Genomic DNA, 139,218 nt, shown 5'->3' with positions numbered 1-139,218 from the left:
GGCTAAAGGATGAAGGGTGGAGGGAGGAGGGGGAAAGGGTGGAGAGTAGAGGGCTAAAGGATGAAGGGAGGAGGGAGGAGGGGGAAAGGGTGGAGAGTAGAGGGCTAAAGGATGAAGGGTGGAGGGAGGAGGGAGGAGGGGGAAAGGGTGGAGAGTAGAGGGCTAAAGGATGAAGGGTGGAGGGAGGAGGGGGAAAGGGTGGAGAGTAGAGGGCTAAAGGATGAAGGGTGGAGGGAGGAGGGAGGAGGGGGAAAGGGTGGAGAGTAGAGGGCTAAAGGATGAAGGGTGGAGGGAGGAGGGAGGAGGGGGAAGGTGTGGCAGGGATAAAGGGTAAAAGGTGAGGTAAATGGGTTATGGCAGTGGTTTTCAACCTTGTTCATGCCAAGGCCCATTATTTATTCAGCATTTGAGCCACGGACCACCATCTGATGAGATTCAGCCTCTCCGACCTAAAACTAAATAATATTTTGTTGTTGTTGGATACGATTTTGATGTGGTTAGGTACCACTGTAGAGAGAACAGGTTGATCAAAAATTAAGTAATGCAGATGTTTAACAATAATCTAACTCTTGAGAGCGTACAATGGAACCTTACGGGTCCATTTGGTTTCATTTTACACTCTCAAGAGTTAAAGATCTAATAAGTGTCCATTTGGTCACCAACTCTCCATCATTTAGCTGGGGACCAACTGGAACCCCCTCAAGGACCACTGGTGGTCCCCGAACCACTGGTTGAGAACCACTGGGTTAAGGGTATAGCAAGTAGGGTGGAGAGGGTATGGGGAAATGGGTGTTGAGGGGCTAAAGGGTGGAGGGATAAGGGGTGGAGGGGGTAAAGTGTGACAGCTGGAGGGGTTAACTTACAGGTGGAGGTGAAGGGCTAAACTGCTAAAGGGTGGGGGGATAAGGGGTGAGGAACACGGAGACAAGAAAGAAGGGAAGCACACTAGTGTTCATCTTTTTCCATCACTCAGCCAGATGGTGCTGTGGATTCCATGCCATTCCATGGCTTCCCTCTGAGGTGTGCTGTGTATGTGTGTTTGGGTGTGCAACTGTGTGTCTATGCACGTGCATGTGCACATACTTGTCGAGATTAAAGAAGTGCATATAGTGTTTACACAAACCAGGCCACATTTTTGGCAACATGAAGAGGGTGTGAGGAGAGGACGATATGGCATATGGACTATAGCGCTATCATCATGTGTCTTCGAGTGGGCCCATTCTCTCTCTCTCTGTGTGTGTGTGTGTGTGTGTGTGTGTGTGTGTGTGTGTGTGTGTGTGTGTGTGTGTGTGTCACAGTGTGTGTGTGTGTGTGTGTGTGTGTATGTGTGTGTGTGTGTGTGTGTGTGTGTGTGTGTGTGTGTCTCACCCTGGAGATGGTGAGTGGCATGTTGAAGTCCTTCCCTCCTTGCAGCCTGAAGCCCCAGGGGGCGGGGCCTAAGAGAGCGACACTGTAGTTGCTGCTCATGTTTCTCTTCAATGACGTCAATAACACTCAGCCGGAGCACACTGACGATGTCACTTCCAATGGCAGGAACGCCAATGCTTTGTAAGTCACTGATGCCTCAAGATCTGAGAAAGAATGAAGACAGTCCGACGTTAGTGTTTTTGTTTTTCTGTAACACGAATACATAAAGACGATTGAGAATGATTGAGAGATGAAGGTTCAGAGGTACAATAAAATAAAAAGTGAGGGTCGAAGAATTTTAAGAACCAAATACAAAAGATATCCAACAAGGGTCAAATTATGAAACCTCATAATTAAAGAAAAAAAATGCATCCTTGGCCTACAGGTGAAGAAATGTGGCACTCATCAGTACAAACCAATCCAAATCATTATCATCAACATGAAACTGACAGCATTCTCTTCAAGAGTTAAAGTAAAAAACTAACTTTCACAGCAACAATCAAGAGTATGTCACAGGAAAAGCACAACAGACTTTCACATCTGTACAAGCGCATGCACATCCATTTTGATTCACAACATAGTAAAAATCCTCAATTTATCAATTTGTTACTCTGAGAGTGTGCAAATGTAACATTTGTACACTTTCAGAGTTAAATGAACACTTAAGCACCAGACTCTAAGCTTTACTCAACATCAGTAGGTTTGTAGCATAGCTTCTATTAATTTAAGGAGGAAAAGGCTGTACCTCTATAAAAGTTAAATCCCCAAAGAAACAGTGGTCCTTGACAGTCAGGCAGGTAAAACAATCAGTGTAGTCCCAAGTATCCCGTGGACGGTCCCCTTCCCAGAAAACACACCATATGTATGCATGTGTGTGAGGATGGATGCCAGGCTCTTTTATACTAGCCAATGACAGAGGGGAGGGACAGGTGGAGGAGGGGAGACAGGAGGGAGGTGAGGCGATGCCTGGGTAGAAAACGTGAAAGGAGTGGAGAGGGGAGGAGAGAAAGCGAGACAGGGGAGGGGAATGGAACATGCCGGACCGGGGGGGCGGGAGAGCGCAGACGAGAGAAGAGGAGAGGATTGGGGGAAGAGAGGGAGATGATAAAAGGGAGGGGTGTGTGGGGGAGGAGAGAGCAGCACTCTGAAACAAGGAGGGGGGAGAGGGAGAGACAGAGAGAGGGACTATGAGGGATTAAGTAAAGAGTGGGAGATCACTGCACATTCAGATACGATGGCAGGGGGAGGGAGAGAATGCAGGGAGATGGGGAGAGAGAGAGAGAGAGAGAGAGAGAGAGAGAGAGAGAGAGAGAGAGAGAGATACAAGGGTGGGGGGTTTATCTTTCATACGGATATTTTGGGAACGCAGGCTCAGCGCTGCAGGCAGTTTGATGGAACCAGCCTTAACCCTAAACACAAACGTCCCCCAAAGGCATGGCTTAAAAGGTTTCACAATAGGAATGTTCCACAAACAGTGGCTAGTGGGGGGCATGTTGACAGCACCACTCTCAACTCACACAGTACATCATTGGTCAACTCACGTCACCAGTTTCTTAAAGTCTTAATCACTTTCAGCCTGATGTCCCTATTTTCAGCATGTCATTTTATAAGTGAAAATTGTCAAAAATAGCAGACGGACGTACTAGCTCAGAATGGAATGGAATGAATGAATTGAGTCCAATGGATCCTTTTGGGTCCATTGTATTTGTGTAGCATGGCAAATCCGCATGGCAAAGGCGCTTTAATAGAGATTGTGCATCACATTCACCCATTCACAAACACATTCATACATGGCAGAGGAAACCATGCAAGGCGCCAACATGCACATCAGGAGCAAGAGGACACTTTGACATGTAGAGCCCGAGATCGAACTGGGAACCTTCCGGTTCCCAACCCGGCAACTCTACCCCTGAGCCACTGAACTGGGAACCTTCCGGTTCCCAACCCGGCAACTCTACCCCTGAGCCACTGAACTGGGAACCTTCCGGTTCCCAACCCGGCAACTCTACCCCTGAGCCACTGAACTGGGAACCTTCCGGTTCCCAACCCGGCAACTCTACCCCTGAGCCACTGCCCCTATTCTGCTACTCAGGGATTAGTAATATTGTCCATATTTTCAAATGCTTTTTTATGCCACTTATGATTTGCCTTTGTACTGCATATGAAATTTGCTATACAAGTACCTTTGTCTTGCCCTAATGCTGTTACAATCACATGTACTTACAATATTTCTGATTAAATGTACTTACAAAGAACATCAACTTTTTTCTGCTCCTTCCCCTCTAGTCCATTATGTTATTTGAGCCCAGACAGGGCAATATTGACCTAGCCTTTAGCCTGTGGACTGATTTAGCAGCAGCTCAATACAACACTCTTCTCCCATCCCTTTCCCTGGTCATCACTGCAAACACACATGCACACATGCGCATAATATAATCGGAGACACATACTGTACACTTGCACAGTTACCCTGGCCAACACATAGCTGAGCACAGTGCTCACCAAGCCTGATATAGCATCCCAATGAGCCCTCAATCAAAAGAGGATTTCTCTTAATAAAACAACAAACGCAGAGGGAGGAGAACGAGTGGGACTCAGAGGGAGTTGAGACAGAGAAGGAAAAAGAGAGATGGGGGAGGTACTATAACATTTGACCTTTATGTGAAGAGTCCAACTGAACGCTCAGTGCATAATCAATCTGTCTGTGTGCGATTAGATTAGATCCATTTAACTTCCTGCACACTTAACAACAAATATGACCATGATGAATATGGAAAGTATATGGAAGGAAGCTTTAGGCTACATACAGTACATCCACATATAGATGCTCTTCATTAACCTTCTAGTGGCATTGTGTCTAATATATAGTTTCTGGACAACATCCAACTTTAACAATAGCAGAGACAGCAGTGAAAACTCCAGGAGAGTTAGGGAGGGAAAAGTCATTAACCACTTTTCTACGGCAGAGCCGACAATAGAACTATAGCTAGCTAATACAATAGATTATATAAAGGGACTGGATGTTTATCTGAAGGGAATATTTGATAGCTATATATATATCCATTTATATAGTTATAAAAATAATGAAGGCCCTTTCACACAGAATGTGACAACGGCACCACCATGCTGTGAGACCATACAGCAATGCATTATCAATGGCTTGGGGGCATGAAACAATGGTGTAAATGTACTTTAGCCAATAGAAACGAGGCGTCCAGCCAGGCATGGAAGGGAAAATAGAGCTGAGGGGGATCATAATGGAAAACTCAGACTGTATTGTGTATTATCCTTGATTGTTTTAAACAAAGCAATCAAAATAAAATAAAATAAACACAGGAAAAACTGATTTTGTGTGGGTCTGAGTAATGGATGTATTAAAAAAGTCTAAATCCATTGAATTGTTTATGTTTTAAAAGGTTTGCGTTCATTTATTGCGTTCATTTAATAGCTCTACAGATCTTTCTTAATCTATCTATCTATAAATGCACCAAATCTCTGTACGTCTGTAGGTGTGCATGGCTGTAATGCACGTAACTCGAGAACCGTTCTCCCCACCGACTTAAAATTCAGGGAGTGGTCGAGTCGAGTCGGTTGGACCCACGGTTACCATAATAAACCAGAATAAATATATTGCTCATTTTATATTCAATAAATATATATTCCATTCATGAGTTGTCCTGACTGAACTCTAGTTTTTGCCGGCTGCCGGGTGTGGCTGCGCTAATGACTTTGGGGTGGGTCTAGAGTTTGAATGGATGGGTACCAGTTTGAATGGACGGGTACCATTTTGAATGGACGGGTACTAATGACTTTGGGGTGGGTCTAGAGTTTGAATGGACGGGTATCAGTCAAAAGGGAGACATCGAAGAGGAAGGACGGGTGGGGAGGGATCAACACATGGAATGTCAGAACAGGTCAGCTCCATATATGGAGATCTAAGGGTTTGAGGTCAGATGTAGAGTTGCTGGACAGCTCCATATATGCAGATCTAGGCTAGACAGGTTTTAGCGTGACTCCGTTTTTGCAGGTTTTCATAGTAATCTCCGACCTACTGTCGCAATAAGTGTCTCATGACGTCACTGACCGATTCTTATTTTTTCTCTCCTACAGAGAACCACACCTCCTACCATCATGGCTGTGAGGTTCAGGCTCCTCAAAGAAGGTTAACTGGGGTCAAAAGGAAGTCAGGCGTTGGGAGCTGTAAGGATAACGGATGCAGGTAAGGAAGCAGAGGAGATTAGACCTGAACACAGCAGGAATGTGATCAAGAAAACACAAGAAAGGGCAGGAAATAATTAAATGGGGGAAATGCATTACATGGATTTGAAACTACAATGGTGCACTCAGTGGAGCGCAGAGTGTGCAGACCTCTGCCTGAAGGCAAGCCCCAATAATAATACTTGCACTGTGCATTTTTCAGGCAGGTGGTGAGGGTGTAGCAGTGATGGTTTTGGAGGCTTGGGAGAGCTGTGCATAATGTGCATAGCAGTGAAACCAGAGGCCGTGATGTGAAGGATCAGTCCGAGAGGGAGCATGCAGAGGATAAAGAGTAGAGTGCCAAGCACTCAGCCCTGGGGGACACTCCGGTTAACAGGAGTTGTGAATGATAAGCAGTCGTTTATGGAAATGAATTGATGTCTGCCAGAGAGGTAGATGTCTGTGTGGATGGTGAGACCGGTTTTCTTGGTGACCCTTATTTCCCCACTGTCGATCCTTGGACTTTAGCTGGTGTAATTTGTCAGAGTAAAGGGGTTAGTGAAGGAGACAGATGTGGTTTGAATGGGTGAACGTTGGTCCAGGCAGGATATGGGGTATTGTACAGTACATATTAACTAGTTTGTTGGGAGAAACAGTCTGAGTGAAGGAGGAATTCAAAATGGTGTCTGGGGAAAGATGAATTGATGGACTTCAGCTAGGAGCCGGAAAGTTATGGTGCATTTCAGCGTCACATGGAAGGTGGAGGTGGGACCGTGGGAGTGTCAATGTTGGAGGGGGAGCTGCAGGGAGGTCAGTGCTTGTCAAGTTCATTTCCTGTTCAACTCCAAAGGACTAGAGACAACTCGAGATTTCCAACACAATCCAACTTTTTATTTTCCAACTTTGTTGCTTTTGAACTGTTGGCTTAATTGTGTTGATTGGTTGATCAATCAAGTAGGTTGTAAACCTTTGAAGACAGAAAAACAAAGGTCACAACAATGCCACACAGATAATATTCTTTTTAAACAGCTTATCACTCAAGTTATTTTAACCACTTGTTTTTAAACAATAAAGTATTTTAAGCAAGCAAATTTATTTTAAACAATATGTATTTTAAACAATTCAATGTTCAATTAAATGACTTAACCTACAAGCCAATCCAATATTTTAGACAAATTATTAAAGTCAACATTTTAAATGAAACACTTCAAATTAACCATTTAAGCACTTGGCATAAAGAAAGATAAATAGCTGATCCTTGAGCTTGTAGATCAGCTCTTTTATAAATAGGCATTTTAAACCTTTAACATATGAACCATGAATTGTCCACATTTTTAGTAGTCTTTTAAATTCTTAAAGTAATGTAAATTATTTTAACAGTTTTTATTCTGTCTTATTCTTTTGTAATTTATACTTAAACACAAATGAATTAACTTCCAAACCATTGTCAAGTGTGAACACAGAAGGGTGCCCATTAACACACAATGAATGTGTTCTACAATGTGTTCCTTCAACCAACTTTGGTAGTCAAATCATGAACACATTAAAGCAGTATTTCAAATAAGTAAGTAAATAAACATTTCAACAGACCATTGGCATCTTTGTGCTGCACTCCTGAAAGAACTTGTGTCTTCTCTCTGCCTCTGATTGTTTGAATGGCCTTTTATAGTCTCCAGGTGCTCCTAATGAGCAGCGGCCATCTTTTGTGTTGCACTCTGGGAAGGGTAGTTTTTTGAGATTCCAAGCAAAGGCTCCATTACTGAGTTTTGACTCAACACCCCCCACTTGAGCTCCTGGTTTTCCCAAAACCAGCGAGGTCACACATAGATGGTGAGAGATGGTGGTGCTGGTGGAACAGACCAGGTCTAGGGTGTGGCCTTTATTGTGTGTGTGGGATGAAAATCAGATGCTGTTGTGTGTTGTCCTTGATCAGCAGGTGAAACTCTCCTGGGCAATGTCAGGATGGACCCCATATATATTTTTTTGTGTTCAACAAGTGAGAGGTTACAGATGTAGAACTGTGCAAGAATGTCTCACCCCAGTGCATTTTCCAGCAGCGGCATCTTCCGCGGCATCTTTACAATTTACAAATTACAATTTAGGCATTTAGCAGACGCTCTTAATCCAGAGCGACTGTCGAATTGTGATACATAGTTGAAATAGTGTATACAGTATGTGCATAGTGAACATACTTTGAAGTGCCACTTGAATAGATTATAGAAGGGGATCAAGTGGGGGAACTTGGAAAGCTGGATATATTTGCTCTCTCCCTCTGCATCCCTCTGTATTGTGCGTAGCCTTTTTCTTTTACACATTAATAGACCACCAAAGTCCTGACGTCACTGCCACTAGATGCCGCTATATTTCCGAGTAGGCGGAGTTGCTGCCCGTCATCACAAATGCACACAAGATGCAACGTGCAGTGGCCGGTGTCGAGTCGGTCGAACCCACGGTTGTCCAGAACCGCCCCAAAAAGTCCTCTTCCCGGGTCTGGACAGGGCCCCTGCCCAGGGTCCATATATGGAGCTGGCCTGTTCTGACATTCTGACATCTGCATAGACTCCATATTTGGGCATGCCTGACTAACTCCATATATGGGAATAAAAGGCACACAGACATAATATCTGGGTGGGGCATGCATTTACAACTTGCATCGTTCCAAGTAGGCCAGTGCCCAACGGGCACCGCTGTAGAGGCCCCACGGGCACCGCTCTAGTAGATCAAATACGAAGTGATTCTTCCCTCTTCTTTCTTCTTTAACTCTTTCAACGCCAGGGGGCAGTAGATGCTTTGGTAGCAGATGCCAGCCGAATTTGTAACATGAGCAAAGAAGAGGATCGAGGCCTTGTTGGTTTGGCTGAAAGTGAAACTACTCAAGCCCCCGGCTCTGCGGAGGCCCAACAAGGCATACAAGCGATGCGATCAGTGTTTTGATTAGCGGGAGGTTGAATTAATGTTATATTAGGCGCCGATCAGGCCTATTTCATCTCATTATGAGCCATAATGTCAATAAAGACGCCATGCATGCGTGCACGCACATACACCCAGGGATTTTGGCTGGTTCTTACGTGGACGCTAGCGATTGCTAGCAACAAAGCAAAAAAAACTCAATTAATCAAATCTCGTTCTCACAGCATGGATACCTGGACAAAGGTAGATTAATCTCATTATCTCGAAATATACGAACACGAGGAATAGCGCCCTCTAGCTATATTGACGCCAGACTTCGGTGCTCTATATAACATTTGGAAAGGAGCCAGCTAAGGTGGTTCGGGCATCTGGTTAGGACTCCCGAGCGTCTCCCTAGGGAGGTCCTCGATGCACGTCCCGCTGGAAGCAGACCCCCGGGCAGACCAAGGATTAGTTGGAGGGTTTATATCTACAAAATCTTCCAGGAACGCCTCGGGATCCCCCTGAATTAAGTTACTAATGTTGCTGTGGAGAGGGAAGTCTGGAGATCTCTGGTGGAGGCGTGGAGCTGTTGCCCCCTCGACCCGACAGTTAAGCCGTTGAAGATGGATGGATGGATGGATGGACATTAACAATAATGCATGTCTTTGCTGTCGCCTCACAGCTAGAAGGTCCTGGGTTCAATTCCCACTGGGGACGCTGTGGGCACTGGGGGCGTGTTCCCTCCTCCGCATCATCAGTGCCCATACCCGAGGCGGGGTTGGCGAAAGGGCCTTTCTGTGTGGAGTTTGCATGTTCTCCCCGTGTCCCCTAGGGTAGGTAACCTCACAAAAACATGCCGTAATCCTGGTCTCTAAACTACCTCCCCCTGACTAGCCGGGGCGCCTGATGGAGGGGAAAGGAACTGGTCGGAATACCGTGTTCCTTCCACGCGCTACGTCCGGCCGGGGAAACTCCCCTGTCAGGTGAAAAGAAGCAGCCTGGACTCCTCATGCATAGAAGGAAGCATGAGGTCAGTCCGCTGCCCCCCCAGGTTGGCAGAGGAAGTGTAGTGCCCAGGATTACATTAGATAATTGACACTGGGTGAAAAAATGGGTTACAAAATTGTGGGATAAAACATTCAGTTAACTTTCAGTTAAGGGTTGAGAGTGAGACCCAAAGTTCCATGGACCTACAGTACAGTGGGTTGGGTTGCAGTATAGTAGTGATTTATTTGAATAATTATACAGTACAGACATTAAATTGTCAGTATGATTACAGTCAAGCATTGGAACAGAAGGAACAAAGGAGATGAAGACAACAGAATGGGGTAATCATGTTAAATAATAACAATGGAGAGTGAGACACCATGCCAGTCAAACCCCCTTTGTTCTGTCCAAGGGTCTTTTCCACTCCCCATATGCTCACGTCTCTACATGCTTGATGACCGGGGTTTAACAGCCCCAGCCCCCCACCCAAACATAATATACGTGCACACACACACACACACACACACACACACACACACACACACACACCCACACACACACACACACACACACACACACACACACACACACACACACACACACACACACACACACCAGCCCCACCCCCTAATCGTGTGATAATCTCGCTCTCTAAATGACATTTAATGCATCACCCACGTGAACAAAAGAGGACATCCCAACCCCCTATTCATCCATCCAGCACACGCGCACGCACAAGCGTGCACACACACACACACACACGCACACACGCACACACACACACACACACACACACACACACACACACACACACACACACACACACACACACACACACACACACACACACACACACACACACACACACAGTATGTGTTCTCTATACACTTGGGGCAACAATAAATGGGCCACACACATGCACGCATAAGATCTGTTATATTTATATCTGTGATTGAATGAATGGTCAAGATGGGAAAGAGTAATTTGCTTTATGTCAAAAGCAAATTATAGCCTTGCTGGGGGAAAAAACAGTCCGACCTGAAAATGTGTTATTAGTTGAGCTGCAAAGCGATTATAAAGTATTGTAATTAGGCAGGCTATGTGCAGTATAGCAGTGTAGTATCTATGGCTGCAATATAATGTATCAAATCTCAAAAGGACAACAAATCAAGGTCATGGCCAAGACGGTCAGTTACAGTTATTGATTAACCCATTGACGTTCTTCTGATCTATTCATTGAAGAAAGATGAGATTGATTGTAGTTGAAAGATTGTCTCATCCAATTTCACTTCCCTGTGTTAAGTTAGAAGGCATAATAACGTATGTGCAAATGCTTGGACTTTGGCATTTCCTTGTTTAACATACCGGTACATAAAGATACACAGTAAAATCAGCGTCTGAGAGTAAATGCACCCCGGGTCCATTTGGTTATTATTGTACAGTCGCAGTGTTAGAAAAGATGCAAATGAGTGAACGCTACCTGCATGACTATTAAAGGTATTAAGGTGCTTCTGCAATCATACTGTACCTTCAACACATTCAAAGCACCAACTATATGGCATAAAAACCAGATCATCCCAACTAAGAAAGGAGACCTCTCATTAGCCAATAATTATAGAGGAATCTCCTTAATGCCAATTGCTGCAAAACTCTTCAACAAACTCATCCTTGATCGTCTTATGCTCTTTGTTGAGCCTCTACTCTGAAACAATCAAAACGTATTTAGACGTGGTAGATCCACTTTGAGTCAAATCCTATGCTTACGTAGGATTATTGAGGAATCACAGCTATGTAACCTCGATCTCGCACTAGTCTTTGTTGATTTCTCAAAGGCTTTTGATTCAGTGGACAGAGTCAAAATTTTTGAAATATGGTACCCCCGACAAAATTATCAATGCCATAAAAGTTCTATACACAAATACCTCAGCGACCATCCTCCTGACGGAGAAACACCATCATTCCCCATCCTTGCTGGCATACTCCAAGGTGACACACTTGCCCCGTTTCTATTTATTATTGTTATTATTATTATTGACTTATCAGTCAATTGCAGCCGTCTGTAGGTGCCCTTTGAGAGCGGTTTTGAAGGGTCAAGGGATTCACATGTCTTAATGACTGTTGATAGGGTGGAATGAATTTAGTCCCTTGTTTGTGCCGAATCTGGGTTGTATCTTGGTGGAGTAGCGGATTTTGTGGACCAGACCCATTGCAAGATGCTGTACTCAGTACTCTGTACAGCAATGGCTGGCAATGGATGGCAATGATGAAGAACTGGGAAGTCTGGCGTGGCATTGTGAATTCCATGATCTCAACCGTGGTCGAAAAATTATGATGATTATGGAGCTGCTGAATAAGCATGCGTTCTCTGCAAAACTTCCCGACATAAATAAAGGTTTAAAGTTCTTTAAACCTTTAACCTTTAATATCATTTTCTGGTAACAAAGCAGGATGCTTTAACATGAACAAAGATAGATGAAATGAAACCACAGTGCTCAGCTGAACCATTTGCTTAATGGGAAATAGAAAGTGGGATATTGTAGGTAGTTATGTCTTCCTTGCTTAGATTGTTTGCATGGTTTGTATCAGAGAACTTTTATAAACAACTCAAAAGATATGCTGAGCAGACACACAAACAAGAACATAACAGAGGCAGGCTCACGCACAATGGCAAACAAATGCATGTACACCCCAGTGCCCACACACAAGAACTCTTGCATCCTGACACACAGGTTCAGCATAATAGTATGCATACACGCACACATGCGCACACACACGTGCACGCACACACACACACACACACACACACACACACACACACACACACACACACACACACACACACACACACACACACACACACACACACACACACACACACACACACACACACACACACACACACACACACACACACACACACACACACACACACACACTTCATCCGATCAGTCTGACCCCTCCATACTGACATAAACCCGGCTAATCCTATTCATCCATTGCCTGCAAATACTTTACATTACTCTATGAAAGGTCAATCCTTACTTCATGCAGTAAAACTGCCAATACATTGCTTCCTGTTCAGAGAGGTAAATCCGCCTGTTAATCCACGGCTGGTAGCATTTCTTTGTCAATTTTTCCTCAGCCCTCTAAACATCACCTTGATAAAATGTGTGTAGACAAACTTAAACCTTACACATTACTATATTGACACAGGCTGTGGAAATACTGACAGTGTCTCTGGGGACACGACAGGAGGTGAGGCTCCTAGCAAATCCCTGAGCCCAGCTGGGTCTACTGTAGCTCCTATCTGAGCTCAGTCCTGTTTATAACTGCTCTTTGTCACACTGGAAACTATTTGGGCCATTAGCACGCAGACAGAGATAGACAGACAGACAGAGTCACTGATAGGCTGATAGGCCAGGCCTTAATGAAAGGGGATTGTCCATTTTAAGGATGATAAACTGAGTGAAATCTGGCTGCAGCTGCCCATCCCACACAAACTACAAAGATACCACTCACGCACACATGTATGCACGAACACACACAATACTGTATATAAAACAGATAGCTCCTTGCTTAATGTTTGGGTCGGTCTGGGTCAACTGAAGGGAGGCTGCACAACGCGTGATGTTCAAATAATCAAGAACCACTATCCCAGCGTTGATAAAGCCCTATACTGTATATATATATATATATATATATTAGAGATGTCCCAATATAGAACATTCAGATTGGACCCATGACAAGTAACAAATGAGTGTTTTTATGCGACAGATTGATGGATAGTACTTGGAAAACAGATATGGCTCATTCCAAGTCAGTCTTGGCATAGCTCTGGTCCATAGCTCTAATGCGTTTCATTTAGAGCTATGCCGCTCGCATGAATGCAGACCAGCCTCTCCTCTTTAGCGTAAATAAAAAGAACGTTTTTGCTACTCACCAAAACAAAGGCGGGTTGTGTCATTAGAAAGCCTACTTTCCTTAGTGGACGCACTCTGAGCCCCCCACCACACGTATAAACTGTACTTTTTGGCCAAAAGGGGATTTTGTTTCCACCGGGAAAAAAATACTTTTAGTTACTCCACTGCGCCTTCAATTTACAATTTACAATTTAGGCATTTAGCATATTTAGGCATCTACCGATATTGCCCAGAGAATTGCCTCATAGAGAATATCTTTCCTCTGGTGAAAAAAAATCCCTTTCTGGCCAAAAAGTACAGTTTATACGTGTGGTGGGGGGCTCAGAGTGCGTCCACTAAGGAAAGTAGGCTTTGTAATGACACAACCCGCCTTTGTTTTGGTGAGTAGCAAAAACGTTCTTTTTATTTACACTAAAGAGGAGAGGCTGGTCTGCATTCATGCGAGCGGCGGAAGTTGAGAGTAACATAGCTCTAAATGCAACGCATTAGAGCTATGGATCAGAGTCTTGGCATAGCATCAAAACGTGGGCTTTAAATAATTATGCATGTGTATTGTGTACTGCATTTACCCAATTTCCTAGCAGCTGGCCATCAAACTGCTGTTTTGAATATATGACCCACAATGCACAAAAATAAACACAGTCAAAACAATGAACACACAATCGAACCACTGAGTGGACTTGAGTATCTTTATACAAAGCTACGCTTCCTTCCCCTCTGGTAAAAGACAGCTGTACTGTGTTGACTACACAATAAGAGATCTAAACAGAGAGAGCAAGAATGAGAGAGAGGTAGACAGAGAAGATATAGGGCTGCAACAGATAAACAGGGGAGAGTCATTAAAAAGTGAAGGACTGACATGCAAGTAGAACGGTAAGAGAGGATGAAGAGAAAGAGGTGAACCTCTGTGAATAGCTGGATGTGTTTGGTCACTTGTTTGCACTCACTTGCACGTGTGTGTGTGTGTGTGTGTGTGTGTGTGTGTGTGTGTGTGTGTGTGTGTGTGTGTGTGTGTGTGTGTGTGTGTGTGTGTGTCATAGTCATAGCACATCATAGTAGCCTACATATGTATAGCATAGTATAGTATATATGTATAGTTAATATGTATAGTGTCATTATATAGATATGTTCTAGTTACGTTCTTAGCTTACGCATGTTTCTTGATAAATGCATTTTATATATGTGATGTATTCCCATACTTTTGTTCCTGCCTAATGTAAATCGCTCTGGATTAAGAGCGTCTGCTAAATGCCTAAATTGTAAATTGTGTGTGCATCAGCTAACACAGGAAATAATAGTTGTCTGAACCTTCCCTAAATTAAAACACCTGGGACAATGCGACTCGTCTCCCTCCTGCCCCCCAAACTGTGGAACAAACTCCCCCTATTGCAGTCATAACTGCAGACTCACTCCCAATTTTCACCGTAATTATTAGAACACTGACACTCAACTCTTCAGACTGCACCTCAACCCTGAGCACTCACTCGCCATGATGTACCCTTCCTGACAACATCTTCCTGATAATAGCGATGCTAGGTTTTTGGATTACCTGATCCCAGTTTCTTGAGGCACAACACTGAATCGCTGCATCCTGTGTATGTGACTGATTACCTTGCTCTGGATAAGAGTGTCTGCTAAATTGTAATGTGTGCACATGCACATGCATGCATTGCATTCACTGCCATATGTTAGAGACCAGGAACAGTTGTATAGCATAAGTCTCAAGGGGAGATCAAAGCATCTGCCCCATTCACTAGGCCTACTGAGCATGACCAACCATCAATACAGCGCCCACGCACGCGAGCGTGTGTTCCCGCGTGTGCACACACACACACACACACACACACACACACACACACACACACACACACACCCCACACACACACACACACACACACACACACACACACACACACACACACACACACACACACACACACACACACACAACACTAGGTAATTTTATTTTTGCCTTAATTATTTTTCTTGCTGTCTTTTTATATCAATTATCTTTTTACTAAACAAAGTGCAGCCATAAATCCTTTGAAACCAACCCAGAGCATGCATTATCTCCATCTATATCTACCACTATCCCTGTACTATCCATAGAGTATATGGTACTATCCCCACTTACATCTCTCGTTTTTATCTTTGATACAGAGAGAAGCACTTTTTTGTTATTGTGCTATATACAAATACAGTTATTACAAATCTTTAGGCTATTATTTGTATTGACATTTATTTTAAGTCAGTAGGCTGCTACAGCTAGTACATCGCTCTCTCTCTCTCTCACACACACACACACACACACACACACACACACACACACAATGGCAAATCCAGGTATGTCTATATAATGTAAGACCGAGACGTCAATAAGGCTTTCAATAATCGAGGACACATCATGTGGCAGCGGTGGCCGAACGGATAGCGGCGCGGTCTAGATACCGGGAGGTTCCCAGTTCGAACCAGCCGTCCGACACGTTAAAATTACCACCGCTGAAATGCCCTTGAACAAGGCATCAACCACTACGATGAAATGTGTTCTATGAGCAGGGCCTGGCTGGAAACAAGTTCTTGAGCTTAGCCCAGATACCCTGGGTAAATATAGATTTCATTTCATCAAAAGTCTTCTTCGCTGTAAACTACATGAAAGACGCGCACGAAATTTGCTGGAGATAGTAGTACCGTTATGGGATAGCGCAGTCCGGTTGTCTTCCGTTCCTTTAGCTGGATGGAGGTGTTGTAGAAACGATGTTCTCTTCTCGACTCGTCGGTGTCCCAAACCAGTCAGAGCCGTTATTTGACATCCACCTCCTCCTCCAGCCTTTGGATTCACCCGAGAGGCAGGAGGCTGAGGCGAAGGGGGCGAGGCGAGGTCCCCAACATGTTGTGAAAGCGGCAGGGTCAGTGTGTGTGTGTGTGTGTGTGTGTGTCGCTTACAACATATGGCGCGGCGGAATTCAATTTAAATCAGTTCACTTGAATCGAAATTATACGGTTTGTTATTGTTATGCATGTATAGGCTGCGCCATGGCAGTTTATAACAAACGAGGAGGTTATGGACTGAAATTGGAGATAGCCTACTATTGTTAAATAGTTAGTTTGTCTTACGTTCGCTTTGTCAGGCATGCATGTGCAAGCATGACGCAATTATCCAGCCACACTTGAATCTCCGCATGTGCCTTGATTGCAAATCTGCAAATGATACGGGATAGGTCTACTTCAGTCTATAAACGTGTCCTTGTTTCCTTGATTTAAATCTGGGACCGTGCACGTCACCTTAAACATTGAACATACTTGCGCGCGCACACACACACGCACGCACGCACGCACACACACACACACACACACACACACACACACACACACACACACACACACACACACACACTTAGGTAATTATAGCCTACTGTAAAGTTGGTTAACTGATTCACTATTAGTGTCCTGTGTTGAATAGGGACACAGAGTGAAAATTGAATAATAGATAGATTTGTGTTGTTAGAAAGAAAAGGTGAATGAATGAAAGCTGACCAGTGAGCTGTGGCGTTCCACAAGGAAGCATACTAGGGTCTCTACTGTTCCTAATATATGTAAACGACATGACTTCAGCTTGTGACTGCAACTTGTTCCTGTTCGCAGATGACTCAGCACTGCTGGTCTCGGACAGGGACAAACTGCAGGTTGAAAATGCCCTCAGCTCTGAACTCGGTAGAATCTGCACCTGGCTCGCTGATAACAAACTATCTTTACACCTGGGAAAAACTGAATCCATTCTCTTTGGCTCTATTAGTAATCTCAGCAAGGCAAATGGCTTCTTGGTTAGAGTGGGTGACAATGTTATCACACGTAAAGATGAAATTACCTACCTAGGTTCCATCCTGGAGGCTAATCTTTCCGGTGATAAAATGGCCACCAACGTAATCAAAAAAGTCAACCATAGAACAAGATTCCTCTACAGGATCTCCTCACTGGTCAACAAAAACACCTTGAAGACCTTAACAGGAGCCCTTGTACAGGGTTTCTTTGACTATGCATGCACCTCCTGGTACCACAGCACCTCAAAGGCCCTTAAAACCAGGCTCCAGACTTCCCAAAACAAACTGGTCAGGCTCCTACTTGATCTAGCCCCCCGAACCCACCTCACCCCTGCCCACTTCGCAGGCTGGAATGGCTTAGGGTCGACGACAGAGTACAGCATCTTGCAATGGGTCTGGTCCACAAGATTCGATACACCACCAAGATACCCATGTACCTGTCTAGATACTTCCTTAATGTTAACGAAGTCCACACCCACAACACCAGAGGGAGTGCAACGAACCATGTACAACCCAGATTCGGCACAAACAAGGGACTAAATTATTTTCGCTCCTATGCCACCAAAATGTGGAACGCCCTACCAACTGTCATTAAGACATGCGAATCCCTTGACTCCTTCAAAACCGCTCTCAAAGGGCACCTACGGATGGCTGCAATTCGAAACTGGCCCCCGTAAAATCTGAATCCCCCCCCCCCGCCCCCCCCTTTTCTCCCCTCACTGTATATATTTCTTTTCCCTTTTTACCTCCTTTATGATGAATTCCTGTTCTGTCTATAGAAGTGTCTATTTGTACGTCTCTAAATGTTTTGATGATTTGAACATGGTGGACCCTATTGGAAACAAGTGTAATGCTTAATTGGGTCGTCCACTCACAGTTAACAGCCTTTGTATTGAGTTTGTGCTTGAAATGTACTGTAATTCTGCAAACTGTTAATAAATTCTTCAATCAATCAATCAAACTAAAAGGGTACTACGTCTCTCTCTAGTGGCCACAGTGAGTAATTACATTTGAACTTAGGCTACATGATGGTTTAAGTCTACAAAACATCAGAAGCTATGGGATGATTTTTGTGATGGTGGTGTCACAATTATATAGCTTTAAGATTTACATATTTAATTAGCTCTGTTCCTACCAGAGCTAATATTTAATATTTATTCTGACTACTGTGTAACTTGAACTCAAGACTACACCGAATCTCTTCTCCAGAAATAGCCAATATACACGCTTGCAAAGTGTCCTAAATCTGCTATTGTATATAGGCCTATGCTATTGAGATTGTAGATCTGCTATATGTAGTGAAAATGACAGATCTACAAACTCACAATGGGGGCCGCATATATGGACTCCGTAGCTGAGTGACGTAGATGTTTAATAAAAAAGAATCGATCAATAAAAGAATAAGATGCCTAGAGGTAAAAAGCTTCAAGTAAAAAAAAGAAAATAGCTGATCTACAAGTAGGGGAGGTGGTGGCTCAGGGGTAGAGTGACCAGATGGTAACCACAAGGTTGCCAGTTCGAACCCAGGCTCCCCCAGAGTTAGTGTCGACGTGTCCTTGAGCAAGACACTGAACCCCTAATTGCACCCAATGTGCACATTGCATGGTTTCCTCTGTGGTATCGGTGTATGAATGGGTGAATCTATGTAAAGCGCCTTGGATAAAGGTGCTATTATCTACTCATAACTCGTAACTTTTAGCATTGTATTGCTTTTAATTTCTTCTCTTACTTCTTTACCTTTTCTAATAAAGTTGTGATGTTGCAGTGTTGTTGAGCAGCCTGCACCGCTCAGTTCACACGGGTGTGATTTTTCGTATTGCTTGGTCCCGGCAGCTATATTTATTATTAATATTATGTGTGTAATATTATGTGTGTAAATTAACTTTGATTTTACAATACAAATTGGTGTCTCGGAAATAGAAATGCCATTAAATGGGGGTCCGTAGCCTAATAATGCTGGGGGTCCTTGAAATTAAAATGGTTGAAAATCACTGCAATTAGTGTCAATGTGGGGGTCCTTGACATGAAAAAGTTTGGGAACCATTGTTAGGTCTAGTTACAGTCAGTGTATTTCATAGTGTGGGCATGCAAGTTTAGCTCGCACTTGCAGGTTCATCACTTTCAGCTTCCTTGAGTGTACATGTCATCATGTCATGCAGAATTGAGCTACATAATCCCTGTTACCATCCAGCAACAGATGGTGTCACATCAATACCTCTTATTCGACTAATCCCCTCATGTCTGGATGTCACACCATCCACAACAACTGTCCAGCAGCTGTCTGCCTGATGCAGTGATCAGTTTAGTTTAGTTTAGTTTAGTTTAGTTTAGTTTAGTTTAGTTTAGTTTAGGTTTACTTGAGCATTTGTATTTTTGGATACAAATGCTTTCACTCCAAATAACATATCTAAAAGCTCACAACATTGTGTGCTTGCAGATCTTTGTTGTTCCACTATAATATCAGGATTTTTTTTTGAAATGTCAAAATAAAATAAAATAAAAATAAAATTTAAATAAATAAACTAAATAAAGCAATAAATTGATATATAAACAAAATGTACTTCATTCGTTTTACTTTGTAATACTTCAGTATTAAAGTATCTATTTATATTTTCTCATAAAGTTTAGCCAACTAAGTTTAGCCTGGGCGGTGGTGGCTCAGGGGTAGAGTGGCCGGATGGCAACCGCAAGGTTGCCAGCTTGAACCCGGGCTCCCCCAGTGTAATATTCTGGGACTCTAAATAACCACACTTGGGGAGCATTCAACACAGGTCTTAAAAAATGCACCTGGTTCCTTAACAAAAAAAAATGTCCTTCATACGACCAGTGTACAGGATTTAAACAAGTACTTCACACAGAGACGTTCAAAAACATCCTCGTCGCCACTGTAATATTCTGGGACTCTAAATAACCACACTTGGGGAGCATTCAACACAGGTCTTTACTTGGTGACTCTCAATGCAGAACTGAACACACACAGCACACACAGGCTTCGTACACACACAAAGAACAACTGTGCTGTGCTCTGCCTGTGTTTCATGGCCGCCCCAATGCTTTTCCAATGGAAGTCACGTGGTTTGACCAAACACTTGTGTTTGATTGCCCCCCCTCCCCCCATCACACACAACTGTTTGGTCAAACCACATGACTTCCATTGGAAAAGCATTGAGGCGGCCATGAAACACGGACAGCACAGAGCATGTTCGTCTGATATGTGTGTACGAAGCCTCAGAGGCTACAAACAGGCTGCAGGGGATCTTGCTAATCAGCACAGGTGGAAATAATGTTCTCAATCAGTGGCATGCTCTTTCACCTAGAAGACACTCTATTACACCCAGAGTTAGTGGTGAAGTGTCCTTGAGCAAGACACTGTACCCCTAATTGCTCCTGATGTGCTGGTTGGTGCCTTGCATGGTTTCCATCGTCATCAGTGTATGAAGTGTGTGTGAATTAAATGGGTGAATGTAATGCACAATCTATGTAAAGCACCTTGGATAAAGGCGCTATATCAATGCACCATTTACTCAGTTGTACACCTTGCAGTGTGACATGGAATTGGACTGTGTACTATTACTCAGTTTTAACTCCTTGCAGTATGACATGGAATTGGACGGTTCAGTTATTTTTCAGCTATTTTCAGCAAAAGCTTTCCCCACAATAACAGGAAACAGAGAAGATACTAGAGCCCTGTGGGAGGGAATGGCCAGCTGATATTTATTTGTTTAACAGTGCACTCGTGGCCAATATTAATTGCTGCTTGCATATACAGTATATAATAGTTGCAGATGTCTGAGATCTACACTAGAACATGAGCAAACACATTACATTAGTGCATGTGTAACTTTGTTCCACAGGATGGCGATCTAACACGAGCACCACTATTAGCATGTGAAATATAGTCCTATACATTATCTCCCTTTATCTATCTATTTATTTGCCCAAAGTACAGTACATTAACCTTCCTCCCAACCCATCCTGGTGCAGGTAACCAGTTGGCCAGCTACAACCTGTCCCCATTTCAGTCACTGAGGAATACTGGAAACTTCACCATGTCATTCAATTAAAGTCTTGAGTCCATTTCAGCTATTCAGGGATGTCCACAGATAAGGGTCATCAGCATACATTGACCCCAGCAGGTCAAAACACACGCCTCTGTGGTCTAGCAGAAAGTCCATCTGACCCAGCAGGTCAAGACACATCAGTTCTACAAGGTGCAACCAAATGTACCAGTCGTCAGTGGTCTCATGACCACCCAGCACTTCCAGCCACACCGAGCCAAAAATGTCCAGAGATTCTGGCCAATCCTCTAGAAGATCATCCATTTGCTCCATTTGGCTTAGTGTGTAGACACTCCGGTACAATGAAGACAAGCATTCCATCCTCTCGCTGTGTCTGCTTTATTTCTACCCCTCTAAACAGCCTACTATCATTCTACAGTAGGCCTACAGTAGTAGTAGTAGTAGCAGTAGCAGTAGTAGTAAAGCTTAATGTTGCGTCGAGTGCATCCAGTCTGACCGTATAGTCGGTTCAGAATCGGCTTAGTGAGGCCATCTGTCAGCTTACAGGACTCCCCCCCCCCCCCTTTCTGTCTTTTCCACAGGTGCAGCCAAGCAGGTTATCCACCTGTAAGCAACGTTGGGCATGCTATAGCTTACTACACTAAAATGTGTAGTAAGTTACTTATTTCTAATACTATAGTTGTCTCCACCAGGCCGAAGGCATGGGGAGAGAGTATGTTTTGCACTCCATCCGTCCGTCCGTGTGTCCGTCCGTCCGTCCGTCTGTCTGTCCGTCCCTGTGTCCATCTGTCCGTCCGTCTGTGAACAGCTAATCTCCGGCACCGTTAACCTGGTCGATGCCAAATTTTGCACACCCACTCCCAAAATGTCCAGAACGGCCTATTATAGCGCCACCAGGAGGCCGACTTTGGAAAAACATTTTCTTTATATTACTCCTCCAGATTCTGTCCAAAAATCCCGCAAATCGTTACACACTATCTCTATAGTCATGTGCTCAAGATGGATCTGTCCGATATTTCATATTCCATCCTAATTGGCTAACATTGGCTTTCAAAGTTTGCAGGATTGGCCCTTTTGAAACAAAAAGCCTCAAATCATGAACGCAGCGTGCAATTTACGTGAAATCTTTCACAGACTTTCCTACTAGGCTGAGGAATATATCTCACCCATTTCACATTGGCCTGTTATAGCGCCACCAACAGGTGGATTTTTGCAAAACACATTTTTGGAACAAAATGCCTCAAACCATCCAATTGCCATCAATGGTGTAAGAACAAATGGCACCCTTTTAACATTGGCCTATTATAGCACCACCAGGAGGCCACAACCTGACCTGGCCTGGTGGAGACCTGTGCCCCGAGGGGCACTTTTTCTAGTTTACCTATAACTTTGTAGCCTATAACTGTTTAGCCAGCTCCTTTTAGAACTGAATCCACTACTGGAACAATAATTAACCTCAAAGAGAAGTTACCAAACTACCCACATTGCAGCCACTCTGATGGGATACAGAGTATATATGTGTATATATATTTTTTTAATATACTAAAATCAACATTTTGTTTTTAATGCTGAGATGAGATGTGGCCTATATAATCACCCCCCCCCCCCCCCCCCCCCCCCCCAAAAAAACGGCTAAGAGTGTTTCAGCACCATAGACAGCACCTTTATTTCACTCAGACAAAGGCAGAAGAGATCGCATAGGCATATTTTCCAATCCAAAATCCAGTCATCTACTTTAAATGCCGTCAATAATAATAATAATAATACAATAACTTACAACAATCAGTGAAGGAAAGCAAAGATTTCCAACAAACCTAATTACATCACATGCACACCAATAGTACTCAAATCTATTAAGTTTATCACTCACAACTTCTTCTCTTTAGTTTTGGAGCTGAGAAATCCACAATAAAGTAACTGAATTCTATTTCCCTTAACAAATAGTCACTGACCGTGAGTCAGATGACCTGTCTGTTTGTCCCATGGTTGACTTCATTCATGACAGAGAATGAACTCTCCCCAGACATGTTGCTCATTGGCAACGCTACGTAGTCAAATGTCACGCTTCCAAAAAAGTGTTTGATTAAAAATGTTCCTTAACATTCCCTTGAAGATAGTTTTTTGTTAATTTTTTTTTAAATGGACCACTTCCTTGGCAATGTCATCTTGTCTTTTATTAATTTCTTTATTTTACAGATTTGTTTTGGCTTTTTCTGCCGTTATTGATAGTTTACAGTAGATAGACAGGAAATGGGGAGAGAGAGACGGGGAGTGACACACGCAAGGTGGTCGGGATCAGGACTCGAACATGCTGAGTCTAGGTGCCCGGACCACTAGGCCAGCGGTCCAGGCATCCTGTAAGTCTTTTGAGTAGGATCTGGTCAATTACCTGATATGCCTGATATATCCTGTCTTCTGCTACAAGTCTGTCGACAATATACATCTGTGAGTGATGTATATAAGCCCACAGCAGCTGAGAGGTCTGCTCAAGTGTTACTTCTTGTACAGTAGATGCATACTTGTGTGCATGCCATGCGTGTGTGTGTCCACCAGAGGGTACTGAATATCTGAACAGTGTCCAATCTTCCACACTTCATCATACAATTAATTTTAGATTTCAATGTCAATTCAGGTCCTCTCAGCTCCTTTTGTGTGTGGTGGCTATACATTGCCTCACAACTTTAATGGTATGTCTTTTTAATGTATGCAAGGATTTTCCTAAGATTCTCATCATCCATGCATGTCATAATCTCAAAACCTTCTCCCAACACTGAGAGGATGAAAAAGTTGTCTATAGTTAACTGAATAAAAAAAGGGGAAATAAATAAATAAATACATTTGGGGACAAAACTACCTATTTTCAGATTCCCTATAGTTCAAGAAAGGAAGAAATGTATGTTTAACTGGAATCCTAGAACAAGGTTAAAAAACACTGAGCATGCTTGAAGGTTTATGAATATAAACATGAAATATAATTGGAAATCAATAAATAACATTCATCTGTGAGTAAAAATGACAGCAAATGAACAATACAAATAGGAGAACATTTTCATCCAGTATATGCTATGCACTATAGGGTGGAGAATGTAGCGGCTTATCATTGATTAAGATGTATTAACCAGAGTGGTTATATTTCTACACAAGTTTTTGAGCAATAGTTTAATGTGAGTAAGATAACACCTGTGTTATCCACATGAAGCATGGTGCACCTAATTCTGGCCATATCAAAATAGGCAAGCATTTGATTAAAGTAGCGAATATGGGTTGAAAATGGACCAACATTTGGCGAAAATAGGTGAACAGTCTGCAAAGCAAGTTCACAACTTGTGTTGTGAGATCAGCTCCAGCTGAGCTGGACTGACAACGCTGAAACCCTCTACAGTCTACAGTAAGGGACAGAGCAAGCTGTTCTTCCAGAGGAGGCTTGGTCCTTTAATAAGTGCAACAGGATGCTGTGTTAGGGACACTAGCAGAGCTGGCTCTGTAGTCTTTCCTAACCTGGACAGTGTGGGGGTGGTGGCAGAGGGGAGAACAAGAAGCTGCCCAACCCCTCCCACACTCTCCAGAAGGAGAAAGTGGGGTGACTTCAGACTTACTTCTCATAAGTGTGGTGTGTTTGCTCTTGGACTATTTGAGGGTTAGTCTGTTATGGTTATTTTTGCTCTGCTGCTCTGACGTCCAATTGTATGGCAATACTGTACATACACGGTACTTTATACTGTAGTCCAAGTACAGTGGGCCCGGCAAGTTGTTGTAAGTAGGCCTACCACCTGGTGTCTGGTACTCCTTTCTTAGCCCCAGTGCTATACCTGCTGACCCGTACTATTTTCTTCTTTGGCCACCTTTGGCTGATCTCCTTTGTCTGTACCAGTCCTTTGTCTCATTATTTACTGCTGTAACTGTTAATGACAATTGAATTTCCCCCGCAGGATCAATAAAGGTCTCTATCTAGCTAGCTATTTTTTGCTATTGACGTAAAATGAAATATATAGGGCTTCAGGGATTCAAGTAAAACATTAATCCAGTCACTTGTCCCCTGTCTCCAGATTGTCCACCGTCTCCGGTATAGTCTCCAGATTGGTCAGACTGCCATCGGACGTGGGACTGATGACAATGATGCGTGGAACGCTCTCTTGGTCAGAAGCTTGACTTCTTCCGACCGTCAGCGAGTCAGCAGAGCCACTCGCACGCTTGCCCCCTATGCCAAGCAGCTCACCGCTGGCACCACCTCTCAATGCTTCATCTGATATCCCATTGTTCAAACTCTGGCTCCGCCTCCCGCTCAGAACCATCAGGGGAACGGTGGCCATGGTGACAGAGCCAGAGACCAGCTCATGCTCATAGACGTTTGCAGACTCCCCCAAGTTGGATGGATGCTGGTAGTGTTTAACACACACACACACACACACACACACACACACACACACACACACACACACACACACACACACACACACACACACACACACACACACACACACACACACACACACACACACAGGTAATGAATAATGTTGGTATTGGACTAGCTGCAACAACAATCTGTAACATTTCAATAGTGTTGTACTATACATTTTTGAGTGGTGCAACCACTCCCTTACGGAGCTATGTATGGTTGTGATTTCAGGTGTGCCAGTACAGTACAGTACAGTACAGTACAGTACAGTACAGTACAGTACAGTACAGTACAGTACAGTACAGTACAGTACAGTACAGTACAGTACAGCAACTCCGTGTGGGGGAGTTGCAATACTCACTTCACACGGGTGTGATTTCTGGAGAATATCCTACACGGAGTAATAGTTCATTTTCATATTTGAGTTGATGATTGTTAGAATTCTATTGTGTTATATTTGAATTCATGCAAGAAAAATAAATTATGTTCCAATAGATCCAATGTTGTAATGATTTAGTCACAAGGCTTGTCTTGTTATAACTTTGTTATAACTTTTTCAATGGTTAAAACCCCAAAAATATGGAGAGATACAACGATATGAGCTTCCCCAATGTCCCCATGTTCTGTTCTCACCTTGTCCACCGTGTGAGTCTTAGTCTTCTGCTCCAGCTGTTTCTTATAGAGTTTGTCTTTAATGGACTGATGACTGTAGGATGTCACGTTTCTAAAGGAGTCACCTGACTTCATTTCCAGAGAATCAATCTCCACATCCTCAAACACCTGGAGAAGAGGAGAAGAAAACATAATAGATAATTACTTTGACACTTGCTGTCGCATACTGAAAATAGAGACTCACAATGCATCAGATCGACTATTTCTGCTGCGCCACTATATGTCATACGATGTAATTAAGCTAGTCTTTGTCTTCACCGTGTCAGAAGAGGGGTTGGAGGAAGCAGCTACAAACTGAGTCTTGGACACCACAGACTGTCTGCTGATGATGGAGTCCCTGTAGGAGGACTCGCTGATGGACGAGGAGGCGCGCTCAGTTCGAGTCGGTGCCAAAAACCACAGACAAGGAACCTTCTCCGCCAAGGTGGTTCTGAGCAGAGTAGAGAAGTCCAGAAACATGCACATGTCGGTTATTTCTTAAAATATTGTTTGATGTCATGCTCTGTTCCTCTACATTGTGAATGGTTAGATTTGAAGGTGAACTGGTCCGAGGCCTGGTAGAGAAGTATAAATAAAGAGGGATCATCTGTCCAAGAAAATGGGGATGAAAGGAATGTTTCCATTATTTCCCCCTCTCTGTAGTTACCTTCAAAACCAAACCATCACTTCAAACATATCAACATATATCAACATGCCAATTCACCTGTATTTGTCGTGTATTATACAATAGATGAATGGGTTGTAGATGGCGGAGGCCTTTGCTATGATAGCAGGAACAGCCTTGGAGTACGGTGACAGGATGTTGGCATGCCTGAATCAAACAAAACATAATCCAACCTGATGCACATGTCCAAAAGCAGCTAAGAAAAGTGCCAATCAACAAACAATGTATGTTGTCTGTCTGTCTCTCTGTCCCTCTGTCTTTCTTTCTCTTGAATACATGCAATTATTACTGTAGGCTACACTGTAAAATGTACAGTGTTAATCGTTTTAGGGATTTCACAGTGTAGTCTCATATGGAGCATGACGATTCCAAAGTTTTAGAACAAAGACACATTTTGCAGCACAATTAAGGGGCATATTAGGTGGATTAACCCCACAACGGGGTGTACAATACATTCACATGTGATTGTGTGCATGCAGTGTGTGTAAACGCTCATGCACAGTACGTGTGTACTGTATGTACTGTATGTGGCTACCTCCCCCCCATAAATGGCACAAGGTTATATAACTACAGTCCATTCTTTGTTCTCAGAAGAATTTAAGACAAAACATGTGGTGGAAGAAATGTTTCAAAAGGTTGGATTAGCAAAGCTCAAAGAAAGGGAAGTCTGTACCATTTATTGTATTCCATCCATTCAGGAATATTTTGTCCATATCCACTTCGGGCTAACATTCTGCACAAAATTACACCAAATTTCCCTTCCCTGAAAATAGCAGAGCTTGTAGATCTGCTATTTTCGCTGCATGTCTGCCGCTGAATAGGGACACATGGAACCATATAAGTTTCATGCATTTAAGTGGTTAGCTGTTGGTTAGCTGTCTTTCTGAACGCATTATGACTTGTCTTGTGCCATTTACCCTGCCCAGGAAATGAGCGTCACACAGGCATATGGTGACCAGGAGAGGACATAAACCACGATGACCACGAAGGCAATCTTAGCCAACTTCCACTCAGTCCTGATGTTCTTCTGCTGGATCAGCGTAGATTTCCTCACCTGGGCCCCCAGTCGTTCCACTTCCCTGCAGCAGAAACACGATGGACAAATTAAAACTTAAAAAGCCATAAAAGCCATAAAAAACAAGTCTTATTATTATTATGATATTGGACAGATAAGAAAGGTAATTGAGACAGTTACAGAACTGTGTGTAGCCATTCTTGTGCATGTGCATGTGCATGTGCATGTGCATGTGCATGTGCATGTGCATGTGCATGTGCATGCGTGCGTGCTTGTGTGTGTGTGTGTGCGTGCGTGTGCGTGCGTGTGTGCGTGTACAGTACATCCAAGTCTGCATCTGGATAAGAACATGAACAGTGGTGTAAAGTAACTAAATACATATACTCAAGTACTGTACTTAAGTATGATTTATACTCTTACCCTACTTGAGTATGTCCATTTTTCAATACTAGATATATACAGTATATAATACTGGATAGATTATTATTACAAAACATACATGAACCACTTAGGTCCTATTTTATACTACTGTATTTGTTCCACCACTGGTTTTGAAGCAACCATGCCAGAGGCAGGCAGAGATGGTATATTTCCTGAGTGGTATAATCATAGTGAACACAGCGTGGCGGGTAACACGCTTTTAGGTCATATCTGCTGTAGTCTCTCGACTGTTGACTCGCGTCAATAGCTAACCTCGGCAAATTCAAAGGAAAAAAGAGGGCACTGTTTTTCCTTTTGGGCGCTGTTTTGCTGCAAAAAATACAGTTGGAAGTGTTCTCATCCTTCATAACTGGGGGTCTATGTTTTCACATCACCACAATGACAAAAGGTTAGGGATTTACAAGTTACTTACTGCTGGAGCATACTTTAGTTGTCTTTTTTGTTGAGGAAGCCATTGGTAATTATTCAGTACCGTATGAAAAACAACATCATGAGACTTGACACTTGCATGACTTGCCTCAATAATTCAGATAAGTTTGGTCACGATTAATGACTTTAGAGAAAAATATAAACAAGCAAAATATAAAAAATAAAGCCAGTAACCAAAAAGTGGTCTGTTTATGTGTGATACATGTACAGTAGCTGACAATGTAATGATGAAGATACGTTAAAAAAAACAAAAAAAAAACCTCATCACATCACTGATATGGCCAGCTTAGCTTGAGAAAAGGAAAGGGGTCAACTTGTTCACTCCTCCCTGGCTCCCTCCTAACCTCAGGAAAGAAAACCAGGGGGGGATTTACAGTATTGTTATCACTTTTTCTAACATGGCATTAAAGGGGAAAACCACCCATTTTCAACATTTTACTATGTCATTAATATACCTTAGAGCTGTTGTGTGGAAATAATAAAAAAGTCCCCCCATTTTGTGTTTCCTATAACTGTAATTATGAAAAAAATCATTAACATGGTGAAACACATCTTGATGACATCATCAAGATGTGTTTCACCATGTTAATGATTTTTTTCAGACCTCTAGTTCTAGGAAACACAGAATGGGGGAACTTTTTTATTATTTCCACACAACAGCTCTAAGGTATATTAATGACGTAGTAAAATGTTGAAAATGAGTGGAATGCCCCTTTAACTGGTTTCAGTGGTTTGTTATAAGGCATGTTATGAGGCATTAATAAGTTATAGTGGAACAGAGTGCATTCTGGGATGGATTGGGCCAAATCGTGAACGCGCTGGCCGTTGACTATCATTGCACGTGTTCACATATGAAACAGCGTTCACGTGTCATCATGAACGTGCGCAATGATAGTCAACGGACCAGCATTGGCCCCAAGCTGCAATACCAAATTCGGCCACTATGTCCATTTCACCTCAGGGTTTCCTCCGGGTGCCGTCTCTATTAATATATACTCTAAGCCATACACGGGCTTAATTGCGACAGCAGGTCGCATTTACTATGACATCAGGGATCTCCATCCCTGATGATGTCCCGTGATGTCACGAGACCTGGGCACCATATATGGGGGCTTTCCCCATGTATGGGGATTTTGAGTGATACACTGACTGACTGACGGGAAATGCACGATTCCATAGTTAACTGCGACCTTCGGTCGCAATAAAGTACCTGCTGGCTTTTCGTATTGCCAGGAACATGAAGAGATAACAGTGGAAGATTACTGCCAGTGGAATGAAGAAAACAAAGCAGCACAGCATCAAGGTGTAGCTCCGATTGGCCGTTGAATATGTGACATAATCCCAGGTACAGGAAGTCATCAGTCCCTCAGGAATATAGGAACCTGGAAGGTAAAGGAAAAAGGTCAAACGATGGCTCATAAAACATGTTTGCATGTTTGTGTGATGAACAGCTGAATTGCGTTATTGCTGATGGGCAAATTACTGTCAATTAATCCTCTTCACTAGCTTTATGCATGCCCGTGGCCAAAACAGTGGCATTCCGACCCATAACTCTATGATGCAGACTAATAATATCAAAATAATTTCCTGGTTTATTTGAACTCACTCCAGCCAACGAGGGGTGCTAGACTCCAGGCCAGAGAGTACAGCCAGACCAGTAGGATGGCAATGGTGGTTCTTCGTTTGGAGCTCCAGCGGAGGGCCTTCAGGGGCCTGGTGATGACCAGGTAGCGGTCAATGGAGATGGCCAGCAGGTTTATCATGGAAGTGATGCCAAACAGGGCCCCACAGAATGCATACATCTTACAGCCTGTAACACAGAATCTCATTTACTAGTACACCAACCTAATTTATATGGATCAACATCTTCATTGGATATAGATTTTGAGAATTAGAGAATTAAGAGAAGAGAAGAGAATTACCCATCTCGCCAAACACCCATTCCTTATACAGACAGTTGATGAAGAAGACGGGTGACTGAGTGAAAGCCATGAGGAAATCACTCACTGCCAGATTCATTATAAAGTAGTTTGGCAAGTTGCGAAGCTTCTTGTTACTACAACACATACACATACCAACACACACGCATGTGAACAGTCACACGCACGCACGCACGCACGCACGCACGCACGCACGCACGCACGCACGCACGCACGCACGCACGCACGCACGCACGCACGCACGCACGCACGCACGCACACACACACACACACACACACACACACACACACACACACACACACACACACACACACACACACACACACACACACACACACACACACACACACACAACAATAAGAGAGTATGGGTTAGTTATACACACTATTTATTACATTAACATTTCCATGTGTTTTGAAATTTTGTTAGCTTTTAGATTTTTATTACCAGTGAATATTTTCTTTTTACCAATTTGTAGGTCTTTGCCATGATGCCAGAGGGTGTGGCTTAAGCTCACGTTAGCTTGCACATCAAGTAACTTCCTACTAGATATAGTATAAATTAGATTGCACAGGGAAGCCATGCCATTATTAGACTGTTTTATTTTTTCTCACCTGTGCTTTTTTCTCACCTGTTTGTCTCTCTTTGCTTGTGTGCAGCAGGGACCATATTGTACAATGTACAGAATATTATTTATATTTATGCTACACTGATACTGCCTGCTGTGTTCACTTTACCTGCCCAATCTCCTGATGTATATGTATATGTATACGTATATGTATATGTATATGTATATGTATATGTATATGTATATGTATATGTATATGTATATGGATATGTATATGGATATGGATATGGATATGGATATAGATATGGATATGTATGCTCAGTAGTCACAGGGTGGACAGAAATACAATTGACAGCACACATTTAGTAAACATATGTACAGTAGGTTTACATTTTTGTTTTGGGGAAGAGGGTCCTATATTGTTTATTATTTGCTTAGCTAGTTTAGTTTGTAAGAAGGTTTTGAAGACTGGTCCGACCGCCCAACCAACATCTGGTTGTGCCCTGAAGCTTCCCTTTCATTATAAACCTTATTTTTCTTTTCTTTTTACATCGCCTACAAAATAACCTGGGACAGCCTTTATTTCGGGCCAATGTTGAAATCAAGCCTAGTAGCCTACAGTATGTCTTCAGGACATAGCTGTATGTGTTGTTTTCCTATATCTCATAATCAACCCAGCTCCAGCCGCTTGATTCCTGGAACCCACTACAATGTATGTTCGTCACATATGGATGGGTCGATGTGGGTTTTATGGCGCACAGAGATTTTTCTTAGAAGCCATGAGCATGTATGTTAATATGCTTTTCTGAGTCAGTGACCACACGCTGAGAACCAATCTAATCTATCAAACCCCTCCCCACCCCACCCACACACACACACACACACACACACACACACACACACACACACACACACACACACACACACACACACACACACACACACACACACACACACACACACACACACACACACACACACACACACACAGACACATCTCATCCTCGCTGACCTGATTTCTATCAGATAACATAAACTCATATACATTAAGCCTGTTGCTCCATCTTCTAATACGACCGTGAAATTGGGTCTTTATATGTTAGATCACTGTTATGGTGTGGTATATGGTGAATCATATAGCATATTTCATAACTACTTGAGTATGAAACTAAACAAGAAGTTCTCTCTGACAAAATGTGTTGACTCATGCGGAAATGTTCCTACAAAGACAGTTGTTATTTACCATAGTAAAGAATGTTTACCTAAGCCTATTGTTCTAACCATTTGAAGCTTGCTTCCCTGTGGTGAGAATCTAGAATTCACATTTTACTTTCTTACAATCTTCTGTCATTATAGAATAATGAGAAACGAAGTGAGTGCATTTTTGCACTGATTTAAAATGTACCATAATGCAGGGTATTTTAATGATTATAGTTTTATGTACTGGGTTAAACAGTTTAATTCATTTCTTAATATAGTCAGTTCAGTTTCATTTATTTCCGTTATGTTTTAACTATGTTTTCATTGTACCTTTAAATTCATCATTGAGTGCCCGCCTCTCTGTAACCGGAAGGGCCTATTCCATGTCCGGTGAGAGGAGGGACCCATGGAGCTGTGATCTTTGTATATAACACCTTGGATGGCTTCTCTCTGGGCTGTTCAACTGAGACTCATTTTTGGCTCCGAGACTTGGTTGAATCAGACAACTTAGCGTGTACCTTTTTTACATGCTACTGCTTTGTAACGACTTCTGGCTTCATCTTGTGTTTTACCAAATAAATGCTGAGATTCTGAAAACTTTATCACGTGAATCTTCCTTCCTTCCTCTCCTACTCTCCCTCCGAGGCGACACACACACCGGGGATATTTAACCACACTGTCAAATACACATTTTATCTTTAATTGTTTTATTGCTTCTACTAAGCTTGATTTTATGTTATATTTGTAACAGCGGTGGTTAAAGCATGATGATGCTGGTCAGATTTCTGAATTATGAGTGTTTTAGTCATCCCAGACCAAGGTTCCATATTTGTTTTGTTAGACTTGAGTGCAGCATTTGACACTATTGATCATAATATTCTTATCAATAGATTACAGCTGTGGTTTAATATATCTGTCATGGTTTTATAGTGGCTTATATTTCACAAATTGTAGGTTTTTTTGTATTAGTTCCTGACCGCATGTTTCCCCTTCCTACCCTATAACCTCACCAAGGTATAATTGTTTTTTTTTGTTTTTTTTGCTTTTTCTGCCTTTATTGATAGGTTGAAAGTAGACTGACAGGAAATGGGGAGAGAGATGGGGGGGAAGACACACAGCAAAGGTCGTCGGGATTGGGAGTCGAACCCGCGGCACGTCGTCAGGCTCAGCAGCCTAGGTGCCCAGACGGTTGAGCTAACCGGCCAGGCCACCAAGGTTTAATTTAAGGTAAAGATTACGGTAGACATGACAAGTAGGCATGACATCTCCAATGTTATCTTCTAAGCCTAACAACTATACAATCTGGTCCCATTTAGTTCCCTGTCTAGCAGATATTACAGATGGGATGTCCTTGAATTTAACTTTTGACAAACCTGAAACCTGATTGGCCCAGATCTGTTTTTGTTGCCAAAAACCTTAGTGTTTTATTGAGAGTCCCATTAACAATCAGACATACCATTATCATCTCAGGAATACATCCTGAGATCAATTCTGAGTTTTAAAGACATGAATGCACCTCATTGATTTCCTGTGTTTGATAACCAGCCCCAGGTCCAGGCTCTTGATTTCTGGAACCAACTACAGTAATCTCCACATATGGATGGGTAGATGTGGATTATGGGGCAGAGGGTTTTTCTTAGAAGCCATGATAATACAATGCATATGATAATATGCATCTCTGAGTCAGTGAACGCATGCTGACAAACATTCTCATATATCCTCCACCACTCCCCCCCCCCCCCCACACACACACACACACCTCGCTGACCCAATTTCTATAAATCAGACAACATTGATAGCATACATAAGAGGTAAGAGCTTACAGTCCATATTATAAACACCTGACCCACATTAATGTTCAGAATCTGATCACAAAAGAACACAGTCCGACTCCGACAACTAGAAAGCTATGCTCCGTGGAGCGTAGATCTCGGCCAGCGATTGCTTTAAAAACAAGCTTGTAATTTAACTTAATTTTCACTAAACTAAATGAATAATAAATTAACTTTCTTGATTCAGTGTTTGAGCTTGTATTTCTTGTTGGAATGGGCCTATTAACAGGGCATTCCCGGTTCTAGGTTGAGGAATAAAACTCCTGGCTGCATGTGCAGCTGTAGTTCACCTTCACCTAACAGTCTTTCCCCAATAGCATACAGTATGCCTCCAGCACTTGGCTGAATGCATACGAAATATTGGTTTCTTTTTTATTCAAATATGAACGTATTGTATATATTTTCATTATGATTATTTTTGAGGAAAGGAAAGGAAAAGAAAGAAAGAAAGGAAAGGAGAAGCTGGGAGGAGACCCCGGAGCAGACCAAGGCACAGTTGGAGGAAACACATCGACTCACTGGCCTTGGAATGTCTGGAGAGGGAAGTCTGGAGCACTCTGGTGGAGCTGTTGCCCCCGTGACCCGACTACGGATAAGCGGTTGAAGATGGATGGATGGATGGATTATTTTTGAGGGGCGCTAGCCCCTCCTATACACATGTTTAATGTTTGTCTTTAGTTCAATGTTTGTTTTGTAAACGCATTGACAATGAAGGGAACATTTACATCATAATGTGTCATTTACGTCATATTGTCTCTTTATTGTTAAGGGCGTTTAATGTTTGTGTTTGCACCATTTGTTTTACATCACCATTACATCACCTAATCTACATGAGTTAGACTTTATTATATTTGCGCCCCTCACTTCACACAGGTGTGATTTTTATAATACGAGAGGCCTTATTGTATTATGGCACAAAAGATTTACGAACAGACAGGCAGACAGACACAGTGGGGTGATAATGAGTATAGAAGACAGACTTCTCTATAACAAACAAGATGGAGACATTCATCTTTCATACAACCTGTTGGATTTTACTTGAATTAAAATGTGTTTATACTGGGCCATTATGAACTTACTAGAGATCATAGGTTTGTCTGTTTGATTAGGCTGAGAAAATGTTCTCCCCAAAGAATAGCATGGCCATCTTGGTCTTACGGTATTTCACCACCATTCCACTGGGATGAACTTTCTGAATGTACTTTACAAACACAGGACTATATATATATCGACAGCTTGTACAGTAGATCAGATATTTTCTGCACCCACGCACAACTTAGTATGACTCAGGCTTAAGCCTTGGGGGTGTCGTGTCTCAGCACGGAGCGGTTGTCTAGGAATCAGATAACCAGAAGGTTCTTGGCATCCCGCTGAAGCTTATCTAAAACATTGAACAATGAACACTCAAATGGATGAGCATGAAAATGTCACATTGCCATATTATTTTAGATTCATTTTAGATAAATATAATTAAATAATTGAAAATAAATCTGGAGTAAGAACCTACAGTGCAACGTCTACAAAAACTGAAATCTTTGCTGATGCAACATTGCTCTCTCCACATCTTTCTTGCATAAACACATGAACATGCACCATATGCCACGCACACTCAGTCACACACGTGCACGCACACACACACACACACACACACACACACACACACACACACACACACACACACACACACACACACACACACACACACACACACACACACACACACACACACTCTGACATAATACATTCAATGGCAGTTTGATATACATTCAGTGAAATCAACGCATACACATGTACTCCCACAAATGCAACCAGATTTGACTGAGGGACTGCCATTGGATTTTTTAAAATTTACGTTTTTTCATGTCATATAAAAGCAGGGAATCATAGCTTCAAATTGACATATTGGTTTTTCAGTTTGACCCACCAGTTTTGGAGATATGGCTTATAGAGTAATGTCTTACAGAAAACAGCGAGTTGAGAAAACAGGCTTGAAAGGTTCACTTCTGTGGTCTCTAACATTACTCCTAGCTACATGTTTAAGCATTTATTTCATATTTACATGTCCATTTCAGCTCTGACACTTATTTCAGACATGCTCTAGTATGTGAAGAGTCTACCTGTGCTATTAACTCATTTTGGATAAAAAATACATAATTTCAGTTTTTCTCCTCTCGTGAAAAGCTGGAGGCTCCACGATGGCAGTCCCTCAGTCAAATCTGGTCATATATTGTAAATTTGTAATAAACAAAATGCAATCAGTAAAAATAAACAATAGGCACAAACCCACCTATAGAAGGCGAACATAACCAGGGCATTCCCGGTAATGCCCAGAGTTCCGATGATAAAGACGAAGGAGGCGACAATGTAGTGAACATAGTCTGGCACCTCCACCTTGTGAAAGAAGCTGCTCTGGGTGGACGTCTGCTCTGGCTCCATGCTGCTAGTGGACCACATGGTTCATACAGCCCATCAGAACTGTCAGCTCAGCAGAATGAAGCGGGACCACAGTGTTGGGCAATATGATGAAGAACCTTTCAAACAGCATCGCAGGATTTGGAACAGTTGAGAAGATGGAAGCCTCTGGTTCTATGGGTGCAAGTTTGGGAGTCATTCCTTTTCGCCTCTGCTTGGCCTCCATGGCACTCTGATAGGTCCAATGCAGTGGAGATCTACAGTAGGCTCCCCTCTTGATAATGTGCAACAATGTCAAGGTCAAGGAATGTCACCGAATCAAAAATGGATCTTTGATAAAGAAAAAACTTTAGATTATTCAGCAGAAATTATCAGTAAAAAACAAACCAACAAATGTGCCAATTAGGAAGGATGAAATGCTATGTCCCAGCTGTCTTTTGATGTGAGCTGTAATGTCCATATGGAAGCACCATCAAAGGGTATCTTTGGCAGCTTATAGCCACAGCACAGCAGCGACAGTATGTCAGCTCTGCCTGATCAAGAGGGAGCAAGCTATACATCCATTTCATAACATAACAATGTTAATTTCTCAAAAACAGACGTATCCTGTAGTTTATTAAAACAAAATAAACCTAGGCTGTAATAACCAAAATACTGGCTACATCATAAATATCACGCTGCTGATTATCAGTGAAACTCTACTGTATGTCTCATTCAATATGTTCTGACAGCCTCATCTCTCATTTTACTGCCCATAGGCGTCCCTGCAGAATGCCATTGTGAAATTCTAGCAGAGAATTCTCAACGTTCTCTGTGCATGCCATTGCACACGCAGGCTAGCAAATCTTTGTGGCCGTTAAAACAGATTTCATTCATTCAGAAAAAATAAAGTCTTGCAAGTCTGGCAAATGGTTTCGAATGCTATTCTAAACATTCCTCCAGGTTTATGCTACTTATAAACAGTTAAAAAGTTCAACTGTGTTAAGCAGAGGATAGTGAAAGTTAAGGCAACATAAAAAGCAGCTTCAAACTAAATTGCACATACTGTAAAGTATTCTGCTGCTGAAGACAATAATTATGTCCCAAGTAATTCGTTTTAATTCTCCAGTGACTCAATTTGTGGTCCTAACCAAAACTTCCTCACCAAACCGTGGCTCTGGACTCCAAGGGGCCACTGAGGTGCTGGCTCTCTGCAGGTGCTGTTAGGAGTTAGGTCCATTATTCTCCTCCAGTAGTATGGTCAAAAATGGTGTTGCACAGGTCTCAAACTGACTCATGGTTGATTTGATGATACAAGAATCTCCTCCTGTGTGTTAGATCCATGGGCACAAGCCCTCCACTGCAGAGACACTTGTCTCTAAACATCCATTCAGTTTTAGCCTGCAGCCTCTTCACCAGCCACAGCAGCTGTCCAACCAGCTCTGTGCATTAATGTCCTGTCTTTGATTATCTCTCTCTCACTCGCTGAGTCTCTCTGCTCTGTCACTCACTCACTCACTCACTCTCTGCTCCCTCCCGCTCTGCCTTCATCTCTCCCTCCCTGTCTCTGTCTAAATATCTTCCTCCCTCTCCTCAAACACATCCTGCCCCTTCTGTTCTGTGTCCGAATCCATGCGCATGGAACACAACGCAGCCCGGAGGTCGAACCCTTTAACTCCCTGTCTCTTATGTAACACACATGATGTTCACCAACATAAGTATCCAGCCATTTTACCCTACATATTTTCACTCTATCTCTCTCTCTCTCTCTCGCACACACGCGCGCATAAACACACACACACACACACACACACACACACACACACACACACACACACACACACACACACACACACACACACACACACACACACACACACACACACACACACACACACACACACACACACACACACACACACACACATTAGGTTTGTGTCAATTGATTTCTTGACTGTTCGAACTCTTCCATACAGGAAAGCATCAGCCATCAGACATCTCATCATGAAAGCCTTTAGAAGCATACTCTCTCTGTGTGTATGTGTGTGTGTGTGTGTGTGTGTGTGTGTGTGTGTGTGTGTGTGTGTGTGTGTGTGTGTGTGTGTGTGTGTGAGACAAAATTGTGCATAATATATATTATACTGACAAAGAGCAATGCACTGCATTTGTGTTCCAATTATTGGTTCCTAATTTATAAGGGTCTGCAAACAAACACACACACACACACACACACACACACACACACACACACACACACACACACACACACGCACACGCACACGCACACGCACACGCGCACACACACACACACACACACACACACAAATTGAGTTGTGTGTCCATTGCTACGTATATAACGGGGTCACTGATAAGAAAAGATTTTGACAAATCCCCTCTTGAATGTCCTTCTGATGCACTCCCAGCATTTTAAACGCTGTTTCACTTTGGAACGCTGCATTTCACTTTGTTACTTTTTATGGTGCAGGACCGTCATGTTGGCCGAAAGAGGTTACGAGATGAAGGAAGGGGAGGAATGCAGAGATTAGAAAGACTATATCAACTAAGCCCCTACAGCAACCAATAACCGTCATAATCTTTCCATTGTGCATGCATGTGGACGGGCATTTTCTCTGCTTGATATGAGATATTATGATAGTGTGTATGTGTGTGAGTATGTGTGTGTGCATGCGTATGTGAATCTGTGTCTGCCCGTATGCATGTCAGTGTGTGCAAATATGCATGTACTGCATGTGTATGTGTATGCACGTTGTGCTCGTGTATTAAGTCCAATCTATAATACATATCATGTACAGCATCAGCAGATGTTTTCAGGTTGACAGCTGCGGGGCTGTTCTAGCCTTGTTGACCTTATGCAAAATGTATGTTTATGTTTATGTATGTTAATACAACATAGAAACATTGGGTAGATTTACTCCATGGAATTCCATTATTTAGAATTGTTGACACAAAATAATACATTTTTACAAAGTAGCCTATCTATTTGGCAATAGATTTTATTTTTTATCAAAATTAAAATCTATCAAAAACAGAAACTAACATAATAATAATCATAATAATAATAATAGGCCAAATAATAATAATAATAATAATAACAACGAGAACTGCACTCTGTCGAGTGCCTACTTGCTTGTTGCGCACTAGTAGGCCATAAATGGCCTACTAGTACGCAAGCAGAGCGCGCAAATACTGTCGACCGCTACAAACTGTCAAATCTCAGCTTCTCTGTGAAAGAACGTTTGAAATATTGAATTATTAGGTTTAGCTATTTGCTATACCTACCTAGTTTTTGGAGGTTAAAAAGTAGTATTGTTAAGTATGGTAAGAGACGGCTTTCGATGGTGACGTATATGTCGATCAGTGTCGGGTGGACACTGATGGTGACGTAATGGTGGTGGTGACGTGGTGACGTAATGACGATATGTTTTAGTGTCGGGAGGATTAAAGGTAATGCCCCTATGTAATCTGACACCACTGCCATATCAAGCACAAGTAATCATTACGTCATAGGCTGGCACGGCGCATACGCATCAAATGGCGACATGGATGAAAACTATTACTTGCACGCTCTGCTTGCGCAAGTAATAATAAACAAAATGACAAAACTCTCCACTAAACAGAGAATGTAAATGGAATAATCTATTGACAGTTTATTGGGGATTGTATCCAGCCAGTACTGCTACAGCACGTACTACAAAAGGGTAAAAAATATATTAAGCATGGCAGCAGGTTTCTTGTCACAATACATCCTGCCACAAAGCTTGAGCTACAATGTGGAGATTGACTTGCTCTCATCTTTCTCTAATCCCTGACATGTACTGTATAGTATGATAAGCCTCATGAATCTAATCAGGTAGTGGGAAAAGAAGGAAAAAAATCAATCAAACTTGAGCAGAAAATGGATGCTGAAAGATGTATGGAGGCATGAAAATATATATAGGGATGTGCTCGTTGTTTGCCATTGAATGTAGAAGTCCATGGGGAACGATGAGATTTGACAGTGGGCATGGTAAGCAGATGGATACAGATATGAGACACGCATTATTGACAGATTGGTCTAATTAAAAGAGGATTACCACTTCCGCCATTGAGGTAGGAGAGTGGGAGAGGGAGACAGAAATTGTCACCGTCTATGTGACAATAATAGTCAGATATTCTATTAATGTACAAACGTATAAATCGGTATTTGTGAATGTTATATAGGTGGACCCCAATGCAAACAAGCCATAGGCTTTCTTCGGTTTAAATCCTCGTAGCAGACCTTAATTGAACTGTATTCAATCAATCACATTTATAGAAATGCTGATTTAGATTTGATTTAGCTGCTCCAGACTTCCCTCTCCAGAGCAACATTAGTGACTTCCTCCTGGGGGATTCCGAGACATTCCAAGGCCAGTGAGTCAATGTGTTTCCTGGAACAACGCCCCGGTCTCGGTCATGACCCGGTCTCGGTCATGACCATAGGTGAGAGTAGGAACGAAGATTGCTCGGTAGACAGAGAGCTTTGCCTTCTGGCTCAGCTCTCTTTCCGTCACAACAGTGTGGTACAGCGACTGCAATACCGCCCCTGCTGCTACGATTCCCCGGCTGATCTCCTTCTCCGTCCTCCCCTCACTCGTGAACAAAACCCCGACAAAACCCCTGGGGTAATGTCTCATTCCCTACCTGGACTACAAAATCCATCGGTTTCCTGCTGAGAACCATGGCCTCAGATTTGGAGATGCTGTGATCCTCATCCCAGCCGCCATACACTCAACTGCGAACCGGTCCAGTGAGAGCTGAAGGTCTTGGACCGATGATTCCATCAGGACCACATAATCTGCAAAAAGCAGTGATGCAACCCTTAGCTCACCGAGCCGTATACCCTCTGCGCCACGACTTCGCCTCGAGATCCTGTCCATGAATCACAAACAGGATAGGTGACAATGCACAGCCCTGGCAGAAGCCAACCCCCACCGGAAACGAATCTGACTTACCCCAGAGCACACGGACACAGTTCTCGCTTTGGGTGTACAGAGATTGGATGGCCCTCAACAAGGTCCCCCCTCATCCCACAGAACCTCCCACAGAACCTCCCAGGGGACCCGGTCATATGCCTTCTCCAAATCCACAAAACACATGTAGACCGGATGTGCATACTCCCAGGCCTTCTCCAGGATCCCTGGGCGCGGTTCTGCTGCTGACCCAGTGTCTCATCTGTCTGTCTCGTCTGCTGTTTTTTATGTATTTTATGTCGTCCTAAGCAATCGCACCCCAATTATCTTTGTGGCAAAATGAAGCTTAACGTCGGCATGATACTGTGCCTGGCTGTGTGCCTTCTCAGTTGTTTAATCACTGAAGTATGGAGTTTACACGGAAAAGTCGGCGTCCTCGCCTATACTCGCGATCAGCTGTTATCGCTCAGGCACCCAGGCAAACCAGGAGACGCTGTTTTGGATTCACTGGACAAGTATCCACAACTTAAAAATACCGGTACGCGAAAATGGAATAAAGATAAGAAACGAGGATCAAGGGGTGGAGTGAGAGCCAGATTAAGGAGGCGCGGCAGCAGACATCCTTTGCCGGTAATAACTTTTTCTAATGTCCGCTCTTTGAGCAACAAAATGGATGAACTGGTCGCTAAAGTTAAATACGACAACGAATTCAGACAGAGCAACCTCATCTGTTTTACAGAGAGTTGGTTGAAGGAGGAGATGTCAGACCCAAATCTGCCGGGTTACACAATAATACGGGCTGACAGAGACACTAATACGTCACGGAAATCTATTGGTGGTGGCTTGTGTGTCTATATTGACACACGCTGGGCTACCCAGTATACGGTCCGGGAACGCGTATGCACACATGACTATGAAATCCTGGTGGTCTCATTTCGTCCATTCTACCTCCCGAGAGAGTTTGGCCAGATTACAATCATACTGGCCTATGTACCTGGGCCGGATTTTGTGGGGGCTGCGGCCAGTATAGCCGAGTGCTACAACAACGCTCTGTCCCGCGCAGTTAACCAACCCGTTCTGCTGCTAGGGGACTTTAACTCTTGTGAACTGTCCGATCACCTGCCCACTCTACACCAGTACGTGGACTGTCCGACCCGCCTGGCACGCACCCTGGACAAGTGTTATGGCAACATACCAGACGCCTACAAATCCACCTGCAGGCCTGCCTTGGGGAAGTCTGACCATAATGTCATACACCTACTCCCACGCTACAGGGCTAAACTGAGACGGGAAAAAACAGTGACCAAGGAAATAGTGACCTGGACAGAGGACTGTAAGGAGGAAATGAGATGCGAGTTGGAAACGACTGACTGGCTATTTCTTAACTCATGTGACACCCCTCACGAACTGATTGACACGTTTACATCCTATCTGTTGTTTAATGAAAGTAAAATCATGCGAACTAAATCTGTCAAAATATTCCCTAATAACAACTTATGGATGTCTAGTGATCTGAAGGGTTGCATTCGTGAGAAGAAACATGCTTTTAAAAATGGTAATGTTGAGTTAGTTCGAGAAAAAAGATGTGAATTAAGATCTAAACTGAAACAAGCAAAAATAGATTACAAAGATAAAGTTGAGTACCAATACTTTGCAGGGAATGCCAAGAAAGCATGGGAAGGTTTAAATGTGATGATGGGCAGGGAAACTAAGCAAAAGCGTACCCCCCTGTCGCACCCCTCTCCATCTTTTGCTAACGATCTAAATATCTTTTTCAGCCGTTTTGATAAGAATGACTTCAGTGCTGAGCGTGATAGTGTGTGTATGTCCATTCCGGACTATGTCCCTATCACACTCAGTGAAAATGAAATTGTAGCTAGCCTTTCCTGTATTAAGCCCAACTCGGCCCCTGGGCCTGATGGCCTTAGAGGTAGAGTGTTGAAAGAAAATGTTCATGAACTTAAAGGTATTGTGTTGATGCTATTCCAGTATTTGCTTGACTCTCTAACAATGCCCAATTTATGGAAAATATCTTGTATTGTGCCTCTCCCCAAGAAGCCTGGAGCCACTGAACTAAAAGACTTCAGGCCCATTGCTCTTACTTCCATTTTGGGAAAATGTTTTGAAAGAGTCATAAGCAGACAAATCACAGCGATGGTTTCTAACAGCTTAGATCATCTCCAATTTGCTTATAAAAGTCAGAGAGGAACTGATGATGCAACTATCAGCCTGTTTAACACCCTGTCAAAGCATCTCCAAGTCCCCTCCCACTTTGCCAGGGTCCTTTTTATTGATTTTACCTCTGCTTTCAACAGCATGCAGATACACACCCTTCTGCAGAGACTCATTGACATAGGGGTAAATGGAGGTATTATCCATCTTGTCAGAGACTTCCTCTCTGACCGTCCTCAACAGGTCCGTGTTAATGATACTCTGTCCGACATCACTGTGCTTAACACCGGTGCTCCACAGGGGACTATCTTATCCCCCTTACTTTTCTCCTTATATACAAATGAATTCCAGTTAGATCAGGATATATTTCATTTGTTCAAATATGCGGATGATATGGCCCTGGTTGCCTTACTGAAGAAGGGGGACACAGCGGGGGAGGAAGCATACAGAGTACATGTGTCATCTCTTCAGAACTGGTGCGAGAAAAGCTCCTTAGGGATCAATGTGACAAAAACAAAAGAACTTGTCATTCATGAAAAGGAACCTGTGCAGTCCATTACAATTGGTGGACAAATAGTGGAGATAGTAGACACTTTTAAATACTTAGGCACATATATTGACAACAAACTCAATTTCAGTGAAAATACTGACCAGATTTTTAAAACTTGTAACCAACGCCTCCATCTACTACGCAAGCTCAACTCATTTGGAGTGAGTAAGCATATTATGGAGACGGTCTATAAAAACCTGATAGAGGGAATTTTGACGTTTAACATGGCTATGTGGTATGGTAATCTAAATGTAAAAGGAAGAGGCAAGCTGCAGAGAATAGTAAACCTAGCATCAAAAATCATTGGGAAGAGACAGCAACAAATAGGCTGTATCTACAAGGAGGTACTTCGTAGAAAAGCTATCAAGATAGCAAACGACCCCTCTCATCCACTCTGCAGGGAGTTCGAGCTACTTCCCTCTGGTAGACGGTACAAAGTGCCAAGAGCTAACCGTAACATTTTTAAAAATTCCTTCATACCAAATGCCATTAAGGCACTAAATGATACCATGTCTCGCTAGATTTGTTTGTTTTTTCAATGTATTTGCCACTGTTGTCCTGCACTTTTTGTTTTTGTTTTGCCATGAGAAAATAATTGTGTTACGTGTTGTTGCTGTTGTTGTAACTGTTTGTTTTTTACTGTTGAGACCGAAGACAAATTTCCATACGTGGACAAATAAATGAAACTAACTAACTAACTAACTAACTAACGTATAGATCTGGTCAGATCTGGTCAGTTGTTCCACGGCCAGGACGGAATCCACATTGCTCCTCTTGAATCTGAGGTTTGACTATATGCCTCCTTTCCAGTACCTTGGCGTAAACTTTCCCAGGGAGCTGCATGAGTAATGTGAGTGATACCTCTGTAATTGCCCTCTGATCCCCCTTTCTTAAAAAGAGGGACCACCACCCCGTCTGCCACTCCCTCTGCACTGTCCCAGACTTCCAACACATCCAAAGGGGCAGGCAGAAATATCAGAGTCCAAAAACAGGCAGGAGGTCAAAATCCAAACTAGGAAATAATCTAGGAACACTAGGAAAACACTAGGAAACAGTGACACTAGGAAAGGTTATCTTCGAGCAATTAATGAGTCCAGTTTTGTAGGTGGTGGCTTGATTGGGGAAGTTGGCACAGGTGTGTAATGAGAAGGGAACTGTTGGGCTGATGAGGCAGTGGGAGACAGGTGTATAGGTCTGCAGTGTGGTGGAATTGGGAGTGGCCAGGATGGAGACATGGTCTGTGGAGACACGGATCGTGACACGCAATGTTGAAAAGGAGTATCAACCTAGACAGCCCCTCAACACACATTTATGATATTGAGTTACCCTACATTTGATAACGTCTGTGTTTGGAGAAAAAAATATATTATTTTCTTACTCTTTGGATATACTTTTTCGTTGCTCTATAACTTTGAGAGTGTACAAATGGAACCAAAGGGACCTGTGTCGAGGTAACATTTGTTCACACTCAGAGTTACAGTGCATTTGGAACCGACTCAAGGAACCCTAAGGGTCCCCGAACCCCACTTTTAGAACCACTGACCTACAGATCAGGTACTACTCAGCATGGGAGTTACAGTATTATATGCTTCTTTTTTGCCAATTGCACCTTACGACATTAAGAGAATAAATTGCTACCGAGTCAAAATCAAAGGACATTTCAAAGCCATGAATAAATACAAATCACACTTGTGTGAAGTGAGCAGCACCTTTTGTCATGATGATGGTGTATGATGATGAGAACGTCATCAGCCAATCAGACCGACGGACATACACACAATACAGACAGACATACACACAAAGCTGTGCATTTGGAGCAGTTAGCGCCGCTCAAATATAAAATGCAATTGAAGGAACTTTATCACAGACAATAAAAGCACTTCATAGAACATTAATAAAGTAATTGCATTAATTCACTTTGCCCACCTAGACTTTTCCAGCCAGTCTGGATTCCAACTGGCAACCAGCAAGTCACTCACTATCCTGCCTACACCAACAATGTTCATACTATGTAAAATGCCCTTGGGTCTATGGAAAAACATTAGTGTTGTGGAAGGTCTCCATGATGTAGGGCGATATTAGATTAGGTCGTTGTTCCAATTACTATTGATCAGTATTAAGCCTGGTTTATAGGCCTACTGTGTCGCACGGCGGTATCACATGTTGAAAATAGAATAGCCGCATTGTGAGCTTGTAGGTCTTCTATTTTCGACTTGTGACACGTCGTGCGACGGAGCATAAATTAGGCTTTAGTGCCCAAGCCAAGCCCCATATAGTAGCCTATATGCTTGAATATGTTTGTTAAGCTCCCGCAGCTATTGGCGTGCACTGCAGTGAAGCCAGGCTATTGTGTTTTAATGGTCCCATGACCACGGGTACTGTACATCCCCAGGGCTATGGGCCATTCAGTGTTTAGTCAATTCAGTCATTAGCCTATACACAGGGGAAAAAACTGAAATATGGCAATATTATATATAAACTGTTGCTATAGTAAAATCAGAGACAGAAGAGTGGACGGACGGACGGACGGACGGACGGACGGACGGACGGACGGACGGACGGACGGACGGACGGACGGACGGACGGACGGACGGACGGACGGACGGACGGACGGACGGACGGACGGACGGACAGACAGACAGACAGACAGACAGACAGACAGACAGACAGACAGACAGACAGACAGACAGACAGACAGACAGACAGACAGACAGACAGACAGACAGACAGACAAGAGAAATAGAGTACTATATATATTATTCAAGAAAATGTTGCCGTTTTCAATGCATGATTATCATCTGAGGTCAAAGTGACAAGGTTTATCTCCCACTCTCTTCAGCCTAATCCATCCATCCATCCATCCGGGGTCAAATCGTAGGGGCAACAGTTCCATCAGAGAGTGCCAGACTTCCCTTTCCTAGGTCATATTAGCCACTTTATCCTGAGGGATCCCGAGGCGGTCTAAGGCCAGTGTGGACCATCTGGGCCTTGGTCCTCCCAGTGGGACATGCTCAGAGGACTTCATAATGTATCCGCGAACGTATTCGTCCATTCGTCAATTTCACGGAGGCCAGGAAGTCCATGGACATCGTTGCACCTTTATTTGGCCTTATGCTCTTCAAAACACAATAAACCCTATAAGCCTATGGCCACAGTGGCATTGATAACATAATAAACCCTATAAGCCTATGGCCACAGTGGCATTGATGCCCTACTGTCTGATTGATTGATTGAAATATTTATTAACAGTTTGCAGAATTACAGTACATTTCAAGCACAAACTCAAAAAAAAAGGCTGTTAACTGTGCTGTGAGTGGACGACCCAATTAAGCATTACACTTGTTTACAAGAGGGTCCACCATGTTCAATTCATCAAAACATTTAGAGACGTACAAATAGACACTTCTATATAGTCAAAGAACAGAACAGGAATTCATCCTGTCCACAATGCCCAAGTGTGTCAGCTGATTCCACAGTTTTTTTGTTTGCTTCTTTTCTGTCAATATGTTTTTTAGACACCAGTGTCTTATTGAGATTCTGAATTCTGAAATAAAAAGCTGTATTTATTTATTTCGCTAATAGTTATACTGTGTATAAAATGACTACACTGTGTATGAAATTCCAGGCCTGTAAAGTAAGTATCATAAATTATGGTAAGTACCATAAATAAAAGCTAAGTACCATATAGGTAAGTACCATAAATAATAAGTAATATAGTAAGTACCATTGATAAAAAAGTACCATAGATAATAGACCTACCATAGTAAATAAGGTAGATAATAGGTACCATAGTAACTAAATACCATAGATACTTTAACAGTTTCACTATTTCGTTTCTCATAGTGTAGGTCTTTGTTTTGTTTAGTTTTTCTGTAATTATCTTTTAAATTGTGTATGTTTTTTATGTTAATAAAATTCAAATTGTAAAAGCTTTGCCATCTAGCTCAGCTCTCTTCTAATCACAACAGTGGCTGCAATACAATACAGCTCCTGCTGCTCCAATTCTCTGGTGGATTTTTTTTCTCCCTCCGTCCTCCCCACGTGAACTCCTTCACTGGGGCTAGACCTCATTCCCAACCCGGAGTGAACCATGGCTTCCTCATCCCAGCTGCTTCACACATGCATGCGAACCAATCCAGTGAGAGCTGGAGGTCACAAGAGGGATGATGCCATCAGGATCACATCATCTACAAAAAGCAGTGATGCAATCCTCAGCCCACTGAAGTGTATACCCTCTCCTCCATGACTGCGTCTTGAGATCTCAGATTTGACCATGAATATCACGGACAAGAGATGACAATGCACAGCGCCGTCGGAGGCCAATCCCCACGAGAACGAGTCTGACATACTGCCGAGAACCCAGACACAGCTCTCGCTTTGGGAGTACAAGGATTTGATCATGGCCCTCATTTCCCCTCACCCCATACTCCCATAGTGCATCCCAAAATATCTTCAGCCTAATACTAAATGTAGGATTTACTGGAATCATTCCAGTGGAATATTATGGCATATGTCAATGCCATAATAAACATTACAGTGTTGTTAAAGTTTTAAAAAAAACATGCAAGGACAGAAATATGGTTATGTACAGTCGTACACGCATGCACACTCGCACGCACGCGCATTGATAGCTTGTAGATCTCCGTCAAGTATATGGACAGTAGCAAACCATTAACCTATACTGAGTGGTGCTGTTGCTCAGCTACATGTAGCTAAACCTTTGTTTATAATTTTGAGGTGTGACCTATTTAAAGATTGTAGCAGAATATGGTGTTGGAAGACTTTGAGCCATTTGATCTCAGAAGGTCAGAATTTGTCGTTCTGGTTATTACGATTACGAAAGTGAGAAGAAAACAGGAAATGCAGCAATCTGACATGAAAATGGACAGAAATGAGAGTGACACATGTAATGTCCTTCTTAAGCCTCTTTAGCGTCCCCTGGGCTCATGTTGACCAGTACGTAGAGAATGTAGCTTAGATTGTATGTGGAAAAACCAGGGCAGTATACAGGCTTAGGGATAAATGTAATGAGATTTACTGTAGGCCAAATCTATAGCCCCCCTGCCCCTCTCTGTCTTTCTCCCCCATTCATTTATCTTTCTAAAATTAAAGTCACAATTAAATTGATGCATTTTTAAGAGGGATTTCCCTGTTTATGCGGGGGCTTTGTCAGAGTACCCGTTTGTGTCCCTTTTGTGCCCATATATGGATATCTCTTTATCTGTCTGTACCTGTGTTCCTTGTATGCCCATATTGGAGATCCCTGATGTCATTAGTATATGCCCATAGCCATACCCTTTATATTGGCATGCCCATATATGGACATCGGTGGTTCTGGACAACCACATATCAATTTTGCGACAATTTTGTCACTATTCCCCGCAACGTCTAAGAAGTCTAAGTAGAAGAACCGGCCAGATGAAGAGAACGGAGGCAACTCTCTAATAGAAAGCTCTGGTCAGTCCCATATACACATAATATGTGCACATCTGTCGGATCTGTGGCTCTGGTCCTCCCTTAACCCAATTTTAACCCATTTAGACCTGAGGACGATTCTACAAATGCCTTCTAAATCCTGACAGTTTTCTGAAAAACCCATGTTTCTATGTCAGTCGTTCTCAGACATTTTCATGTCAAGGACCCCCAAAAATATAATTGGCCGCCAACCCCCATCTGAAAATATGTTGTTCCAGGGATCCCCCAGAAGCAAAGATTTGAGTTAATAACGTTCGCTCTGAAAGAATATATATTCTCCACCACATTTTCACATCAAAATAAAATACCTTTTCCTCTGAACAATTTTCTTCCTCATCAGGGCATTGTAATAATCATTAGACTCAGACTCATCTGTTAGATAGGTATCCCTAGTCAGAGTTCAGAGTTTGAATTAATGTATAATTAGGCCTAGGTGCAGGATGTAATTTGCATACCTGTACATACTGTATGAGGGGACCTATTTTCGTCAGTGCTAAACCCCTTATCACTAAACTTTTTGCCGTTTTAATATTTAAAAAAACATACAATTTGTTCAACTAGATGATCTACAGCAACACGTGAACTTTAAGATTGGCTATTTGAACTATTCAAAAATGTTTTTTCAAAATAGTAAAAAAAAAAAAAAAAAGAAAAAAGGCAAAGATGTTTAGGGATAAGGGGTTTAGCTCTGATGAAAATAGGGCCATTAACTACTTTATTTTAAACCAAAAATGCTCTCTCACACATTCATGTAAGTGCCAGTGATTACCCTCCCCTGTGCCAATGATGGCACCAATGCCTGGCCTGCTCTACAGGACATACCTGTGACCAAAGCAGGCAGCCATATCGCAAGGACAACCCCAGGCAGCATTGCAGTCCATGGTCCAATCCAACACCTCCACTGGCAGCCAGACCAATGCTGCCATGCTGTGTCCCTGAAGAAGACAATGGAGGGACAAATCAAAAACAAGCATCAGTGGGTCTCTTCATCTACCCAATTTTAAATTGTTTCCAAATCGTGTAGCCAATTTACTACACATATTGCCTTCAATGCACTGCAAACCTCTAAGGCCATCCATATTAGACTGGTCTCGATCATTGCTGTAACTTAATGTAGGCTACCGTCTTAGTCCAAGTATTACTAGATGTTGAACAATACATCAAAAAGATGATGTACATACAAGCTCATTTGAGTCAAACACCATCACGTTGTGAGCTTGTAGATCAGCTTTTAAATTAATTATCTGTGAACAATGGCGCACAGCCAATTATACAGTAAATTAGGCATAACCCAACAGATACAACCCAACAGGTAAAGAAGGCATTCCTGCTTTTGATTCCTGTGATGTTTAGGTTGTCAGTGAACCTGAAGGCTGAGGAAAGCTAACATAAGGACAAACACATTAATGTTGAGTTTCATGCCGTTTTGAGATTGAAGCAGAGATGATTTATCTCTTGACAAATTAGCCTTAGAACATACATTTTTAATCACATAAAAATATCTCAGGTAGTTATGCAATTGCAGGTTTCAAAATTTTAGTGAAGTGCAAGCAAAAGTACGGAGTCCACAAGGCAAAAACAATTGTCAAAGGTAAAGTTTAGTTTGACATCAAACAAACACTAAATATAGCAGTACAGTATACACAGACGGACCTTGTGGAGCGAAGAAGAACAATAATCTGAGATGGAGTGACTAGAGGCCATATAATGAGTGACAGGTGAATATACTGTGTGTGGAATGGCTGGGTCTGATTGGCTGTGGGGAATGGAGCTAGTAGATGAGCAGATTACCTATCCACTTCGTGCCTTGTGGCACATAAGGCCTTCACAGAGCGCTTCCACCCTTCACGGTCAGCTGCTGCCATCCTCACTTCAGGCCATGACCTCCATCCTGCCTCTTGTCTTTCTTTCTCAACAGTGCGCCTCCAGGTGGTCTGGAGGCGCACTGAAACCAGAAGCAGATGAGCAGAAGTAACTAACTAACATCAAGAGGAGACAGGTGAGGGTAATATATGCTGGGTATGATGATGTTTATTTCCCTTTCCTGTAGCAATAACCAATGTCCCGGTGTCTATATACAGTAGAAGTCTTTATAATACATGAGCTCAGAATGTCTCTAAGTGATGTTGGATTTTGACATTTTAATACAGCTGTCATGGTCTTGGTCATGTTTTAATACTCTCCAGTAAGCATCATCTGCAATTGATCCCCAAAGATGTTGTGTCTTTCTCAAGCAAAAACATACAGAATGGAAAAAGTTGAAATACAAGAATTGAGCATGCTGCATATGTGACAGTATGTGACTGCAATTGTTCTCTCTGCTGGTCTCGGACGAGGACAAAATTGCAGGTTGAAAAAGCCCTCACCTCTTTGGTAGAATCTGCACCTGGCTCACTGAAAACAAACTATCATCACTACACCTGGGAAAAACTGTCCATTCTAAGCTTTGGGTCAAACACATCGAGGCATATCTTTCTTGATAAAATGGCAACTAATGTGATCAAAAAAGCCAACCAAAGAACAAGAGTTTTGTGTAGGATCTCTTCACTGGTCATATAAACTAAAGAATACTTTGAAGACTAAACAGGAGCACTCATGGTTTCTTCGACTATGGATGAACCTCATGGTACCATAGCACCACAGGCCCTAAAAACAATAAAGCTCAGAGAAACCAAACCACAAATGTCCATCCCCTGAAGTGACTAGAAAAACCTACAATATGATCTTTGTAGTTATCATGTCATTCTCTTTGTGATAACGTGTATCCTCATATTTTCCTTAGAAGCAAGAAGAGGATTATAAACAACATAGAATATTCAACAGAATGAGGAGACCACAGGCCCTAAAAACAATAAAGCTCAGAGAAACCAAACCACAAATGTCCATCCCCTGAAGTGACTAGAAAAACCTACAATATGATCTTTGTAGTTATCATGTCATTCTCTTTGTGATAACGTGTATCCTCATATTTTCCTTAGAAGCGAGAAGAGGATTATAAACAACATAGAATATTCAACAGAATGAGGAGACCATCGCCCTGCTGTCTTGATTAGAGGTTCGACAAACTTCGTCCATTACCACCACCTAGTGGTCAAAGTGGTTCAGAGGATAGGAATATACTGTACCTATTCTTGGGCGAAAGTTCAGATAAAACAGCTGATCAGCCTGATCTACAAGCTCACAACACATCGCGTTGAAAAATAGTAGATCTAACTACTATTTTTGGCAAAGATATTTGGTGTAGTAGAGGGGAAAAAAGGAGTGGGCCTTGTAGACCCTGGGGGACTCCGCCACTTCAGTCAACTCTGAAGTTGTGAATGAGCTCTTCCATCCATACATTAACTGGCAGTTTGGCACTAACCTGACTCCGCCAGATGATCTAACCTGACTCCGCCAGATGGGGAAGCAGAGAGTACACTGGGTTCCCCCAGGAGGGGGGGGGGGAACCCAGTGTACTCTCTGCTGCCCCATCTGGCGGAGTCAGGTTAGATCAACATATGGAATACTGGCCATATATGGAGTATGTCTTGGGTGTACAGGGTTTGATGAGGTCAGATCAACATATGGAATATCAGAACAGGTCAGCTCCATATATGGAGATCTAAGGGTGGCAGCGGGGTCAGTGTCTTGAGTGTACAGGGTTTGATGAGGGCCCAGGTAGGGCCGGACTTAATTTTCGGGCCTGTTGAGAACTCGGGCCCAGGTATCAGTCAAAAGGAAGACATCGAAGAGGAAGGATGGGTGGGGGAGAATCAACATAGGGAATGTCAGAACAGGTCAGCTCCATATATGGAGATCTAAGGGTCTGAGGTTTGAGGTCAGATGTAGAGTTGCTGGCCGGCTCCATATATGCAGATCTAGGTGATGATCCAGTCTTCTCCATGTATGGCTATCCAGGGTTTGATGAGGTAGATGTTGTGATCTTCATATATGGAGACGGCCATATATGGAGCGTCGACCATATATGGTGGTATGATGTGTCACGAGGCGTAACGGACTGACGGCCATATGGTGACGTGACTGACGGGTCGACGGACGGACAGGTTTTCATAGTAATCTGCAACCTACAGTAGCAAATAATAATAATAATAATTACAGAACAAACTGGTGGGCTCTCATTTGAATACCAGTAAGATGTTAAATTATAAATGTTTGAATTAAAAACAAAATCTCAATAGAGCAGATTAAGGGATAGATATTTGTTTTTATTTTATTATTTCAAATATAAAATGTTCTTTGGGCATTGATAGTACAGTGTTATTGTTATGTATAGTTTAGCTTTTAAATAAAACTTGTTCACAAGCGGGACAAAAATGATTGTCAAACACAGTAATTCTTATGGACATTCAAAAACATCAGAACCAGAGGCGTTATTTCAGAAATAAACTGGAGGGTGGCAAAAATCTATTTAAAAAAGAATAGATCTACAAGCTTGTTGTGAGCTTATGATCTGCAATTGATAATATATAGAAAAGAAACTTGAACATTTTTTGTACTACAATGACATCCAAAATAACGATGCCAGGTTGAAAGTGGCCAGTTAATGTATGGTTGAAATGAAATGAAATGAAATGATTACTATATTTACCCAGGGTATCTGGGCTAAGCTCAAGAACTTGTTTCCAGCCAGGCCCTGCTCATAGAACACATTTCATCGTAGTGGTTCAATGCCTTGTTCAAGGGCACTTCAGCGGTGGTAATTTTAACGTGTCGGACCGCTGATTCGAACTGGCGACCTTCCGGTATCAAGACCGATCCGCTATCCGTTCGGCCACCGCTGCCACTACACACAAGAAAACATGTGTCTATAACACATGAGCGTGTATTGAGCTGCACTCAATGCCGATCTGATTCATCTGCAAAAAGAGAAGAACTTCAGTGGTGGAGAAAATATGCATCCCTTTTAGAGCGAGGGTATTATTCCAGTTTCCTTAGGCCTGCAAGGACAAAGAACTGAACAACTAAAAACACAACTCATAGATATTTTATATGGTCACTGGTACAGTATGAAACAAAATCTACAACAAACTCAACTCCAAGGCTGACATATACAATATAGTGCAGTATCAAATTACAGAAATCCCTCATTTTGGCCAGTTTACACTGTCAACTCAACACATACGTTTAAAAACACAATGTAGTCTAAGGACTGAATGAAACAAAACATAACATAAAAAACATAAATAATAATAATACAATAACCACAATGGTAATTCGTGGCCCAAAAGCAGATGAAAATATTCTACAAACAAGTTAGTACTAATCGCTCAAGGTCACGTTTAAGAAAAGTACAATTGCAATTGCTTAAATAATTTGGTATTTCCAGCAACCAAATAATGATGTAAAGTAGAAAAAATAAATAAGATATAACTGAAATCATTCCATGAAAAATAATTCCTTCAAAGGTCTTCCAATCATCCCTTTTATTCCCACAGCAGTGTTTTCCTCATTTCCCAGAGTGTTTATGCTGAATAGTTTTTCATTGATTAACTTTGGTCTTCAACACTGCGTGCATTAGTGGAAAATGTTTCATGTGGGTCAAGGTGCTAAAATAGACCTTGTAATTCATGTCTTGGCATCTTAAGAGATGGTTTTAAACTATGTTCTTCACATACTGTAAGAGCAATCATAACAAAGATGTTCCATGGCTCTCAAAGGTGTCTTTTTTTTATTGGTCCCAAGAGATTGACTTCAATTGCTGGTGAAGGGATTCACTCATGCTGAAAAAGGTGTTGACACATATCCGAGGCAAATGTCTAGGTGGAGCAGGTGTTGATATTCTTGCCGTCAGCTGCATCCTCCACCAGAGCCAGGTGGTAATCAGTGGAGAGAGTGAAGTGAGACACACAGCCCAACATGCCTCCCATGTACTGTCTGTTGGTATGCAAGGCAATCTCTTTCATTCCACCTTCAGAGAAACAACACATAATCAAAGAATGCAAACTAGAACACATAGCATATTGTCGCTGTCGGGCGGAAACCTTGTAGCCTACTGTATATCCAAAAATGCTGCTTTTCAGGAAATGGACAAAATAACCTGTGTCATTATTATTTAGTCACATGCTCTTGTTAATACTTTTCATTGGTTAATAAAACCCACAGACTTAACAGCTTTCAACCTGGTGTCCCTATTTTTGGCATGTCATTAATGGCATGTATTTCTATTTATTTTATTAGTGTGGTTGCCCTCCACTGGCTATACTTTTGGGAGACACTGTAATATTACTAAGTATAAAATAGGGCATTAATTTATTTAAAAACAAATATGGAGATATACGGTAAGCAGGGTTCTTGCACCATTTTGAAAGTCAAATTTAAGACCTTTTTAAGGACCCGCAGGAACCCTGATAAGGTTTCTGCCCAACAACAAATTATATTCTGTGTACAGTAAGTATGATCGGTGAAGAAAATTAAAGTTTACATACCAACATATAATGGCCCATTGATGTTGAGTTGCCTCATTTTGCCAGGTGACCTGCCGGTCTTTGCTCCATAGTCATCCACTGTCAGCTTGCCTGACTGTCCATCCCTGGAGAGATGAGGCACAGCAAGTACTGATTGAAACATCAGCATAACCAGGGTCAGGCTTCCTTGGGGTAGGGGGGTAAATCCATACCTGATTCTGATACCGTCATAAGTTTGCATCTTCGATGCAGATGTGTTTCTGGTCAGACAGAATTAAATACATGCATTTCCTTTTGGGAAATCTAGACTGTCTGATATGTTTGATATAATGTTTGATATGATCACAGTTTAACAATTTTAATTAAATGTATGTTAACCACCTATTTTGTGCACATTTTCCTACTTTTCATCTGCAAGGAAAACTATTGTAGGAGTGTCATTGCATAGTTGAACAAGAACATCCCTTTCAGATTTAGACATGTTAGATTTTCCAACAGATTTAGACAGCTTGTATTCCAAATATACCAGGTGCCCAACAGAGTTGGCATGTATGTCAACTTTTTTCCTGAATGGTACAATAGGGTTTCTCATGGTTGAAGGAGCCATGTGTCCATTCATAATTGAATGATTTTGACACGAACATAAAGTAGACTTTTCAAAATTCTTCCAAAGATTGACTTTAAGAACTACTCCATTCTAATGAAACACTCTTCTGACAATGGATGTGATCATGTTAATGGGAATTAAATTATGAATGTGACATGTGGCTCTACCCACTACCAACCCTGCCAGAATGACACCGTTCAGAAAGAAGTAGGCATGCATACCTCCTAGGAATGTAAGAATATAATTTTGTTGTCCTACTGGCAGCATGCACAAGAAATGTGATTGGTACAGTGGTTTGTTAGATGAGAGATTCTGTTGCAAGTGGTTGCAGGGTTCAACTCGGCTCATTGTGAGACTACCCTTTAAGCAGGTGACACAGTACAGTATTATTGCTTACCTCACAGCTTTTACTCTGTGCCACCGTCCATCACTAAAGGACCCATTGATGATGATGTTGGCTGCACCACTTCCTAGATTATAACTAGAAACATGGAGAACATGTAGGATTATTTAAAATGTGTGTATTAAGTATATTTACTATAGTGCTACATTACATAAATGATAGTTATGACAAAAAGGCTGCAAGGGAGCTGTATACTCTTATTGTCCTTGCAGAGTGGACACCTTTTTCTAGGGGAAAACGGCAGGAAAAATGCTGCTAAAATACCCTTCTAACTCTGCTATGACTGGGTGCTGAATTCTGTCTCCACTAACCTGGGCTGACCATTGTTCTGCTTCATTTTTTACCTTACTCTGTCCTGGCCCCCAAACATGCAATAGTCTTACAAATATTTTAACCTTACTCTGTCCTCCTGGCCCCCAAACATGCAACGGTCTTACAAATATTTTAACCTAAATTGTAATTCTTAGTCTGGGTGGTGGTCCCTGGTTCATAATCAGTTGAAAACCCCTGCTATATGTAATACTGCATTGCAGATCTGACATTCGCACGCCTGGTTGCTCTTGATAAGACTGTTAAAATGTGTAGCCTATGTGACTTAAATAGATAAGATGTATCTAATCTTTGTGGGCTACATCCAATCCCATCAAGCTCAAGGAGCCAGGTGCTTTACTTGGACTTATAGTGTGATGATCTATGATCAATAAATGTCATCATCTTGGATCATTCAATTATCTTTCCACAGAGCGAAGTTGAAGGAGCGTATGAGATGATTTGTGTCCCTGTATAGCCTCCATCCACAGATATATTTAACCAATATTGCATGGGCATGTCACAATAGGCAAAAATAGCCACACCTGAAGATTAGTGCCCCGTCTTGAAGCCCCATGGACAGGAAGTCCCTGTTGGGTCTCATTGGGCTGTCTCCTCGCCACAGCAACAGACCATCCTTTGCGGAGCTCTTGAAACGCATGAAAAGGCTTGTCCTGACACCAGACACCCTGAACAAACAGATGGTATGCATGTGAGAACGCACAATCACACACAATTACACAAACATGTCTTAGATGTTTTTGTTTGCAAAACTAGTCAACTACTGTTCTGTTCTACAAATGCGTGTAGCAAGGGATTCTAGCATGCATGTGTGTGTTTGTACGTGCATGCAAGTGTACGTGCCTGCATGCATGTGTGTGTATAAATTGTTGTGCTTTTAAACAGCATCATTATTATTAACTTGTGAAGTTGGAGTTGTGGAATATTTATTTTGTAAAAGTGTAAAAGAGTGTGAAATTGCCAACCTTTTCAGAATATCCCTGTTATCGTATGTTAGATAGCTTCGGCCAATGAACTGGGGTATCTCAATCGCTTCAGTCACAGCTGGCAATGAGGGGGGAAAAGGCACTTACTTAAGAGGACCACAGGGTGGCAGCACAAGCATGCTTAATCATACCAGACAAAAAAGGAGATGCAGTAACATTATCAGAAAGTTATATTGAGTACATTGTGATGTTGAGAATGTTTTGATGTTGTTTGTTTGTTGTTTTGAGGTTTGAATATTTCCTGGTTTTAATAGACCTTTTTGCAAAAAAACAATATTGAATGAAAACTTACTGTTCAAACAGTAATTTCCACATTCTGGAAGCGAAAGCATTAAAAAAGAGGAAGGCATAGAGGAGCTTAGAAGAGATTAAATTGTTCAATACATTAGATTATGTTAGAATGCAATGGAAAAACAAAGCATTTAATCCCAAATGAACATAGTTTATAAGGTGAAATGTCCTGCCTCATAGTATACGGTATAACCTTGCAATATCTTAATAACAATAGCTCTGCTATGCTCTCCATGTTGATATTCTGCTTTCACATGCATTAAATATGCATGCATATGCATTCTGATCCAGAAGTGCTCAATCCTAGTTGCCCGTCTCCTTAAAAGGACAGACTTAAAAGGTTCCAGTAGTTCTATTACACAAGAGGGAATCATCACTTTTCATGGAGCATCATATATACCATACATAGTCAATAGTTACATTGAAATCAGTTCACAAATGATGCCCACCAGTTAACAATTCAACATTGTGACTGGGAAGTAATTTAAGCTAAATTGTTTTAACACTAAAATGTAATGTTCATACTGATGCTGTCATTGCTCCTGAAACAATCCATTCTCTCTTAATTCTAGTCTATTTTACTATAACAATACAACACTGAATAAAAATACTTACTAGGATGTAAATGTGTAAAACCAAGAAAAGTCAATGTGACCAGCTAAACGTAAAAGGACGTTACAGTACGTCACTGTGAATGCAACTGACCTTTCTGGCAGTGCCTGCCGTCGTAGCCCAGGGAGCAGTCACACTCGTACCCGTCCCACTTTGGTCTGCAGGTCCCTCCGTTGGCACAGGGATTGTCTACACATGGATGATCTGCATTCGCCACGTTAACTCCACCAGCAGAACCCAATGCTATGGGGATGGTGCGGTCGTTGAGAACCAGCTGCATGGGTAAGAATGTGTGTGTACACATGAACATACACACGACACGTGCAATAAATAAAGAGCAAGAAAAAGAACGTTGATTGGAAACTGCCCTTGGCATACGCTCAAATAATATCCTACTACCGTATTGTGGCCGTAATTTAGTCGTCTTTCCTGTATAAAGGACTCAAAAGAGGTTAATGAATGTGAAGCAAAAGAATGGCAACCTATTTGTAATCAAGGATCTCTAAGAGTCTGATCACGTGGGTAATCTACTTGGGTATGTAGATTCTCTATGGGAGGACGAGGTTATTACTTCTGACCTTGGTTGCTTCTAACCTGGAGCCGCGGGTTATATATGAGAACTTCCTTCGTACTTAATCGGTACTGCATCTGCTATGAGAACTTCCTTGATACTGACTCGTACTGCATCTGCTACGAGAACTTCCTTGATACTGCCTCGTACTGCATCTGCTATGAGAACTTCCTTGATACTGACTCGTACTGCATCTGCTACGAGAACTTCCTTGATACTGCCTCGTACTGCATCTGCTACGAGAACTTCCTTGATACTGACTCGTACTGCATCTGCTATGAGAACTTCCTTGATACTGACTCGTACTGCATCTGCTATGAGAACTTCTTTGATACTGACTCGTACTGCATCTGCTACGAGAACTTTCTTGATACTTGGCTAGGCTGCATCTCTCGTTCTCCTTCCTGACGGTAGCATGTATAGACTTTTGCTTTAAATGACTGTCTTTCAATGACTGGTTGTATTACACCACTTAAAAACAACAATATCGTCAAATCAACTGTCCCAAACCAAAAGGCATATATATTACTCTGTTGTCATACCTTCTGGACTGTCCCAGTGAAGGGTCCCCGCACACCTGCAGTGCTCTTGGTTTGATCATATGCAGGTACTCCACCAACATAAAGAGGAGAGCTGCATTTGATCTGAGTGAATGCTCCCTTTAGACAGAGAAATACAGACATTAGTTGTGCCAGTGAGTATAAAACTACTGGGGAAAAAAAATCATAGGACACAGTACACTGCTATTAATTAATAATGAGGACAATGACTGAATGTGGAATACCTCAGAAATACCCTCCACTGGCTTCTGGTTGTCCACCTGTAAGATGCCACTCTTTGCTGTCCGAGACACCCTCAGCTCATGCCAGGCATTCATATTGATCTGCTCCTCACTCCTACAGGACACAACACAAGTACACTGTATAATGTGTAGAGTCCTGAGTGTTACCTGTAACTGTTACCAAAGAGACCTGTCCATTTTGGTAGATTTGTACACTCTCAAATGACTGCTGAGGATTTAACGCTGTACAGTGTACAGTCACAATGTGCATTACAAATCCACAGCTCTACAGTTTGAAAACGACGTATTAAAAGCTGATGTTCCTCCCGGGGAAGGGCTGTCCGCACCGAGACATGGCCATCACCATTGATAATGCTGTGGTGACCTCAACTCGGACTGCGAAGAATCTGGGTGTGACCCTGGACGATCAACTGACGTTCTCGGCAAACATCGCATCAGTGACAAGGTCCTGCAGATTCCTCCTCTACAACATCAGGAGGATTCGCCCCTTCCTCACGGAGAAGGCAGCCCAGGTGCTCATCCAGGCTCTCGTCATCTCCCGCCTGGACTACTGCAACTCCCTCCTTGCTGGTGCTCCGGCATCTGCCATCAGACCTCTGGAGCTTGTTCAGAAAGCTGCGGCTCGTCTGGTGTTCAACCGCCCCAAGTTCTCCCACACAACCATCCTTCTCCGTTCTCTACACTGGCTCCCCGTAGCGGCTCGCATCCAGTTCAAAACCCTGGTGTTAGCCTATAGGGCAGTGAAAGGAACAGCTCCTTCCTACCTCCGGGCTATGGTCGATGCCTACACCCCTGCCCGACCACTTCGGTCTGCCACCTCGGGGCGACTGATTGCCTCGTCACTCAAGGGTCCTTCTGGCCGATCCACACGGTCACGACTCTTTTCTGTTCTGGCCCCACAGTGGTGGAATGAACTTCCCACTGATGTTAGGACAGCAGAGTCACTGCCCATATTTCGCCGCAGGTTGAAAACCCACCTCTTCAGGAAACACTACCCTTCCTCTCTGCCTGACCTACTTGTTGTTAACTAGTTGTACGAACGCTTGTTTTCTATTGTTGTATTGTTTATTGGATCTTGTTTAGTCGATACACTTAATTGTTTTAGCTCATGCTCATTTGATTTAGCTATTTTGTCTCATCTGTTTAAGGAAATAGGTAGCTGATATATTGCACTTTTACCTTAGCGCTAGGTATACTCTTGGTTGCTTGTTTTTGCAGAAAATGCACTAAAGACTTCTGGTGATTAGTAGTTTTTGTTCCCTACCTATGTTGAATACACTTATTGTAAGTCGCTTTGGATAAAAGCGTCTGCTAAATGACTGTAATGTAATGTAATGTAAAAGGATAAAAGTCTGCCGGCACCTTATTACGGTCCCTCCAGAACCGCAGTCGAATCTGAACTCCACGTATGTGTCCACTAGGTTGATGGCCAGGAAGTCGCCACTGTCCACGTCGTCGCTGTACAGCAGCGTTCCATCGGGTGCCGATGGCCGGAATGTCAGCTCAAACTCCATGAAGGACAGATAACTCTGGCTGGTCTCGGGCCAGGGGACGGCAGCGTATGAAAACACATTGGCGTTAAAGTGGGGCAGGGACAGCTGGAAATCTGGAGAGACAAGGAGAAGGATAGTACTTATGAGGCCTAAATGGCAACACGCAACTAAATATACCCCAGTCTTTAGGGTTAGGGCTAAAAATGGAAACAACAAAAAAGAATGCTTAAAAAAAGGATATCTAAAATGTTGATGTCCTACAAGTACATAGAGATACCATTGTGTGTGTGTGTGTGTGTGTGTGTGCGTGCGTGCGTGCGTGCGTGCGTGCGTGCGTGCGTGCGTGCGTGCGTGCGTGCGTGAGAGTTGATAAATAGTAGCCCAGTAACAACAAAAGGGTCAGTGGAAAAAATAAATCTAAATAAAATCCTCAGTGTTAATTTATCCATTTGTAACTCAAAGTTACACCTTTTAATAACCTGTGATAGTTCATGAACTGAATTACCGTCATGCCCCAACACCTCCATAGGGATTTTCTTTGTTCTTATCAGCTTGTTAATTTCTTTCCAAAATGATTGTGGGTTAGAAGTTTGAATTTTTTCAAAATGCAATATCTGTCCTCTTTGATAGGACCTTTTATATTTCCTGTATGTTTTATCAAATGCATACTCTTTAAATGTTTTCAAGAGGTCCTTTTTCCCAGACTGTGTACCTTTATGAATGAATGCTCAGCCTTATGCATTGCCAGCCATAGATATTGCAGCTCTTCATTCAGTAGGGTTTCTTTCTTGTATTATTATTGTGATTACTACTATACGTGTTCTCTTTTCCCACTTGTTACAAAAATGTTCATATGTATCACTTGTTTAAGTCCTCTTGATCTATCTGACCACTCTGTAAACTCTCATTTAATAACAATAATTCTGATTGACTCATCTCTGATTTTAAGAAGGTTTGCGGTAGTTTCCTGCACACCTTCTCTTTAAAGTGAGGCAGACCCATTTGATGGACTGTAGCTTCCTCAGACTGATTAGTCACTTGCCCTGTCTGAATTTCTAGAAGTAACATAGAATGATCAGGAAGTCTACTCCGCTCCCCAATTAATTCTGCACAGTCAGCATTATCCACAGCACAGCATTATTATACATACTGTACATACTGTATGTAATAAGGAGGAATACCTGAGGAAGACAGTGGAGGGGAACATGAGGGCAGGGGGTTCACTTCACATCTGTGCAATCAATTCTCTTGTTTCCACATAAGATATAATTGTACTTGTCTCGACCAATGTTCTTCCAAACTACACTTAAGAAATAACCTTTTGATATACCACCTTCAAGTGTGTGTGTGTGTGTGTGTGTGTGTGTGTGTGTGTGTGCTGGGAGGACCGACGCACTAACACCAGCGTCCTGGAGGAGGCAAACGTTTTCACCATCACTGCCACCATTGCCCAAAACCAGCTCAGATGGACTGGCCATGTTGTCCGCATGCCTGACTCTCGCCTCCCAAAACAAGTCCTGTACTCCCAGCTTGTTAAAGGGAAACGGGCCCCGGGAGGTCAAAAGAAGAGGTATAAAGACAATATTAAAACAATCCTAAAGAAGTGCCACATTGACCTCAAAGCTTGGGAAGACAAGGCAACAGACAGGACGACCTGGAGAAACCTTGTCCGTGAGGGTGCTGCAAAATATGATAATGACCTCCGCCATGCTGCACAGGACAAGCGCAGACTCAGAAAGGAGAGAGCATCCAGTAAACCGGTCCAACCCAAACCCACCACTACATTCCCCTGTCCACACTGCACCAGAATAATCGGGTCCAGGATCGGCCTCCATCGCCATCTGACGACCCACAAGGACCAAGAAGGAGGACAGTCATACTCGGATACGAGTGACCGCCGATGATGATGATGGATGGTGTGTGTGTGTGTGTGTGTGTGTGTGTGTGTGTGTGTGTGTGTGTGTGTGTGTGTGTGTGCGTGCGTGCGCGCGCGCGCGTGCGTGCGTGCGTGCGTGCGTGCGTGCGTGCGTGCGTGCGTGCGTGCGTGCGTGCGTGCGTGTTCAGATTCAGATTCCTTTATTTGCCATTGTGTAAAACACATAGGAATTTCCTTTGGCATTTGAGTGTGGCCATTCAATTTTCCTTTTTTCACATAATAACAAATAAATACGAACAACAAAAATTCAACACTGTGCAAGAAGTATAAATATAAAGTGCAGAGTTATAGATCATAGTGAAAACATTGTCCGGTGTCATAGTGCCGGTGACACTCCCTAGGGGGCGGGGGTGGGAGGGAAGCCAGAGTCATTTACTGTAGCAGCCTGGCGGCTGAGGGGGAAAAGCTCAGTCTGTGGCGGGCTTTTGTAGCCTTTGGCAGCTGCAACCTTCTCCCAGAGGGGAGCAGGGTGAGGAGGCCGTGGCCAGGGTGAGGAGGCCGTGGCCAGGGTGAGGAGGCCGTGGCCAGGGTGAGGAGGCCGTGGCCAGGGTGAGGAGGCCGTGACCAGGGTGAGGAGGCCGTGGCCAGGGTGAGGAGGCCGTGGCCAGGGTGAGGAGGCCGTGGCCAGGGTGAGGAGGCCGTGGCCAGGGTGAGGAGGCCGTGGCCAGGGTGGGAGGCCATGAGGCCAGGGTGAGGAGGCCGTGACCAGGGTGAGGAGGCCGTGGCCAGGGTGAGGAGGCCGTGGCCAGGGTGAGGAGGCCGTGGCCAGGGTGGGAGGCCATGAGGCCAGGGTGAGGAGGCCGTGGCCAGGGTGAGGAGGCCGTGGCCAGGGTGAGGAGGCCGTGGCCAGGGTGAGGAGGCCGTGGCCAGGGTGAGGAGGCCGTGGCCAGGGTGGGAGGCCATGAGCGTGGCCATGATCTTTCTCGCTCTCCTCAGTGCCAGTGTTGTTTTTGGCAGCACATTTCTATTTTAGTTTTAGTCCTAGTCTCTTGAATAGTTTTCACTTAGTTTTAGTCACATTTTAGTCACCTGGAATGTGTTAGTGTTGGTTTAGTCGGCTAGATTACGTAGTCGGCTAGATTACGTACATGCTCGCGTGTGCGTGCATGTACGTGTGTGTCTGCGCGCGTGTGTGTATTGACTCACTCTCTTCACACAGTGTCCCTCTGAAGCCCAGTGGACACAGACATATGTAGCCATCAGCACGGTTAGCGAAGCACATTCCTCCATTGGAACAGGTGACCAGATCACAAACACTGTCGCTGCACTCACCTGGCAGAAGACAACAAGGGTGCACAAACACATTAGGGTACTGCACACAGGCTGCAAATATCAATTATCTTCTTCGAAATTATTCTATCAAATACTTTTCCGATTAATCAAAAAAAAGATTATCAATTACTTTTGAATATATTAAATAAAATAAATAATATATCAACGAATCAACATTAACATTTTCAAAAGTAATAAAATAATTGAGGCCAGTTTAATTCCCAATTTTCTTTGAAAAATCTGACCCGTCTGAAGTGAGTGGTGCTGTACTGTACTGTACTGTACTGTACTGTACTGTACTGTACTGTACTGTACTGTACTGTACTGTACTGTACTGTACTGTACTGTACTGTACTGGCTCTCCTCCCTGGCATGTGTGTGTGTGTGTGTGTGTGTGTGTGTGTGTGTGTGTGTGTGTGTGTGTGTGTGTGTGTGTGTGTGTGTGTGTGTGTGTGTGTGTGTGTGTGTGTGTGTGTGTGTTAGGCTGCACAGACTTGGTGGTGTGTTAGGTAAAGTTAAAGTTCAAAGTAAAACTCCACTGATCAAATACAAGTGGCAGTTGCACAGTATAACCCAGTGGTTCTTAAACATTTTCAGGTCAAAGATTTGTTAAATGTCAACATTTTTCGAAAATAGTTATAATCTACAGTATGAGCTCAATCTGAACGTGTTGCAAGATCACTATTCGTTGTGAGTCTGTGAGGCTATTTTACAATAGCCCGGAAAATAAATAGGGATTAAGTATTTTAAAGCTTTGATAACACTTTGAGAATCAGTGCACGATTATGAAATTATGACCGATATCCGATCTCCGATTATTTGCAGGGTCATATCTGCCGATACCGATTCTGACCGATTCCGATATTATACAGAGGACCACAATGGAAACAAGCCTAGTCCCTAGGGGCTTGGCCCAAAGCCTATTAATAAAGTATGAAATCAATCAATAAATAGCCTATACTCTTTTCCAAGTGTCTGTTTTCACATATTTCACGCATTTTTAATTTAAATTTTTTTTTGCTGGCCTGGGCCGTGGCTCAGCGGTCCAGGCACCTTGGCTGGTAATCCAGTCTGGCAGTGTGCCGCGGGCTCGACTCCCGATCCCAACGGCATTTACTGCATGTCTTCCCCCCATCTCTCTCCCCATTTCCTGTCAGCCTACTGTCTGTCCCTCCATAAAAAATATAAAATAAAGGCGAAAGCCACAAAAAACATAAAAAAAAAAAAAAAACATTTTTGCTGGTGAAAACCGATTAAATAATCTGTATTATTTTGAGACCGTTCCGATACCGATATGGCATTATGCTACCGATTAATTGTGCATCACTAAGTATAACCAATCGTATATTATACAGATACTGTACGTTAAGACAAAGAACTGTACTGTAGTAAAGCTGAGTTAAATGTGTTGATATTGTTTAATTTTCTTTTTCAATTAAAATAACTTTAATGTATTGCAGAGACTAAAAATATCATGAAATGAAAACCTGAGAGGGTTATTTATAGTTTTTATTATCAAACTCAAGGCATTTTAGAATAGCTACAGTGGCTATTGAGTAAACCAGGTACTGAAAACTCATTCAGTGGAATCCAAATTAATCAAAGGAATGACGCTTCATCTCAAACTGCATGAGAGATTACTCAGTGTATGAATAGATTTTTACTTGATTTTTGAAGTATACTATGGTAAGAAATCCAGAGATTGACCCGTATTGGTCAACATCTAGAGAAATCTGTGAAACCTGCTCTTTGTCAAAGAAAACAACTAATTGAAAAAATAGAATGACAAAATAATTTGAAACGTCAAAAATCAAGCACAAGGACACGTTATAGAAAGGTCTTATCCAAACCAAGTTAAAAACCAAAGTATCTAGTTTGTAAGAACAAAAGCATACAGAATACACTCGTACTATCTCCAACAGCCAAGTCTTTTCTGAAACACAGCTCAGGGGACCTACTGTACAGTAAATTAGATTCCCCTGGCTACACAGCTGTTCAGCATGTTGTAATGTATAAAGAGGGGCCCACTGCATGGAGTGCCAATCACCATTATGGGGAGTTAAGAAATAGTGTTATAGGTCAGTGACTGAAACAAAAGAAAACCAACACCCATAACAATAACTCAAAATGCGTACTTCTGCAAACAGGGCCCTAGGGGCCAAATGCTGCTGCCTGTGGCTGTCACACATGTGCACACATACGACCACACACACAGACGCACAAACTCACCAACATCAGCGCCACTTAAGGCTCTGCCCAGAGGCCATGGTCTGATGTCTGCTGCCTTGTTGTTGATGATCAGACCCTGGACACACCCAACAAAGCCCCTGTTGGTCCCTGTTGCCCTGACCAGCCAATAGGCGCTGGGTGAACCACCCAGGTACAGCGGCGAGCGGAAGGTGATCTTAGTGTACTGACCCTGGAAGACAAGAATGAAAAGAATGTAACTGCCAGGCAAGATGTAGTAAAATAAGATGGGGCTTAGTCTTTTACTAAATCTTTCAGAGGTATTAAACTAGTATAATTGAAAGGGTCAAGCCATGGTGTTCGCCTGGGGTTGGCCAGCACACGAGCACTCCAACTGGCTCCAAACTTGGTTCAAAATATGAACTCAGTGGTCTGGTTATTGGGTTGGCTTCTTTTCCCACCTTACAACATAGTTCTTACACGCTGTACAGTTGAACTTTTTTTAATTTTGTTTGCCCCAAATTTTGGCCAGTAGGTGTCGCACATGCACACAGTAGACAAATACAAGTGCAACTTCCGCTTCCCAGGCCCCTCTCGTTCACTTCTCCAACCCCTCCCATTCATTCGATTCCAGTCTGCTCTATCACTGCATCAACACATTTGTATGATGACTTAAAATTACAGCTACTACTGTAGGTAGCCATAGCCTACTGTTTAACAAAAGCATAGAAAATTCAGAATAGAAACCAGGCTTTCTGCAAGTACTGCAGAAAGCATGGTGATGCAAGGTTATGTCCAAGTATGGTAGAGCTCTTAACGGTGATGAAGATACAACAATTTCACTCAAGCTCTATCTTCAAATGGCTTCAAATGTGCGTACTGCTTGTGCTTTTGCTAGTTGGCGTCATCCACTACAATTATTTGTCATCATCAATACTTTGTCATTATTAAAAGTGTCCAACCCTCAAAGAAATCCTGGGGGCAAAACGTATACATTCAACAGATGAAATCTGACTACGGTATAATTTGCAGTTGAACCTTGTCTGTGCTTGATTGATTGATTGAATGAATACTTTATTAGACAGAAATGTGAAAACAGCAACAGAGTACACTCAGACTGTAACTCTGAGAGTGTACAAAACAAATATAACCAAATGAACCCCTTTTGGTGACAGTTCTCACCTGTGAGCGTCCAGATATGGGGTTGTCATTGTCCATGCGGAGCCAGCCACTCATCCCATCTCTAAAGGCAGTAACGGTGTGCCACTGGCCCAGGACAACACGACTCTCACCAACAATCTGAGCTGCACCAGTACCACAGTTAAACCTGTAGGAGGGCAAAACAAACAGATTGCTAAAGCGTTTAACCACATGCCCAGCATCTGTATTTTGGGCATGTTATAATGGGTGAACACCCAGTGAAAATACATGAAAATTCAGCAAAAATAGCCAGGTTGTGAGCTTGTAGATCGGCTAATTTGGGTGAAAAGATTTGATGTAGAGGGGAAAAAAATAAGAGGGCCAAGTAAAGACCCCTGGAGGACCTCAGTCAACTAAGTTTAAATTATAGGGTGTAACTGTAAATAGTTAAAAAGAGTAAAATTCTCTTTGACCGTTGGCTGATATTCACAAGGTTTCTGGTAAATGCCGTGCACTGCAAAGTCCCAGAGCATTTCTAAAACATGTTAGGTGTAGGATTTCACCAAATGTATTGCAGCAAAATGAAAAGATTTAATCACCGCTGGTGTTTTGTTTACCTGTGGGACATGCTTTCTGTCTGCAAAATTCAGTCCAATTATTCCTGAACCTCTCCATTTCAGTCTTGAAAGCAAGACCCCGTATGATTTTAGACCTTAGTCTATACAGAAACTGCATAGCAGAAAGCCTCTGTTTGACAACTAAACACATTTTTGCCTTTGCTATAACCAAATCTATTATTATTATTATTATTATTATTATTATTATTATTATTATTATTATTATTATTATTATTATTATTATTATTATTTCCTCCAAACTTGGCATGCTACTCCTAGAGTAGTTTGACAACATTTGGTGGACATGATCGGTCCTGTAGTTCTGCGATTGATATTCACTAATGTCTTGCTAGTTGCTATAAATGTCTTCCAGAATGTGTGGGCAGAGCCTATTTCACAAAACTGCCATAACTCATCATCGCACTATCAACCCAAAATCTGAATCACTCAAAGGTCACACAACTACATTTGTCCCAACAATTGAGTTCTGTTCTACATCTACAGTAGGGGCCAACACAATTTTGAAAAGTCAATCATATTCTAAACGATCCCCCTGAGTCCTATGGTGATGATGCTGACTCCAATGCATATACTGCGTTGGGGGCAACCACAATTCACTTTCTCCAGAAACAAACTGTCTAGTTATCTATCTAAATTGCAATGTGACTTTCATGCAATACCTCTACCGCCAGTGGTGGTCCAACTCCTACCCAACCACAGGATCTACATTTCTCAATATAACAGCAAGTAGACCAACTAATAGACCAACTAATAATAAATAATACAGTACAACCATGACATTAACATAATCCAATTCTGATTGGTCAAATGTACTATTTTATTCACACAGCAAAACAAGTTTTGGAAATGCAGCTTTAAAACTGTGAATGAATACCTCAAAAATATTGATCGGATGGAATTAACAAACTAGTGCAGTACTCACCTGTAGTGCACTTTCCCTCTCACCAAGGCCAATGAAGTGAAGTCTCCACGGCCGTGTTCATTCTCCCCACAGTACAGCAGCAAGCCATCCTCTGACTCTGCCTGTGCCAGAGAGATAGATCTTTTCAAAGACCTTTTCACCCACTGTACTGACTACGCTTGCATCAGAGAGAGAGATCTTTTCAAAGACCTTTTCACCCACTGTACTAACCCACAGTGGACACTGACTACGCTTGCATCAGAGAGAGACTGTTTCAAAGACCCCACTACTATATTACATCATTCATACATCATTCATACTTCTTGAATAGCTGATCTACAAGCACACATTGTGTCACAAATTCACAATACAACACGTTGTGAGCTTGTAGATCAGCTATAACAGCTGATCTACAAGCTATAATCACTGAGAACATATGAAGCATCATTTATTTATTATTTATTATCATTAATAGAGAGATAATTAGTGTACCTTGAACTCCATAGTGATCTGAAAGGTCTGGTAGGAGCTCTTCAGGGGTTCAAAGGTCATGTGGGAGTAGCCATAGAACCGAGGAAAGTTCACAGACACCACTGGAGAACACAGGGGTAAAAAAATAATACAACTGAGATTTAATTTCTACACTAAAATGAACACAGAACTGTATAGTATAGTATCAGTCAGAGAGAGGAAGGGCACAACACATGGTATTGAGTTTCACTGCAGTGTCCTTTGCAAAGCACACAAAGTACATACAAGCAATTGAACAGTATATACTGTAGGTCAAAATCAGAGTTTTCCCAAACAATTCCTCTCAATGTGAAAGGTGTAAAATACTGTTGTAGGAGGAGGGATGCCTCTATCTGTAAACACGTTGATCAACATCACCATTTTCGATGCTCTGCCGGACACAAGAGGGTAATGTGACAGAATCCTCTTTTAAAAGATCACTACCTTTTACTGCCAGTAATGACAAATGTGGCATTCCGCAGGTGTGAATGTGTGTGTGAGCATGCTTGTGTATACGCACATGTGGGGATGCCTGCGGTGCAGGTGTTTCAGGTCACATTGGCTGCATAACTCCCCACAGCCTGCTTGTGTATCTATAGCCTGACTTATATGCCGCAATACACCGAAAATAGCAGATTTACAAGCTCGCAAGCACAACGTGTTCTGACCTTGTAGATCGCCTGTTTTCAGGGGGTGACACCACCGTGCAAGTATAAATCAAGCTTACCGCTCTGCACGTGCCCCTCTCACCACAAACCTTCTCTCACCTTCACTGCAAGTGTCCCCTCTGCGCCCCAGGCTGCAGTGACAGCGTGAGCCTCCACTGTCATAGTCACTGAGGCAGTAGCTGTCAGGAGGGCACACCGTGTCATCACAGGTCAGCTCGTACACGCGGGGCACGTCACCCTTCCAGCGGCTCATGGTGGGTACGGGAGTGGTGGGGGGCAACGTAATTCTAGAGGCGCAAGAGGAGAATAGAAAACAAAGCAATAAGCTCTTTCAGCCGTCTGTTGAGCATATCATTATTGTCAAAAATGATCAATACATCATGTTGTGAACTTGTAGTTTGGTTATTTTTGAAAACCTTTTGAATGGGGCTTAAAGCCGCACACGGTAACCTTCATGACCTACCAGGGATTTGAACCCAGGTCCTCTGTGCAAGAGCTGAATTATGTACCACTGAGCCAATAGAACACACCCTGCTTGTTCAGGCAGCCGCAGTACCACTTGTCAACCAGTAGTGGTCTTACCAGACATCTAGATCTAGATTTCTCAATAGAAGAGCAGGGAGACCAAATACAGAGTGTAGAGTGTACCGAAAAAGGTTACATAGAGTAGCTTTGAGTGGTTACATAAAAAAATGTAATCTTTCTTCATTTGTTTACTTATATCGTTAAGTAAAATGTTCTCAAAGAGAAACTTTAATCAAATCATGAAACCGATTATTTGCACGTGTTCACAAAATCTGTCAAAACATCTGTAATCTATGGTCTCTAGGATTAGGATAATCAAAAATCATGTTTGGCATCGCCGCATCGGACGGGCTCTAATACATCTCATCTCCTCCTATGATTGGATCATCTAAGAATGGCACTCTATAATCCTCTGAGTTCTTTAGCTCACCAGCAGGGGGACAGAGCAGTCGCTCCATATCCTCTTGGAATTCAGTTTGAGAGTCTTTGTTGGTAGTTTGAGTGTATTGAGGCAGGAGGCCAATATGACTGCATAAATATGAATATGTGTGTACTGTACAGGTTCCTTATTGAAGAGCAATCAGTTGTAGAATGGACACACATAAGCCCTGTGCACAGTGCAACTAAAGTATCTCCTCAAGAAAGAAGACATCAATGGACAGTGGGGCATGATCAGAGGGAAGATCATAGTTTTTAGTAGAAATAGTGTGAAGATATCAAAAAGTAATTGACACCAAATGTCCATTTACCCCTCTTGGAGTGGGAAAGGGTGAATAAGCAGGAATTCAAGGATTTGCAATTTATGTTTTACCCAATTATTCTCTGCAAGCATTAGGTGTAGGCTATGTATAATCACGTTTGTCTTAATTTCTGTCCTTTATTGATAATTGTAGTATAGAGAGACTGGAGACATGGAGAGTTGAAGAGTGACATGCAGCAAAGTCTTAATTTTCAACCCAACCTAGCACCAACCTAAGAAAACCTGTCATCTGAGTTGTAGCTTACCTTGTGGTAGTGGTGGTGATGGTGGTGATAGTGGTGATGGGGGTGGTGGTGGTTGTGGTAGTGGTTGTGGTATTGCTGTTGGTGGATGTGGTGGTGGGTGGAGAAGTGGTGGATATGGCAGTTGTTGTGGTGCTTTGCTCTGAGGTGGTTGAGAAGACCAGATCCCGGAAATCTGGGAGGGTGGAGGAGGATGTGGAGGAAGCTGGGGTGAGTGTGGCGTTAGGAGGCGCCATAGTGTTCATGCGGTAAACGATGTTCCGATCAGAAGGCGTTCCGGAGCGGGAGCGGAGTTGGGATTTCTGATTGTCTTCATTTATGCCCGGGAGGGGCTTCAGCTAAGGACAAGCAGGGAGGAGATAGGAGAAGAGAACAAGACAAAATGAATAGTGTGGGAATTAAAGATGGCAAGACATACTGTAGGAGAGATTATGTGGTTAATACAAAGTACACTTGGGGCCCACATGATAATGTGGGTAATTCACCTCTTCAATGAAGATATCATAGTCAGAGTCGTCCATATCAAAGCCGTCCTCATCTTTGATGTTGGAGTCTGTGATGTAACTCTGCCCATAATCTCCACTACCAACATCTGTACCTGTTAAGAATGACAAGTATGAACATAGGAAAAGGAGACATTTATATGACCTTTGCTCATTCTTTTAGATTATTGGGAAGATGATATTTGGCTCATGATTTCCCAAACATGGCAGTGAATAAGCTGAAATGATCTTTTCATAAATGAAGGCAAATATGATTCCAACAAGTGAAATGGAGATGCATATGGGTTAGTTGGGGAAATATCTTTATAGTGAATACTATATTATCATTTAAAAGCTGAGTTCCATTACAATGAATGACGGTTTTGGTAGCAGGGACAGCCATCATAGTAGTAATGTTTTCTCTGTGTCTGTATGTTCTGTTGTGTTGCAGCTGAACCAGGAGTACAGCCATGCGTCTACAATTGCTTGACAAGGGCATGTTAAGGGTTTAAAAGCCCCATTTTCACCTAGCAGCTCTCCTTTCCTCCAGGGCCGGTTCTGGGGGGGGCAAAATGTGCATCCTGCCCACCCAATCAAAAATTATGGGAATATTTATTTTTAGCCAATATCAAAGACACCACAAAATATCTGTACCATTTATAATTTCATTTTTTTTCTTTTAAGATTTTTGTTTTGCTTATCAAGTGAAGATGGACAGGAAAGAGGGAGAGAGAGAAGGGGAGAGACATGCAGCAAAGGTCGTCATGAACGGGATTCAAACACGTGACATGCTGTCAGGCCAAAGCCTATTATGTGGCATGCGTCTGGCGCACTTGGCCAGCGGGCACCTTCTGATTGGGTGGGCAGCATTTTTAGAGATATTTAGGCCCACCTGAACACTGTTTGACATCAGTGCTGTTTACTGACAGGGTGCTGATGGAAATTAGGTTACTGTTGGTCAAAGAAGGAGAAGACAGAGAGATGGATAGATAAACTGATATGATGATAGCATAGTTTTCTATGCATTTTCTGGGATTTACAGGGATTTGACCCCCGAATTGTATTCTGCCTGCCCACCCTAGCGGGGCAGGCTAGAACCGGCCCTGCTTCCCTCTCCCAGCCAGACTCTCTTTCTTTTGTTTACGTGATAGTAAGAAAATGTTTGCTTTATGCAACTTTGTTTCTTCAGTTATGTTGCTCCGTTGAGCCAGGGTCAAAATAACCTAGATACAGGATAGAATCGGGATAGGGACATTTCTATGATGGCTGTACTGCGAATGACCATGGGTATGTAAGCATACTGGTACAGTATGACAAGGATAGTGAGCAGTAATGGCACAGTCAATGATTCTACCTCTTAGCCTGTACCCAGGCTGCTGTACGATGTAGTGGAAGGTGTCTCCTATACCTGTGCCATAGGCTGGTCACAAAGATATAGTCAATGCACATGGTTGGTCATGAAATACTTTTAATGGTTGACCAGCCACAGTACTAACTAATACATTAAATGATAGATGCAGTATTAAATAACAGACCTTCCTGTTTATTGAACATACATACGGACACAGTACGGTAGCTTATTCATCAGAATAAGCCTTGTACTATTTATGTTCAAAACTGCAAAACAAATAAGTGGACATTCAACATGATTATCATTCATCCCAACCTTGTCAAATCCTAGTCTTAACAGCAATTAGTATATTAAGATCCTCTCCCTTTCAGAACACACTTTGGCACAAGACATGAGCTCTCAGCTGAAAACCGAGTCAATACAAGGAGCTTTGCTTTGATAGTTCGAATTGATGCAAAGGTTTGACCTGCTGTCTAATAACATTAAGTGTATAGCGCCGGTATGGTGCTAGTGGTAGTATGGGACTAATCTGCTGTTGTGTAACAGACTGTAGTGCCCCCGCCCACCCTCAGCCATTTCCCATTGATAGCAAGTTTACTAGAGAGAGGAACCAGCCAAGCTCAACTGGTGGTGATGGTATGGGGGTCTGTCTGTCAGTGATTATGTATTGGGTGTATGGAGTAGGGACAAAGGGTCTGCTGTCCGTCCTCTTCTTAATCCTGTCTGATGAGGCTCGGACGTAACCGGCTTTTGCCCCCTGCTGAGAAACCACGCTTCTCTAGCTCTCTTCCTCTTGCTCAGTCACTCATTCTTTATTTTGTTTCCCATTCTTTTCTTTCTTTATAGCACCGTGAGATTCCCGCCATCACTGTACCGCTCTACGCCTCTCTCCCTCTTTTTCCATTTCTTTCCATTTAGCTTCTTCTAGTGGGCCAGACAAGTAGAGTTTAAGATGCTTAAGTCAATCACGGCAGTTGAACTGTGGGGCGTGAGAGGCACAGAACAGTTCCTCCACCCACCCACATGCTCTCCAGGCACAGACCAGTTCCTCCACCCACCCACATGCTCTCCACTGTGGGGCGTGAGAGGCACAGAACAGTTCCTCCATCCACCCACAAGCTCTCCAGGCACAGACCAGTTCCTCCACCCACCCACATGCTCTCCAGTTCAGGACAATACATAGTGACTGGGATTAGAAAGGATGTGTGTACAAACACATAGGGAAGTATGTCTGTGGCTGACTCTGTGTGTGTGTGTGTGTGTGTGTGTGTGTGTGTGTGTGTGTGTGTGTGTGTGTGTGTGTGTGTGTGTGTGTGTGTGCGTGTGTGCGTGCGTGTGTGCGTGCGTGCGTGCGTGCGTGCGTGCGTGCGTGTCGCAAACATCAGGCCTATCATTTCAATATCAATCAGAACCCAATGTTCCCTCCCTCCACCATGACATCCCATTACATTAAAGGTAATCAAGTAAATGACTCTGCTGCTCTACTATATCTACCACCATGTGTTTAAGGCTCCAGTCAGAAACCCCACTGACACACAAACTAACACTGACCTATATTTAGGAAAATGTTGTCACATTCACGTAGACCTCTCATGTGAAAACCTTGTGCTTCTGAGTTTTCCTTTCTTTTCACATTTGAATGATTTGGATGTTCTTCATTAAATTTGATTACTTTCTACTCCTACCATGGCGAAACAATGGTATTGTCGTTATGAACCTCGCCAGTATACTGGTGAGTAAATTGAAAACAGCTGTCTAGGGAACATTGTGAAGCATACAGAGCGAAAGCAGCTCTTCAGTCACTAAAGAACATTGTACAAGTACAATACACTACTGCAGTTTGGTTTCCAATGAAAGATTTTACAGCAGGTGTGTGTATTGATCTATTAAGATGAAGAAAGACAAAAACAAATGTCTTAACTTATTTCCAACAGTCGAGAACGAGAGTCCTTGAGAAAGGCCTTTACTACTGAACAACCAATGCTTTTAAATTTTAGCCTTTTGTCAAGGTACAAAATCTATTGTTATTTATTGCTTAATATTCACAAGCTTTGAATCCTCTGTACTGTCTGTGGTGCTGATCCCTGCCTGTTCTGTGGGTTCATTTCCAACCACTGTCCAATAATAGTGCTGAATTTAAAGTGCACTTTGATTAGATTGGATGGATGGATATGAGATGGGGGAATATACAGTAGTTGGACGTATTGGTGGAGGAGGCGGCTAGCTACAGAACACTATAGCATCAAGGCTCTAATGCTTTGGCCCTACTTTGTCTACAAGCTCACAATGCATGATTCTACACTACGTCCGTCTCTAGACAAAGACCCGCCCTTGGTAACATCCCGTCTGCCTCTGATCTTCATCTGGTCTCAGAGACCAGATACATTTTGCACAAAGTTTCTTAATTTGTCACTGCTGTTTGATCTGCAGCACTGATTCATGTAATCTATTTGTATGTGTTATGATGAGTCTTGATGACAAAGTCAACAGTATGGATATCCATAGGCAAGCACGCTAGCAGATGTTTGGTCAAAATAAACTTGAAACATTATTGTACTGTAAAAAGTAGGGATGTCCCTACTTCCGATCCGCTTCCGATCCGACCCCGATACCTCAATTTCTGTGTTAGCTGATACCGATACTGAATACCGATACCAGTGTCGTGATCTCATGTTGTGTTTATAGCTACAGTATCTATAGCTATATATCTCTTGTTGTGTTTATAGCAGACTCCTCACTCAAATGTGCACTTGCAGTTTGGGCAACTCCAAAGCAAACCCCACATGTCCCAACATTTTATTTACCTGCCATAGTATCAACCCCTTACCCCTGTGTCGGATCTGTGGTTAGACTGGCATATTCGCTGATACCGATATGACCCGATATGACAAATAAGGACCGATCCGATACTTTTCCCGATACCGATACAGTATCGGGACATCTCTAGTAAAAAGGTTTATTTTTTCTTCATCGTTATCCTTTTTTAGTATAATAGTATTAGTTTACTATAATTAGATTAATACACGATAATCAACACAAACACTAAATTTAGAACACACCCAAATCAAATCATATTACAGCAAAATGAATCATGTGTTTGACGTGTTCAATCAATTATTCAAACAAAGCAAACCGCATAAACAACATTAGTTTTCCTCTTCTACAAACATAAAGGTTACAAGGCTGCATTCTGGAGGGTCATATGTCGCGCGTGCTGTAGTGGCAGAAAATACTACACTGCCTGGAGCAAGGCTTCCACCTGTTGATTGTCTGTCAAGATGACCTATTCTTACCCAAGACCCATGTTTGACCATATCCACTGACCACACCTCAAATGTATTTGTGTTCCTTCACTGTGTATAAGAGAGACTCATGTCTACAGCGAGGGAGGCTTGCATCCGTGCACCTCCCTGGGCTGGTACAGACCACTCCTTGTAATAAACGTGACATTGTTTCAGTCCACTCTCTACCTCGATTATTTCTTAAAGTCTCTGTTAGGAGTATTAATAATCCCACAACAATTATGGCGCAGTGAGCAGCGTGTTTCTACTGTCCGTCAGCATTCTCTTTTTCAGATGAGAGCGTTGTGCATATGGATCTGAGATGCTGGTCCGACAGGGACAACACCTAAACGAACTTTGGGGTAAGAGTGTTTTGACTCAATGTACAACATTTTGTATTTTGAGGCTGTGTTGTTAGAGATGCAGCCGTACAAAGTACTAGTTCATCGTATTTAAAGGAGCTGGTGACAGTCCCTCCTCATCGTATTTATCGTATTTAAAGGAGCTGGTGACGGTCCCTCCTCATCGTATTCATCGTATTTAAAGGAGCTGGTGACAGTCCCTCCTCATCGTATTTCATCGTTGCCGAGTGGTAACAGTCTTTCATAGACATTTATATAGAGAAACTATAGCCTATATCAGTAGGATAGGGAATAGCATAGGAAATCATACAGACAGCGTCCACCGTTATTTTCTTTCTTTTCTCTCCTGTTGGGACCAAACAGCCCACAGGGAAGATTAAAAGAGAATGGTGAAACAGCAACTTGTATAACGCGTAAGACTCGAGCAGCAGGTATGAATGTGGAATGTGGAATGTGGAATGTTGAGTATGGAATGGAAGTGTGTCGTACGTGTGGATGAACGGAAAATACTATTTTTGTAAAAAGTCAAATGGTGATTTCCTAGTATAAATGTGGCGTTGTGAACAAGTAAGTATGAAGAATGTAGTCCTGGTATTTTAGTTAAGTGTCACCACCCATGGTTAGTAGGACAGCAGTTAGCAGTTGTCAGCGGCAGACTCAAAATAGCAGGTCTACCGGGACGCACATCCCAGTAAGTGCTGTCTTGTTGGCAGTATAGCAGGCTAGATAGTAGTAATGGTTAATAGTAGGGTTGTTTTAAGGTCCGAGTATTCAAAGTAATTAACAAACAGTAACGTGGTTAGCTGATCATCATGGTCATATATATATTATCTTATTACGTCTTATTATAAAATAATGACAATATAACAATTTCCCAGAGTCACGGCAAGTTGAGTGTAATTGGGCTTTGTCACTCTCTATATTTGGACTAAATAGATAGGCAAAATTATACTCAAAGCATGAAATGTATAGGTAGTAAGTAACTCCTTACAATAGGCAATATTTGTAACTGTCATCACATTTTTTCCCAGTCAAGACAGGAACCCCTGTTTTTGTTTTTCCTAGGAACCTTTCGTTTTTGTCGCTATACAGAATATATCGGTATGGCATTTTTTGTGGAAAGATTAGAGAGGTCCTCAGGGAACTTAAGATCAGATTCAAGTAAGGGACATTTTTCAGGACAGGCAGTTCAGAAAGTAGCCCCGTTCTTCTCCCCTACCATTGACAGCAGCTGCTCTGAGTGGACACACTTGGGACGGGTCGAGCTGGGAAGTCTGGTGAGTGTAAATAAGTCTATTATTACAGTAATATGAGTGGTGGAGAAAGGTTCTGAAATGTGTTACTTATACATACACGATATAGGAATACTCTGTAGCAAGTAAATGTCCAGAATTCAAATGTAGGCTTAATAGTAAATTAGTGTTAGCTGTGGCTGTATTTAAGAACTCTGTCAATTTAGCAGAATGTCTCATTTTGAATTATAAATAACTGTAAAATAAGCAGATCTACGAGCTCACAATGTGTTGTTCTTGTAAATTAGTTATTTGCAACATGGAAAAAATGTATATAGGGCTGGAGTGATTAATGTATGATTTGTAATAACCATAATCTACACAGTAACCAGTAATTACAGTATTCAACTACATGCGTATGAGTATTACGGTCCCATATACGGACAGGTCATCCATTAGGGAAGACATGGTTTGAAGTTGTGTTGAGTTGATCATATGGACAAGCGCAATTCCCTCATGAGAAAACTTGAAGTGAGACACAGAACTCATACGTTAGTGTGAGTGACGTGCAATTAGATATGTAAAGGGTATTATTGGCCAAGTTGGTTCACCAGACATATAAATGAGTAGTACTGTGTTTTGCGTAACCTGGGTACTGCTGGACCATTGAGTGCACCACTTATCACATCGCACGATTGCTAAAAGAGAGGTCAATAAGTCACATGTACAGTCAGTAGACTGCTTCCGCACTTTGATGTTTGAACGATATATGCATGTGTTGGTTTGGGGCCCAACACACGGGAAAGGACTGTTTTCCGAAAAGTGACATTTTGTGAACATGGACGTGAGTGACAGGAGGCACTCGGACAGAGGGACAATGGAGGATTTTGTGAAAAAGGAAACATTCCAGGCTTGATGAACTAATGCTTGTTCTTTTTCCTTTCATGTGATTGAACATTGGGCATCTCTTGAGGCGGTGTGCGATTGTGGTTTGGTGGTTTACGTTGGTGGTCTCGCGGTGACTGGGTGAGTAAAGTGGCGTATGAGCCTAAGTGCTATTTCTTGTCAGCATTATGGATAAGCTCCCCTGGGCCACAGTCTCTTGGCGTCATTCATGGTGTTGATTTCGTCACCTCCGTTGGTGCATGGTGACGGCGTTGACATTGTTGGTGCCTAAAAGAAGCAGTTTTACGACGGGGGTAACAAGACACTGTCCTTTAAGCGGGGGGAATCGTCAAGCTTGATGAGATACTTTTTTGGCTTGTCAATATGATCATACAACTTTCCTGTAGTCAATAGTCTATCAGACAACTGAATTAAGGGAGTTTTAGGACTCACAAATCTTGTAGTAAATTGGTCTTGATTCAAACGTAATATTAATGAACAAATAGGTCAAATCAGGCAACCCCACAGCCAAATAGGGGATGATTCCCTATGTAATGTTTAATGCAGAGTGGTCAATGGCCACTCAGATACATCATGCAAATAGGGATACAAAATTGGCATGAGCACACAAGGTTCGACTTTATACATTGACTAATTATGTAGATTTAAAATGCGTAAATACTACTGTAGCACCCTTAAACAAAATAGGTAATTTACAACATAGATATGGAACAGTAAAGTAAGAAATAAGTTGTTGTCACCAACAGTGGATGGCATGACGTCATGTCTCCCTCCCATGCGTGCCCAGGAGCACTGAAGAATATATATAACACAGGCAGATAGATACCGTATACTACTGAGTATCTCATATTGTAAGTAAGACTCACATATCAAGGGGTACCTAAATCATTGGGCTTGACTAGTTCACCAGCCCCCCCAACGCCTAAGGCAAGATAGCATAGGCATTTTCAGTTAATGTGTGGGACACGCAAAATGTAAACTTGTCCGCAGAAATAGCCTGATCACAGCTCATAGTGTTCAGTTTTCAGTTCAGTTTAGTTTCTCTAATTTAAGGAGAGTTTCACAGCATGACATGTCACTTACGCCAACCAGGTGTCCATTTGCACCCCTCATTTCAGAGTAGCAGTGTGATTGACAGGCATCAGTGTTTGGGGGGGGGGGGGGGGGGGGGCAAGAGAAGGTCCCCTAATAGTTGGATAATTCACACACATGGCAAATGCCCTGTTGGCTCATTTTTGTAGTCAACATTTACCTAATACCTCTCCTACCTCACTTTATTCAGCTAGAGATCGTGGTCAGGCATTTCACTTAACTATATTCTTGATTCCAAGCAGTGATGTAAATAGATTATCAATGTAATGAGTCCTGGGATGCAGGAATGATTTTGTAAATAAGTCAGGGGGATCTATCAGTCCCATGTCAACAACGTTAGGAGTTATATTTTTACAAAGTGACAGGGACCTGTCCATGCAATTATGTGCCGGAGGAGGACTTTAGAAGGAAGGATTTTTATTATCTGGACTTTCCATCAAACAATCAAGCAGCAAGCATACTGGTAAATTAATTAAGACGCATACACATTTGTATGATAAGCTATGAGGTTCAATTTGAATGTCTAGTTGATCATGGTGTTTATTTATATATCAATAAATATATCAATAATAGTGTAAACCATATACAGCAGAGTCATGTACATACTATTTTAACGTAAATACTATTTTAAGTTACGAGTCATGTAAATACTAGCATTTTATTTTAAGAAATCAGTTGAGTGAACCCGTGGATCAGCTATTTTCAATGAACAAGATTTAACAGTTAAAAACAACCAAGTCGGCCTTCCTACTTACCGGAGAAAGTTTATTGTTAGTGTGTGTTTTTAAAAATGTATTCCTAGATGTGTTTATCCTTAGTTTATTTCTTTATAGATGTGAGATCATTTTATTTGAAGTTAGGGAAAAAAAAATGTACCGAAAGATAGAAAAGGATTTTTAAAAATAGCAGATCTGCGTGCACAAAACATACCTAGCACGTTGTTTCAATTATAGATAGACTGGCAGGAGGAAGTGACGAATAGGGTAAAATAGCTTAGTGTTAATAGGATGTTGATGCTGTTAAATAGCTTAGGTAATATTAAAAATGTTTAAAGTAAAGCGATGGTTCTAGCAATTATGAGCAATTCTATGGATAAATTCTATCTATATCCGACAGAAGTGCTCAGAGGGGGGACATGTATAGTTTAAGAAGTGTATAGTTTATGAAGTATAGTTTAAGTTCATGTATAGTTTAAGAAGTGTATAGTTTATGAAGTATAGTTTAAGTTGAACATAATTTAATTCAAATTCATTTTAAGCATTGGAACATAATTTAATTCATTACATAATTTAATTCAAATTCATTTTTCCTTCAAATTTCCCTACAGTTCATTTACATTCTTGAGTCTATGGCGACATATTGTCAAACCTCTAAAACTACATTCAGTAGGCTGCTGAAACAATAAACAAACAAAACCTCTACGGCATTTTAGATTGCATGTCAAATTGTAGATGTACCGAGTAGAATTGCGGGCCCACATTTGTCTGAAAGATCTGATGAGTAAATTAATGTTATTTCAAAGGACCTGGCCTCATGTCGCCTATTTTGCTGTTTACAGTAACAGAACACGTACTGCTTGTGAAGAGTTGGTTCCACTCAAACCAGTAGTAATAGCAGTAATTCAGATACAGGTACAGGGGAGACTAGACTACACATGGGGAAGTTTTTTCACTCAAGTACTACACTATATTTAAATATTTATAAAATACTGCAAAACCATACACACACACATAGTGCAAACTGACATATGAGGAAAGTACCCAGTCCACATATTCTATACAGTATAAGGTCCAGCGACCACATTCTAACTTACCTCAAACAAAGGGTAAAACGTAGGTAGTCACAGCAGCAGATTACATGTAAAATCTCATTCCCCATTGACCATTCAAATAATTTGGCCAATAGCTTTTTGAAAAACAAAAGGTAAAAGGGGGAAAAAAAAAGGTAAGATGTTAGTGTATGTAAAAAAGTTTGTTTTCATGTTCTCGGTCAAAACCGGTTTAAGTCACTCTTAGTGCACGTCTGTGAACGTATTATTGTTAGAAGGAAACTTTATGCGTAGGTTCCCCCAGTGATGAGTAGTTCGTAGGCGGGGTCTCGGCTCCACCTGCAGAGTACCACACATGCACACAGCATCCCCAGCATCTGAGTTGCAGCAAATGTTAGTGCAGCCCAGATGACATACATCATGATCTTTTTTAGTTTCTTCACAACTAGAACTTCACATCCCTCCGGGTAGAGGTCTTCAGTATGAGCAAGAGATCCAGTGCAGGCTTCTGTATTACTTTTGCAGCAGCTAATGGGGACGCTGTTGTTTTTAGTTTCATTAAACCAGCGAGTGTTCATCCAATCCGAGTAATTGTGGATTCCGCAGCACTGAAGCTGTCTCTGCACATAGTCGATGGCACGGCTCGGGGCATCACTGTTGGTGCCACTGTACTCGTCATACACGTTCCGGATGGAACCGTTAACCTCATCTTCAACCTTTGCTCTGTAAATATATCCAAGAACCACCACAGCCACTTCCGTCATGAACACCAGCAGAAGGGTGATCACAAACGTTGCAAGTCCACAGTAGCTCTCTCGTACTGTAGCTGCATGGGGGGCATGAAATCAGGTCACCAGTCTAAAAGAAATTGTGACAACAAGAGTGTCTGTGACACATGTAAAAGGAGCCAAACCACAGCGGAGACACACAACTGACTGTTACTACACCCAAGGAACAGCCCGCAGACAACAGCAACAACCATGAACAACCTGAACCCCTCAAAAACAATCAAGGACAGGGGGGAGCAGTTGTCACAGAGACTTTGTCCAAGGAAGCTATTTCCATTCATTCCATATCCAGAACCTCATCCTCATCGGGGGACTGGGGCACAGCACTCAGAAATAGACACATATTCTTCAACAGTACATGTGCAGCGACGCTGGACACCTGATGAACTGAAAGACATCATAAAGGACCTTCCAGACCACAAAGTCAACATGGAGCGCTGGTGTGCAGCTGTGTTAGACTTGATTGAGATGTATGAGCCATCGGCAAGAATGCTCGAATCTGTATTTCGCAAAGTCTTTGGATTAAAATGGCTACATCTCAGGGAACATTTTGATGTGAATGGAGCACAAAATCACATTGTCACTGGACAGCTGCTGAATCACGGTGGTCTTTTTGACAGCATCAAAGCAGCATTTCCAGTACCCACTGATTGGCAAAAAAATTCACAGCACTAAGCAATGGCCTGATGAAACCTGTGACACCTACAGAAATAGACTGGAGAACTGCTTTCAGAAGCACTGTGGTGTGCCACTAGACAACCCCGCTTACAATGACTTGTTAAAAACCTCCTTGATCAATGGCCTGCTCCCTGCAATCTACAGTGTTATGACCTCTTGCATTGGCTGGGAAACCCGACCTTTGACTGAGGTGTGGGGTCACGCATTGCATGCTGAGAGGAACGCACTCTCACAGGACTTCATGAAAAAGAAGAAATTGGAGACAGCACAGCTGATGTTCTATGAGAACACTGTCAGCAACCTACCAACCAAGTTAAGCAGACAGGTGGGGCCCAGCCGGGGGTCAAGTGGCGACCTATGGGTTAGGCCACTACACAGATTTGGTGTGATATGGAGCGAAGTAGAATGAAGACCTACGCAGTGGCAAGTGTGGAGAATGAATGGCCCGGGTATGTGTGGAATGTGATGTTTATCGAGTAGGCCTATAAGTAAGTAAAATGGTTTAAGGTATCACTGTGTACAACAGTGTTATTTTTAGGTGAAGTCATTCTAATGAAAATTGTTCTTTCCTACTTTCCAGGACTGGATGGTGAATCAATGAGATGGTCTAAATGTGTTGACAATTTAATGAATATCTTCCTTTCCCAGTGTGCATGGCATGGTTAATATGGCGATATTGACTAACTCACTAAAAACTTAGAATAACTCGTCTAGGAAGAGTGTTGTGATACAATGCAATTACAGGAGGAAGGACAAAGGGAAAGATGAGTATCTATAGACATTGCATCGACAAGGTAAGAACCCACTCACTCCCACACGATCTCATACATTATTGAAATATTTGTATTGACAGGAGGATACTAGTAGTGATGAAATACAGTGTAAAGATGCAATAATGTGTAACCTGTCAATGTAGCTAATAACCATAAGAGAGGGAGTTAACCATAAATCAGACTGTGAAAGATTGTGATCAACTGTGATCAAGATAGATCTTAATAAATTCCTAATTATGTATTATCATCTGGGGAAAAGTATAGAACAAATGTTTTAGAATAGGGGTAGTGTGTTGTTTTGTTTTTTTCCAGCTCTGAAATCCAATAAATTAAGAGAAACATATCAGGAGATGTGTTTGAACAAGGAAAAAACAAACAAACAAATGAAGACAACCAGAGAAAGCACTGAAAGGATTTGGGTTTGTATGATGGGTAAATATACACACATACAGTGACGTCAGTCTAGTGTTATATGAATTACAATTTAGGCATTTAGCAGACGCTCTTAATCCAGAGCGACTTACATTAAGCAATAACAAAAAGCATGGCATACATCACATGTATAAAAAGTAGTTATCATGAATCATGCGTAAACTAAGAACGTAACATTGGAGTATCTATGTAAACTATACATACTATACTATATAATATATTATACATGTGTACTATAAAGTGCTATGACTACATAACGTGCAATTCTAGAGCTGTCTACATAACAAGCTGAAGCTGAAGACAATTAATGTAAAATAATAATAATAATAATAATATTGAAATGAATTTTTTATAACCACCTTTTTAACCACGGTGGAAATAATTCAAGTGAACAAAATTACCTGCAAGTTGTTCTCCCTCTAAGAAAACCTGACAGACATATAAATATGTCACATGGGCCAGTGACACCAATGAGAGCCAAGCCACATCATCATGTCCGTCCAGAGACTCCAGACGTCCCTACAAGGCCCACACGCATTCAATTCCCGCAGTCACCCCCCAGTGACAGCGATGGGAGCCGGATAAAGACGAAATACTGGGCCCACCATTGGGAAAAAAGACTAAAATGCCATGCCACAACTTGTGACAGAAACATAAGGAGAGGAGAACATTTGCATGGAGGAAAGAACCACGGAAAAAGACTACACCTGATGCTGGCTTATGAGTGATCGCTCAAGACAAATCGAGGGTCGTAGGTTGGAATTTCCCAATAAGAAGGAAAAGGGTTTTCGCCCCTACCAGCCATCAGAAGTTGTGTGTAATAAAAAGAAAATTATCATGTGGGTGAACATTGAATACACTTAAATGTAAACCTTTCTTACTCTAGGAGATAGTCCATATATAAGTCATTTTTTTGTAGTAAATTTGCAGACAGTATAGTATCTCATGTTCCTTGGTATAAATTAATATTAGGAATTTAATTTACATATTTGAAATGGCGGAATGTAGTGGCAGAAAATACTACACTGCCTGGAGCAAGGCTTCCACCTGTTGATTGTCTGTCAAGATGACCTATTCTTACCCAAGACCCATGTTTGACCATATCCACTGACCACACCTCAAATGTATTTGTGTTCCTTCACTGTGTATAAGAGAGACTCATGTCTACAGCGAGGGAGGCTTGCATCCGTGCACCTCCCTGGGCTGGTACAGACCACTCCTTGTAATAAACGTGACATTGTTTCAGTCCACTCTCTACCTCGATTATTTCTTAAAGTCTCTGTTAGGAGTATTAATAATCCCACAACAGTGCCAAGCTGTCATTCTCTGTCCCTTGTATTATACCATATACTTGTATTATTTCCCACCAAGGAGTAACCTCACACCACTTTCGAAACAATTCTGACTGTGGGATTTACAAATTCCAATTAAAAGTGTTGTAAAAAACTTGTAACTAAATTGGATCCATTGGATCCATCGGAACATGCTGAAAAGTAACGTTTTTGAACATACAAGGTTTGCACCCAATAGCGACAACAACACAATGATGCTCTTACCAAGGGTGCGCACTGGGCTGTTGATTTGGCTTGGCGGGCTGACTCCATGCACATTGACGGCCCTCACTACAAACTGGTACTCTGTGTCTGGTTTTAATCCCTTTAACACCATGGAGTTAGACTCGATGGGCTCACGGATGTATGTCCACTCTGTGTCCATTTCTGGCCTGAGAAAGAGATAACATCCACATATAATGTATTAAACACACTGTCAGAGCCTTGATTTTAATTAGCTTACCATGGTTTGACCAAAGCTGTTGGATTTGTCCTTTTGCAATGCATTACCAAAGTTAGTGGTGTCATTTTCAAACATAGTGTGAAGCCCATGGCTATGGACTATACAGGGAGAAAATGTCAGACGTTTAGTTACAAACTTTGTGTCAGAGGTTAGAAATGCAATAATATATATTTAATAGCGGTATATCCAATACACTAAACCCGATGCATTTCCCACTGAAATAAACAATAATAATAATAACATTACCCTATACCAGACATAAACAATAGCGAATCAAATAACTACATACTACAGGGGTTCTCAAAGTTTTTGGCTGGGGACCCCCGGAAATGCTTTGGCCATGTCTCGCGAGCCACCCCCCCCCCCCCCTCCCAATACAAATTGACCGCTACAATAAGCTTAATAATAGATAAAATACAATAAATATTGAAACCAGATATAATCGTTAAGGAACGTTTATGCATGTACTATGTGTACTATGTAAACTCTAAATTTCCATTTTCCAGCCATTCAGTTGCAAAACAAATAAAAAAATAAATATAATAATAATCTGGAGAACCGCGAAAATAATTTGGCGACCGCCAGAGCGGTCGCAACCCCCAGGTTGAGAACCCCTGACATACTAGACTAGAGCAATGTCCGTTGCCGTTTATGCAATACCCGCCAGTCTATGACATCATATTGATGACATCAGGGATCTATGTATGGACAGAAATGGCACACACAGCAGACAGACACAGATATTTGTGGATTTATAGATCATTTTCCAGACAATCACTGATCCGAACAACTTCCCACTCAGCACTGTATGCCCTCAGGTCCTTGGCATACAAACGGCAAGTATGAATCGATTAGTAAAACGGTTCTCGAGATATGCAGGCGACGGACAGACACATACAGGGAATCTGTGTATGTAGAGGTAGAAAATAGGGGATTAAGCTGTGCTTTCCATTTAAGGGAATGATCTAGAGTATTTGGATTGCAGATTATCTTTTGATAGACCTCTTCTTGCTGTTTCACACAAATGTTATTCTAAATTGAATACTCTAGCTGTAAATAAAGCATTTCCAGAGTTGGAGGGACAAAAACAAATAAAAGATATTAAAGTTTCTTTCTTTCTTTCTTTCTTTCTTTTTTAGTTTGTTTATTTATCCTGGGAGGATGTTTCAAGTGTGAAACGATACGATTCAACAAAGCATGCCTTATAATATAGTATACATGAAAAACATTTAACCAGAGAATTATTTGAAAATACCGGTATAGCAAACAACAGCAGTCTTGTTTCCTGTTTTCCATCTGGAGCTATACCATCTATGTCCAGATTTTTGGGTACTGGTGGTCAGGCGCCTGAAGCCACAACTATTTGTTGTATAAGGTCATCTCCGTCATCACTCAATGTCTGTGTTCAGTGATATTTCCTTTGATGTGTGGGGGGAAAGATTTGCCTCTAAGATGGCTCTTGTTCTATGAGTATGCCCATGAATGCACAGACAGTGATTCATGTGTAATCCTTCACACACACTTGATCTGGTTTCTCTGCCTCCAAGTCTTTCTCTCTCTCTCTCTCTCTCTCTCTCTCTCTCTCTCTCTCTCTCTCTCTCTCTCTCTCTCTCTCTCTCTCTCTCTCTCTCTCTCTCTCTCTCTCTCTCTCTCTCTCTCTCTCTCTCTCTCTCTCTCTCTCTCTCTCTCTCTCTCTCTCTCTCTCTCTCTCTCTCTCTCTCTCTCTCTCTCTCTTCCAGCCTTTATGCCTGATTTACACTTCTTGGATGCGTGTTTATCAAAAATAGCAGATCTACAAGCTCACAACACACTGCACTGCAACATGTTGTGAGCTTGTAGATCTGCTATTTTAACCCATTTAGACCCAAGTTTGATTCTACAAATGGACCCCAAAAATCATATGTATTTGGTCGCCGACCCCCATCTGAAAATATGTTGTTCCAGGGACCCCCCCAGAAGCAAAGATTTGAGTTAAAAACGTTTGTTAAAAATATATATATTCCAATTTTGCGCCACATTTTCACGATTTTTCAAAAATAGCAGATCTACAAGCTCGTAGAGACAGAGACAGATATACATGCAGACAATGTGAGTTTCTGTGCTTTATGTTTGGTAAAATGGTAAATGGTGCATTTATATAGCGCCTAAATTGTGCATTACATTCACCCATTCACACAGACATTCATACACCAATGACAGAGGAAACCATACAAGGCACCAACCTGCACATTGGGAGCAATTAGGGGTTCAGTGTCTTGCTCAAGGACACTTCGACACTAACTCTGGGGGAGCCCAGGTTTGAACTGGGAACCTTATTCCGGCCACTCTACCTGAGCCACGCCCTTTGGTGCGTGCATTGTGTGTGGTGAAGGCATATGTGTATGTGTAGTACTGCCTGTACCCATGGGTAAACCGTGAGCCCTGCGTGCAGCGGGTCGACCCGCACATCACAACTTTGTTTGTAGGCCTACTCTATGTGCGTGTGTGCGTGCATACATTTGTGCGTGTTTTGAAATGAGAGCCTAACCATTGCTGTAATCTGGATCCAGACTGCTATGCTGAGAATGAAATTAATTCTTTCTCATGTCCCCAGCACCAGCAGTGACCCTGATGTCAAAATGGAACGAACTGCACTGAACAGACAAGATGCAAACTCACGCAAGTAAGAGCAGTGCTGTGAATTATTCCGATTATCAGAAGCTTTATATGCCATATAGTATTCTATATAGAAAATGTATCAAGCGACCCGACTACGGATAAGCGGTTGAAGATGGATGGATGATTAGACAAAATTATGAAAAGCATCAAATAACCGAATGGAAACGGTAACCAGATGAAACAAGCTGGAGTGTTGTGACACAACACCAAAATAGACATTCTCTAAATTCATACAGTGATACAGTAGGTAACAGGTACGGTCGCCCCTTTTCCATCTCGACCCACTACTCTACCTATAGTCCAGTAAATAAAGTAAAAAAGTCCTCTCAGTTTGGACAAAATTGGATTATTTTGTTTCTCACCTGATTCTGACAGGACATTAGGTCTACTAGCCAGGATAAAACATCTACCCAAATCTGCTCACTGCTAATACCCTTAATTTGCCTTAATCCAAGATGCCACCATTCTGAAGTCCTGTCAGAATCAGGTGAGAAACAAAATAATCCAATTTTGTCCAACCTCTGCCATTTAATTATTGGACTACTAGCTGTAAATAACAAACATAATTCATGTTGGTGATTATATAAAGGTTAGGCATGTAACGATTCACTCAACTCACGATACGATTCGTATCACGATATGAGGTTCACGATGCGATTTTTCACGATATTAAAAAATATATATATTTGAATGAGAAATTACTGTTTTAATTTTATATAATTTATCTTCCCCCCTGAGATTTTTTATTTAACTACATTGCAAAAGAAGTAGCATTACTTTTGACAGTGCAGAAACATAATTGCCTTCCTTGATGAGCATCAACGACCATCATCACCTGTGCACAGACACAGACACACACAGCTCCCCTCTACAGTGCTCTACTACTGAAAGTGACTATCATTTCTCTCCAAAAGCACTTGAATATGATGGAATATGACTAAAGCTCACATTGCACATCACACACTAGCCCCCCCTCATATGGTCGGGATTAATATCGATATATATCGATATATGATATATCGTTACATGCCTAATAAAGGTATTATCATATTAATGTATCATTGTTAAGTTCACTCTTTATATCTACGGGCATAATAGCATGATGATGCCATTACGAAACATGGGCTACATGGAAGAAATGTGTTTAATAAAACAAAATTAACTGCTAGAAGGTCCTAAATTAACTTAATTAAGCAGTCACCGTCTATGTCTTTCTTAATTTTACAGAGTATAGAGATCGACTACTATACAATCAAATAAATCTGTATACAAGATAATTTCAGATTTCAGAGAGGGAGGGAAATACTAAATGAACTGTTAACTAGATGAACACATTTCGCGGGTGGCGAGTTGGTAAAGGGGCGAGTCGTCTGGTATTCATACAGTAACTCTACAGTAACATCTAACAGTGATATCCATCAAATAGGATTTTTATTTGCTGTAGTAACATTTCAAGTAAAGGCTTATCCTCAGACTCGAGGATTTAGGGAACCACTTTAACCCTGGCTTCCCTGTTGTGGGCATGTCATAGGAAAAAATATTCAAAATGTTTCAAAAGCTTCACAAATAAGAAAATAACTCAACGCATTGCAACCATGTTGTGAACGGCTACAGTATTTTCGCTATTCATCATAGGACATTGTGGGACTTAAGTGGTCAATCATGCAAGCAGTCAAATATTTCTTACCTGATGTAAGCCACCAGGAAGTGAAGGACTGGTGCACTGCCCTCACTTTCTCCCTGTTGCCATGACAATGCCAGCTCCATGTCAGATACTGCTGCAACTATAGGCTGGGTGGGGGGCGATGGGGGCATGCACGTTTCTATTGGGACAAAGGAACAATTCAACAATGAAACATTTCATAATTGTTTGTATATTGATTGTCTTCCAAATGTGATTTGTGAGGCGTAAATGTTGCCAAGTATGCTTATAATAAGCGACTTGTTTTTCTGTAAAGGCACTTGCAAATATTGGTAGGCAAGTTGCAGATGCCAAAATTCGGACTTGCTTTCTAAAGTTGTGTGTTTGTCATGTTGCAGGATCCATCCACATTACAACCTCCTATAACATAAAGTTGTGTGTTTGTCATGTTGCAGGATCCATCCACATTACAACCTCCTATAACATAAGAAAACGACCCGTGGGTGCAGGTCAAAAAATGTAACTTCTTGACCTAACCCACGGGTTACAGGTTAGAGGTCAACCTGCGCATCACTATTTGCCCCGCACCCCCAACTCCCAAAAAGTGAATATTTCTTGACCGGCCCTGGCCCGCCCCGTGGGTTACCCGCAGGTTGCAGGTCGACCCGTGCATCGCTAGCGCGGGCACAGGCATGCAAACACAAACAAACACATACCATGATACCAGTACAATATCACCAAGACCTGTTTTGTTTAATGCTATAGAGATACGTGCGTGATGTTTGGACAAAATCTGTAGGAGTACTGCCCTGGTGATGCTATTACAGGCCCATGTGAAAAATGTGGGGCAGAGGTTCTGCTCTGGCATCCAGGTAGTGTGTGAGTGTGCAACTGTGCATCCACAGACGAACGGACACACATGGATGGATGGACGGACAGGGTGCAAAACTCGGCCATGCCTTTTGGCCTGCATGGCAGAGACAACAACACTCGGCCATGCCTTTTGGCCTGCATGGCAGAGACAACAACAGCAATGCTAAACAGATGGAGCATCGCAATAGTTCAGGCTGTCATGCAGGCAGTCAGGATGTCAGGCTAGTGCCCACCAGGGGTGCACTGGTCAGGATGTCAGGCTAGTGCCCACCAGGGGTGCACTGGTCAGGATGTCAGGCTAGTGCCCACAAGGGGTGCACTGGTCGCTTCACGTGTCCTCATGTCATAGAGGCAGTCAGGATGTCAGGCTAGTGCCCACCAGGGGTGCACTGGTCGCTTCACGCGACACCATAAATAAATTGTGCTTGATGTGAGCATGCTGCGCGAGTGCGTGACGTCGTTAAAATAGTGTTCCGCCAGAAAAAAACATTACACCCCTGGTGTCCACCCTGAAATTGGGTGGTCGGGGTTCAATATTGTGTTTATAGGTTAAATTCCCATTGACAATGAATGAATGGAGAATTTTACGTCATAGTGTCTGAGCAAATAGGTGTCTATTTTACGTCATGATGATGTATGATGATAAGAGCGCCTCTCACTTCACACAGGTGTGTTTTCTTCTAAATATTTTTAATTGCAGCCTGCACGCGTGTGTGTATGCGCACGTGTGTATGCGCACGTGTGTGTGTGTGTGTGTGTGTGTGTGCGCGTGCGTGCGTGCGTGTGCATGTGTGTACATGTGCAGCAGCATATTCTTACCATATGGTGCAGTCCTGACATCTCTGGGAACACTAGGTCTGCCCTCTCCTGCCCATCCATAGGCCCCAACACTGACCCGGTACTGTGTGTTCACCTTCAGGGCACCAATAGGGACATCCTGGGACAGGTCGCATAGAAGAGTGTAGAGGGGCGGGTATAGTGGGGTGTAGTGGAGTATAGTGGAGTAGAAGAAATAAAGTAAGGAAAAGGAAGACAATTCATGAATAACAGTAATAACTATAGTTATTCATGCAGCTCGACAGCTGCATTTCTATAGAAATGCACTCTGTCGAGCTGCCAATTTGCGTATTGCACACAAGTACTTGTGCGCAAGCAGAGCGCGCCATGAGGTGAGCTCACCACTGCTGGTACGACTGCTGTCCTAAAGCTCTCTGCTGCTGTCTAGGTTTGAAACACAGCAGTGGTCAGTGGTCCCTCATTGCCCGGTGGAGTAAACCGACATACACACATACCCAGCCGATACTTACCACCTATTGACCTCATACCAATTTTGAAACATACTTTAGTTACGTCATCAAGAACAGTGGTTTCTCATTGGCTGGTGGAATGTACCGACATACCCAGCCGCTGTTCTTGGTCCCTGATTGGCCGAGCGACGCCACTGACATACACAGCCGATTACAGTACTTGCACGCTCTGCTTGTGCAAGTAAAAACTAGGAAATGATGTGGACCCATGAAGACATGACATGGGACAGCTCCAATGTGATCTCGGTTTTGTTTAACCAGCCTTTTACAGTTATAAATGACTAGCCTCTTGCAGAGGCACAGCGTTAAAAAACTAACAAACCAAACCAAACAAAAAAATCACACCTGTGTGAAGTGAGTGGTGCAACTCCGTGTGGGGGTCTCCGGGGGGTCCCCGACTCCCCGGAAGATCCAGACCCACAGGACCACAGACAGGGTGCCGGCCTGGTTCCGGCGAGCCGCCCCGCGTTCCGAAACGAGAGATTTACCATGTGGGGGTCTCCGGGGTTCCCCGGGGAGTCCCCGGGAGGTCCCCGGAACATCCAGACCCCCAGGAACGTGCCCAAGGGGCCGGGCTGATTCCGGCGAGCCGCCCCACGTCCGAAACGGTTGAGAAATGACAGAGTTACCGTGTGGGGATCCCTCTACTGTACCCTCTACTGTACTGTACTGTACTACTGGCACACCCGAAATCATCATATATACAGTTAATATGTGCATGTGTGTTTGTGTGTGTGTTAGGTTGCGCACAGGTGGTGAAAAACAACCATGCTGTTTCCGTGCTCCCAGGCAGCCAGCCACCCACACACACACATAGCTCCGTAAGGGAGTGGTTGCACCACTCAAAAACTGAGCACATACTGTCTGTAGGTACTATTTTCTGGGAGAGGGTGCTCTGTGTTTTTGGGAGCTGGGGGCATTGAATAGTTCACCTGTTGCACCATTATTACTTGCGCGAGCAGAGCGGCGCAAGTACTGTTTTCGGCTGCGTATGTTGGAGACACCCTCGGCCAATCAGGGATTGTGTATTTTTCGTCGCTGATCGGTCAATCCAATCAGGGATTGTGTATTTTTACTGCCGTCGCTTGGCCAATCAGAGCGCAAGTTGGCAGCTTGCTGCGTATGTCGGTGGCCCCCTCGACCGATTGGATTGGCTCGGTATGTTGGTGGCGTAATTATGTATGTTTGTGTAAAAACTGACATATGTGGATGACGTAACCAAATTGAGTTTGAGTTTCAACAGTAAGTTGACAAGAGTCAGAGTTAAGTTGCGTGCTCTGCTTTCGCACAAATAAGCCATTCATGGCCATCTTGTGTGCGAAGCGCAAGTTGGCAGCTCAACAGAGTGCATTTCTAGTTGTCTCTGCCGGGCTGAAGGCAAGTGTATTGCTTTCAACTCTGTACCCTGCAGGCTGCTCACACACAGCATGCAGACAGGGGAGACACAGTTTGATGCTACTGCATAGAACTGTGTGCAGTAAGTCTTAATAGAACTGTGTGCAGTAAGTCTTATGATTGTCACCTGCCTTCTGATAGAGATTTGTGCTCATCTAAGGCTGAGAGCACTTTTATGACGGTCTGGAGACCACATTTTTTTAATGCAATGAATAATCTTTGTTGAGATATTACTTTTATGGTGCCCTGCACTGAACACTAAAGACTGACAGCCAAATAACCCTGACCCATGGTCTTAATAATGTGAGGATAAAGCAGAAAGTAGGATTACATTTTCAAAGCACAATTCATTTGTGTATGTACTAGTACTATCAAATTGCATATTATGTATTTGATATATATTGAATACAATGCAGACATTTTCTTTTTACTTTTTTCACCATTCATTTTATGACACATACCTAGGTTATAGCATGTTGTATTAATTATTAGGTTGCATCCTTACTCAAGATGATGCAAGTCTCACTGGCCTGGCTATTTGCTCACATAATCAAGGATGCATGGAAGCACTTGGAGCAGAAGACATTTCAAGTCATATCGTTTATGACTGTATGCAGAGAAACTATTATTCAAATAGTGAGTTGTCTGTTGGCCAAGTAAAAACATCACTTGACACGGCATCAGTTAGTGGTGCTAACAAAAGAAAATAGGTCAGTAACTTTACTGACCTCGTTTCAACAGATACATTTAACGTTTCTAGATTTATTCTAAGTTTATTGCTTGCACCATTTCAATAAGCCTGTCTTTCATTGCCAAGCACAGTCAAACTCACAGTTGAACTCTACAAAGTTCTTAATTAAGAGAAGAGAAGAAAAGTCCTCCTTCAGGACCTGACGTTTTGCTTAAGAGATTTCCTCTTCGCAAACCTAGGAACACATCTTCGCCATTGCAACTGGTGCGGGGGTTTAATATGCTTAATATGCAACACTGTGCACACGCTGTATCACTCCACTCACAATATATGTCAGAGCTAAAATAATTTAAGTCCAGTAGTTCACCTAAGTTATATATTAACTGCCAACGTATTGATGACGTTGCCTTACTTTATATGGAGTTTTTCTCTCTAAGAGATACAGAGATCTCTATATATGGACATAAAAGAGACACAGACAGACAGACGGGTACTCTGACAATGGGTACAACGGGTATTGCATAACTGGAGGGCCATGCGTTCCCTTGTCCGTTGGGAACCATGCGTTCCCCAAGGGAAGTAGGTCATGTATGTATGGCCTACTTGTGCGCAAGCAGAGAGGTGCGCTCACCACTGCTGGTACGACTGCTGCTCCGAGTCCTAAAGCTCTCTGCTGCTGTCTGGGTACGACTGCTGCTCTGAGTCCTAGAGCTCTCTGCTGTCTGGGTACGACTGCTGCTCCGAGTCCTAAAGCTCTCTGCTGCTGTCTGGGTACGACTGCTGCTCTGAGTCCTAGAGCTCTCTGCTGTCTGGGTACGACTGCTGCTCTGAGTCCTAGAGCTCTCTGCTGTCTGGGTACGACTGCTGCTCTGAGTCCTAGAGCTCTCTGCTGTCTGGGTACGACTGCTGCTCCGAGTCCTAGAGCTCTCTGCTGCTGTCTGGGTACGACTGCTGCTCTGAGTCCTAGAGCTCTCTGCTGTCTGGGTACGACTGCTGCTCCGAGTCCTAGAGCTCTCTGCTGTCTGGGTACGACTGCTGCTCCGAGTCCTAGAGCTCTCTGCTGTCTGGGTACGACTGCTGCTCTGAGTCCTAGAGCTCTCTGCTGTCTGGGTACAACTGCTGCTCTGAGTCCTAGAGCTCTCTGCTGTCTGTCTGGGTACGACTGCTGCTCTGAGTCCTAGAGCTCTCTGCTGTCTGTCTGGGTACGACTGCTGCTCTGAGTCCTAGAGCTCTCTGCTGTCTGGGTACGACTGCTGCTCTGAGTCCTAGAGCTCTCTGCTGTCTGGGTACGACTGCTGCTCTGAGTCCTAGAGCTCTCTGCTGTCTGGGTACGACTGCTGCTCTGAGTCCTAGAGCTCTCTGCTATTCTAAATCCTTTAGACCCATTATTGACCTTATACCTATTACCAACTTTGAAACGACCTTAGTTACGTCACCAAGAATGGTCCCTTATTGGCTGTTGGAGGACAGACACACACACACACACACACACTCACACACACACACACACACACACACACACACGATCGCAGTACTTGCACACTCTGCTTGCGCACAGGTAGGCCATGTGGCCTACATTTACACCCTTTATATACAACCTTGAAACGTACATTAGTTACGTCACCAAGAATGATGGCCCCCTATTGGCCGGTGGAGGACACTGACATACATGCATACCCCTTATTGACCTTATACCAACCTTGAAACGTACTTTAGTTACGTCATCAAGAACAGTGGTCCCTTATTGGCCGGTGGAGTACACCGACATACATGCATACCCAGCCGATCCCTTATTGGGGATAAGTAATAATACTGCAGAAAGTATCAACACACTTTTCTAAACATTTCGGAGGCCTGCAGAATTATTATTTTTTATTACCAAGACTGAAAACACTTACACACCATACAGTTGGAGGCCATCGATATTGTCCTTTTCTTTTTGCTGAGGTTTTCGTGATCTGCGCAAAAGGACAGTTAACCCATTTTGGGCGGGAACCCCTTTTGGTGTTTTAAACATTGTTATAATTTAGCTATTGAAAAATAGCAGATCTACAAGCTCATAGCGCGCCACCGAGTGGCGCGCTACGAGCTTGAGGATCTGCTATTTTTGAAAAATCGTGAAAATATTTATTTCAGAAAACTGGAGGATTTAGAAGGATTTTTTTTAAATTTTGAGGTCAGGCCTAAATGGGTCAAATGATAAGGGACAATATCGGTGGCACCCAACTGTATGTGGTAGTTTTTCCAAATGAAACCAAGAGATACAAAGACAGCATGTTAATCATGATACAGCAGTAGCATATTTTAACATAAGAGAAGGTACTCACAAAGCTGGCTTGTCCATCAAATTGTCCCTTTGAGAAAAACAGAACAGAGGTAGGCTTGTTAGTCATTTAAATGTTGATGGTTAAAAACAATACTGGCTAGTGTGAATCTGTTAATGAGTAGGCCTACATTTATATCAAGGCCTCATGCTTACAACTAACTCTGAATGAAGCCCCAAAAGCCATTTTTTAAGACCAACCGTTTCCCAGAACTTGGGAACATCTGTTAAAGTCATACAGTGTTAATTAATTTTAGTTATCTTTTTGGTGACACCTCTTCTGTTGTCTTTACAGCACCAGTTCTGTTGTCTTTACAGCGTTTGTCTATACAGAATTACCACTCAAAAAGGAATGTCTGGGACACTTGCAAATAAAATAGTGTTAGTTACGCACGTGCGCACACACACACACACACACACACACACACACACACACACACACACACACACACACACACACACACACACACACACACACACACACACACACACACACACACACACACACACACACACACACACACACACACACACACAACACGAGGAAGGGTAATCAAAAATAAATGTTGTTTAATTGAAAAAGTGACACAGTATGACTTTAAAGCAGTACTATGGAACTTTCCTCTTCTACCCTGGATTTGAACCTGGTTTCCTATGCAAGTGCTGACATTTTACCATTGAGCCTGCATGCTTGCTCAGGGGATACATTCAATCTTGACCATCAGGTAAAAAGGTAAGGTCAGATCATGTGTCTAGGTGAGACATGACCTTTGGCACGATCTAAATGTCTCAATAGAAGAACAGCAAGACAAAATACAACCAAACCAAGTGTATGAGTTATATTGTATTAACATACTCTACCATACAGATTGGACAAAATTACCTTTTATTCATAAAAACATTCTGGCCAATAAAGTATAATTTACAATGTAGACATTTAGCAGACGCTCTTATCTAGAACGACTTAAAGACTGGAGTGAGCAGAGTAATCATGAACCCTAACAAACAACAAACAACAGGGTAAATAGTCACTCTAGGGTGCTGCCAGGTAAACAATTAACCCAGCATCTGTCCAAATAACATGCAATCTAAATAACATTTAGATTTAGATCCGGTTAGCTCTCTGATTTAAAGGAGGCAGGGTGTGTGGTACCTGGCACCAGTTTAGCTACTGATTTGACCAGTTATATGAATGAACATGTTTTACTTAAATTATTATCAATTACAGTCCAGGGTAAAGCACACACATCCACAAACAAAGTCAGCGGGTGCCGGATAACACATAAAATGTCCAAGAAAGGAAGGAATATTTCCATCATATCTTCATCATCAATATCTTCATCAGGTACCTGATGAAAAACCAGACAATCAAAATGCTATACTTTTTTTACACAGTGGCAGCATCCCTAACGGTGTGCGGATATTCCTTCCTCACTTGGACTTGTTATCAATTACACATTAACTTTTGATCAAATGACAGGGTACTCACAGTGGTCAGCATGTCCAAGCTGAGAGGAACCTCCAGCAAGGATGCACTATTATTATTCTTCATTTCTGTGTAGAACACCTGTTAAGACACACAGTACAATACATAAACGGCCATGAAGTGCTTTACATTTTAATAGAGTTGTGTGTGTGAAAGATCTTGAAAAATAAACGATTCACAAGGGGGGTGGGTGGGGGAGACCAGTGGACTGGACCAGTATTGGATGGGCCGCGAGTCTGTCCTAGGACAAAGCGGCAGTTGAAACTCCACAGCTGTACGGAAAGCTTGGTGTTATCCTCATTTTTCTGTCAATAAATGCTGTACAGGTCAGAATTTCTAAAGTGTTCAAATTTGGAAGAGCTCATTGTAAATCGCTCAACTGACCTGCATACCACCCGTTTCAAAATTGCACAAGCAAAGGAGGCAGCAGGACGTTGCGTTATTGAAAACAAGTGCTTCCAAACTCGAACTATTAGAAAGATAATCACCTGCACAGAATGTTGACAGGTGTAGATCATATCATGTATTTTAGTTTGTTTCATAAATTATTTTCATGAAACAAAAACAAACAACGCTGAGGAAGGCCGACTAGGCCGAAAAACACATATGTTGTCTGCTCGTCAGAGGTAAATAAAATCATGTGAAAAGGACATATATTGAGTGCTGGCACTTTCTTCATTCTATCATGAAACAAAAACAAAAACAATAATCCAAGCTTTCCGTACAGCTGCAATATAGGGTAGGTGAGTTTAACGTTCTTTAATACAATCAGATAGGACTTCAGTTTCAATGAATGGGCTGTCAATGGTTGGTATTGCAACTTAGATGCCAGGTAGCATTATAGTGTCTAAGTTGCTTGTAGCTAGCCTCGCTCACTCCTGTTTCAGTCAGACTACGGTCACAAGAACTAAACTGCAGAGACAGAGAAATAAAGCCACCTGACTGCTTCTGTACCCTAAAATGTTCAACTTTAATGCTTATTCACGTATGTCCCTGTGCATAATACTGCATATACAAGAGTGCACTTTACTTCTCAGTTTACACATTTATTTCACAGCTTAGATAAAGCCACCTGACTGCTTCTGTAGCCTAAAATGTTAAGATTGAATGCTTATTCACGTATGTCCCTGTGCATATAAAAGAGTGCACTTTACTTCTCAGTTTACACATTTATTTCACAGCTTAGCTGGAGGTATAACAAGGGAATTAGTTAGTGACCCTGTATGGGGACTTCAAAGTATTGCTTTGGGGGGTTATGGTCAATCACAACCACAGGGAGGGTTCTAGCAGCAGAATGTGTGATTTCTTTAGTTGTATTTATGACCCTTTGAAGACCTTTTTGTGGTCGTGGGGGGGGAATTGAGAGACACTCTCACTTCTAAAAGTAGGACCTTCTTTTGGTTTAATGAAAGTTTGTTTTCATATAGACGCCTTAACAGACGACGTCACACTGATAAGCACCAGCATGCGCGCGCATACCGGCAGCACAAGAACCCTTCCTCTCATAAGATGCAATGGAAAAGTTCTAACTGCACTCACGTGTAAAAAATGCCCCATCAAACTTTCAGATGCTGTTTTTCTCCCAGTGTGGAGGAAGAATGATTAGGATTTCTATTGTGATCTCTCGCCCTTGAAATATATAATCCTTGGTTTCTGTTGTGTGTGAACAATAATAGCAATTCAAAACAGTTGTCCTCAAAACCACACCTCCAGTCGCTGTCATAAAAACGGGGGGTGTGCTCATGAACACGGCAGCAAAGCCTGGTTGTCCATGGCTGCACGCGCACCTGCAGCCCATCAAGTATAATTTATGCTTCGTCCCGCGATGGTGTCGCGCACGCAGACCTCACAACACTCACAACAGTCGCATCTGCGATGTGATGTGAGCTTGTATATCAGCTGTTCTCTGTGCGCAATACTGTTGGGCTTTGAAGTATAAATGTCTCCTAGAGTGCATCTCACTAGCCAACTCACAAGAGGAGGTTGAATGTACTGAAACCAGCGCTCCCCAAAACAACAGGTTTGGAGATCTGTTGGGAATTGATTACATGAAACAGTCACCTGTGCGCCCAGTCCCAATGTTTGTAAACAAATAATTGGTATATATATATATCTGTATAGACTCTATCTAGGAGGAGGAGGATATTGACAGTGGCTTGGTCATTGGTCATGAGGTTACCCTGACAACCTGAACCAACAACCAACAAAACCACGACATATCTATCCACTGACTCTCAGTCACTAGAAACTTAGATATCTCATTGGCAGCTGCAGTTCATTGGAGCGACCTGTATCGCGGCCGCCATATTTCGGAAGATGAGATGAGTCTGACCACAGTAATTTCTAATAAGGTTAGCAGAGAAAGTTAAGTTGGTATGTCAACTAATATATGGTATGAATATCATGCCTTTGCTTCAAATCGTGAGTCTATTTTTCCTGCTTGACCTGAAAGTCTTTTGGCTCAGGAAGTACTTTTTTCATATTGTTTTATTGCAGCTGAGTGACCAGGCCTGATTAATTTTGCCAAGGTTAGGTAACATCCCAACCAATTGACACTGACCATGAAGACAAGGCATCTAGGAGCAAATACTATGAGGAAACAGGCTTATGTATGAACTGCCAAAGTCATTGGCTAATTGAACCCACATGCTAATCTATGAGTGGTCTGCTTGCTAGTTAGCTAGCCTAGCTTGTTAATCCTCTTAGCTCAGACATTATGGTCAAAAGTAGAGCACACACTGTCAAACTGATCCAGACTCCATTAATGGCTTCCTCAAAACAAACACAAGGAACTAAGGAAGGAAGGAAGGAAGGAAAGAAACCTCCTTCCTGTACAGACCTACTAGTGCACTATTGTGATATTTTGCTGGACTGTTGTTGTTTTTTGTCTGCTCAACTCTGCTTCACTCTGACACCATAATCAAGTCATGATAGTTTTCTGCCAGTAACTGCATGTTATCCTTACAACATTTTGTGTGACAATTCCCAGCAACTAATTTAATATTCCTGCATGAAAAACTTTGCCCTTCCAGGATATCAAAAACTGGCGGAATTTGTGTTTATTGTCCTTGGTGGTAGACAGCATGCAAACCACCTCCTTCTAGCCAACGTACAATCCCTGGATAACAAGCTGTGCAAGTTGAGAGAAAGAATCTCCTTCCAGCTGGAAATAAAATATTTGTAGATTTTGTAGAATGCAGGCTGGGAGGCGGAGATTTTGTGTTTACCTTGTATCCAGTAATGGTGCTAACATGACGTCTGGGCATCTTCCATCGCACGCTGACGGCTGTGCAGTTCACCGTCTCTAGCTGAATGTCCAATGGAGGGCTCAGACGATCTGTTGAAGAGAAACAGACAAAGTTGCCATGATCATTGAATCACTGATATCCTGTAGATTCTGATTGGGATCGAGTCACAGCGGAGAAATACATTTGTAGGATTTGATGTATACATACATACACGTTTTTTGGGGGATATTCTGTTGGATTGGGTAATGTAGTATGACCATGTTAGGGTGCAGGGCCTTAATACAGAACTACAAGTCAAATGAGCTCAGCTCAGAACAATATAATGGATAAGAAAGCTAGGTAATTATGTGGATTTCAGGATCACAGCATGGCTCCAATGTGGATCTCGGACTTTATGTGACCAGCATCTACTATATAATATCTGGAGTGGGCACAGAATTTTGTTGTTGTTTGCTGTTGGGGGGGAAATGAAAAATAAACAACAATCCTATTGGATATAACATGAGTGCTGGTATTATTTTCTATGGACTGTATCTACCTGAACCATGCACCCGTCACTTTATTACTTTGGACTACTCAATTGAGTGCTTGCTTCTCTTCCTTTCTTCAAGTCACAGAAAATCTCCACCCACTCTTTTCAATTAAGTTGCTCCCTGACTGGAGGGACAACCTCCTTCTGGGTATTTGCCACGTCACTAGGAACTTGTAACGATGTGTTTTAGTGACCTTTAAGCGTCCAAATCACAAACTATCACCACAAGCGAGCCTGTGTATCAAGCCCATGAATTGGTGAGGTCAAACTTGCAGTAGATTTGGCCACTTTTTTGCTTTTGATTAAAAAATGACACCCATGTGAAGTGAGGGGCGCTCTTGTCGTCGTACATCATCCAATAAAAAATAAATATACTTCTTCATGAATTAATTTGTCAACTTATGTTATTAACTTTTAACCATGATACAATGTTTAAAAAAACTCATCTTTTCACCATGAACATGTAAGATGACAACTGAATTTATGTGATATCATTACTAAAAGGACCGGTCGCTCTCCTCCTGTATAGGTCCCTGTCTTTCTGTATACTTCCTTAGCATAGAGCAAGACAGCTGCTCCCGAGCTGAATTAAAACAGTTGCACTGTGTTTAGAAAACCCGATTTGCTCGTCCACATATGACATAAATTCTCCTTTCATTGTCAATGGCATAATGTTTGTGTTGCCACAAAAAGTCTATTTGTTCAGACACATATGACGTAAATTCTCCTTTCATTGTCAATGGCAAATGTGTCACGAGTTAAGGACAAAAAGCTGTATATAGGGGGGCTAGTGCCCCTCAAAAAGCCAGTCATCTATGACGTATCTGTGACGTACACTTATAACTCCAAAATTGCATATGTTTGGCACTGATCAGGCAAGCTCTGCAGACAGACACACTGACAAACAGCCAGCGGAAATCACACCTGGGGGGTGAAAACATCCAGCTCCAGCACTTCTTCTTCCTTCCTGAGAAATGTCTGGTTGACCGTTTCAAGCTAAATATAAAATAATAATAATAAAATAAAATAATAATAAAAGGAAGGCACTATTTCATGGGTCATGCAATTGTTTAACCCAAATGTTATGTCTCTCAAATGAGGATTGTAACATCAACAGTCTAAAGGTGTGTAAATTATTGTCTGACTGGAACACACATTTGAGCATTCAATTGACTCTCTTGATCAAGCTGAACTGGAGGCTCCATATGACTAAATGAAAACACTCCAAATGAGTCACCGGCTATAACTGATCTGGACACTTTGAGTCTGTTTGAGATAGGCCTACCTTCTTTCAGAATGGGACCAAAATAATCTCAAACCATCCTGCAAAATAGTGTGTATTTTGCCTGCTACCTGGCATGCATGAATTAAAGAAGTTTGTTGGTTGAGTCCCTCATCATTCTAGGGACAACGAAAACAATAGTCTACTGTAGAATCTCTTTCCCGCTGCCACTGAGTGAGCATAGATATTTAATTGAGGTAAATGCAGCTGTGCTGTCCTGCCTGTCCAGTGCTGAAAAGGGGTCGTCGAAATGATCTAGCAGCAAAATATATAAAAGTGATACTATGTTGTTGAATACATTATACATACAGTAAAGACCTCAAAATATAGCTGTGTTGTTAGTCTATAATAGTGTATCCAGCAACAGCAACAGAGCAATAGCAATAGGATGAAATATTGAGAACCACTGATATAGAAACATGAGGTTTAATTATTTTTTTTTAAATACATTTTTTAAATTTCGACGTCAGGCCTAAATGGGTTAAAGGGAGATGGAAGAGGGATGGAGTACAAAAGGATGGAATGGGAGTAACCTACTGTCTAATCAAACTAATGCAAGGTTAGACAGGTTATGCACGTGCGAATACAGAATGTTTTTGTTGCTTTAGGAGTAGTCAATATAAGTACTATTGCAAACCTGCTCTTATTAATTTGAATTTTGTAGGCCTACTACTTACCAGTTCTGTTTGTCCTTTTTGCGTAGACACGAACGTTGACAACGCACATTGTGAAAAAAAGTAAGCATAAACAACTTTTTTCTTTAAATTCCATGTCTTCTTTTGGCGAAAGCGTGAAGGTTTAAATTATCATTTTAAGTCGACCGTCTAACGTGCCTAACCTACAAACAATGCTGAGGCTATTTAGATAATAAAGTTTTGGTGCAATTAAAAGCTGCTTTCGTCCATAAATGTGAAAAAAAACCAGCCAGAGAAAGGCAAACGGAACTGAAACTGTCAACAATCCGAACGAAGGCAACCATGCAAGGTTTGACACTGATGAGATTACAGTCTGCAAAAGATCAGTGGTTTTGGGCACATTAACGAGCAGACGCGGTTACTTCTACACTGCCTTTGCAGGAGAGCGCACGGAAGGCTATTCCAACAGTTCTCGCGTAATGCGTAAAAGAGTCAAAGACCATAGACCTAAGACCGGTAAAGACTAGAAAACTCCAATGGGACCGCAAATTGTTTTTTACGCAGTAATCTCGACCCTTTCGACTCGCTAACTTGTCGCCCCGTCTGTAAATGTGTGAGACGGCAGCGAAGAGGAGGAGCGCGCAGTCAGGAACGTGGGGACATTTAGGGCTAAGAGGATAATAAGCGTCTAATCCCCACACTGGCCACAGATGGACGCCTGTCTTGGAGCAGAGGCAGGATGGATAACAACTGTAACGAACGACATACCAATCATACGTAGCAGAGCTTTGGTTCTTTGTGTCTGTTAGACCTCTGACCAAGTAGCTAAAATATGTTGTAGTATTGCAACGCTGGGTGTTACAGGGTTAAGGCTATATTGATACTAGGGGTATTGATAATAGGGGTGCCACAATTAATCGAACTAATCAATTTAATTGATTAAAACAACTAATCGAGAATCCATTTTAATAATAGCCTAATAAAAAGGATTTTGAGTGAATAAAAATAAATTCCCATTCACAATGAATGGAGAATGTTACTATAGTGTCTGAGCAAATAGTGTCTATCACCTAAAACTGGAGTCTGAATAGGCCTTTAGCCTATGGCCTATATCCATCAACCTTAACTCCAACTCCTAAACTAACCTCAATCACAACCAGAACCAACACACCTTAACGCTATCCCCAATCGTAACAACTCTAAACTAGGAATAGGGTTAAGGGAATAGTAAGTCATACGATTTGTCACACACGTTACCGCAGTGAAATTTGTTCTCCGCATTTGACCCATCTCTTGGAACGTTGAGCCACAGACAAGGAGCGGTGAGCTGCAGCCGTGCCGCGCCCGGGAATCATTTGATTAGTAGATTTGACCCCCCAATCCAACCCTTTGATGTTGAGTGCCAAGCAGGGAGGCATTGGGTCTCATTTTTACAGTCTTTGGTATGACCCGGCCGGGGATCGAACCCCGACCTCCCAGTTTCAGGGCGGACACTCTAACCACTGTCTGGTATAGAGGGAAGTGCATACCAAAGTACAGATGTATAGAAATAAAAAATAAATAAATGTGAGATTTACCTTAAAATGACACCATCATCAGAGCTGCGCAGTACATAAACATGAGCTTGATGTGGTTTTGATGGTACTGGGGAGACATCCTGATTTCAGTCATCACTCATTCTTGAAACTGATTCCTGTCCTCTAAACCTAGAGCTGTGCTAAGAATTGGAGCAATGATAAAGTGTTTAGGTGGAAGGTAACACTGATCAACAAGACACAATCTGCAGAAAAGGTTTGCCACCTGCAAGCACAGATGACAACACCATCAAAAGCCGTAACAAGCAGTTTCCAACAATCTGTCACGATTAAGAAACTGGCAGACCCAAATGCAGACACAACACATAGGCAAAGTCCAAAGGGGAGCTTGTAGATCAGCTATATTCAGTTGTAGGAGTTGAGGTGGTAGGCAGGCTGCAGGTTGCCACTATCTGCCTATCTGCCCACCTGTTTGCCTTCATTCAACTCACGAGTTGAAGGCAAACAGGTGGGCATGTAGGCAGGCAGACAACTATAAACATACTAGAAATAAGCATTACCGCACAGAGAACTGTGAAACAATCTGGCAGTGCGTGGGGAGAAGACCCAGACTTTTATAGAGTGGAGGTTGATGAGAAGATGCAGGCATGTATGTGAGTGAGATGAGATCAAGAAAGCTTATACGAGGAAAGGTCGCCAACATCATTTTCTGGAGTCAGGCATGTATGTGAGTGAGATGAGATCAAGAAAACTTACGAGGAAAGGTCGCCAACATCATTTTCTGGAGTCAGGCATGTATGTGAGTGAGATGAGATCATGAAAACTTACGAGGAAAGGTCGCCAACGTCATTTTCTCTACCCTGCAATTCCAGCCGGCAGATTCGTAACACTCGGTGGCAAACTGCTGCTGAAACTCTGGTGGAATACATTGGAGTCAATGGAGCCGAGTGGACAAGCATATGAACAAACACTATTTCTGAATGATTTCTTCTTCTTTTTTTATGATATCCCACGATTTTGCAACCCATTTTTTCCCCCAGTGTCAATTACAGTATCTAATGTAATCCTGGGCGCTACACTTCCTCTGCCAACCTGGGGGGGCAGCGGACTGACCTCATGCTTCCTTCTATGCATGAGGAGTCCAAGCTGCTTCTTTTCACCTGACAGGGGGGAGTTTCCCCAGCCGGACGTAGTGCGTGGAAGGAACACGTTATTCCGACCAGTTCCATTCCCCTCCATCAGATCTTTTTTTCCATCAGATTTATTTCTGAATGATTGAGACCATTGTAAACTAACGTTTCCTGGAAAAAAAGAAAAGAAAAAAAAGACATATAACACATCATTGCCTGCTGTGTTGCTTTTCAATGTGTACACTGTGTCATTTTATAGAGGTATCTAAAGAGCACAAAGTTTGTTTCTGAATGTGCCAAGTATCGCAAGACTGTTCACCATTTCCTGTTTGGCCACCAAATCTTGCGATACCTCAGAGACAGAAACAATACCCGCCGCTGTTTAGATGTCTACAAAAAATGATGTACTGTACACATCGAAAAGCATGTGATTGGAAAACAACCTGTGATATGTCTTCTTTTATATTCCTGAACCGATTATAAGGTCGATCGTTCATAAAATAATGCTTGTTCAAAAGCTGGTCCAGCCGGCTCCATCCACTGCTATGTTGTATTTCATCGAACTTCCGGTGCGAGAATTGCCACCCATGAGTGTCATGGCACAGACCCGGCGTCGAGTCCGGTCCAGTCACGTGACCTCATGTCCCTTCCTTTCATTTTGTTCCTAGGATGAGATACCACATACCAGAATCTGGAAAGCCAGGAACCAAGCCTATGCCCACACACAGACAGACAGACTAACACTAACACTAACACAGGACACTGGCAAGGACCGTGACACAATCAACCTCACTACAGGGTTCAGAGCTGTGGTGATTTCTATTCTGTTCCCTTCCCTTTCACCAATCTGTATTCACACTATTATTAGCCACTTATGATAATCCTGTATCTTCTGAGTCACAGCAAGACAAATGGATTTGTTTCCTGTTTCCTTTGCCTACTATTCCACAATCAAGCTTTTTAGCTGGGGCTTGATATCACTGTTTTTGAAGAAGAGAGTTTCTCTCTCTATCTGAACAAATTAAATATAATAAACTAGAAAAGTGCACTCCTCTGAGCACATTTCTCCGCCAGGACTGATTGCCTATTCCCAGGCCTGGGGTGCAGCCGTCAGGCACTTTGTGATACAAACCTAACACCGACTTTTTCATAAAAGCTTGTTAGCCACCTGAAAATCCAATATGTCGGACATTTTTCAAGATGCTTTCCACATCAAATGTAAAACAAGGTGTTGTCTCTGTCAGAAAGAAACACAAATGTACAATATCATTTTCAGTAACAGCAAGCTTGAGCGTGCCAGAAAAAGGGTAGCTGACATGCAGAATGACCCTGAGGGGCCTATTGGTTAAGGCGCATAATGCTATAATCGATTCCCGAGCCTGGCGGCCTTTGCTTTGTGTCACTACCTGTCCCCGTTTCCTGTCTCATTCTGCTGTACTATATCTAAATAAAGGCAGGCCAGGATAGGCTCTCTTCCTCAACAAAATATACATTTCTAACCATCCTTCTCCGTTCTCTACACTGGCTCCCCGTAGCGGCTCGCATCCAGTTCAAAACCCTGGTGTTAGCCTATAGGGCAGTGAAAGGAACAGCTCCTTCCTACCTCCGGGCTATGGTCGATGCCTACACCCCTGCCCGACCACTTCGGTCTGCCACCTCGGGGCGACTGATTGCCTCGTCACTCAAGGGTCCTTCTGGCCGATCCACACGCTCACGACTCTTTTATGTTCTGGCCCCACAGTGGTGGAATGAACTTCCCACTGATGTTAGGACAGCAGAGTCACTGCCCATATTTCGCCGCAGGTTGAAAACCCACCTCTTCAGGAAACACTACCCTTCCTCTCTGCCTGACCTACTTGTTGTTAACTAGTTGTACGAACGCTTGTTTTCTATTGTTGTATTGTTTATTGGATCTTGTTTAGTCGATACACTTAATTGTTTTAGCTCATGCTCATTTGATTTAGCTATTTTGTCTCATCTGTTTAAGGAAATAGGTAGCTGATATATTGCACTTTTACCTTAGCGCTAGGTATACTCTTGGTTGCTTGTTTTTGCAGAAAATGCACTAAAGACTTCTGGTTCTGATTAGTAGTTTTTGTTCCCTACCTATGTTGAATACACTTATTGTAAGTCGCTTTGGATAAAAGCGTCTGCTAAATGACTGTAATGTAATGTAATGCATTTTATTTTAAGACGCCTAGAATCGAACAGAACAAGGAGAGAAGATGGAAGGCACAAAGCGATGTTGTGAGCTTGTAGACTATTTTCACTAATTTGGGCCCCAAGCAAACATCTGATTTCTCTTTTGTATCTTGAGCTAAAAAGTTTGGGAACCACTGGTCTAGACAATGCACCATAATTGTGTGAATAATTGCTGGAAATCAAAAGGATAGAGAGAAAACTAGAAAAAGTGATCATGTAGATTGCATTGTGGGACAGCAATGTTCGTAATTGATTCATTGGTGAGTGGAATCTGTAGAAGTTGAGGGATTAATGTTGATGAAGACACAATTTGCATGACAAAATGTGTAGGAGTAATGTAAAACATATTTGCAAAGACTAGCCTCCTGATGGTGCTATAACAGGTCGATGTGAAACATTTGGGGCAGAAGTTCTGCTCTGCATGGCATCCAGGGAGTGTGTGCACATCAATCAGAGTTTCACATCAATCAGAGATTAACATGGACACACGGACGGATGGATAGACAGGGTCACAGGGAACAAAACAGTCGCGGCCACACATTCGGCCTGGTGGAGACAATTAGTTTTGTATTTCAATCATATTAGTTATATCTTTAGCACATAAGACGCTTAAAAGCAGAGACAAGTACATCCTTTACAAAATAATCAGTTGTTTTCCAATCATAATATTGATACTATAGAACATCTGCAAACTGTCTCAAGCTCACAGGGACGCGAAGACTCCTCCCAACGCACTGTCCCGGGCAGCGCACCCCCCGCGCCTCCGCCTCCTCGCTCTTCTGCCCCTTTTTCTATACGGTTGTCGCGTTTTCCTTTTACTTTATACCTGATGTAAAGAAGCCTTAGTGCCTTTATGGTTTTATCCTCGTAGCAGTATATGTATTTGTGTGTGTGTGTGTGTGTGTGTGTGTGTGTGTGTGTGTGTGTGTGTGTGTGTGTGTGTGTGTGTGTGTGTGTGTGTGTGTGTGTGCGTGCGTGTGTGTGTGTGTGTGTGTGTGTGTGAGTGTGTGTGTGATTCTGATCTTTCATCTCTGCGTGTGTTGACACTATACATACACACACGCAGAAGAACCGGGAGGCGAAGTCGCGGGGGGTGCGCTGCCCGGGACAGTGTGCGTTGCGAGTCTTCGCGGGACGGCTCCAGGTGTGTGTGTGTGTGGGGGGGGGGGGGGGGGGGGGGATAACTAGGGGGAGCCTTAACCCACCCTAAGCCCCCCTCATTGCTACTTCAGTGAGAGCTGTGAGGAAATGGGACAGGAGTGGAATTCTTAAATGTTCGTGTTAATTATTTCATCCTACAAATAATTTAAAAAAAAAATGCTATCAACCTGTGATATAGGTTATAGCTACTGTCACTTATAACGTGATTTTGTGTCCAGCCAGACAACAGTATGAGACATTGTAGCTGGAACATTCTCCCCACATTATTATGACAAAGGAGAAAGCATTTTCAGCCTGCTTTTAATCACAATTATTTTGTCTTATTTGTCTTAACTCCCAATCTCTGGTGACAATTGCTCTTTTCAATTATCTCAAAGAGAAACCAGGCCTTAAGGCAGCTGTGTCTAAAGTGAGGCCTACAGGGCCAAATGCGGCCCTGGGGCGAATGTTATACGGCCCGCAGCTTCATACCTGAATTGTATTATGAACGACCTGCTCATCAGTATGGGTCGGGACATTTTTACATTATTTTTATTTTTTACCTGGGCATTTCCCATGCAGAGTATAATTTGTCAGTGCTCCTTGTTTGTTGTATTATTATTTTTTTAATACACTATTTGTTCACAGCACACACCTGACAAAAGAATATATATTAAATATTGATGATGATAGTTAAATAGAATTGTTTAAATCCAAAGCTAAATTATGTAGTAGGCCCTTGGGTGTAATATTTTCTAATATGGCCCCCTTTGAGAAAGGTTTGGACACGTCCTGATACAGCCACCTAGTGGCCAAAAGTGTGAGACAACACTGAAATTGCAAGCAGACTAGCAGAGTCACTACATAGACAGAATGAATGGCAATTCTACTTAACCAAAAGATTTTTCCCCTGGTAACTCCTAAAATTCAAACCTATATTCCAAATTGTCAGGCCACCAATCCTTCTCATAACAGATCTCTTCAACACATGATGCTTTAGCAACACCAGAGTACATGTGGTGTTGATAAATTCTAAACATCACAGTGGCTTGCCAAGTCGGTTCTTTATAGTTATTTCATAATACCACCCGAATTGTTGAAAACAAATTCTTCAAAGGTTGTAGGTGCTTAAAGGTATTCAATGTAATAGGCCTACAACATTTATTCTCAGCTTGGTAAAATAGCAAATTGCTCATACCAGAAGTGTCACTATATTGGAATATTGATGACAATCCACATGTTCAACTGAGTGAACCTAAAGTCAATTGAGCACTGTTATGGTTCAAGTTGCCCCTGAGGGTTGACTCAGGATCAGCCACTCTTGCCCCCAAGTCTTAACTCTTACCATAAATTAAAATAAATTGACCCTGTATCTTCCACCTGGTGGAACACAAAATTGTAAGCAGGCTTTTTAGCACATAAATGGGACCACAAATCGGCAATATATCACCCCTCTTTAGCCAAGATTTCACTCAAAGTCCTTTTAGGAGGTAATGAAATAGTCTTCCAGGAGCAGAGTTCCTAATCAGTCCTCCCTTCCAGCTGTCACCTCCTCCCACCCACGGACTCGGCCATTCCAGGGCTGTAGTTTCATGTTGGGGCCATTATAAGGGGTGAAATGACCCATGCAATTAGCCCCTTACATGTGAGTCAAATCAAACCCCAAAATGGCCAGGTTTAATCACAGGTCATCCCCCGATTCAACCTCAGCCTATGCAGGAGAGGAAATGGTTGTCTGTTTGGCGTAGTTGCCGCTTGGCAAGGGAGTAATTGCTTGAGGATGAGGTATTTCCATGCAGTTAAGTGAGCGGCTAAAGGGAAAGGGATGCCTTGTTCTAAGTGATTACCGGTATAGCTATAAAATGCAAGTCAAAGCTTGCCAAGCGCTTCGACAGTGATCTCCAAGCTCAGCTGGACAACCTAAAAACCCAACGAAACAAGCTAAGAAACATTGTAACTGCCATGACCAAATCCGCAAAAATATACTTTATCAATGATAAAGCCGAGAAAAATAAAAACAATCCTCTGGAAGCTACTCAACAACCAACCAGGTTGTGGTCAGAAACTGAAAACCAGGTTTACAAACATAAACATCAAATCGAACGACACTCTCATCACTGACAAGCTTGATGTGACCAACTACTTAAACATCTTCTTTATAAACATATAGCAACAAGTCCAACGCTGGTTAACCAGTAAGTAAGCCCCCCTGAGGGCGAGAAGCGACCTCGCTCTAAAGGGCGATGTCGCGCTGAAACAATAGAGCTTCTTAACAGGCGCAGTTGAGTTAAACTATTAATCTGGTGTCAGTGAGGTCAGATGTAGAGTTGCTGGCCGGCTCCATATATGGAGATCTATATGTCAAACCATGTATGGCTATCCAGGGTTTGATGAGGTCAGTGTCGTGATCTTCATATATGGAGATCCACGTGTTGTACCAACTTGGTTCATTTGCAAGTGTGACTCGCGTCATGGCAACCACACTGGTTGAGACTGTCGTACAATATGGCCATATTGACATTCCCATATATGGGGAAGCGCCCCTGGCGATGTCGCAGCACGAAATGATCCGCTGATGAATAACTACCTGATTAAAACAGATAGCTTCCTGTGCTGGCACGTCAACATGGACATCAAGCTGGTCACAAGCCACCATGCCATGATCCAGTACCTCACCAAGTATGAGCCCCCTTCTGAGACGCTCAAGGAGGTTACGGAGAAGTTGCAGAATCGCAACACTAGGTCCGGTGATGCATTTGCCACGGCACTGGTCGGCTCTGTGGGGGATCACGACTACATATATGCCCATATATGGAGATCCCTGATGAAGTCACGTCACGTGATGTCACAAGGCGTGACCATATATGGAGGAGTGACCAACGAACCAACGGGAAATGCACGTTTTCATAGTAAATGTGACCTATATGGTTGCAACAATCAGCCCTTCCACTATGGGCGATTTGGAGTAGACTAGAGCACATCAAAGCCTTCTACAAAGATCTAGGTGTTTGTAAAGACGATTTTAAACTGGTAATGGTAACAACTGACGAGGTACTTATAAAACTGAGTGCCCTACAACCCAACAAGGCCACTGGTCATGACCCAGCAAGCACGGTCAGGACCTCGACAAATTAGTGACGTCTTGATTGTGGCCAGATCAAGTGAAACCAAGACTAGTCAGATCTGGCCCAGAATATCACCTGATTTCAACCAACTTAAGTTTTATCCACTAAGACGGACGTCCCTGGATGAATCAGAGAGTGTCCGATCGAGGCCAGATCAACTTAAGTCATATCATAACTAGTCAGATCTGGCCCAGAATAAGCTATATTATTTAAACTGGTGAAGACGTCCTGGAAATGACGTAAAGATCATCCCCATATGGGCTGTGATCTGGCCTAGTCCTGAACGTCACCGGAGTCACTGGAGGACGTCATCATAACGTTATCATGAGGTCATTTGGCTTGCTGGGGACAATATTCCCTCCAAATTTCTCAGAGACTCAGCCATCAATATAGCTCCAATCATAACCCACATAATAAACCTCTCCATCAAACAGGGACAGGTTGAAAAGTATCTTGCCACTACTAAAAAACGAATGTACGAATTCCAGTCTGGCTTCAGAACATCCCACTCCACTGACACATGCCTCCTCTATTTGAGCGACCACATCAAACACGAGGTGGATACTGGCAAATACTGCGGCATGGTCATTCTGGAACTCCAAAAGGCTTTTGACACCGTGAACCACTCCATACTGGTTTATCTAAGCTCATCTCACTCAAGAATCGCCTAAGGGTGGCGCCATTTCCATGGCGTAAACACAGAATAATTCCATATACTCACGAAACAATATTTGATTGGGTCGTGCAACTGTCTGTCACAGTGTGGCTGCAGGTTCCGCCCAGAGTCCTTAAAGCAGCCCACCGACCGGAAGACGTCATTTCTGCTTTTTTCTGTGTGTGAATACAGACGAGGGGAGAGAATAGAATACATGATATAATGTAAACGACATGACATCAGCTTGTGACTGCAACTTGTTCCTGTTCGCAGATGACTCTGCACTGCTGGTCTCAGACAGGAACAAACTGCAGGTTGAAAAGGCCCTCAGCTCTGAACTCGGTAGAATCTGCACCTGGCTCGCTGATAACAAACTATCTTTACACCTGGGGAAAACTGAATCCATTCTCTTTGGATTAAATAGTAATCTCAGCAAGGCACATGGCTTCTTGGTTAGAGTTGGTGACAATCACACGAAAAGATGAAATTACCTACCTAGGTTCCATCCTGTAGGGTGTAGGCAAATACTTCGGTGATAAAATGGCCACCAACGTAATCTAAAAAGTCAACCAAAGAACAAGATTCCTATACAGGATCTCCTCACTGGTCAACACAAACACCTTGAAGACCCTAACAGGAGCCCTTGTACAAGGTTTCTTCGACTATGCATGCATCTCTTGGTACCACAGCACCTCAAAGGCCCTAACAACAAGGCTCCAGACTTCCCAAAACAAACTGGTCAGGCTACTACTTGGCCTCACTCCCCGAACCCACCTCACCCCTGCCCATTTTGACAGGCTGGAATGGCTTAGGGTTGACGACAGAGTACAGCATCTTGCAATGGCTCTGGTCCACAAGATTCGCTACACCACCAAGATACCCATGTACCTGTCTAAATACTTCCTTAATCTCAACGAAGTCCACACCCACAACACCAGATTGAGTTCAACAAATCATGTGCAACCCAGATTCGGCACAAACATGGGACTAAATTAATTTTGCTCCTATGCCACCAAAATGTGGAATGCCCTACCAACAGCCATTAAGACATGTGAATCCCTTGACCTCTTCTAAACCGCTCTCAAAGGGCACCTACGGACGGCTGCAATTCGAAACTGGCCCCCGTAAAGTCTGAGTCCCCCCCACCCCCTTTACCCCTAACTGTATATGTTTTTTTTTTTACCCTTTTTACCTCCTTATATGATGATTTCCTGTTTTGTTATATATAGAAGTGTATATTTGTACATCTCTAAATGTTCTGATAAATTGAAAATGGTGTACCCTGTTGTAAACAAGTGTAATGCTTTATCATGGTGTTATCCATAGTAACAGTTTTTGTATTGAGTTGTGCTTTCGTTTGAAATGTAGACCTGAAATGTAGACCTCTATAATGATGTATAACTTAACACGCTCAAGCAGTTTTTGCATGAACAGTGTGACACACAAATGATTGCAATATGACCTTTGGGATCACTTGTGACCTTGAACTTCTTACAGTCCTAGCTACTGATAACTGCATGAACTGCTCTGACTGGAAATCATATCCACAATATTATATTCATTAATAAGCTACAAACCTTTGCCTATACCTTTTCGATCAGATTAAAAGAAAAAATTATTCTTGTAATGTCTCACAGAAAAAAAGATCAAAATAAACTATACATTCATTAAATTAAACACAAAGTCACACCTATTCAAACTGATTGATATACAACTTCACAAAACATGGTGTTGTAAACAGGATAGTAGTTAGTTAACTTTAGACCTTGGATAGCAAAGTTGAAACTCCTTCACAGAAGTCTACACAGCCATTGAAACATGAAGATTGTGATTCTATTGTTCACTCAGTAGTCTTCTTTGATCACACCCAGCTGAACCATCTCGTTAACTTACTGGGGGGGCACATTTGAGAAGTGTAGTTTTGACCTCTGACTGTGCCAAAGTGTGCCATTCCAATGAAAACACATTATTCAGGTCATGTTGCGTGCTGGTTAAAAGAAGAATATGAAAAAATAAAACCATCTTTCTGACCTGATTTTGTCCCAAGACTCAAGACTACTACTTCTAATTATATACATTTTCTACTTTGGTCTGCTCTTTAACTTGAGAGCTGCAGATTCTGTCTGGACTTTGAATCAAATATCATAAAGTGGATTAGATTATCTCAGCTCATCTTTTGGGTCCATGTTACTCTGTGCTACATATGCTTAACACTTTACAGCTGGGAGGGTAATGTTATAATGTCCAGGAGCATGCTGTTGCTGTGTACAGTAAACTAGAGTAAAACAAACAATCTACAGTAGGCTACCTAGTACCTACAACACTCCTGGCACGCATACAGTGACTCACACACAAAGTCCCATGAGAGCTCCAACATTCACTCTGGTCTTTGCCCCCGCCATGTGAGTCTCAGTAATAAAAAGTAGTTTCCTTTGCTCTGATCCTTACCAAATTGTCTTTATTATTATTTATTTATCTGAATTGTCTTCTTGTTCAAATCCTTAATTTCACCTGAGAAATTAAAGATGAGATAGATTACTCACTACTAGCTACTTATCAACTCAGTTTACAAAATATTTGATGTACTGCTGCTCTGCTCCATGTGATCAACTGAGAGACATGATGTTTCAGGACATTTTTAGTTAATCCTGGGAAGCCAATTGCATGTAGTCTATAATAGGCCAGTGGTTCTCGAACATGTTCATGTCAAGCATCCCCCAAATTTATTTTTAGGTTGTATATTTATGTTGCTTATTATTTATTTATTTATTTTACTTTTCTGATAGAATTTTCACCCCATGGGGGTTTCAATCTCACCTGCACAATCTGCTTTATGTTGTTGTTATTGGCTACTATGTTGTTTTTTTGCTATTGTAAATAAAATAATAGAAGAGAAGAAGAGAAAAAATGTTTTGATGTTTAATTTACGTCATATTTAGCAGAATTATCAGCTCTTATCATCATACATCATCATGCATCATCTCATACTGGCCAATCAGAATGCCTGTTGCCTGTGATTGGTTAGCTGATTTGCTCGTTTACATATGACGTAAAAATGTCAATGGCGTTTAATGTTTTGATGTTTAATTTACATCATATTTAGCAGAATTCTGACCTCATTTCTCCGTTAATTTTCAATGGCAAATATTGAGACGTGTGGGGACAAGATTTAGCGGACATTTGACCTGAATTCCCCTTTTATTGTCAATGGCAAATCTTGAGACGTGTGGGGACAAAATCTGTTTATAGAAGGGGCTAGCACCCCTTAAAAATAAGAGAAGATTTTTGTTAAAACTATTCAAAAATATTTCCACAAAGATAGCAGATCTACAACCTCACGTGTTGAGACGCTGTGAACTTTTAGATCTTCTATGTTTGAATACATTAGCCACTCATTTCACTGATGGGGACAACCTGGAGCCCCCTCAAGGACCCCTTGAAGGTCCCCGGACCGCACTTTGGGAACCACTGTCCTATAGGCTACTTGGAATGTGGCCTTTTGGGTTTGAATGGTAAAGTCAAGAAAAATTATATTTCCCTCATGCACCTTATTAGGTTACATAATAAAACAGTATAAATACTTGCACATACCAATCTCAAGACATTCTCACGTGTGTCAATCAAAGCATTAAACTTAAAGGCAAAATTCTTGTCCTGTTGAAACCTTACAACAATACCCACTGGTAGCGAGATATGACCTCTCTAAATCCTCCCGCCCGTCAAACATAGAGAAGTTCCCAGAAGTTCTGCTGATTTCAAGCTCGTTGTGATTTTAAGTGGCAACTCAATCTACTTGGTGTGTTTTCAATGGCTGATTAGAAACATGTGTCAACTTTCATCCAACCAAACAGGCTACAAAAGAAAAGCAAGACGTTTGTAATGTTAGTGTGGAAAAGTGTGAACTGTGAAACTATGCTAAAAATAAAATGAAAAAAACATTTTACAGTAACAACACAAATCTTCAATGGGGGTCCATGGACTGAAAGAGAATATTTTACATAAAAAGTTTGAGGCACTGGACACGCACACACACACACACACACACACACACACACACTCACTCACTCACTCACTCATTAGATCTCTCTCTCTCTCTCTCTCTCTCTCTCTCTCTCTCTCTCTCTCTCTCTTTCTCTCTCTCTCTCTGATTACTGTTGTAAGCCCATGTATAGAATATAGAATATAACATATTTTATCTCAATCCTAAATTAGGATTACCGAGGCAATAGTTAGGATTCCTAACTATTGCCTCGGCAATTCGTCATTCAATGAACAGACGCCATCCTCCATTATAGACAGGGCAGCGTGGGAGTTTGCCAGTGTGACAGAGAGAACAAGATAGAGGATGGGCTAGAAGACGTCATCTGTCCTTATAAACCTGCCTCTTCAACACTCAGTTCAGAAGCAACTAAGCAAGCAATGGATGGAGCAGGGAGAGATGGACTGACAGACAACCCACACAGCCTACTAAAGGATATTTGCTTACCGACACATTCATGCTGAATTAAATCCAAAGTGAAGTACAGTGAGGTTGTGGGAATAACCTTTTTAAAAATATATATATGCAAATCCAAATATTTGGACACTTTGCGTTTGCAGTCCGGAAGAGGAACCTTCAGTTGATGTTTTTCCTTCATTCTTTTCTCGCAACTTACCTGTTGAGGATCCAGCGCCGGCGAACACACTGACTGATCATTTATTTAAATAAGGACGCATCTCCGTGCAATTCAAACAGACGTTTTGAGCTCTGGGTTGACGTCTGGGGATGTCGACAAGAGCCCGAGGTGATGAAGAAGGCGACCCTCTCCATCTCCTCTACACGAAACATGTTGACATTGACCTATAGGTGCACGGAGCTCTAAACTTAAAGGGATGTCTGTTGTTTTCGTATTACGACATGTTTTTCTCTCGGACTGAAGTGGACAATGAAGTTATGGGATAGCCTGACCACCTGTCTGATCCTGCTGAGCAGCGTGCGCGGGAGTCCCGTGCGCGGGAGCCCCGTGAAAACAAAACCACGGTCCTCACCACGTGAGCTCCCGCCAGTCCATATCAACATATCTATTACTTCCCCAGAGATACCGCCGGTAATCACGCACAACGGGGAAAAGGCGTCGGTTAATGAAGAAACATGTAAGTGGTTATGCATGGTTTCCATCTAGACCAGTCAGTCAGTGATTCTGAATCCTCTTTATTTAAAGGGCATGAACCATGAATGATTAGGTGAATAGGTGGACCCCCATTTGACAGGCCTAAAAAATAAAAAAATCTCTGGGATCCAATCTATATACACTGCTAAATCCTAAGAGTTAGGATGTTTTTAAAAAATGGACCTGTACAACATTGATTGATTGATTGATTTATTGATTACACTGCTAAATCCTAGAGTTAAAGTGTTAAAAAAATTGAACTGTACAACATTGATTGATTGATTGATTGATTGATTGATTGATTGATTGATTGATTGGATACAGCCAAACAGACATTTAGGCTAAAAGGATAACACACTTGTTTACACTCTTGGGATTGCAGGCCTATTAAGGGTCCATTTGGTTCCTAAATCCACTAGGTTCCTATAAGTCCTATATACTATGGATCATTTAGCTGGGGACCCCCTGGAACCACCCACATTGTGGGTCCCACAAGGAGCACTTTGATCCAGTGCTCTAGAGAGTCTAGATACCTATATGAATATACTTATACTTCAATGACACAGTCATGCATTGAAGGCTTCCCAAAGGTTCCCAGTAAAGCAGACAATCCTAAATATGACTAGCGTCCCTCAGTGCGTTGTGGTTATAATTGGTTCCATGCCATGTCTTTCACACCCACTATCTCATCCTTTCTTGTGGCACATTCCTATACCTATCACCTCATTGTCAGGCGCACAGAAAGAGCAAAGCATTCAGGGTAGATGCACCTACTGTGCCACTGCACAATTAAATCCAGACGTTTTTCTCCCTAGTGCTATGTGAAGCAAACTAAAGGTGGGCATACCGTGGGAAATAAAGGATGGTTGGTCCAGGGGCTGTCATCGTTTGCACACAATCCATCTCTCAATCTCAATAGCTGTAAACTACGTATTCCTAGTACATACTATGCCATGCAAGAACCCAAATATAAATGTAATAAGGCACGTAGCAGGCTATTGATAGATTTGTAGAACATTTTATGACATGTTTTAAATGGGTTTTTTTGTGGCTTTTTGCCTTTTTATATGGAGGGACAGACAGTAGGCTGAAATGGGGAGAGAGATGGGGGGAAGACATGCAGTAAAGGTCGTTGGGATCGGGAGTCGAACCCGCTGCACACTGCCAGACTGGATTACCAGCCATGGTGCCTGGACCATTGAGCCATGGCCCAGGCCTTTTATGACATGTTTTCACATGCAATTTATTTTCATGCACTTAAATGATAAATCCTACTTTCACACTAGTTTGTGAAGTGGGAGACAAACGTATATCTTTTCAGTTACCCATGTTATGTGGAAGAATAACCTCATGATGTGTTATGTAATCAGAAATCACATATCTCCCTCTATCAATGAACTTACAGACGCCACAGAGGAGGTCCTTCCTGACCAGTTTGAGGATGTGGTGGACTTCATCAAAGTGACCATCAGTAGAGTGCGACGTTCCTCATCCTCCCAGACCTCCTCTACCTCACCCCTTTCCAAACCAGTCGTGGGCACTGGCAGGACTCGACGCAGAAGAGAGAGAAAGAAAGGACAGAAAGGGGCAAGCAAGATGACCACAGGAGGCAAGGGGAAAGCCGGCGAAGGAGACACAGGGAGGAGGAGCAGTGGGAGAAGACGAGCGAGTAGCTCGGGAGGAGGTGCAGGGCGAGGCGACAGAGGACGAGGACAGGGCTGTGTGCTAAAACAGATCCACCTCAACGTGTCAGACCTTGGACTGGGCTACCGCTCCGGTGAGGAAATGATATTCAGGTACTGTTCTGGACCCTGCAGAAAGTCCGAGAGCAATTATGACAAGATCCTCAACAATCTCGCCAACAACAGGAAGTTTCCGCCCAAAGACACCCCACCGCACGCCTGCTGTCGGCCAACAGTGTTTGACGACGACGTCTCGTTTTTGGATGACAACATGATCTACCACACTGTGAGGAGGCACTCTGCCAGGAAGTGTGGTTGCGTATAAGGTAGAGGGTGGAAGGCAAGGTGTCATTTTATTTGCACCGACTGTCCGACTCCCACTCCAAAACATAAATCTGTGTGATGTCTGGAGTCTGTCAAGGATGTCGAAGGATGAGGAAATAATACAATGAAGACACTGGCATCAATGTACACAGTGATAACCTGAGTATTCATTTAAAGGGTCCATTTGGTTTCATGTGTACACTCTTGAGTTATATTAAGCCTCAGGATTTTACAGTGTGTCCATTGTCAGTGTTCCATCCTTCCTCTTTTGGTCTGTGTGGCATTGACCAGGTGTTTGACATTGACCAGGTTTTCTACTCAGAACCAAAGCGTGTGTGTGTGTGTGTTTTAGTGGGAATACAGGGATCAAAAGTCAAAGTGTGACTTTTCCAAGGATATTTAACCAAAAAGATTGAAATTACATTAGACAGAGACTCAGTGAAGGTTATATACAGCGTACACGTATATTTATGGAATTTATTATTTTATTAACTTATTATTGCTATTTATTTTGGTTTTATATAATTAATAAATGTTATTTATTTATATTTTGAACCGTGCCAAAGTGAAAAATTTGAAAAGAGTTTATGTGACATCTTTCCATAAAAAAAGCAGTTTAAGCGATAAAGGATTTACAATTAACATTTATATTTTATTATAGATTCAGTTATTCAGATTCAGTAAAAGTTTCCTCCATGGTTTTTGATTACATTGTTCTAGTTTATGGTTGTACGGTAGCATGTGGTAAAGACGTGTACTGTATTTCTAAACATGAATCAGGAGTCGGGACTGAAGACAATTCTTTCCTGCCCCAGAAATGTCTCCTCACATTAATGTCATACAAAAACAAAAGTCTCTCAAACACAAATCACAACTTTATTTTTATACAATTTCAATTTTTTTATAAATATTTTTACTGAACTGTTATTAAACACATCTTACATAACTTATAATGTACGTACCCTTGTCTGTTTTTTGCTTTTCTTTTTTTACCCTTTTTTCCCTCACCTTAGTTTCAGGTTGCATAAGTTCTCTCCTGAGTCTCGTATGTAAATGTCAAATCAGATAATCGATGCCAGATGAAAGACGGCAAAAGAATGGAGGAGAGAGATGAAAGGATGAATAGAGCTAGATTTTATCAGAAGAGAGCAGTGGCAACACAAGAGAGGAGAGAATGTAAGGAGGGACAGACCCACACTTCTCTCAGTTTGTCCAATAACCGTATTGTGTTTATTCAGAACAGAAATTGGATAGATAGAGAAACAATGCAGGTGATATGTAGGAATGGAGAGTCGTAGAGAGGTCAGAGAAAAGAAAACATTCACTGTGAAATGTTTCACTGTGCAAGCATGCAGCTCGTTTGTACCATGACAATACATCATTTAAAAAAAGATTTATCTTTTTATTTCAACGCAGAAGAATAAGCCAAGAAGTACAGTAAGAAGATTGTCGAGGAAAGAAAGAGGAGAACTTGAGAAGAGTAGATATATCTTCCTAAACTAGTGCGTGTGTGTGGTCGATACCCGATCCATCACCTTCTCTCTCATGTTACCCAGCCCATCCTCTCGCTGTCTTCTGGACCATGACTCACTTGAGCCTGGTTTCTCAACTAGATGGCCATATTACTCTGCTGATCTAGCACGTCATCTTCCTCCGTAACATGTGACCTTCCTCCAAAATGTATTTTTCCTATATTACATATCAGTTTCCTCCATGTTTATACACTATACTTACACGGTGTTGTTACACCACTGTCAGTATATTATGTGTTGTTAAGATATCCATTGAGATGTTACAGAGTAATCAAGTTTTCTCTAGGTGTGTGCAACATAAGGTCATTATGACCCTATATTATCATATATATGCCGTTTTCTTTTTTGTATTGAATCCCAAATGATAGCTATTCCTATCCCTGGAACTGCAATTGGCCATATTCTGGAAGAATTATGTCCAACTTATGGTGAGGACAACAGAGGAAGCTATTAGAGCCAACTGACAACTAAGTGATAATGTCATTAGACAAATGAGACTTCTGCTCTTTTGTTCATAGTGTCAGGGGAGTGTGTAATGAAGGATAGGATTCCAGAACAAGACACTGAACTGGACATGGGAGTGTAACACAACACAGGTGTTAGTGGTAAAAGGATGGTGTCCCAACAGCTGCTAAATAAGCGAGCTTTGCAAGAACTGGTTGTGTTTATAAAACACAATAACCCAAACTTTAGAGTTGATATAAGTGCATAAGAAAAACAGGGATAGAGGGGAATAGATATTTGTAATTGTAATACAATTGCAAAAGCCACAAAAAGACAATCCAATTAATGTAAAAAAGGAAAATAAAATATTTAGAATGAATTTCTAACAGAGAGTGTGAGGCTGAACAGCATATCATGTTCAATTCTCTGACTCCAACTCATTTGAAGCAAGTCAAATAGATTCAAACCAGTGTCCCTCATAAGCAAAGTTCTTTGACTTTCTCTGTAACACCAAGCTCTTTTGTGTTTCAAATTCTTATTTTGAGATGGTTTTACGATTTACATTATAAGAAGTTGTGCATTTCAGTTTAAATTCTCATCATTCATTCATCTTAAATAAGAGTGGCCACTTGCACCAGCATGTTTACAGGATGTAGCAATTGTGGGTGCAGGCCGAGTCCCACTATTGTGCCATTCAGCGTGAGAAAAGATACAAATGATAACCTAAACGTAATCAGTGTCATATCAGATATGTTGTGGGACATTACAAGATATCAGACAAAACGCAAACCGCAAGAGCCTCTTTGTCTCACTGGCCTGGAATCTGTCCCTGTCCATATGAGTCAGCCTACTGTATATGACGAGGAAATGTTAAACACAACCACAGGACCTACACAAGAGAGCTGTGATCGCTGTGGACGTCGCATGTCAAAGATGAAGAGAGCAGAAAAAAACAATATAAATTCCATTATTCACCCGGGCTATGGTCGTAAAATGTTTAAGTAGACCTATGAAATGAACAAAAAGGAGAATTAAAGCAAGAGAAACAGTTTTGTTGCCAAATATTACCATCATAAAACAGGCATTTAAAAAAGCCAAATGGAGACATTTAGCTTTGCACAGCTAGGGAAACAAGCCCGAAAGAAAAACCGCACCACCTCTATAATCATGTGGGGTCCTGCCAGACAGAGGCCTGTGATCCATCAGGGCCGTGAGCCATAGTTTAAGAAACCCCAGGCTACTGTCATTTCAACGGCTACAACACAAAGCAGAGGCAGCAGAGGGGATTACCATGGAGCTGTAAACCGCACTACACAGACTGATCATCAGCATCATCAACTGGCTTAATGCCAAACCTCTATAGTCTAGACCACCAACCACACAGCCCCCACTCATCACACCACCACGCGCACGCACGCACGCACGCACGCACGCACGCACGCACGCACGCACGCACGCACACACACACACACACACACACAAACATGCTCACACACATACTGTACACAGACACACAGATATGGTCACCCCCCCCTCCACACGCACGCACACACACACACACACACCCACACACACACACACACACACACACACACACACACACACACACACACACACACACACGTTATCAATCATCACCCGTGTGAACTACATATAAAGTATACAATGGAATCAAGCTGTGTCCTCTCCTCTCAAAGACAACCACATACTGTTGCTGTAAGTAACACGGTTAAACTTGGTGTCTGTCACAGTTTAAAGCTCAATTGAACTGGGAAACCTTTCAGTTGCACTACTATATTATTACTAACATCCACCTATTTGTAAAAAATCACACCCGTGTGAAGTGAGGGGCGCTCTTATCAATCATCATCATGGCGTAACATGTCGATTTCTCCATTCATTGTCAATGGGAATGTTCTGTAAGACGAAAATCATATAATAATTGCTGAATATAGGAGGGGCTAGCGCCTCTCAATAAAATAAACAAAATATATATATCTGAATGCTAGTGTTTCCCAGGGGTGACGGTGATGGAGTGAGGCAGGTGAATGTAACACTATCAGTATCGTCTGCATATTCGTGTCTGCAAGGTGTTAACTTGGGGTCCAGATGGTTAAATATTCAGGAGAAAGAGGAGAATGTGCATTCTAAAGCTATACCTGCCCCTACCTCACACCTGTGGTAAATCATTGTGTTTCTGTCTATGCATAACCCTTCAAATAAACGAGTGACTAATATGAATATTAGTATATGAACCAAGCGGTACGTCCTATAGTGACAAAAATATACGTACATGTAGCAGGCATGTAGTTCTTAACATCATATTCGGGGGGTTGGGAAACCGTATGTATTATATTGTACACACATAGATACCATATCGGCTGCTGCTACCCATTAGAGCGATGCGTCAACGGGGAAGCCGTGCCTCTTGTATGCCCATTGCCCATGGATGTCTATTGATGCAGAATGTCTCGCCACAATAATTACCAGTAAGACACCATGAGGGCGAGAAGGGCGAGGTCACGCTAGCCCCAGTTTATATCACAGACTTACTGGTGGCAAAACCAAATGTAAGACCTCTCAGGTCCTCTGACAAAGGCCTCCTGAATATTCCTGTGACAAAACTTAAAACCAAGGGGGACCAGGCCTTTGCAGTGGTTGCTCCCACACTGTGGAACGCCCTACCCTTATAAATTAAAAATGCAGAGTCTGTTGAAGGTTTCAAGGTCTTGTTAAAAACTCACTTATTTAGATTACATTTTATCTTGTAAACTTTTATTTTGACCCTCATTGTTGTCAATTTATGTTTCTGCTCTTATTCTTTGTTGTGTTTGCTCCTTTGTGCCTTGTCAGTGAGGTCAGATGTAGAGTTGCTGTCTGGCTCCATATACTGTATGCAGATCTATATGTCAAACCATGTATGGCTATCCAGGGTTTGATGAGTTCAGTGTGGTGATCTTCATATATGGAGATCCGGGTGATGATAGTCAGCTCCACATATGGAGATCTGCATGTGTTGTACCAACTTGGTTCATTTGCAAGTCTGAGTCGCGTTGCGGCAACCACACTGGTTATCATGAGACTGTCACAATATGGTCATATATTGACATTGACGCAACAAACAACATGGCGCCGTATTTGGCCAAAGGTGGGCGGAGTTAGAGGGCGGAGCTCCACCACACACGTTCCCTATATGGGCTTAATATTGATGACATCATGGATCTCCATATATGGGCAATTGGGCATTAGGGCATAACAGGGATTGTATTAGGGCTTCGGCTGGGAATGCCAGCCGTATATGGATATGTATATGGACCTTTTTTGAATGGTGCTAGCCACTCCTATACGCAGAAATGTGTGTGTGTGTGTGTGTGTGTGTGTGTGTGTGTGTGTGTGTGTGTGTGTGTATGTATGTATGTATGTCTGTCTCTGTGTCTGTATGCATGCATGTATGTATGTATGTCTAAGCACGGAAATACCGTTTTTTTCACCACCAAATGTCACTGTTGCACAGCCTAACACACACACACTGTGCTTGGAAATTATGGTACATTCTGGAAATATTTACAAATACCGGGTAAATAAAAAATTGTCTGGGTAGTCCATCCATCCATCCATCTTCAACCGCTTATCCATAGTCGGGTCGCGGGGGCAACAGCTCCACCAGAGTGCTCCAGACGTCCCTCTCCAGAGCAACATTAGTGACTTCCTCCTGGGGGATTCCGAGACGTTCCAAGGCCAGTGAGTCGATGTGTTTCCTCCAACTACGCCTTGGTCTGCCCCGGGGTCTCCTCCCAGTGGGACGTGCGTCGAGGACCTCCCTAGGGAGACGCCCGAGAGGCATCCTAACCAGATGCCCGAACCACCTAAGATGGCTCCTTTCCAGGCGAAGGAGCAGCGGTTCTACTCCGAGTCTCTCTCATGTGACTGAAATTCTCACCCTATCTCTAAGGGAGATGCCAGCCACCCGTCGAAGAAAACTAATTTCGGCCGCTTGTATTCGCAACCTTATTCTTTCGGTCATGACCCACACTTCATGACCATAGGTTAGAGTAGGAACAAAGATGCTGGTGAAAATTCACTATACCAAATACTGCATCTGTTTTTATAAAATGTCAAAACAACTGCTGGGTGATAATTTGACGGTCTCAAATTGCTCTGGCAGAAGGATTTGGTGATTGAAATATTCCTCTGCCTAACAGACAACAGTACAATTCATGTTAATAGTCTTGAGTGTTTGTGTGGACCTTTTTGGTCCAAATGAATTCATTTTAAAGAGCACCTCTGGCTGAAGCTATCTCAGTGTACGATCAGAGCTAACATCTCGTAGACAGACAAAAAGACAGACAGCTCTTCTGGAGTTGAAACTGGTCCAGTCATCCATTCTGACATACCACATCAAGCCCTGAGGGTTAGGCCAAGATGAGATGTGGACTGTTGGGTATGTGTCTGAGGGTTAGGCCAAGATGAGATGTGGACTGTTGGGTATGTGTCTGAGGGTTAGGCCAAGATGAGATGTGAACTGTTGGGTATGTGCCTGAGGGTTAGGCCAAGATGAGATGTGGACTGTTGGGTATGTGCCTGAGGGTTAGGCCAAGATGAGATGTGGACTGTTGGGTATGTGCCTACGCACGCACGCACGCACGCACGCACGCACGCACGCACGCACGCACGCACGCACGCACGCACGCACTCACGCACGCAGACACAGACAGACACAGACACAGACACAGACAGACACAGACACAGACACAGACACAGACACAGACACAGACACAGACACAGACACAGACACAGACACAGACACAGCAGAGAGAGGGTTTGGTCATACATTAGACTTACATCAACTCTCGTGTTGCTAATTCAATACCGCATGACATTGATTACATCTTAGACCTTGATGAACTTCCAACTTTAACCTGCATGGTGGCACGGTGTGGGTTGCTAGGACTAGAGTTGAAGTTTGTCCAGTTAGAGTAGACAAGGCTGATGTGATTGGATCTGATGGGCCAGTGTGAGTATGTGTCTGAACCAGGCTTCAAACTGAGAACACAATCCAATAAGTGATATATAAGTGATGTCACGGTCAATATGTCCATAGTGTGTTTATGGGCTGTGTGTGTGTGTATGTGTGTGTGTGTGTGTGTGTGTGTGTGTGTGTGTGTGTGTGTGCACACACGCACGCACGTGAGTACGCATGTGTATGATCTCAGGAGGCAACCCAGACCCCCCAACTCAGCTCCCATCCTCTCCCAAATAGGAAACACCAGACCTCCATTCCTCTTTCTCCCATGTAGCAGCATCCTCCTTCCCACCTATATAAATATCTGCCCCTTCTTGTCCCACGGCCCTTTGATGTTCCTCTGCTTCCTCCATTAATGTCTCCTCCCCGCTATCCTCCTCTCCATCTCGCTCTCCCCGTTTGTCTACAAATTCTCCCTGCCTGTTTTCTTCCTCCTCCTCCTCCTGTACAGTAAAGTCCTCAGTGTCAATTTATTTCTGAGAGTGTACATATGGAACCAAATGCATCCATAAGGCTCCCATCTGTACACTCTCGGAGTTACAGATGGATAAATGAACACTGGGGATTTTACTGTGTGTGAGTAAAAACAGGATCTGGCATGCTGTCAGGTTCTCTCTCTGTCTTCTTTGTGTCCATGTGTACTGCTGTGAGAACAAACAGTGTCTTCACACGGATAGCACGTTCCACATCTTTCTGAGGTGTGTGTGAGTGTGTGTGTGTGTGTGTGTGCGTGTGCGTGCACACATGTGCCTGTGTGCATGTGTGTGTGATCATGTCAGTCAGGTATGATGTCAGTATTGTGACATCAGGCTTGTCCAGCCCCCTCTGTTTCTTCTCACCTGTTGCTGTGTATTAACAAAATATAATAATTTGTTGGACATTAATCATCATAAAGCATCATATTGGCTTCAGTGGCTAACTGATTATCTAACAACACATGCGCGCACGCACGCACGCACGCACGCACACACACACACACACACACACACACACACACACACACTCCCCATACACGCACATGCACACACACCCACTCACACACAGCACTCTTCACCATCCCAACACAAGCCACATCCATACTCCAGGCTCAAGCCAAATGGAAAGAACAACATCACAGCATGCCAAAAATTGACATACCACTGAACCATGTGTGTGTACATAAATCTACCGCTCATCAGGATCCTAAAACAATATGGGCTTTCCAACCATGTAAGCAAGCATTTCTCTGTGATAGCTGGGCACTGATTATATACGTGTACAGCTCTGTGTAAAATACGGCCAGCTCTGGACCATCTTTGTTCTTAAAAGGATCTGCAATCTTACATAAAGCTAAATAAAATAATGTATTTGCCCTTCTTCTAAAACCACCTCTGTGAGATCAAAGATAGCTGTGAGCCAAATACTAATTCAGTGTTTTGAATGCAAGAGCTGTGCCACCAGGCAGGGTGACCATGAAGTATGTAATTAATTAAGCAATAATACATGAGAGGGGCAGCGTTATGTATACAAAAGCATCCTTGTGTCTCTTGAAAGGTTTTATATAAGTTAAAGTTATTATTATTGTTATTATTATTATACCGTCAGCTACTTGCTTGTAAGTTGGATAAAAACTAACCATACTTCGGGTATTTTTAGGAGCATGCTGTTTTAGATTCTGTCTTCACGGATATGAAGTGATTCCGTAGAAAACAAATACGGCAGTGACTGGTAATACTTGATGCAGTCTGACTGAGTGCTCTTATGAGGAGATTTGAACGCTTCCCAGCAAATCAGAGTGCGGGGGACCTAACTGGTATAATAACAATTAATCACATTAACTAACCATAGTTATCAACTACGGTATCCCTGTGGGTGTTAATCTTATTTTAATTACAGAAAGCATACAAAACCCACTGACTTGTTCCACAGAGTCACAGCAGTAGTTATTCACTCCTCCTGTCCTTACCAAAACCCCAGTAGCGTGTAACATCCTTAAAATACCTACACAAGTATTTACCAGCCTGTGATCCTTGGACATCTGTTTCCCCCCTGAGGTGAATGGACCCTGAAATGGATCCTACTAAGCCAGAAAATGACTCACAGAAAGAAAAGCTGGGAGCAAACAGTTCAAACTTCTGACTCACAACCCCTATATAACCCCTTCCAAAACCTCTCTGTGACCTTTCATAGTCTCCGTTGACCTTTTTGTGACCCCTCTAGTGCTTTAATAGCCCCCCTCCCAAGAGCGAGTGGAGACGAACAGGAACTGGCGGGAATTTGATATGCCGTGGCCAGTTGCCCCTGTTATGTACTTGAATTATTACTCCCCATGCTCAGCATGGAGGTATACAGGTAAAACACTTTGCTAAATGAAGGATGCAACAAGGCAATTTGAAAACAGGGTCCACATCGCTCTGTTAAGGTGTGATGTGTGTATTTCTCTGGCTTCAGGTATACTACATGAAACCCAGTTGAAAAGCGGAACTTCACCTGATGCAATGCATCACACCTCGACAAACAGATCTTCAGATATTCTTCATTAGTTGACCACACTTATTTATTTATTTTTAATGTTTTTTTGTGGCTTCCGCCTTTATTTCATATTTTTATTGAGGGATAGAAAGTAGGCTGACAGGAAATGGGGAGAGAGATGGGGGGGTGACATGCAGTAAAGGCCGTCGGGATCGGGAGTTGAACCCGTGGCACACTGCCAGACTGGATTACCAGCCAAGGTGCCTGGACCGCTGAGCCACGGCCCAGGCCAGTTGACCACATATTAAAGGGATATTTCACTTTTTTTTAAAAAGCTTTTGGTAATTTTATCATCTACTCAGGCTTATGTGAACACCGCAGACCGGCCCCTTCCTATACAAACCCATTGTAACTTCAAACTTCATTTTAACCATGATAGATTCATCGAAAACACCTGACCTTTTTTCTGGTGACTGATAATACGTGAGGGGCCGTGGTTTTTCATTTACTGTTTTCATTTATTTTTAATATGTATATATTCTTTGGGGTAAATCAACGCTCTCAACGCTCCAGAAAATAATTATTAAAAATAAATGACAACAGTAAATGAAAAACCACGGCCCTCACGTATTAGAAGGACATTATTAGTCACCGGAAAAATCTGGAATATGCTGGGAGGAATAGTGTTGGAATCTATGCGACGTGAGATTCAGCCAAAGTATAATTTAGCCTTTAATGTTTAACACTGATGCGCATTATAGAACCACTGTACTAAAAATGAGCAGAAGGCTGGGCCTGGAACACGCAATGTTTATCCAAACTTTTATACTTAAATCAACTGTATTTCAGAGTGAGTCTGACAAAAGAAAATTAGTCTTGTTCTTAGAAAAATAATACTGGGTACTGTGGTACCAGATGCTGGGTATACTGACTGCCACATGTTTTCCTTTTTATTCTCCAAGGAGAAATACATTGCTATGACTTCTCTGATGTGGGGATGGGACACCTTTTTCTTATTATCTGGCCACATTAAGCAGAGAATGTTTCTAACTGCAGACCAAAACGTATTAGGAAAAACATCATATAGGCCTAATTTGCTTCTTGTCAAATGGAGCCATATATGAAGTAAATCATGGTGAGGCAGGATGAGCTGGAGGAACACTACAGCATACAGTATGCACTCAAGTCACTCAACAAGTCTTTTATTCCCCGGGGGAGACAGACAGGTTGAGTCCCTGATTACAGCCTTTCACAACAACACAGGAAACTGTCATCATGCTGTAGAACCACACAGGAAGCTGTCATCCTGTCAACATGTCATCAACAGACTCAAACAAGGAGAAACCATTGATCTCAAACATGCACAGGGAGCTGTCTACCACATGCAGAATGCTGTCGGCACAATAAATGAAGCATGTGATAGAGCTAGACATTTTAGGCACCACATGGACATGCTCATTTAGCAGTGTTACGCAGAGGTACAGAGCTGAACGCATTTCACCTTTAAAACAGTGAAAGTTGGATTCTGGAACGAATTGGGGTTCTCTGTGGAGTCCTGGGAAAGCATTCTGGTGCAGTCTGGTAGGTTCTGTGTAAACCACGCAGAGAGAGGAGCTGCAGTGGAGACCTGGGGATGATGGACGCTATTTTATCTGATGTGAAAACATTCCATAGTGTCACACCAGCTTATCACACAAGTCTGACAAATGAAAACAAATAAACAAAGAACTGGCTTGATGCATAATCATGTGATTTGTTATTTATTGAAGTTCATGTTAGGCCTAGTCTGATTCAGGATCCGGATTCTGACGGAGCATTAGTCCGACATGCTTGTTTTATGGTTAGGTTAGGGTTTGAGGTAGGTTGTCGTTTGTCGGACCAATGACTAGTCTGAACTAAGTACTGCACCTTAGTGCAGTACTTAGTCTGATTCTTCCTATCTTACACTTGTAAGTCGCTCTGGATGAGAGCGACTAAATGCCATAATAACTGTATAACTTGTACTAGAAGGTCATGCAGCACCTGCTAAGATTGTATACTCTAGTCTAGTTTGTCACCTGTAGGCCTACAGGAAAACAAACTACAAAATCAGCATATTTAGATAGCATTTTTGCATTTTTTTAAAGCATTTTTGTAGACTTAGATAGCAGTCTACAGACTGCTATACAGTATACAGTATACAGACTCATAGCATGTTATGTAGACAGCACTATAATTGCATTGTATGTAGTCATAGCACGTCATAGTACGTATAGCATAGTATAGTATATATGTATAGTTTATATGTATAGTTCCATTATATAGATATTCCACTGTTACGTTCTTAGCTTACGCATGTTTCATGATAAATGCTTTTTATATATGTGATGTATTCCCATGCTTTTTTGTTCTTGCTTAAATCGCTCTGGATTAAGAGCGTCTGCTAAATGCCTAAATTGTAAATTGTAGCATATAAACAGAAACACCAGAGAGTGTTCCCCTAGATTGCGATTATTCAATTTTTATATATTTTGGCAGAAATATATTATTTAAAAAAAAGACTGACCAGACCATCCCACATCCCATGCTATGACAAATTAGGCCTGGGACAAAGGACAAAAAAAGAAGAATTTCCAAAATATGGGTTTGATGACATGTATGGCCAAGATTAGGCAAATGACTACAGAGATAATGTGTCCCGATTTGTGTGAGTTTTGGAGGAGTAGTAGTGAAAAGTACAATTTTCACTAACTCTCCTCCACATTTTTTACATACTTTATTGACATCAAATGGCAGAAAAGTAAGGTAACTACATACAAGACACACACACACACACACACACACACACACACACACACACACACACACACACACACACACACACACTCACAAAATAAAAAACAAGGGGACACATACTATAGGTGGGATCGATGACCATCGGAAAGCATTGATAGTTATTAGTCCAATAGTGAAAAATGCGCAGTTGCACCATAGCAGCCCGATATATAGAACATAATACTCAACTATTGTCAAGCATTGCCAGGAATGGCATCCACATTATTTGGAACTTAAGCTTGTGTATTCTGTCCATTATGACAGATTTGTTCCAGTTTAGCAATGGAGAGCATCTCGTTGAGCCATCTCTTGAAACATGGAGAAGTTGGAGACTTCCAGTTTATCAGTATAGTTTTTTTTGGCAGCAACCATACCTGTCGTTGACTGTTTTTGTGGGAAGGAAGGGCTAAATATTGCTAAATAGCAATGTGGCTGAGTATCCCTTTCCAGTTGTCTGGAGAACCAATTCAATATATTTCCCCAGAAATTGGAAATTACTGGACACTCTGCAATACCACATCTATCACACATAGGGGAGACTGTGCCTGAGATTAGCTGTTCACAGGTAGACAGACAGACGGATGGACAGACGGAGAGGGGCAAAAACATGATCTCCGGCCTTTGGTCTTCCAGCCTGGCAGAGATCATATAATAGGCACATGCTAGCTAAAGCAATAAAAGTAATGTTAGCTATGCCATGCTGTTGCTTGGCAATACCTGTTACACCCTCCTGATGAAGTCTTCAAAGCTCATAAATAGCTGCGGCTATCACTGCGTTTAGTTATGCCATGCTTGCCAATTGTTACACTATACTGATTGATTTCTTCCATTTGTGCCTTCCATTAGTTTGTTGAACAGAAATAAAAATGCCAGAGCTAGTAATAATGAAGACAGATTTCAGCCACATTACACTGTTTGCACACAGACTAACCCCTGATTTGTACTCGGTTGCACACAGTGTCTCTTGATATACAAGCTGACAACGTATCACAGTGCAACAAGTTCTGAGCTTGTACATCTGCTTTTTTGTGCGAGACACTGGCGTGCAACTAAGAATAAATCAGGCTTAAGAAGGCTGGAATGTGATGTGAGCGGTGAGAGAGTGAGCTTTTAGGGAGACAGAACACGCTCTCTCTAAACTCCCATCTCCCACATCTGCAGAACAGATTACTTCTTGTGGTGTATGGGTAAGATTAACCCTTAATAAGACTCTGCATTAACACCTAAATCCTCTGCCATGACAAATCCACTCCCAGAGATGACATGGCCTTATGGCGCTCACTGACACAGTGCTGCAAGGGAAGCAAGGGAGATCAACTTTGGATTTACAGGCTATGTCTTAATGCTGCCCCTTTTTTGTGAGTGAATCTTGCTTTCACTCCAGCATGACCACACACATGCACACACACATCACATACACTCTTCTCCTGACAGACTCGCGCACACACACACGCGCACGCACGCACGCACGCACGCACGCACGCACGCACGCACGCACACACACACACACACACACACACACACACACACACACACACACACACACACACACACACACACACACACACACACACACACACACACACACACACACACACACACACACACACACACACACACACACACACAGTCACACACACAATCCCAATCCCTTTGAGAGTTGAATTTCTGACTGCAGCTGCAACATATTGACTTCCAATGTGTGAGGGCAGCAAAGTACAATGTATTAAGAATTCATGGTGCACATCCAGCGAGGCAGAATGCCACAAAGAAATAGCCAATACTGGAGGGACACATACATACACACACAAACATGAGTCCTTGGGCTGTATTTTGCGTGTCTTAAGTACCAGGTCTTATTACTTAATTTAAGACCTGGAGGCGTGATCAATGTCATTTGGCTATTCTGAGTGGCCAAAGAGCATTGACCACGCCTCCAGGTCTTAAGTTAAGTAATAAGACCTGGTACTTAAGACACGCAAAATACAGCCCCTTGAGTCCACACACACACACACACACACACACACACACACACATTCGTCAGAAGGTGTGTATGGATGTCGCTTGTGGTTAGATCACAATAACAAATGTAAGAAACCAAGCCCTGAGGTTTAGTTGGACTGCGTTTCTGCAGCTATTAACACATTAACACGTCATGGGCCTTCCATGCCTTTCTCCTCTCTCTCCTCTCAGGACATGGGTTGCCTCTACTTGAGGTGGAAGTTATCCATCACCTTCTTTTTTTCATTCCCTCTCCCTCCATGGAGCCCCTCACAATCACCTCATCTTTCTTCATAACATCTGCCAAAACATTTCTCTCACGCTTCTAACACTCCGAGGCTTTCAAGAATTCCCCCAAAGTAAAGTTCTGGACCTAGTGACAAAGGCCTTGCATGCTTAACATTTTCACCATATGAACAGATTTGATTTGATAATAAGCAGGCTTTTATGTAAAATGCACCAGTGGGATTCTACTAATAGGTGTTGGCCAACTCTCAGGATGACACTTCCTTCGTGCTGCGTGCTTCAAGCAGTTGTTCAAGTATTGGTGAACGTCACAGAATTGGATATGGTACAGTTCCACAGAACTATCAATCAACATCACCATGTCCAAATGGAGGGGAGCTAAATCGGAAAACAGACATATTTATTTGAAAGGGAGCCTTTGGGAAAAGTTTCACAAAAGACAGACTGTCAAAAACTGGTTGAGGGGCTAAAGATATGAGACATCATTCATATTTGAAATTGACCTAAAAAGACAGCAGCATTAGGCCTACAGGCTAGCCTACTACACCAGTGGTTCCCAAACTTTTTCATGTCAAGGACCCCCAAATTGACGCTTATTAGCCCGCGGACCCCCATTTGAAAAGATATGTCAGCCAGTCGCCCGGATAAGAGAGGATTTTTAAGGCTCTAGCAGTGATTCTGAAACATTAATTTCATGGACCCCCAGTTTGACATGCATTAGGCTACGGACCCCCATTTAATGGCATTTCTATCTCTGGGACCACCAATTTATATTGTAAAATCAATGTTAATGGGTCCATTTGTTTCCATTTGTACACTCTCTGACCCATAAGGGTCCATTTGGTTCCTAACCCCCTGGAACTCCCTCAAGTACCCCTATGGATCCCCGGACCCCACTTTGGGACTAGTACACAATAAAATCCTGTTAATTTATATATTTGTAACTCTGCAGATTGTGTAGTGGTTGTAACTTGTTGGAGAGCTATAGCCTATTTGTGACCAGAAATGTTGCTTAATTCGGTCCGCCCTCCCATTAGGATACAACCCTGGCTGCCTTCAGGCCTATAGATGTTTCTAACACTCAATGTGCTGCTTTACTTATACAATTGTATACTACTGTAATTAATGCATTTAATAAATGTAAGCGTCCTTTCTCATAAATAGGAATGCACCAGCATTTTTTGCGAGATCATCTAGGTCTATAATTAACAAAAAAAGTTAGCAGACCAATGTTTTATTTTATTGTAGCCTACATACACCGTACACGTGTTACTGTCTCTGAGACACGCAAAGGCCGTTTCAAAATCTGGTTATTATGTTTTAGATGAGGCAAGGACTGACAGGATACAGCTGCTGTGGCCTACTCACGTTAACAGGGCGCCTCAAGTGGCCTCCAAACGTCTTCCACCTTCTTGGTTTTTGTTTTCGAGACACCGTCGTTGGCAATTTGGTAGTGTTAGCACATCACAAGTGGCTATGGCTATGTCATTGACTCAGTCAAATTCAAAGGAAGAGGGCGCCGTTTTTCCTGTTTTGC

At 42.4% G+C, this 139,218-nt stretch overlaps 5 protein-coding genes across 11 annotated transcripts in view; 1 reads left to right on the top strand and 4 right to left on the bottom strand.

Annotated features, from left to right (window-relative positions):
* Positions 1-2,263, bottom strand: part of pdlim5a (PDZ and LIM domain 5a) — a 101,685-nt gene extending 99,422 nt beyond the window's left edge. For all 3 annotated transcript variants that reach the window (XM_079517057.1, XM_079517058.1, XM_079517059.1), the window contains exons 1-2: positions 2,153-2,263; positions 1,369-1,571 (exon numbers count right to left, since the gene is read on the bottom strand). In XM_079517057.1, coding sequence (XP_079373183.1) covers positions 1,369-1,467 — 99 coding nt within the window. In that variant the 5' untranslated portion in view covers positions 1,468-1,571; positions 2,153-2,263. The remainder of the gene's footprint in view (positions 1-1,368; positions 1,572-2,152) is intronic.
* Positions 2,264-24,379: 22,116 nt separating this feature from the next.
* Positions 24,380-51,868, bottom strand: opn4xb (opsin 4xb; the record flags this gene model as incomplete). 3 transcript variants are annotated; one of them, XM_079517063.1, is made up of 10 exons in its annotated part: positions 24,380-25,616; positions 26,270-26,416; positions 26,567-26,738; positions 27,012-27,119; positions 27,890-28,051; positions 30,068-30,239; positions 30,464-30,667; positions 30,780-30,913; positions 50,761-50,873; positions 51,730-51,868. In XM_079517063.1, 9 exons carry the CDS (start codon positions 50,862-50,864, stop codon positions 25,266-25,268), a joined length of 1,554 nt encoding a protein of 517 aa, XP_079373189.1. In that variant the 3' UTR covers positions 24,380-25,265. The 3 variants fall into 3 exon arrangements, with proteins under 3 accessions (XP_079373189.1, XP_079373188.1, XP_079373187.1); XM_079517062.1 differs by lacking the exon at positions 51,730-51,868 and adding an exon at positions 51,592-51,689; XM_079517061.1 differs by lacking the exons at positions 50,761-50,873; positions 51,730-51,868 and adding an exon at positions 36,686-36,852.
* A 3,036-nt stretch (positions 51,869-54,904) lies between these two features.
* egflam (EGF-like, fibronectin type III and laminin G domains) lies at positions 54,905-116,661 on the bottom strand. 3 transcript variants are annotated; one of them, XM_079515308.1, is made up of 26 exons: positions 116,510-116,661; positions 116,081-116,190; positions 103,758-103,867; positions 100,534-100,611; positions 99,049-99,075; positions 94,148-94,265; positions 92,501-92,636; positions 87,918-88,084; positions 73,702-73,814; positions 73,220-73,554; positions 71,789-71,976; positions 71,004-71,104; positions 70,533-70,633; positions 69,015-69,159; positions 67,875-68,064; positions 65,520-65,645; positions 62,307-62,550; positions 60,927-61,038; positions 60,685-60,801; positions 59,665-59,845; positions 58,961-58,984; positions 58,648-58,726; positions 58,207-58,350; positions 57,347-57,430; positions 56,364-56,467; positions 54,905-55,846 (listed from the first exon to the last, which is right to left on the bottom strand). In XM_079515308.1, the coding sequence occupies exons 3-26, from the start codon at positions 103,794-103,796 to the stop codon at positions 55,695-55,697; spliced, it is 3,105 nt and encodes a 1,034-aa protein (XP_079371434.1). In that variant the 5' UTR covers positions 103,797-103,867; positions 116,081-116,190; positions 116,510-116,661; the 3' UTR covers positions 54,905-55,694. The 3 variants fall into 3 exon arrangements, with proteins under 3 accessions (XP_079371434.1, XP_079371433.1, XP_079371435.1); XM_079515307.1 differs by lacking the exons at positions 116,081-116,190; positions 116,510-116,661 and adding an exon at positions 106,270-106,364; XM_079515309.1 differs by lacking the exons at positions 103,758-103,867; positions 116,081-116,190; positions 116,510-116,661 and adding an exon at positions 102,070-102,176.
* Positions 83,898-85,367, bottom strand: LOC306933659 (tetraspanin-3-like; the record flags this gene model as incomplete). Its single annotated transcript, XM_079515973.1, has 2 exons — positions 83,898-84,516; positions 85,310-85,367. The coding sequence occupies 2 exons, from the start codon at positions 85,365-85,367 to the stop codon at positions 83,975-83,977; spliced, it is 600 nt and encodes a 199-aa protein (XP_079372099.1). The 3' UTR covers positions 83,898-83,974.
* Positions 116,662-120,939: 4,278 nt separating the features above from the next.
* LOC306934371 (glial cell line-derived neurotrophic factor-like) lies at positions 120,940-123,171 on the top strand (the record flags this gene model as incomplete). Its single annotated transcript, XM_079516940.1, has 2 exons — positions 120,940-121,147; positions 122,570-123,171. 2 exons carry the CDS (start codon positions 120,940-120,942, stop codon positions 123,169-123,171), a joined length of 810 nt encoding a protein of 269 aa, XP_079373066.1.
* Positions 123,172-139,218: the final 16,047 nt, after the last annotated feature.

The sequence above is a fragment of the Electrona antarctica genome (genome assembly GCF_951216825.1).
Source record: "Electrona antarctica genome assembly, chromosome: 12".
NCBI classification, from domain to species: Eukaryota; Metazoa; Chordata; class Actinopteri; order Myctophiformes; family Myctophidae; genus Electrona; species Electrona antarctica.
Note: the sequence above shows the minus strand (reverse complement) of the source record. Positions and strands in the feature narration are given on the sequence as shown.

What these genes read in the sequence shown, in the direction of transcription:
- egflam (XM_079515307.1), bottom strand. Translation starts at nt 106,363, where the DNA reads ATGGAATTTAAAGAAAAAAGTTGTTTATGCTTACTTTTTTTCACAATG. An exon ending in AGGGGACACTTGCAGTGAAG is followed by an intron (nt 71,105 to 71,788) that starts GTGAGAGAAGGT and finishes TGTGTTCTCCAG; the next exon opens with TGGTGTCTGTGAACTTTCCT. An exon ending in AGAGGGAAAGTGCACTACAG is followed by an intron (nt 69,160 to 70,532) that starts GTGAGTACTGCA and finishes GCCCTCCTACAG; the next exon opens with GTTTAACTGTGGTACTGGTG.